The sequence below is a fragment of the Gossypium hirsutum genome, chromosome A10 (genome assembly GCF_007990345.1).
Source record: "Gossypium hirsutum isolate 1008001.06 chromosome A10, Gossypium_hirsutum_v2.1, whole genome shotgun sequence".
Taxonomy (NCBI): Eukaryota; Viridiplantae; Streptophyta; class Magnoliopsida; order Malvales; family Malvaceae; genus Gossypium; species Gossypium hirsutum.
Window position 1 is genome coordinate 18,540,081 of NC_053433.1, and position 131,384 is coordinate 18,671,464.

At 33.9% G+C, this 131,384-nt stretch overlaps 6 protein-coding genes, 1 long non-coding RNA gene and 1 other non-coding gene across 13 annotated transcripts; 5 read left to right on the forward strand and 3 right to left on the reverse strand.

Moving 5' to 3' along the window:
- The first annotated feature begins 11,481 nt into the window (after nucleotides 1–11,481).
- On the forward strand, nucleotides 11,482–14,511 carry LOC107914948 (LOB domain-containing protein 36). 3 transcript variants are annotated; one of them, XM_041078848.1, is made up of 2 exons: nucleotides 11,482–11,600; nucleotides 11,759–13,220. In XM_041078848.1, exon 2 carries the CDS (start codon nucleotides 12,048–12,050, stop codon nucleotides 12,957–12,959), a length of 912 nt encoding a protein of 303 aa, XP_040934782.1. In that variant the 5' UTR covers nucleotides 11,482–11,600; nucleotides 11,759–12,047; the 3' UTR covers nucleotides 12,960–13,220. The 3 variants fall into 3 exon arrangements, 2 of the variants coding, with proteins under 2 accessions (XP_040934782.1, XP_040934781.1); XR_005903243.1 differs by adding an exon at nucleotides 14,151–14,511 and having other exon boundaries at nucleotides 11,538–13,025; XM_041078847.1 differs by having other exon boundaries at nucleotides 11,538–11,921; nucleotides 12,031–13,220.
- Nucleotides 14,512–17,956: 3,445 nt separating this feature from the next.
- Nucleotides 17,957–18,615, forward strand: LOC121208296 (uncharacterized). Of its 2 annotated transcripts, none has more exons than XR_005903245.1 (2): nucleotides 17,957–18,157; nucleotides 18,351–18,615. It is a non-coding gene; the product is annotated as an uncharacterized lncRNA (long non-coding RNA). The 2 variants fall into 2 exon arrangements; XR_005903244.1 differs by having other exon boundaries at nucleotides 17,967–18,157; nucleotides 18,360–18,615.
- A 22,324-nt stretch (nucleotides 18,616–40,939) lies between these two features.
- On the reverse strand, nucleotides 40,940–42,059 carry LOC121208297 (reticulon-like protein B13). Its single transcript, XM_041078849.1, has 4 exons — nucleotides 41,903–42,059; nucleotides 41,639–41,825; nucleotides 41,332–41,543; nucleotides 40,940–41,254 (listed from the first exon to the last, which is right to left on the reverse strand). Exons 1-4 carry the CDS (start codon nucleotides 41,943–41,945, stop codon nucleotides 41,076–41,078), a joined length of 621 nt encoding a protein of 206 aa, XP_040934783.1. The 5' UTR covers nucleotides 41,946–42,059; the 3' UTR covers nucleotides 40,940–41,075.
- An 8,187-nt stretch (nucleotides 42,060–50,246) lies between these two features.
- On the forward strand, nucleotides 50,247–53,636 carry LOC107914307 (L-ascorbate oxidase homolog). Its single transcript, XM_041078850.1, has 9 exons — nucleotides 50,247–50,401; nucleotides 50,504–50,660; nucleotides 50,773–50,882; nucleotides 51,079–51,349; nucleotides 51,756–51,852; nucleotides 51,986–52,331; nucleotides 52,420–52,785; nucleotides 52,867–52,945; nucleotides 53,207–53,636. The coding sequence occupies exons 1-9, from the start codon at nucleotides 50,385–50,387 to the stop codon at nucleotides 53,408–53,410; spliced, it is 1,647 nt and encodes a 548-aa protein (XP_040934784.1). The 5' UTR covers nucleotides 50,247–50,384; the 3' UTR covers nucleotides 53,411–53,636.
- A 1,793-nt stretch (nucleotides 53,637–55,429) lies between these two features.
- On the reverse strand, nucleotides 55,430–57,895 carry LOC121208298 (uncharacterized). Of its 3 annotated transcripts, none has more exons than XR_005903247.1 (3): nucleotides 57,396–57,674; nucleotides 57,245–57,297; nucleotides 55,430–56,765 (listed from the first exon to the last, which is right to left on the reverse strand). XR_005903247.1 is itself a non-coding variant. In XM_041078852.1 (3 exons), exons 1-3 carry the CDS (start codon nucleotides 57,773–57,775, stop codon nucleotides 56,644–56,646), a joined length of 261 nt encoding a protein of 86 aa, XP_040934786.1. In that variant the 5' UTR covers nucleotides 57,776–57,895; the 3' UTR covers nucleotides 55,430–56,643. The 3 variants fall into 3 exon arrangements, 2 of the variants coding, with proteins under 2 accessions (XP_040934786.1, XP_040934785.1); XM_041078852.1 differs by lacking the exon at nucleotides 57,396–57,674 and adding an exon at nucleotides 57,690–57,895; XM_041078851.1 differs by having other exon boundaries at nucleotides 55,430–55,660; nucleotides 56,668–56,765; nucleotides 57,245–57,680.
- Nucleotides 57,896–61,471: 3,576 nt separating this feature from the next.
- LOC107914306 (dof zinc finger protein DOF5.1) lies at nucleotides 61,472–62,806 on the reverse strand. Its single transcript, XM_016843179.2, has one exon. It carries the CDS (start codon nucleotides 62,634–62,636, stop codon nucleotides 61,686–61,688), a length of 951 nt encoding a protein of 316 aa, XP_016698668.2. The 5' UTR covers nucleotides 62,637–62,806; the 3' UTR covers nucleotides 61,472–61,685.
- A 15,807-nt stretch (nucleotides 62,807–78,613) lies between these two features.
- Nucleotides 78,614–78,720, forward strand: LOC121208731 (small nucleolar RNA R71). The gene has a single exon (XR_005903860.1). It is a non-coding gene; the product is annotated as a small nucleolar RNA R71 (small nucleolar RNA).
- Nucleotides 78,721–82,963: 4,243 nt separating this feature from the next.
- Nucleotides 82,964–83,494, forward strand: LOC121207955 (uncharacterized). Its single transcript, XM_041078502.1, has one exon. It carries the CDS (start codon nucleotides 82,964–82,966, stop codon nucleotides 83,492–83,494), a length of 531 nt encoding a protein of 176 aa, XP_040934436.1.
- The last annotated feature ends 47,890 nt before the right edge of the window (nucleotides 83,495–131,384 follow it).

Consider the following 131,384-nt stretch of genomic DNA (forward strand, 5'->3'; position numbering starts at 1 on the left):
AAATTCTAACTTAGCTTTAGGCCGGTATTGTTTTCGGTCAGGAATCGTGAGATACGTATCTGTACTAAAAATCCTTTCAATCAGTATTCACTATTTTTTTGAAATATTGAGATTTACAAATTAATCCCTAAAAGTTAACTCGGTTTCAAATCAAAAAGCGCGTTGGATTGGAGTAGTATTTGCAGACAGCTGGTAAACAAGTCGGCCGTGCTATATTCAGATCTCCGAGAACAAATCAAGGGAGATAGTGATCGGGTTTAAATGTCCCGCGCGGTTGAAGCTATTAATCTGAGTTGGGTTCTTCAGAACGCAAGGCTGCCAGAATCTTGAATCGCAAACGCGTGTATCGCCGTTAGATAATCGGAAAGGGTTGGTTCGTACGTCGTACCAGGGTCAACTACGAGAGGAAGAATTGACGGTTATGACGTTCTTAGCCGCTATAACCAATTTATTGTTTAGGGGAGAAAACTAATTTTTAAGGATCGGTTCAGAGATTGAAATTCACTGTGTCTAGGGCTAAGGCTTATTATTTCTCTTATCAAAATTTAAATTTTATTTCTAATTTAATTTTTAATTTTGATTTACTCAAGTATTTATTATTGTTGTCTTCATTATTTCATTTCTAAACGTTTCAAAACTTCACTAATTCATTTTATCTATTTTTTGGCAGGTCATTTGGAGTCGTGGGCACGACTATCGCCACAACAAAAATTCTATCCATGAGAAGAACATGAAATTTGATCTTAATCGCCAATCCTTGTAGACTCGACTTTACTACTCCTTACTACTGTTTAGAGTACTTTTATTGTAGGAATTATTTTTATTTAGTGGTTTCGACGCCCATCAAATTTTGGCACCGTTTTCAGATATTGGAGATATTTTTCTAATTTTCTTGTTTACCTTATGACCGGATCAGAACCAGGATCTCTAAAGTCTGTACAAGAAATAGAGAAGTTGGCTGAACAACTGCTAAGTGAAGCCATTTGACTCGGTAAACGACCAAATCCCGAGTTCGAAATCATATCTTACACTGTGGATATTTTTTCATTCAACAAACTAGACGAGATGACCGAGCAAATTATACGCCAACTCGCAGCAACATCGAACGAACAATACCGAAAATTTGATAGGCGTCGAAACCGCCAAATAAAAATAATTCCTACAATAAAAGTACTCTAAAAATAGTAAAGAGTAGTAGGGTCGAGTCCACATGGATTGGTGATTAAGATCAAATTTCATGTTCTTCTCATGGACAGAATTTTTGTTATGGCGATAGCCTGCCCACAACTCCAAATAACCTGCCAAAAATAGAAAAAATAAATTAGTGGAGTTTTGAAACATTTAGAAAAGAAATAATGGAGCCAAAAATAATAAATACTTGAGTAAACTGGAATTAAAAATTAAATTAGAAATAAAATTTAAATTTTGATAACAGAAATAATAAGTCTTTACCCTAGACACAGTAAATTCCAATCTCTAAACCGATCCTCGAAAATTAGTCTTCTCCCTCAAACAATAAGCTGGTTACAGCAACTAAGAATGTACTAACCGCCAATTCTTCCTCTTGTAGTTGACCCTGGTACGACCTGCGAACCAACCCTTGCCTATTATCTAATCGTGATACATAAGTTCGTGATTCAAGATTCAGGCAACCTTGCGTTCTGAAGAACCCAACTCGGGTTAACGGCCTCAACCGCGTGGGACGTTTAAACCCTATCACTATCTCCCTTGATTTGTTCTTAGAGATCCAAATACAATACAGCCGACTTGTTTCCCCAACTGTTTACAAACACAACTCCAACCTAACGCGCTTTTTGATTTGAAATCGAGTTAACTTTAAGGGATAAATTTGTCAATCCTGATATTTTAGAAAAATAATGAATACCGATTGGAAGGATTTTTAGTACGGATACGTATCTCACGATTCCTGACCGAAAAGAATATCGACGTAAAGTTAAGTTAGAATTTAGTGAAGCATGAAACTAATCACATTTTGTGGATTATGAAAGTGGATTTTATGATAATGGAGAAAGATGGAAGGGGAAGGGCTTGGGAAACAATTATGCCAAAAGTTGAATTGGAAACAAAAGTTGGCAGAATGTCTGTGCACTTTCACTTACAATAAGAAAGAAAGAAATTTCTTTTTCTATTCAATTGCATAAGCAAATCAGGTGTGTTTTTTCAAGTGCACCACCCTACCTATTTATATAAAATCCACATACTAATTTTAGGCTTTTTCCACCTACCACTATCTACACAAAATAATTTCAGATTTAATTTACTAATTTCAACTTTTACAATGTCAAAATCTAACTAGCCCCTCAAATGACCCAAATTTACAATTCAGTCACTCTTCTATTTCCCATACTTTCATTTAGCCCCTTATTTGCTTGTCTTTGATTTAAAGTGTCTGAATTTCATACCTGACAACATTTAAACACAAAATGCACTAATTAGCAAAGATTAATTCGATAATAAGTCGAGTTAAACAAGTAAATTATGCAAAATAAACAAGCTATCAAATCCCCCTACTTAACTCATGCTTGCCCTCAAGCATATTGTACTTTCATACATTAGAAATTATTCAATAACTTATCAGAAATCAAGCCTCTTTTCCACATCCATGATCAATGCAAACAATGTAGGCAAAAAATGAACAAGTGTTCAAAATACCTAGTTTGATCAACAAGTGTCCATAAAATTAAAACATGTAAATTAAATCATTTTTCTAAATTGAGTTTGAACCAAAATTTGCAAGGTATTATTCTCAATTAATCATGCAGTAAATTTTTGGGAGTAGTCAAACCTTTTTACATGAACTAGGATGACAAACCAAGCACCTTACCCCGGTCACTTAGTTCGACACCTCTCCAAATGGTAACCTTTTTTTCTTCTTGTTGGGCCTATTTGGCCCAATGTTTACCTTTCTTTTTCTTTTTGGGTTTCATTAGGCTTGTTTGATTTGTGGAGAATTAAGTTTTGTTTGGGTTAGGTATGTTCGGTTTATTTTTAGGAAAAATGTATTTGGGTTAGGTTTGTGTTTTTTTTTTGTTTGGGTTTGGGTTTTTGGTGTTGGTTTGTGCAGAAAATAAATAGTAGCACTTAGCAAAATGTGTCCATGCCATGATCGGTATCCAATTTTCGGAAAATTGAATCCATCATTCACATTCTTAGGAAATAATACAGTAAATAGATTAAATAATAATCTTGTTATTATTTATTTTATTATCATTCTAAATTAAATTTAAATTCAAAAATTAAAATAAATTTGGGTTGCCTCCCAAATAGCGTTTTTATTTAACGTCGTTAGCTCGACGACTTGGGAATTTATTCAACCAGCTCTTTGAGGACTAATTCCTTGACCATGTGGACTTGAAAATTTTCGTAAAAGGGCTTCAATTATTGTCCATTGACCTTGAAAATTTTTTCCGATTCTTCACTTTTGACTTCGACTGCACCATGCAGAAATACGTGAGTGATAAGAAGAGGCCCTAATCATTTAGTTCGGAGCTTACCTGCAAAGATTCTTAGTGTAGGGTCATAAAGTAATACTTTCTGTCCTACCACAAATTGTTTATGGGTTATCTTTTGATCATGGTATGCCTTGATATTATCCTTATAAATTTGGGCACTTTCATATGCTTCTCGTCGAATTTCCTCAAGTTCCTGAATATGTAACTTACGATACTTACTTACAGCTTCCAGCTCCATGTTGCATTGCATAATCGCCCAAAATGCTATGTTTTAATTCTGTAGGAAGATGACACGGTTTACTAATAATTAGTCGATAAGGAGACATTCCTATGGGTCCCTTATAAGCTGTGCAGTACTCCCACACTGCATCATTTAGTCACAAACTCCGATCCTTCCTATCTGGCTTAACGGTCTTCTCCAAAATCATCTTGATTTTTTGATTTGACACTTTCATTTGACCGTTTGATTGAGGGTGATAAGCTGTAGCAACTCGTTACAATATACCATATTTTTTCAAAAGTGTGTTGATTATCTTATTGTAGAAATGGGTTCCCTGATCGCTGATCAATGCTCATGGAGTACCAAATCTAGAAAAAATATAACTTTTAAGAAAATCCACTACAGTTTTGATATCAGCATGATGGATTGCTTTAGCTTTCACCTACTTTGGCACATAGTCAATTGCAAGTAAAATATAAATGTTATCATATGATGAGACAAAAGGTCTCATAAAATCGACGCCTCATATATAAAAAATTTCACATAAATGTATAGGTGTTAGAGGCCTTTCATTTTTCCAGCTCAACTTTCCTACCCTTTGACACTTTTCGCATGTTTTATAGAATAAATATGCATCACAAAAAATATGTGGCCAATATAGTCCACATTCATGTACTTTATGCGTAGTTCATTTAGTGCCAAAATGTCCACCACATGTGTAAGAATGACAAAAAAGATATAATCGATTTTACCTCAATTTCTATAATGCAATGTCGATTACCTAATTAGAATAGTATTTCCAAAGGTAAGGGTCGTCCCAAACATAGTATTCTGATTCACGTTTAATCTTATCTTTCTTAGATCGTGATAAATTAGAAGAGACTATACTTGTAGCAAGGCAATTCACCATGTCTGCGTACCAAGGAAAAGCTATTTGAGTAGAAAGCAGACTTTCATCCGAAAAATCGCCTTTAAGAGGTGTGACAATATTTCGATAGAGGTATTCCGCTCAGATGGTCAATTACCAAATTTTCACGTCCTTTCTTATCCTTTATCTCGATATCGAACTCTTGCAAAAGTAATATCCATCTCATAAGCCTTGATTTTGCTTTTTTTTCCTGATCAGATATTTAAGAGCTACATGGTTAGAGAAACCAACAATCTTAATCCCTAATAAATACGAACCAAACTTTTCTAAAGCAAAGACTATAGCTAGAAATTCTTTTTCAGTGGTCGAGTAATTGCTTTGGGCGGCATCCAAGGTCTTAGATGCATAAGAAATAACATGTGGTTTTTTCTCGATTTTTTACCCAAGGAGTACTCCTACGCTATGGTCACTTGCATCGCACATTATTTCGAAAGGATAGTTCTAATTTGATGGCTGAAGAATGGGTGTCGAGATAAGTTTATGTTTTGGTGTGTCAAATGCATCCCTGCATGATTAGTCAAACTTGAACCCTTTGTCCTTCTGTAAGAGATTACAAAGTCGTTGTACAATTTTTGAAAAGTCTTTAATGAACTATCTGTAGAAACCTACATGACCAAGAAAAGAACGAATCTCTCTCATAGTTGTGGGATATGGAAGTGAGTTAATGATGTCAATTTTTGCTTTATCAACAAAAATTCCCTCAGCAGAAATGATATGACTTAGAACTAATCCTTTAGCAACCATAAAATGACATTTCTTATAATTTAGAACAAGGTTAAATTCTAGGCACCTTTTCAAAATTTTTGCAAGATTTGACAAATACACCTCAAAAGACTCACCATACACAGTAAAGTCATCCATGAATATCTCAATTATTTTCTCGATGTAGTTGGAAAATATACTTACCATACACTGTTGAAATGTGGCTGGTGCGTTGTAAAGTCCAAACGGCATTCATCTGTAGGTGAACGTGCCAAATGGACACGTAAACATCGTATTCTCTTGATCCTCCAGTGCCACTGAAATTTGGAAAAAGCCTGAGTAACCATCAAGACAACAATAATGAGATTTTTTCAGTTAAATGTTCTAACATCTGGTCAATAAAAGGAAGTGGAAAATGCTCTTTTCGAGTTAAAGAATTCAACTTCTTGTAATTAATGCAGACTCTCCACCAGTTTTGGACATGGATGGGAACCATCTCACCTATCGAATTCTCAATTACAATCATTCAGATTTTTTGGGCACTACATGGACTGGGCTGACCCATACTGTCAGAAATGGAATAGATCATCTAAGCATCAGGTAACTTTTGAACTTCTTTCCTTACCACTTCCATCATGAACGGATTGAAATGCCTTTGAGTCTCTCCTTTGGGAATTGCATTCTCTACAATTGGAATTTTATGCATGTAAGTCGAGGGACTCAAACCCTTAATGTCGGCATCGTCCCGCAAGGCTGTTAATCCGAGTTAGGTTCTTCAAAACGCAATGCTACTGCAATCTTGAATCGCAAATGCATGTATTGTGGTTAGATAATCGGCAAGAGTTGGTTCGCAGGTCATACCAGGGTCAACTACAAGAGGAATAATTGGCGGTTAGGACATTCTTAGCCGCTGTAACCAGCTTATTGTTTGGGGGAGAAGACTAATTTTCGACGATCGATTCAGAGATTGGAATTCACCGTGTCTAGGGCGAAGGCTTAATATTTCTGTTTTTTTTGTTTTGACACTTTCATTTGACCGTTTGATTGAGGGTGATAAGCTGTAGCAACTCGTTACAATATACCATATTTTTTCAAAAGTGTGTTGATTATCTTATTGTAGAAATGGGTTCCCTGATCGCTGATCAATGCTCATGGAGTACCAAATCTAGAAAAAATATAACTTTTAAGAAAATCCACTACAGTTTTGATATCAGCATGATGGATTGCTTTAGCTTTCACCTACTTTGGCACATAGTCAATTGCAAGTAAAATATAAATGTTATCATATGATGAGACAAAAGGTCTCATAAAATCGACGCCTCATATATAAAAAATTTCACATAAATGTATAGGTGTTAGAGGCCTTTCATTTTTCCAGCTCAACTTTCCTACCCTTTGACACTTTTCGCATGTTTTATAGAATAAATATGCATCACAAAAAATATGTGGCCAATATAGTCCACATTCATGTACTTTATGCGTAGTTCATTTAGTGCCAAAATGTCCACCACATGTGTAAGAATGACAAAAAAGATATAATCGATTTTACCTCAATTTCTATAATGCAATGTCGATTACCTAATTAGAATAGTATTTCCAAAGGTAAGGGTCGTCCCAAACATAGTATTCTGATTCACGTTTAATCTTATCTTTCTTAGATCGTGATAAATTAGAAGAGACTATACTTGTAGCAAGGCAATTCACCATGTCTGCGTACCAAGGAAAAGCTATTTGAGTAGAAAGCAGACTTTCATCCGAAAAATCGCCTTTAAGAGGTGTGACAATATTTCGATAGAGGTATTCCGCTCAGATGGTCAATTACCAAATTTTCACGTCCTTTCTTATCCTTTATCTCGATATCGAACTCTTGCAAAAGTAATATCCATCTCATAAGCCTTGATTTTGCTTTTTTTTCCTGATCAGATATTTAAGAGCTACATGGTTAGAGAAACCAACAATCTTAATCCCTAATAAATACGAACCAAACTTTTCTAAAGCAAAGACTATAGCTAGAAATTCTTTTTCAGTGGTCGAGTAATTGCTTTGGGCGGCATCCAAGGTCTTAGATGCATAAGAAATAACATGTGGTTTTTTCTCGATTTTTTACCCAAGGAGTACTCCTACGCTATGGTCACTTGCATCGCACATTATTTCGAAAGGATAGTTCTAATTTGATGGCTGAAGAATGGGTGTCGAGATAAGTTTATGTTTTGGTGTGTCAAATGCATCCCTGCATGATTAGTCAAACTTGAACCCTTTGTCCTTCTGTAAGAGATTACAAAGTCGTTGTACAATTTTTGAAAAGTCTTTAATGAACTATCTGTAGAAACCTACATGACCAAGAAAAGAACGAATCTCTCTCATAGTTGTGGGATATGGAAGTGAGTTAATGATGTCAATTTTTGCTTTATCAACAAAAATTCCCTCAGCAGAAATGATATGACTTAGAACTAATCCTTTAGCAACCATAAAATGACATTTCTTATAATTTAGAACAAGGTTAAATTCTAGGCACCTTTTCAAAATTTTTGCAAGATTTGACAAATACACCTCAAAAGACTCACCATACACAGTAAAGTCATCCATGAATATCTCAATTATTTTCTCGATGTAGTTGGAAAATATACTTACCATACACTGTTGAAATGTGGCTGGTGCGTTGTAAAGTCCAAACGGCATTCATCTGTAGGTGAACGTGCCAAATGGACACGTAAACATCGTATTCTCTTGATCCTCCAGTGCCACTGAAATTTGGAAAAAGCCTGAGTAACCATCAAGACAACAATAATGAGATTTTTTCAGTTAAATGTTCTAACATCTGGTCAATAAAAGGAAGTGGAAAATGCTCTTTTCGAGTTAAAGAATTCAACTTCTTGTAATTAATGCAGACTCTCCACCAGTTTTGGACATGGATGGGAACCATCTCACCTATCGAATTCTCAATTACAATCATTCAGATTTTTTGGGCACTACATGGACTGGGCTGACCCATACTGTCAGAAATGGAATAGATCATCTAAGCATCAGGTAACTTTTGAACTTCTTTCCTTACCACTTCCATCATGAACGGATTGAAATGCCTTTGAGTCTCTCCTTTGGGAATTGCATTCTCTACAATTGGAATTTTATGCATGTAAGTCGAGGGACTCAAACCCTTAATGTCGGCATCGTCCCGCAAGGCTGTTAATCCGAGTTAGGTTCTTCAAAACGCAATGCTACTGCAATCTTGAATCGCAAATGCATGTATTGTGGTTAGATAATCGGCAAGAGTTGGTTCGCAGGTCATACCAGGGTCAACTACAAGAGGAATAATTGGCGGTTAGGACATTCTTAGCCGCTGTAACCAGCTTATTGTTTGGGGGAGAAGACTAATTTTCGACGATCGATTCAGAGATTGGAATTCACCGTGTCTAGGGCGAAGGCTTAATATTTCTGTTATCAAAATTTAATTTTTATTTCTAATTTAATTTTTAATTTTGATTTACTCAAGTATTTATTATTGTTGTCTTCATTATTTCATTTCTAAACGTTTCAAAACATCATTAGTTTATTTTATCTATTTTTTTAGCAGGTTATTTGGAGTCATGGACACGACTATCGCCACGACAAAAATTCTGTCCGCGAGAAGAACACGAAAGTTTATCTTAATCGCCAATCCTTGTGGACTCGACCCTACTACTTTTTACTACTGTTTAGAGTACTTTTATTATAGGAATTATTTTTATTTGGTGGTTTCGACGCCCATAAAAAATACTCATATATATTTTTATAGAAAGATCATGACCAAAGTTTGCTATGATTATTGTTGAAACTCTTGAAAAGATTGAAATATATTTCCTCAAAATTCTTCCTCACTTATGACTTTCAGAAGAATGATATATAAATGTTTATCAAATCTGTTTAAGTGATCATTTGAAAAGCTAGTATTCAAGATTGGAATACGTAGAATTTGAGAAATCATAAGATGTTGTCATGAGGGGGAGTAAATAAGTGTTGTACTCTTTTTCCCTTAATCGAGGTTTTGTCCCATCTGATTATTCCGGTAAAGTTTTGAAGAGGCAACATGTTATGCGTATTATAGATATGTGTACTATCTTCCCTTTAGTAGGATTTTTTTCCTACAAGGTTTTTATCTTAGTAAGGTTTTAACGAGGCATGTTATATACCAATGGACATCTAATGGGGTGTTATGAATATTTTATTATTAAGTGGATATCCATTAAGATCAAGATAAGTTTGATGTTCATTAGCACTCTAATGTTTGTTAGAATTAAGATTTTATTTTATTTATACTTCTTATATCTATAAATAATTAATTATAGACTTTGGATAAGCATTGTATTCATCTCCAATGATTAATAAAAGAATTACTTCTCTTTTACTCTCTTATTTCCTTTGTTATCTACTTTCTTTATTATTTATTTCATAACAAGTACTTAATTTTTAGCATTTAAATTTTCAGTTTATCAAACATAGTTAAATATATTTATAATTTTAGTAGTACGTGGAATAAAAATAAATTAGATATATTCAATTACTTAAAATGAAATTGACATGGAAGTTGTATTCTAAATTTATAGAATTACTAGCTTAGAGTATTATCTGCTTAAGGGCTAAAAAATTGATTTCTTGATTGGTTACAAATATTACAACATTTCAAACCATTTTTATTATATATTTATTATTCTAAAACTATAAGAGTATGTTTGGATACCATTAATAATTGGATGAAAGTATAATTATTAAGATGGTAATTATAAAAAATTTTAACTCTCTAGATATGTTTGACTAATAATGTGTTATTACACTCTATTATAGTCACATTGTAATTTTCAATGTCATTTTTTGTAGTATAAATTGTAATTACATGACTAAATAGTTTTAAAAAGATATTAATCATTATAAAAATTATCAATGATACTTTAGAAAAATTATCTAAACAAGTAACAAAATCTAAAAACAGATCATCATATGTAATACATTAGTCCAAAAAAGTATTTGATAATAAGATTACTAAAAAAATTAAACATACTAATCAATTTTATCTAAGTACTCTAGCATCCAATATTTGTTGAATTATTATCTCTCTAACATTAAACATATACCTATTGTTATCATCTATTGCTCATTGACCAAGTATAACTAATTAATATTAAATACCATGTAATTTAGTTAAATTTTAAATAATTTATCAAAAATATATACTGTGTAATTTAGTTAGTTGTTTAATAAGTCAAAATGTATAGAAAATTATCTCTTGTCAATATAATTTCCAAATTATTTAAACAAGATTAGTAAAATAAAATATAATTATATTTTAAAAAATAGAATATATCCTAAAATTAAAATACTATAATTATTGTATAAAAATATTTTTTTAACCTTAAATAAGGTTTAGAAAGCCATTAAGAATTTGATTAGAATATAATTATTTGTAATTATCTACGTAATTATTTTAATTCTTACCAATTGAATATTGTAAAAAATATTTCAATTTAATCAATTTAATGGATTCACTAATTATAATGATTATCCTAATATACTACATGTATATAATTACAATCAATTACATTTAAATTTTTTCGTAAGTTATCCTTAAAAAAATATCATTTTAAATTAAGTTAGGAGAGTACCTAAAATATATCTCATATTAAAGGTACACTTGAACCTAGAAATTATTGAGTTAGAAAAGTCAAAAGTCAAAATTTATAGGTAGTTAATTTTAATCAATTTTTTTTCCATTACTAAATACCATCCATAGAATTCTAATATTATCTTGAAGCTAAGAGGGATGAAATGAAATCTCCAAAGAAAATTTGTATTCTCTCATTCTAATAATTAATGAAAATTTTCATACTAAGAATTATTCTGAGGATCCTTTTAATTGGTATCATTGTTTAATTATTTAATGCAATACTTTTATTAAATTAAAGAAAATAAAATTAATTAACTTCCTTTTTTTTGTTATAATTAGTCTCACTGTAATGAAAATTAGATCAGAATTAACAAACTAAATCTTAAAAAGTGGGAAACAAAATCAAAGGGCAACTTTTGGGATATAAAGGACGAAAAATCCAAAATTGATTTAATTTGATATTCATTAAATTCGATTGGATTTAGTTTGATTTAATTTTCAGTTAATAAATTAGAACTGTAATTCTTGGAATCAAAGTAACAAACCTAAAAAGAAAATTTCTTATTTAAAGGGCAGCGATAATGTGGTAACTCAGAGACGCATTCAATTGTCGCTCATAGTAAAAAGACAAACACTTTGAAGGTGATACTAATTTTATTCTTTTTTCTTTTAACATCCCAAAAATAAAAACCTCAGATTTTGGTTTTAAATGGATTCTGTTTTCTCTAGTCTTTAGGGTTAGGTTAAAGCTTTTCTTTGACTATCTATTTTGGTTCTGTTTGATTTTTTCCATGAAACAGTGACAAAAAAAAAGAAACACAAGTTTTTGAGAGAACAAGATCTGCCCAGAAATGACAACATAATTTTTATTGTCGTTTTTAAGGCCCTTTTTTTTATCCGAAATTTTGCACGGTGAAGAACCCACTTTTGCAAGTGATTTGTTCTTAGAGAAAAGGCCAAAAGGTAAGGTTTAGTTTTCAATCATAAGAACATGTAAGTTTTCTTTGTGATTTTTCTCAATTTCAATGCAAATATAATACCCATTTTTTCCCCTCTTTCTGGATCTCATAAGATCTTACAAAAAAAAAGATGTCATCATCGAACTCTCCTTGCGCGGCGTGCAAGTTCCTTCGTCGAAAATGCACCCAAGAGTGCGTGTTTGCACCCTATTTCCCACCCGACAATCCTCAAAAATTCGCCAATGTTCATAAAGTATTCGGCGCCAGCAACGTTGCCAAGCTTTTAAACGAATTGAATACGTCCCAACGTGAAGATGCCGTCAACTCGTTAGCCTACGAAGCCGAGGCTCGTCTCCGGGATCCCGTCTATGGCTGTGTCGGTCTCATCTCCATCTTACAGCATAAGCTTAAACAAATGCAACATGATCTTAACAATGCCAAGAAAGAGTTGTCTACTTATATTGGTCCTCAAGCAATGCTTCCTATATTACAACCGTCGGTTTTCTTGCAACAACATGTTGGCAACCCTTCTTCATCACCTTCTTCCTCCGCTGTTATGCAACATAACATGATGCCAATGATGGGGATTCCTACAGCGGCGGCGGGGGCTTCGGGGCAGTTAATGTTAAGGGAACCTCAACAGCAACAGATTTTCGAGGCTCAGCAACAATTGGCGGCGGTGATAGCAGCAAGGGAACAACAAGAGATGTTTAGAGGGTATGAACAACATCATGGTGGCCAACAGCCTGAGATTGTGAGGTTTAACAATGGGTTTGAAGGGTCTGCTTCAGTTACTGCAACTGGGTTCAATCAGATAACAACTGCAGCAGCAGTAGCCACCATGTCACCTTCATTGGCTTTAGGAAGCTTTGAAAACCCTTACCAGATTCAAGCACAACAAGATCATCACCATTGTCATGGAGGCCATCATCCACTCCAAGCACAACTTTTACTTCAGCCACAACAAGGGCAACCACCTCAGCAGCAACAACCGCAAAGATCAGGGAGCGAGGAGGCGAGGAGCATTGGCCCTTCTTGTTGATTGAAAAGAAAAACAAAGAATCCATCTTTATTTTTTGCCTGCCTTCCAACAAATTTTTCAATCTAGGTAAAAGTTAAATTAATTATCTACCCTTTTTGTTTTATTAATTTATGATGAATGCCTATCCACGAAGGATTCTTTAGAAAATACCAGATAAGCTTTTGCATTTATGAAGGGGTGTTTTAGATAGCTTTTTATGTATGTTGGGGTTTTTTTTTTCTCCCTTAATAAATTTGGGGAAAATATCATTTGATGGCAGTGGAAAAGATAGAATTACTCTTAATTGTGCAAGGGCAGAAGGTTTGGTAAAGAGAATTATTGTCTTTTCACAGATGAGGGATATTCCCATTTCCATCAGCTATAAATGACATCCTTAGATTGACTTGAAATGAATGGATATCTATCACCTTTGTTTCATTAGCCTTACACTGCAATGTGTTTTGTATTAAGCATGAGAAGGGGTTGTGCTCAAAATTTCAGTGTAAGATCTAATTTACTTAATTTTCATCCTCGAACTACTCAAATTTGAATTAAAAAATTTCAATGCTAATTAAGAATAAAAAAAAGGTTTGATTAGACTTGTAATATATTCCAATTCAGCTCCTTTGATTTGAAATGAACATGAACTTGCTAGCTAGTTACCATTTAAACCTAAGCATGAGACAAAATGGATAAATAAGAGTAGATTTTGGTGGGAATTTGGTGTGGTAGATCAAATCCATGATCTTGAGCTGTCCTCTCAGATTTTGCTTTCACACCCTCTTTGAAAACACAACAGCGTGCCCTTATTAGACAGCTTCCTTTTACCAAATAAAGGACACTAATTTCAATTTTCTTTTTTATGAAAAAAGAAACTAATGTTGTAGAAATCACAGTGTTTCAAGAGAAGAAGTTCATTAACATTGGGATTAGATGAAGTTTCAGACTTTTCAGTCAGCTTCTGTATGTTCTTTTTGTCAAGAAAATTTGAAAAAAAAAAGAATGAAAAAAAAAAGAGTAATCTTTTCACTGTGCTTTATGTACACAAACCATTAATTAACCTATGTTCACTGTTTTGCCATAAACTGCAAATCTGCCATGGTTGCTTTTTCATCCATATTAAAAAAAGATAACAAATATATACATAGTCTAGTCTTGGCTTTTCTTAATGATCTAGATTGTCAACAATTTCTTTTACTTTTTTCCTTTCAGGGTTTTCTGCAGCAAACAAGTGAAGAACAAAGGGAGAAAAATTGAGAAAGACTGAGCTTGATATCTGAGATCTTAAGTCAGCATCGGGCTTTTGGGGTTTGATGAACACCTTCATCCATTTGAACACATAATTAATTATATAATATATTATATTATATATAGGGATCTGCATTTTTGCATTGGTCTTTGGTCTTGGGATTGCGGTAGTTTTCAATTTTTCTAAGTTCTAACATGGCTCTGGTCTTCGTTTTACTTTGAATTTCATTACGTATAATCTTAGAAATATCATGTTATGATAATTTTTTTTTATTTATCATGGAGGAAGAATTGTTGTTATATTATATATGGTTTATATAAATAATAGATGTTATTCGGTGGAGAGAACTTGAAGTGAACTTGGGAATTTGCTTATATTTCCTTTCGGTTTAAATTCAATACTTTAAAACGTGAAAGAAAAAATGATTGAATTTTATTCTAAACGATGAAAATAAATATTGACTCTTTATTTTTTATTGTTCCCATCATTTATACCATCATTATGTCTTAATAAATTAATGGAATACGAAAAATTAATTACTCAACTCATAGTAATAAATCCTTTAAAAAATAAAATATATATAAGTATAATGTTGAAGTGGGATTGTATTGGAAGTGATGCATTACTATTGTTTATATATTAAATATATTGTTATTATTATTATTTGTTCAAAATATTACTAATATTATTTTTAATGGAAAATTTTCCATTGATTATAACTCAAGTTACTCCACTATAAATAACCCGAAGTTAAGTTGGGCTTAGCCCATAAATTTAGTTACAAAGGTGGATTCTGCAATATTTCTTTTTTCATAAAAACATAATCTCAATTTAAAAAAGATAAATTATAAAAATAGTCAATTTTATTTATCTCAGATTATATTTTAATTACTTATTTTTAAAATGTTAAATTTTAGTCACTTACGTAACTGTTTTGTTATGAAGTGGTCATTCTACTGTTAAGCTCCGTTATCTCCCTAACAGCAGTCCTATGTGGCAGTCCAACTAGGACGAGAATAGGTTTTTTAATTAAATAAATTTAATTAATTACAGCTTGAATTGGAAAAGAAAAACCGTTCATCTCCTTTTCTCTATGAGTTTTCTTTTCCACTTTGATTGAAAAAACTATTCTCATCCCAACGGAGCTTAACAATAGAATGACTACTTTATAACAAAACGATAACGTAAGTGACTAAAATGTAATCTAAAGCAAACAACAATGACTATTTTGTAGTTTACTCTTTAAAAAAACCAAATCCAAATTAATATTCATAAATACTAGATATATGTACATGGGTGAAAAGTATATATTTTTAAAAAATAAATAAATTATGAATCACAGTTGAAAAGTTTTCCTATAAAATTACACTCAATTTCACTTTAATTATTAAGGAACATTTGATTTATTTTTCATAATGAAATTATGGAAATGTAAGATTACAAATAGGATTAGAATAATGTCCTTATTATAAAACTTTTGTTTTTATAAGTCTACTTTTTTCAACATTTTTTACTCTCAAATTTTTATAATATTAAAATAATTTAATAAGTTCATTTTTATTACACCTTTATTTAATCATATGAATTCAAATATTTTTAAAGGATCATAAGGATTCAATTGAATCATCACTAAACATAATTATGAAAATTTATTTATAAGGTTTGTCAATTGATTTTTGTAGAGAAATTTGTTGTTTTTAATAACAAAAGAGAAATGAAACTAAATTTTTCATAAAAGTAAAATCAAAGGACATTGCAAAACTATATATGTTTTTGTAAGGAGCTTATAGTAAAAACATTCACATGAAGATATTAAAACATCAACAACAACAAATAATGTTCAAATATCATTATACCATTAAATATTGACAAATACAAAGTTATGTTTTGGCTTAGAAATACCTACAACTATATAAGATTTTAAACATAAGTGTCGAAACCATTTTTTAAGTATGAAAAACGGGGATCGACTTTAAAAAATTAAAGTTTGGAGTCTCCACCGATCCTTTTTGATGAGGTGTGATCGGGTCACCTCAAAACGTGGTCGTTTTTCAATAAACAGATTTATTTATCAAAACAATGATTTTGGTCTACGAAAATTGCAAAAATTGGTTCAAAATTCGGCTACGCACGAGGAAGGGTTAGCACCCTCGTAACGCCCAAAATTGGTACCAATTGACTAATTAATGTCCTACTATTGAAAATTTGGAAAAACATTAAAATACGATCCATTAAAAATGTGTGAATAACTCGAGTTGGATTTTAAGATTCACTCGTTCCGAAGGAATAAAATACCACACCCACCACGTTTGGACACGATATTTTAAGCCTCCAAAAACTGAGATCACCTCGTGATTTCCAAAACACGCAACAAGATCTTAAAAGGGTATTTTGCTAAACGGAAAATCGAAACCCAACACGTTAGGGCACGATTTCTCGAATTTCTAAACACGAAACATTGCCTTATTTTGAGGAGTTGAGAAAACACAGACCAAACTTTAAAGGGATATTTGACTATTTGGACAAACTGAAAATCGAAACCCTGCACATTAGGGCACAATTTCTCGAATCTTCGAATATCAAACATCGCCTTTATTTTATAAAGCCGGCTCAAAACGCATTGGTTTGGTTTACTTTAGGGTAAAAACAATTGATGTCGGGCGAAAAGTTGAAATCTAAAATCATGATGCAATAACGAGCATACAAACTTAGCATCGAGCATGGAATAAAAATTCGGGGCAATAATATCACATGAATAAATAATAAGAGAACACAAAGGGCTGAGTTAAGGTACATGCAATGGTAACATATCATATATCATATAAATGCAAACATTAATTATTGAAAGCTAATCAATTAGAAGCCAATTAAGAGAAAATTCCATGCAAATTACACTAAAGAACATCATGTAACAAATTTTGAAACAGGTAAATAAGTGAATGATATGAAGAAAACACAATTTAGAAATATCAATATACAAACAATCAATTATACACAAATCTTGAAATAAGTAATTTTGCATGAACGCTTGAAATAAACCAAGAAGATAAAATAATAATAAATAAATAAAATGGAGTAACAACGTATAAATGAAATTTCCAAAATAAATGATGTGTATAAAACAAGGTAAACGATTTGCAACATAATATATGAAATAAAGAAAACTTAATATAAATAAAATATATAAATACTAATAATATATAAAAGTGTTTGGGATAAACGTGTATATATATATCAAGGTAGAAAAATAAATGTCATATAAATCCCTAAGGTATTAAAACTATATAAAAGAATTTTAAATCCAATAAGTCATATAATAAATCAAAGTAAAAAAAAGAAATAAAACCTTAACTAAATATAATTAATTAAAAACAGTACATAATAAAATAATATATGAAAAAGATGAATAGTAAAATAAAAAATATAAATTAAACTTAATTGAAAAAAAGTTAAAATCAAAGGATAATTAATAAATAAAATAAACCATAGAAAATGAAATAAGGATCGTAGCGCAATGCGCGCAAATGCGCAGGGACCAAAAATGAAATTATTCCCTACTTCAAAACGCAACATTTCAACGCGGACTAAGGTGAACAGATGCACCAATTTCAGGGGAAAAATTAAAAAAACAAAAGAAATCTAAATGGGACTCAATCAATCAATCAATCAAATAGCACCAAAACAGGGAGGGACCAAACGCACAAATACCCCATTCAGAAGCAAAACACGCGGACAAACTCCCCCCCCCCCCAAAATGCTGTTTCATTTTATTACCTAAATTAAAACATGTTTTAAAATTTTTATTTAAAAAGCATTTTAACTTTTGCTTTTAAAAAAAAACCCTAAATGCCTTGTATGTTTTCTCATCTCCCTCACTCTCCCTTTACTCTCCAGCCGAAAGGCTAGTGCCCAGGGCCTCCATTCGTGACCAGCGAAGGCCCGCCGACGGTGCGAGCACGGTGCGACTCCGGTGACTCCCTTTCTCCCTAGTATTTTGTGTTGGTATTGTAAATCTGAATGAAAATAAAAAACATAATAAATAGCGAAAAATCACCTTTGAAGTATATTTTTCGATGGCTTTTTATTGATCTTTGTATGTATTTTATATACAATTTCTCTGGAAAAAGAAAGAAAAAAACCCTCTATAATAAAAAATTTTGAAGGCTTTATAGGTAAATACAAACAGTTGCTTGCTATTCTCTCGCTCAAACTGCAGATCGTGGAGGAGAGCGTCGTGGGGCGTGGGGTCGTGCTTGATATGCCGACGTACGTGGTGGAGGGACGCTGAACGTAGAGGCTGCGATGCAAGGCAATAGCCTAGGGTTTTCCATGTTTTTCTGACTTAGGCTATTGGGCTTGTGCAATTGATTTTTTTTGGGCCTAGTGTATTTAAAATAATTTAATGGATTGTTTAATTTTTTTGTTTGATTTTGGTTTCCCTATGGGCCGAGCAAAATTCGGGTTTTACAATAAGCCTATGCACTTGCTATACCATAGACAAAGTATGTCAAATATATTATCTATCGACAATAAGTTAATAAAAAATTGTAAACAACCTACTGCTACTTGACAATATATCCAAAATAAATATATACCAAAAGTTGCTAATATAGTCTATGGACAAAAGATTGCTAATATATTCTAGATTTTATGAGACAACGAAGCTACACACCCTGGAAGAATAGAAGTCTAAGGATGGTCAATAAGTATTACATTCACTTGATTGCTTAAGTACATAATCCCTTCCAAATATTTTGGCAAAGAAAAGAAGAAATCTACCTTGTGTGAATCTTTTGCTAATATATTCCCCTATAGAAAGCATTTCATCCTTGGAGAGGCCTTCAATTTCTATAATTTATGTGAAAATCATCATTCTTTGTTCACCTTCCTTTGCCTCTTTTTTCGAAAAAAAAAGAAATGTCATTAATCTCTTGTGCAACTTCTCGATAAGCAACACCAAACTTACCTATCTCCTCCATAAGATCAAATAACCCATTAATTCTCCGAGGCCTTTTCTTACTAGTTACAACCTTCTTTACAATAATCACAATAGCAATTGTAGGTGCTTGACAAGCTGAAGCACCTATTTCCTCTCTAGATTCAAAATATTTGACTACCTCTTTTTCAACATCAAATACATCTTCAAATTTATTATCTTCAACATCCAAATCTTCCATTGCAATAGTTTTTATCTCAACTGTAGCTCTTGTAGCTCTTTCTTTTCCAAATATTTAGACTAAGTCATCAAAGAATGGAAGTGGTTTATTTCTCAATCCAATAGCATGTGGATGAATCTACCCAAAAAAAAAACCTTGAATTTTTTAAATTGATTTCATAATTATAACTAATTATAGTAAATATAACGACAAAATTTCTAGTAGTGTTAGAAACTATGATTATGAGACCCTGTTTTCATAAATTGAGTTTGTAAATGTTAAATAGAGATATTTACAAAAATAATGTATTGATGAATTAAATTTTGGATAAGTAATTTTACAGAATTAATAGTTAATTAAGGTATAGGGACAAAATTGTAAAAAGGTTATCACTATAGGTTTTTAATTGGCCAAAGGCTTAAGGAATTATATAACAATTAAACCAAGGTCTAAAATGGCACATATACCATCTTAGAAACATTAGTGGATGGTAAGTGAATAACTTATATATATTATAAATATTATAATTAAATTATTTACATTATAAAATGTATAAAATAAAACTAATATAGTGGAAAGAAAGAGAAATCATCTCTTTTCTTCATCCATGCACGAAAGAAGAAGAAAGAATTCAGCCTTAAGGGCTGCTAGTTTCAACAAAAAATTGGTATGTGTAATTTAGTCATTTTCTTGTGATTTTTATGTTTTTGAGTGTCATGAGAGCTTGATCTAGCTAGCTCATATATCAATTTGTAAAATTGTTAAAGTTTTAGATAGTTTGCATCAATTATTTCTTGAATTTTTGGGTGTTAAATTATAGATTTTAAGCTTAGTTGTGAAAAAGGACTAAATTGTAAAGCTAATTGATAGTTTTGTGCATTAGGGAACAAACTAAATAAAATGTAAAATTTGAACGTAGGAATAAGAAATAGAAGGTCCTAATTAATAATAATGAAATCAGAGTTTAATTTGGAGTTTTAAATTGAAATTTATGCTAGTCTCGATTTTAGGGACTAAATTGAATAGATTGTAAAATATGTGTGAATTTGTAATTGATTGTGATTTAAACTGAAATTTGATATTATGTATTTTCATATTCTAATTCATAGCTAAAGGCGACGCAGGAACGTCGAGGGGAAAAGGAAAGACGAGATCTGATAACGAGTAACCTAAGTGTTTGATTTGTGTTTCTATAATTCAGATCACTTTAATTTATGCACACTTCTATTGTTTAGAATGGTAAATGTGGAGGTAAGCTAAGATTGGTTAGTTGAATCGAATTGGTATGATTATGTTTGATTATTGAGATAGAATACTAAATTGAATAGAATTTAAAATAGTGTAATTTGATAAAATTATTGAATTGACTTTGTATTGGGGTGAAATGGGATGTGATATGTAATAAATTGATGATTTGAACTATGAATTGAATTGATGAGATGCGAATTGAACAAAATGATAATTTGAATAAATTGTTACCTTATTAATTGTTCAAGCAAAATTAGATATAGTTGGCATGCCGCAGGATAGATTGAGTACGAGTTAATTTGACTACATATTGAGTGTTGGGCACAACTCTTACTTCGGTTATAACGATGAGTGCTGTCACATGGCATGAATAACATACCCATATATGCTCTTTCACGACAGTCATCACAAACTTAAAACACTTATCATAGCATCTCATAGATGCACATATTTTCGCAATTGCACAAGCTCACATTTATCACATTTAATCATAGGTGAGGTGTGAGAACACTTACACTTGGAATTTAGAGTAAGGGTTTAGGCTACCTCTAAATTCCCAATTACACAATGAATCATCTATGAGCAGCGATTCCAAAATACTCACCAAAATATGTTTTCGCTGAAAGTTGAAAGCTGAGACAAGCTTTTCTTTACCTATGTCTCTACTCTTTGAAGGTTCTATTGACTCCGACACTTCAAGAAGACAAACCACACAAACATACAATCAACAATTAGTCATTAACTCACCTTAAATAGTAAAAAGCAATAGTCTAAGCTACGTTCTCTTTTAACTGAAACCTTCGGCATAGAAAACTTTAAATTTGAATATCTCGACCTACGTTTAATCTTTTCTCATGAAACGAATTCCATTCATCTACATATTCATCTACGACTAATTCCCAACCTTTAACCTATACAAAACTACACGTTTCAAGTTTTGACCATTATGACCAAAATTCATTAAAACTCGAGAAATCCTTAACGAAACTTCAATGGAGCTTTAGAAACCTTCTAATTACATCAAAACTAATTGAAAAACACTTTAAAATCAAGTTTTTACTCAAAAACTTGAAATTCACTATTAACAACCCCTTTTTAGCTTTTATTCAAAATTCACGATTTAATGGGTAAAAACTTAGTTTTAAGGATCCAATAATACTAAAAGCTAATAGAAAAATAACTGGTTACCTTCGATGGAAGAAAAACGGACTTCGACACAAATCTAGGAAAACCCACTATTGAAGAAGAAGATGAAATTAATGATGTTTTAAGACAGGGGTGAAGCCAAAAGGGGGATTGGCATTGGCCCCGGCTGTAACGACCCAAAATCCGTGGGCACCGGAAAAGTATGTAATCGGGCCTCCGTCCTAGTGAAATAAGTTCAAAAATAATTATTAAAAATATTTATGAGCCAAGTGGTGTGTCTAATTAGGTTTTAATTAAGTAAATTTAGCTTAATTTAGAGTAATTAGTAAAAAGGATTAAATTGAATAAGAGGTAAAAGTTTAATTCTAAAGCAATTAAGTAAAAAGGGCCAAAATGACAAATATGCCATTAAGTAATGGTTGAGGCGGCATAAACGTATTAAAAATCTAAGATTTTATTTAGATTATATATATATTATATTATATAATTGATTATTATAATTATTAATTGTTATGGTTTTATATTATTATTATTATTATTATTATTATTATTATTAAATAAATTAAATAGTAGAGAATTGTATGGTAATAAAAATATTGGTATATTTGTAATAAATAGATACATGTGTACTTGTTATAAAATAATTTGTTTACTTAATATTAAAGTAATAGATAATTAGATTAAATTGAATTATTGATAATTAAATAATTATATCATAAGATTTTTTTATATATGTTAAATAAAGTATGATTATGACAAGTGTAAGGTGATAAAAATATACATATGTAATGATAATATTTATACAATTATAATATTTTATTTAAATTAGTAGATATTTATTATTTACTATTATTATAATTAAGAGATATTTATTAATTAAATAATTATAACATAAGATTTTTATGTGATAATTAAATAAAATTATGACAAATGTAGGGTGGTGATATTGGACAAATGTAAAACATGTGTGTGTACAATTGTTATATATATAATTGCTATTAAATAGATATTTATTAATTAAATATAATATAAATTAAATAAAGTAAAAAAAAAGAGATAAAGCATAAAATAAATAGAAACTAAACAAACAGAATAGAAAACAGAAGCATTCGAAAAGAGAAAGAAAAAGGAAAAACTAGAGATTTGAAGCTTGAAACTTTAATTGGTAAGTCAATTAAGTCCTTTTTAGTTAATTTTGATGTTTTAGAAGCTTTAGAACAAAGTTTTGTTGAAATTAAGTTAAGGTTTTGAAAGTTTTTAGGTTCTTGAACATAGTTCATGTTGAGCAAAATAATGAATTAGGGATTTAATTGAATGAATTTTAAGTTAGGATTGAATAAAGGATTGAATTGTAAACTAAGCTATAAGTTTTGAGTTTTAGGGATTAAATTGAAATAAATTCGAAATTATGAAAATATGATAAAAATTAAATAGTTAGATGTGGGTTTGGCAAGAAATTGAGTAGCAAAAAGGTATGAATTGAGAAAGAAAAATATATAGGTTTAGTTGGGATTAAATTGGAATTAAAGTAAAAGTTAGATAAAAATTTCAGCGTTTAAATTGTGTTATGCTAATAATTGTGAAATTATTTTAATTGTTCGTAGCTGATATCGAGCCTGAAGCATCGGCCCAAAAAGGAAAAAGAAAGATCGTCGAGGATTAAATCCGAAGAGAATTCTGGTTTGTATCACTATAACTCAAGCTCTATAATTAATATATGTTTAATTTAATATGAATATGTGGTAAGTATTTTAAGGTAAGTATTTAATGAACTAATAAAATTTGTGATTGGGTATTAAAATTGAGATTGATACTGAACTGAATTATGGGATTCTGAATATTGTTTTGAATACCGAATTAAACTGTGAAATTACTGAATAATGTTACGTATATTGCATTGAACTGTAAAATTTCTAATGAAGTGAATTACTGTATTATTGTGAAAATTGATCAAAATAATAAATTATAATTAATATTGAATCGAAATGGAAATTATACTGAAAAATGATTTAAATACCCTATTAACTAGTCGGGCTAGTCGGATATAGTTGGCATGCCATAGGATATAGAAGAGTACGGGTTTTTGCCGGCTTACTGATCAGGCACTTATGTGCCGACTACTGTTATTGTTACCGTTACTGTTACCGATTCGACACTTTGTGTGTCGAATACTGTTACTGTTACTGTTACAGATTCAACACTTTGTGTGTTGAATACTGTTACTGTTACTGCTACTGCTACCGTTACTGATTACTGATTAGATATTGTGTACCGTTAAGGCACATTGTGCCGTTCTGGTGTGTTGGTTGGAATCCATATATCCGCCGAGTCCGAGTCAAGTTAATAGGGACAAATGAAATAAATCTACTGATAAAACTAAATTTGAATGATATGGCATATGTGAAAGTTGAGAATTGAAATAAAGAAATAAGAATGGTATATATATAATTGAATGATAACATGAAAGATTGAATTGTTCATTAAGTGATGATAATTGTTGTAACGCCCATTACTAGAGACCGTCGCCGGAGTCGAACACGAGGTGTTAACAGACTTAATTCATTACTTAAACACCTCAAACAATTTATTTTTAAAATTTCCAGTCAAGCTAGCAATCTGCGTCACAGTCGTTTAAAAATTCATATCTCGAGTTCGGAAATTTGAAATCCAATTCCGTAAATGTTCCATGAAAATAGACTCATATATCTATTTACTATTTTTTTTCTAGAATTTTTGGTCGAACCAATTAGTACAGTTTATTAGTTAAAGTCTCCCATGTTTCAGGGTTTGACTGCTTTGACCTCTGTGTATTTCGAATCAGAAATCTCTCTGTACAGAATTTCAATGTCTATGACGTTTGTTTCTCTTAAAACTAGACTCAATAAGGAATCTTTAAATATAAATAATTACTTCTAATTATTTTTTTAAATTTATGATGAATTTTTAAAGTCAGAACAGGGGATCCAAAAATCACTCTGGCCCTGTTTCACAAAAATTCAAATATCTCATAAAATATAATTTATATACCTGTTTTGTTCAATCCATATGAAAATAGACTCATTAAGCTTAAATTTCACTATTTCATTTTACTATTTTAGTGATTTTCAATTTACATCACTGCTGCTGTCAGATTCTGTTTTATGGCAAATTTCACTTTACTAAGGATTTTCATGGACTAAATAGCATTTTAAACATACATAACATCAAATATGACTTAGATTGGTCATTCCAATGGCTAATCATTTACAAACCGGCCATTCCAATGGCTAATCATTTACAAACCCTTTTCTTGCCAAACCATAGCCATATCATAAGATCATTTACACAAAGTGAGTATTTTGCCATACATGCCACATTCAAAACACACAAGCCATTTTACCAATTTAGGCCTTCGGATAGTGTGAACGAGTCTTCGACCTATCTCGATTCTTAAGTCGGCTTGTCAAAACTACAATGAAAGAAAAGGAAGGAGTAAGCAGAAATGCTTAGTAAGTTCACATGCAAAAAGCAAGTAACATAATCACACAATCCCACATAAAACATCATTTGCATAAACAACACCAAGACATTCATGTTTAATTTGTATTTAATATCTTTCTACGATTTCATCATACCAAGTTTTCAACCTGAGGGTTTAAGCACATACCTATCAAATTTTCTCATTTACCACACTTACCAATATGTCACCTTCGTTTTAGGCCTTCTTCTTATTCACTTAAGATTCACCCGTTGAACACATCGGAATATAATTCAAATACACGGATCTCATGAACATAAGAGCCATACCCGCAGCTAGACAAACTCAATAGCCTGCGGAACTTATGTAGCCAAGCTACCATGTAACCTACCCATAGGTGAACTCGGACTCAACTCAACGAGCTCGGGCGTTGGCATCCATAAGTGAGCTCGGATGCCTAGTTACATCTCATGAACTCGGACTCAACTCAACAAGTTCGAAACTCAAATATCCTAGGGACATGTCACTTATATTCTAATCTATTCCCAAGGATGTTTTCTTGAAGATTTATTAATATTAATGCTATGAGAATTAAGGGAAGCAATGGATTGAGGTTTGAAGAACAAAAAGTGAACAAGAGGAGCTTGGGAAGCAAGGGACGACACAACAATGAAATAGGGAGAAACTATCGTGAAATCAGTTTGAAGAATGAGGGTTTTTGGGTTGATTTTAAAATTTTGGGCAAATTCTTCATAGAAACTCTCTATTTTGACTCTTTTACAAACCAACCCTATTTTCAAAATTAAAGGTATTTAAAACTCATTTTTAAAAATTGACTTAATTTTCTAATAGCCATTGTCAAAAATAGTATCGATTACCAACCTTACGAAATTCGGAGCACATATAAGCTAAAATTCCTAAAGTACCCTCAAAACTTCCAAACCTAATTTTGGGGTGTTACACTTTCGTGATTCAAGTCAATATAACAAAAAATTAACCAATTACATACTATCAATTCAAGATCAATCTTTAGCTATTACACATAAACTTTCATACTAAAAGCTTCCATTAACATATGAACTATGCATATTACCAATTTGCGCACCATTTTATTTGATAATAGCATTTAAACTTATCATATTATAACATTCAACCTTAAGGTTCAAATAACTTCATTTCACTATATTCCAATTTCTCATTTCTTCAATTCAACTCATTCTCGAATTTATTTATTCATATTATTTCTGTATCGACCCTCCGGGCTCATATAACCAATTCGCATGGTCATTCACATGCTATCATTATTCGTATATTGCAATATCCATTTGCATCACCAAACCATATTATGAATTCAATTAAAATATCATTATCCAATTTACATTTTATATCCCTAACTCGAACTTGAACGGATACACGGATTCCAACCAACACACTAATTTGACACCTAGTGCCTATCAGAACGTCCAAAGTATATAAATTGTGCCTAGAGCTCATTGGTTTTGTCGAAACCACTTTTTTTGAAAAAAACAGGAATCGACTTTATATTTTGAAAAGAAAACGAAAATTAGGGGTCGCCACCAATCTTTTTTGTTTAGGTGTGATCGGATCACCTAGAAATTTGGTCATTTTAATAAAACATTTTGATTTACTAAAACAATGATTTTGGTCTACGAAACTTGAAAAAAATGGGTTCATGAGTCGGTTACGCACGAGGAAGGATTAGCACCCTCGTAACGCCCAAAATTGGTACCTAGTTGATTAGTTAATGTCTTAATGTCAAAACTTAAAAACTCGAAAAGAATTTAGAATACGATCCCTTTTTTATGTTGATCTATACGAAGAATTTGCTTGAGTAAATCGAAATGGATTCTAAAGACCTTCTTGTCTCGAAGTAATAAAATGCCACATCCAGTACGTTAGAACACAACATTTTAGATCATCGAGAATAAGTTCGTCTTTTGATTTTCAAAACTCACGTGTTTTAATTTTAAAAAGGATATTCAGTTGTTTGGTCAAACGGTAAATCGAAACCCAGCACGTAAGGCATGATTTCTCGAAATTTTCAAATACGAAATATTGTCTCGTTTGAAGTTTAGAAAACACGAGCGAAATCTTTAAAGGGATATTTGATTATTTGGAAAAATGAAAAATCGAAACCCAATACGTTAGGGTACGATTTCTCGAATTTCTAAACATCAAACATCACCTTTTAAATATGAGTTTCAAATCTCTGATACTTGATTTCTTTGTGTTTCAAATCTCTGTTTCTTCTTTTTTTTTGCTTTTTTCTTTTCTTTTTTTTACATTCGTTTTCTTTTCCGCTTTATAACCAATTACAAAATTTATTACTACTATTTTATTTTCTGTTTGCTACTGTTGTCATTGTCTCTGCTTTTTTTTTTGCTTGTTGCTTTGGTTTTGCAGGTGTTGTCAGAGGCGTAGAGGGGGCTGATAGCAGCATTGCAGCGGAGAAGGTGCTGACACCACGTGGGGAGCGACGCACTAGGGTTTCTGCTGCTAAAATTTGTTTAGATTTTGGGCTTATCGGGCCATTAGGGTTTTTGTTAGTTTGGGCTGTAATTTTAATTGGTTTTGGGTTTGTAATTTTAAATTGGACAGTTTAATCTTATTTTTTTTTGTTTTGTTTTTTTTTCTGATTTGGGCTCGTTGGGCCCGGGCAAATTTGGCCTGTTACAGCTGTCCCTCTTTGCTCGTTTTCATGTAACGAGAATAGAGCAAAGACTTTAAGAGGGCCAATTTTGCCTGGACCTGTCGGGCTCAACTTCTCTTGGCGCTTCTTTCCTTCAAGTTGCTTCATTCCAATCTACTGCAACTTCAGAGGTATAGAAACTGTTGCTTTGATCCACTCCACTTTAACTACTAGTAGCTTTAACCTGCTTCACTAAAACTTCAGGGAGATGAGGTTTATGGCTTTAAATTGTAGCTTGATCTACTCTATTGTAACTTCAAGGAGGTAAGATATGCTTTCTCCAGTCTGCTCCATTGGAACTTCAGGTAGATAAGACCTATAACTTCAACTTGCCCCATTGTAACTTCAGGGGGATAAGGCTTGCAACTTCAAGCTTCAATTTGCCCCACTGTAACTTCAGGGAGATAAAATTCACCATGATAGATTTGATCCGACCTGCTGCAACTTCAGAGGTATAGAATTTGTAGTTTTAATCTGCTCTATTGTAATTTCAGAGGGATAAGATTTGTTATTTTCAATCCGCTCCACTGCAACTTTAGGGAGATAGGATTTATAGCTTTACTCTGCTCTACTGCAAATTCAGAATGATAAGATTTGCTATTCTCAGTCTCCTCCACTGCAACTTCAGGGAGATAAAACTTGTAACTTCAACGCACTCCACTATAACTTCAGGGAGATAAGGTTAGTGGCTTCGATCTGCTCCAGTGTCATTTCAAGGAGAAAAGATTTGTAGCCTCGATCTACTTCGCTGAAACTTCAAGGAGATACGAACCGTGGCTTCGAGCAGCTCCAATACCATTCCAAGGAGAAGAGATTTGTAGCCTCGTTCTACTCTGCTGAAACTTCAAGGAGATACGAACTGTAGCTTCGAGCAGCTCCAATGCCATTTCAGGGAGAAGAGATTTGTAGCTTCGATCTACTCCGCTGAAACTTCAAGGAGATACGAACTGTAGTTTCGAGCTGCTCCAACGCCATTTCAGGGAGAAGAGATTTGTAGCTACGATCTACTTTGCTGAAACTTCAAGGAGATACGAATTGTGGCTTCGAGCCGCTCTAGTGCCATTTCAGGAAGAAGGGATTTGTAGCCTCGATCTACTCCGCTAAAACTTCAAAGAGATACGAACTATGGCTTCGAGCCGCTCCAACTCCATTTTAGGGAAAAGAGATTTGTAGCATCGATCTACTCCACTAAAACTTTAAGGAGATCTGAATTGTTGATTTCAACCTGCTCTACTACTGCTTAGGGAGACAAGATCTGTAATTTTCAGCCTGTTACCTTACTGCTTAGGGGGTTAAGGCTTACCATCTTTGATCTACTCCACTACTGCTTAGGGAGACAAGATCTGTAATTTTTAGCTTGTTATCCTACTACTTAGGGGTTAAGGCTCACCATCTTTGATCTGCTCCACTACTGCTTAGGGAGACAAGATCTATAATTTTCAGCCTGTTACCCTACTGCTTAGGGGGTTAAGGTTCACCGTCTTTGATCTGCTCCACTACTACTTAGGGAGACAAGATCTGTAATTTTCAGTCTGTTACTCTACTACTTAGGGGGTTAAGGCTCACCGTCTTTGATCTGCTCCACTACTGCTTAGGGAGATAAGATCTGCAATCTTCAGCCTACTCCACTACTGCTTAGGGAGATAGGATGATGGCTTAAATCTGCTCCACTACTGGTTAGGGAGACAAGATTTGCCGTCTTCGACCTACTCTACTACTGCTTAGGGAGATAAGATCTATGAATTCACCGATGTTGCTACACCATCTTCTAGGGACATGATCTGTAGAATCAGTTTCATGTATCTATGCTTATGCCAAATAATTAGGATGCTATGATTGAAATGAATCAAATGCTCCTAACTAGATGTGATGCTTATGTCAAATAATTAGGATGCTATGATCGAAATGAATCAAATGCTCCTAACTAGATGTGTTATGAATGATATATGAATGCAGAAATGAAAATGATCCCTTTTTTTAAAAGGCTTAAGGCATCATTGCTCGTTGTTCATCAGGACATTATCACTGATGTATTACGCGTCCATCTTGTTCGGCTGGTATTCTTGACAGAAAAGTCAAAGAAATAATCACATTTTGCTTAGCAAGCTTGCCCCACTGTAATTTCAGAGTCCCTTTCACCGTACCTTCTGGGACATAAAGTTTGTATCTCCCACCGCAACTTCAGGGGAATAATATTTTTTCTTTTATCCTGTTGCAACTCAGAGGTATAGGATTTGTATCATCTTCAATCAATTTGATCTGTTACACCATTCCTTAGGTGTAACGACCCTATGTATATGTATGATATTTGTATTAATGCAGAGTATCATTTTTCTTTTCCCGAGAATGATCCTCTTTGACATAGCTCATTATTTTCGAGGTGGCATCACCAACACAATACCTTGTTTTTTGTGCAACTGATATCTTTAACAAAGAATCTAGAGAGATAGCCACAATTTAGACTCCTATATTTCAAATATTTCCAACCCTTAGGCTTGGTGAGTTCTAAATGATGGTCCTGTTTCAGGTTCCTATACTATTTAGAAGCTTCTAGAGTAATATGCAGAACTTCTTTTGTGAAAGTATTATTGGTCCGTTAATCGTTATTTCAATGCAAAAAACTTGAAAAAGATCAAAACAATGGACAAGAAGAAAATTGATTGGGAGCATAGCTTGAAATGAATAAACTAATCAAAGATTGCAAACGCAATAAAAAGGAAATTAACTCAAAATAAATAAGTTAATCAAAGATAGCAATGCTATAAGAAGGAAATTTATTAGGAGCATATTTTGAAACGAATAAAATAATCAAAGATAGTAAATTCAATATGGGTAAAATGAAAACTAGGTGCCCCAGATATCGCAGCCTGAGCTTCTCTGTACCAACTTCTTGAGGACCTTTCTGAGCTTAATATGTGTTTAGGGGATTCGGAGTACTTTGTTGATGCCCCAAGACGTAGCATACTTCTTCATTGTTAATTTAGGCATAGCAAGATTGCTGTATGCCCCATTTTGATCTAAATTTGAGCCACCCTTTTTGGGTTTTCAACTCAAATCCCCTTTGGTCTCAAGGCGCCCTTTTGCGGGTTTTCGCCTTGGCCTCTCCTTTTTCTTTTTCCTTTTTTTTTTCCTTTTTTTTAGAAGGTCTCAAAGCGCCCTTTATGGGTTTTCACCTTGGCCTCTCCCTTTTTAGGTAGAATACTCCTTGACTGAATTTGAATTCACCGGTTTGGGCAAATCTTTGCCATTCATTTCGGTCAATATCAGTGTCCCTCCAGAACAGGCCCTTCCTAGTTTGGCATCCACTTTCCTCTAAAGTCCTTTTGTATAAAAAGGATCTTTTTCAACGCTGAGTCTCCCTCGTGGAATTCTCTAGGACAAACCTCTTTATTGTAAGCTCGCATCAGTCATTTTTGGTGCATTGGACCTCGACAGATAGCTTTCAACCCTCCTTCTTCAAATTCAACTGATCTTATTGGGATTGGGTCCATTCTGTCTTATCCAACTCCAGCTCTGACAAGACTCGGAGAAAAGGAATCTTGTCTTCAAAACCGATTCCATCCCATAAACCCATGAGAAATGTGTTGCCCCGACGAAGGTTCTGGACCCACGTTTGATGGTAGCACCAATCTTTACAAGTCTCGATCATTTTCTGTATGATCCTTTGTTTGTTTGTTTTTTTTTCTGTATTGCAATATGGCGCCTAATCTTTGAACAAACTGTAAACTTTTGACATTGTGCAATTGTGTTAGACATGATCCTTCCTGACGTTATTTGTTGGCACCTTTTTTTTAGGGGAATTTGATGACTGTCGACTTAGTAACATTGGTATATGAAATGACTTTTACCCCTTTCACGAAGTAATCGACGACCCCAAAGATGAATCAGTATCGGTTAGAAGCTTTTGACGAGATCAGCCCCATAATATCCATACCCCACATATAGAAAATCTGTGAAGAAATTGAGGAGGCATAAAAGTCTTGTCTTCTTCTGTTTGGCATTCACGGCTTGACTGACACAATCCCCTTTCATGGTGGATCAGCAGCACCTGAACCTCATGATTAGCCTGGCTAACATAAAACCATTAGTATGTGTTCTTTTGACACTCGTATGGACCCTTTTTAGCATCCATAGGCCTTAGTAGCCCAGGCATATCTTGATATGGTTATGTAAAAATATCTTTGTATTCTTGACATCTCACTTTGTATCTTTGGTGGTATAGACTCCGATCTTTATCTCTTTCTCTTCTCATAGGTTTGCGATGTCCATTGTCCCTTTGTAAGGTAGGATCTATTTCTCATCTTGTTCTACCATCATTGACAAATCATGAGGTATATTACAATCTTTATCATATTCAAGGTCCTGAGATCTCTCTAGACACATATCTTGCTTAAAAAGAGACTCGGAGTCAGTGACAGCGTTGCTCACGTTATTGATATCGAAGGATCTGTTGTAGGTACGAAGGCAGATTCCAAATAATAAATGATTCTAAGGATGATTATTTGTATGGTATGATCATGAATGAAAAATAAATGAATATTTGAAAGAAAGTCCAAAGAACAAAAGAATCTAAGAACAATTATTTGTACAGTATGAAATGAAGTAAAAGAAAATTTACTCAAAAAGATGCATTTTATTGAAATAAAGACTTAGGACACAAGCCTATTTCACAAGAGGATTCTTATTGCTTCTAGGCTTAAAGAAATAAGCGTGTTTTGAATATTACTCTAGATTAGCTCTAAAAATAAAGGGATCTTTTGCATAGTCTCATTGTTCAAAACACTTCCAAGTTCGTAAAGGCAGATGCTCGAAAAATTCTATTCACAGGTTCCCTATTCTAATACGTCGTTAATGTTCAGATTCCCCAATATCAGGTCTTGCATTAGAGTTCTGAGATCGATATACCCTTAGATCTCATGCCCCTATCCATCATGGAACTCATAATGTTTACTCCTTTAACAGAAATGTTGGGTAACAGATTTTCTGCACCAGAGTGATCATCGAATTTCACGATACCCAATTTGATAAGTCTTTCGATTGACTTTTTAAAGGTGGTACAGTTCTCGATAGAATACCCCGTGATTCCTGCATGATATTCACATTGGTCGTTTGCATCGTACCATTTAGGGCATAGAAGTTGTATTGGTTCTATGTAGAAAGGGGATATAATATGTGCATCAAACAAAATTTGGTACAACTCCCCATACGTGATTGGGATGGGCGTGAACTGGGTTTTTTCTGAGTTCAATCTTGGATTGGGTTCTTTCCTTGAAGGGACCTTATGGCTAATAGTTGTCGTCCTTGGCTTGCTTACTATAATCAGCTTCAAATAGCCCTTGTTATACCCACTCACATCATTCACTTCCTTTTTCTTCTTCTCCGGGGCCTTTAAAGTCCACTCTCCCATTTCCTTTGTTTCTGCCAGAACAACTAGTTTGGCTCGATCATCTTTCAGGTTAAAACCTGAACCCATCGGGAAGTTCAACAGTGTCGAGGTATCAGCCTGATATTAGGGTCCGATAATGACGGGTACCCCTTGCATGTCTAGTTGGGTCAGGACACTTATTGGGGTAAAACTTGGGGAATAGATGATGTCTTCATTATCATCTCCACCATTGATCACTGGACCACTCCTTTTTTCAAGTTCTCTGGCTAACAACTGGGTTAACTGGCCTATTATATTCCTTTGGAATTCTAGCATTTGTTCCCGCATCTCTCGTTGCATTTTGGTCAATTGCTCTTGCATCTGTATTTGTATTTGCTCTATTCTCTCCAACCTTTGGTCCATATCTTTTGTCGATTCTGAAATAATTTTACCTAATTAGGGTCCTTTAGTGAAATTCTAATGCAAATGATGCAATGCAATGCAAATGCATAGAATGAATGCAGAAGAAAGGAAGGCGTTGATTTTGAATTCAATTTTATTAGAAAAACTTTTCTAGGAAACAAATTCCTTTATAAAACGGATTACATATACGGCCTTTCTCTCATATTCCAAGCGAAGACACCTATCTTCCTCTTCATATCTGGATGTTATGGTCGAGCATTGCGAATTCTCCAAAAGATGTCCATATTAACTCCTTTTTGCTTGATCCAGGCCGTGACTCATTGATCACTTATCCCCGCGATACTCGTCAGCTCCTTTAAGAAAGTCAAAATGTGACGGCTCTCAAGTAATCTTTGTCGGCTTGAATCCTCAGGCAATGGAACAAAGTTTTGTATTACTCCACAGACTATCAGCTTTCTCTCATTATGTTTACTTGGACCATATTTAGACAACCGTATTATAATCCACTTCATCAAGAAATCCATTTTCCCATGACAAGCTTTTCTATTTAGCAATTGAATATGAATCAACACCTCCTTTCTATGATGATGTAATGCAAAACAAAACAAAATATGTCAGTGCAGAAGAAATAAACAATAAAATAAAACACCTATCTAGGTGAACACTAGGGCTTAGCGTGGCTCTACCTAAGGCGAGTTCCTATGGCTCACTGTATGTGGTTCAGTTCTAAAGAAGAGGTACCCGAACCAGCAGATTCCTCGGTCCTCACCCATTACAGGTTCATATGGACTGAGTTCAGTTTAGGGGAATACATTTCCCTATGGTTGCACGGAGATGAAAATCTCACGAAGACATAGGTACGGATGTATCCTGAAAGCGATCCACTATCCTACACGGAGGTGAAAACCTCACGAATGAATAGTTTCTCACTCCCACTTAAAAGGGTAAGATTGAACGATCATGCAGTGCAATATGCAGAAGGATGTCTAAACTCAAACCAACACAACAGTTATAAACTGAAATGATAAGGATCGTAACAAGGACGAATAAAATGTAATGAAAGGATCTCTTATAATGAAAATGCAATGTGATTGAAGTAAAATCAAACGCATCAACATAGAATAAATAAACAAAATAGAGCACCTATCCCGGTGACCACTAGGATTTGGCGTGGTTCTACCTAGGGTGGGCTCTTGAGGCTCGCTATATACGGTTCGGTTCTAAAGCAAAGGTACCTGAACCGGCAGATTCCTCGATCCTCACCCATTGTAGGCTCATATAGACCGAGTTCAGTTCAGGAGAATACATTTCCTTATGACTGCACGGAGATAAAAATCTCACGAAGACATAGGTACAGATGTATCTCGAAAACGATCCACTATTCTAGATGTATCTCGAAAGCGATCCACTATTCTACACGGAGGTGAAAACCTCATGAAGGAATAGTTTCTCACTCCCACTTAAAGGGTGTGACCACAACGGTCATGCAATGCAATGTGCGAGGATATATGCATAAAAAACTTGAAGCAATAAAGAAAATAGAAATAAAACTATGAAAACTGTAAGAAAAACAGATGAAATGCAATGAAGGGATCGTAATTTTAAAACGAATTTTCAATTTTCGACAAAGGACAAAAATTAATCAATTTCTGGATCGACTCTCAAATTCCCCAGTGGAGTGGCCAAGCTATCGAAACCACTTTTTTTGAAAAAAATAGGAATCGACTTTATATTTTGAAAAGAAAATGAAAATTAGGAGTCGCCACCAATCTTTTTTGTTTAGGTGTGATCGGATCACCTAGAAATTTGGTCATTTTAATAAAACATTTTGATTTACTAAAACAACGATTTTGGTCTACGAAATTTAAAAAAAATGGGTTCGAGAGTCGGTTACGCACGAGGAAGGATTAGTACCCTCGTAACGTCCAAAATTGGTACCTAGTTGATTAGTTAATATGTCTTAATGTTAAAATTTAAAAACTCGAAAAGAATTTAGAATACGATCCCTTTTTTTATGTTGATCTATACGAAGAATTTGCTTGAGTAAATCGAAATGGATTCTAAAGACCTTATTGTCCCGAAGTAATAAAATGCCACATCCAGTACGTTAGGACACAACATTTCAGACCATCGAGAATAAGTTGGTCTTTTGATTTTCAAAACTCACGTGTTTTAATTTTAAAAATGATATTCAGTTGTTTGGTCAAACGGTAAATCGAAACCCAGCACGTAGGGCACGATTTCTCAAAATTTCCAAACAGGAAATATTGCCTCGTTTGAAGTTTAGAAAACAAGAGTGAAATCTTTAAAGGGATATTTGATTATTTGGACAAACGGAAAATCGAAATCTAATACGTTAGGGTACGATTTCTCGAATTTTCAAACATCAAACATCACCTCTTTTTTTTCAATTTTTTTGTACGAATTTAGATAAAATTAATGAAATATTTAAAAATGACATACGTTTTAATTGATTTGAGTATAGTATCAAAAATGACTAAAACATAAAAATATTCTCATGTTTTACGAACGATGATGTGACATTTATTCACGATAAACTAATAATGCATGAAAATATAATGATAATAGAAAATCATGATAACAATATGCATGAAATATAATAATAATAATAATAATAATAACGATAATAAAATAAATCATTTTTAATTTGTATAAAAATAAAGTAGATAAATAGTGGAGTAATAATAACAATAATAAAAGGTAAAATAAAAAAAAGTTGAAAGGCTAAAATGTTAAAATGATGTATAATAATTAAATAAATAAAGGAATAATAATGAAATAATGGGGTTAATTCGAAGGAGAGAAAAACGAAAGATAATGCATGATCATAAAAGAAACATCACATGAGAATGCCTAAAAAAGGAACAAAACTAATAAATGAACAAGTATATGCTAAAATAAAATAAAATAAGAACAAAATAATAAAAGACAATGATAAATAAAATTCAGTTTTTAGGTATGTATGAAAAAGTAATAACTAATAAAATAATTAAATAAACGAAGACTCGGTAAAAAAACAAATGAATATAGTCACTAACAAATAAATAAAATAATTAACTTGATTAAGGGACTCAATTATAACCCAAATCGAATTAAAAGGGTAAATTAAGATAACAAAAATAATAAAGGATCAATTCGAAAAGAATGAAATCTCATAGGGACTTATTAGAAAATTGTTCCTTTCGCCCTCTAAACGCACCGTTCTGCGGGGACCAAAATAAATTAAAAATAAAATTACAGGGGCAAAATTAAAAAAATAAATAAAAGAAAATGGGACTAAATCGCAACAGGCCATGAAAGCAGAAGGGGCCAGTGCGCAAATAGCCCGTTTCACAAAAACACGCGGGTTCTCCGCCTACGGGTCGAGTCACACTAGTCGCCATGCCAAACGGTGCCGTTTTGGGCACTAAAATCCCCAAGTGAAATGACGTTGTTTTCTTCAAGCTATAAAAGGCCAATTTTTTTTAAAAGAAATCATTTTTCCTTTTCCTTAAAACAAAAACTAAAAGCTCTCCCCTCACTCTCTCAACACACCCCACGTCCGGCTTGAGCTCCGGCGCCGGACCACCGTGGCAGCCGCCGATCGCCGGTGGCGGCGCCATCGTCCACGACGGCCGAAGGAACCAAAAAGGTCCCTTTTTAATATTTTCGACCTCCTGAACCCAGATCTGAGCCCAAAACTCCCGAAATCCCCACCAAAAAGACCCGAAAGTTAAAAAAAACTTTTCGGTTTCCAGCCACCTTTCATCGGAAGTGGATACCTCGGCTATTCACGATGGCACAAACAAGGAAAAGGTAAGACTTCGACTTCTTTTTGTATTTTTACTTATTTTCTTTTAAATATGAGTAAAGAAAAGTAAAAAATAAAAATAAAATAACGAATAAATGAACCACTTCTGATATTTGATTTCTTTGTGTTTCAAATATCTGTTTCTTCTTTTTTTTGCTTTTTTCTTCTTCTTTTTTACATTCGTTTTCTTTTCGGCTTTATAACTGATTACAAAATATATTACTACTATTTTGATTTCTGTTTGCTACTGTTGCCATTGTCTCTACTTTTGTTTTGCTTGTTGTTTAGGTTTTACAGGTGTTGTCAGAGGCGTAGAGGAGGCCGATGGCAGCATTGCAGCAGAGAAGGTGCTAACACCACGAGGGGAGCAGCGCACTAGGGTTTCTGCTGTTGAAATTTGTTTAGATTTTGGGCCTATTGGGCCATTAGGGTTTTTGTTAGTTTGGGCTATAATTTTAATTGGTTTTGGGTTTGTAATTTTAAATTGGACAGTTTAATCTTATTTTATTTTTTTGTTATGTTTTTTTTGTCTGATTTTTTGACTCGTTGGGCCCGGGAAAATTTGGCCCATTACAGGTTTAATCGAGGAAAAAAAGTGTGCCCGACACTCATCGAAATGTCCGAAGAAAAATGCACCCAGCGCTCATTGACATATAGCCGAAGTAACCCGTACTCAATCTATCCTACGGCATGTTAACTATATTTAACTTTGCCCGAATAGTTAATAGAGTATTCAATATCCAATTTTCATTATACAATCCAATTCATATATCATTTAACATTCAATTTCATAATTTCATTTTAATTCATCATCAATTCTCAATTTTCTCATATCACATAACATGTTTCAATCCATTTTCATATCACATATCATGTATCAATTAAATCAAACTACTTTCTATTTTGTTTAGTTTAGTCCAATATCTCAATATTCAATATCATTTGTAACGAACCAATTCATACGACAATTATATACTCACCTTGATACTCAATCATGCAATTAACATGAATATGCAAACAAATATATTGATCTCGAATCATAAAAGTGCAAACTGAATCATCACATTACTCGTTGACGTCTCTCGCTTTTCTTTCCCTCTCGACAGTTTGAAGTTGTCTTCAACTACATTCAATAATACATCAAATAAATAATATCAAATTTCATCCAATTCACATTTAAATATAAAATTAAACATATTTTGCATTTTATTTAATTTAGTCCCTAAACTCAGAATATGTATGTCTTTCGATTTATAGTTTCGAATCAAAATCTGATTTCACAATTTTTCATTAGAGACCCTATAATTTCAATTTATAACACAATATCATAATAGATTTTCAATTTATGCAATTTAGTCCCTAATGTTTACAAAGTTAACTATTAAGCTTATTTAACTTTACAATTTAGTCATTAACATGTTCTAAGCTTAATTTCTATCAATTTCAAGCTTAATTCATCAATTTATCAATAATAGAAACTTGTTAAAAACTTAACAATTGAACAAAATGATATATGGACTACCTAAATTAAGCTCTTACGATTCAATTTTCATAAAAAAAAATGGATGGCTTAGATACTTACTTAAATTGATTCCCGAAAGTTCAAATAAGCTTGAAGGTTTTCTTTTTCTTTGTTTTATTGGTGGACGGTGATAGATGATGAAGATGATGGTTTTTTTTTTCACCTTTCCACTATTAATTAGCTTATATAGTTGAATTAATGGTGAATTAATTTAGTTAATCATGTTTTACATTTAATTAATCTTAATTTAATTGTTTTAATTAATAATATTTTAACTTAATAGCCAACATCATCACCATCTACTATCTATTAACTAAAATTGATTTATTAACCATTTTAATCGTTTGGATAATTAAAATTTAATAGCGATTGAACTTTTACAATTTAATCTCTGTGTCTTAATTAACTACTTTTTTCGATTATATTACTTAACTAAAATTTAATATATTTTTATATTAACTTCATAAAAATTTTTATTTTATATTTACAAACTGGGTTTACGAAAATAGGGTTTTGAAATCGCATTTTTCGGCATCACTGAAATTCAGGTCATTACATTTCATGTGCTATTATGATTAATTACTTTCAAACTATATGTTTCATTGTCTATTGTCTATTATTCTTAAACACACATCTATGTTCTAAACATATGATTTTCACACGTATACGTGTGTAGTAAGATTTCTAGTAAGAATAATGTTATTAATTAAGTTAGTATCACAAATCAACTCGACACTAACTCACGATTGATGACAAAACCATGATAAATAATTTTAATACATTTAGTATTGTTTATCTGATGTTTAAATTTTATTTACTCATAATTTAATCTATTTTTTTATTTTAATATCTATACATTTCATGTGTTATTATGATTAATTAGTTTTAAACCATATGTTACATTGTTTATTGTATGTTATTTTTAAACACACATATGTGATTTCCACATGCATTCACATGTGATAGGGTTTCTAGTATGAATAATTTTGTTTATTGAATTGGTGTCACAAGCCGATTCGACAATAACTCATAATTGATGACAAAACTATGATAAATAATTGTAACACATTTAGTATTGTTTATTTAATGTATTTATGTGTTCAAATTTCGTTTTACTCCTTTAATATTGTACAACTATTCAATTTTATTGTAAAATAGTCACTCAACTATTCAATTTATTCAAATTTAGCTATCAACATTTAAACATTCTATAACTTACTCTTCTTTTTACTCTTTCACCTAAATAAATTTATGAGCTAAATTTAATTAGAAACATAAAAAAAAATAAAAACAGCTAAAAATACAATATAGATTTTTATATTTTTTTCTCATTATGATTCTAAAATTAACTTAACAATGGAAGGGAACTTCCTAGTTCCTGATTCTGGGTTATGGAAATCTAGGGTTTAGATCAGAAAGAAAAATAAAAATAAAAACTCACAAGATATTTAATGTTATCATGCCAATTTTAGAAAAAAAAATTCAAATTTTAATAATGGAGTGAGTAAAAAAAATACTAGTAATAGTTAGATGAGTAATTTATCCTTACTTGATATTAATTTTAAAAGTTGCTAATCATGAATCTAACATAATCCTTTAAAAAAAATAAATATTAGTATAATATTGTGTCTGTCTGAACTAAAACACTCAAATGTTTGTGAACCCAAAATCGAAGAAAATTTAATGGTAAATATATTTTTAGTAACATAACTCAAAACTACTTAAAAAAATATGTAAATTTTTAAAAGAAATATAAAGACAGTCACATTAATTTATAATTATAAAATTTGTTATTACAACATTCTAAATAGAACATAATTTTTACAAAAACAAAGTTAAATAAAGACAACAGAGACTTAATAATAGAGATTTAAGCCAAAATGATTTAATAACTGAGAAAAAAACAAAAACAAATTACTTCCTAATGATTTGGTTTATTTATTTCCAAAGTTAATAACAATCAACACAATTCATCACATTTTCTGTTCCGCATTTATTTAATCTTCTAATTAATAATTAATTTGAGCTAAGTAAAACATTAAAACAAAAATTATACATTTTTCTTCTCTTTTTCTTGTTTCACAAATTTACTCATCCTCTGCCTCACCACTTTCTCATCAAATATCTCATAAAATCTTCCCATTTCACCCTTCACCTTCTCCCCACTCCTCTGGATTTGGTCCCCATACTTCATATATATCACTGGCACTATCATCACCATCGTTATACCTGCAACCCCCCCCCCCCAATCAAATCAATAAAATAAACACATAATACGGATTAATGGATTTATTTTAATTATTTACCTATGTAAACAAGTGTTAGGAAATCAAAGAAGGCTCCAATGTAGGAAAGTAACAAAAGCCCCACTAGTGTTCTTGCAAACACAAACCAGTTCTCGTCAACAGTCACATGAAACATCCATCTCAATACATCTTCCAAAAATATTCGATATGTGTTGGTAATCTCCATGGTTGTCTGTTCCGAGATATCGAAATCCGACACATTTGGTGGTTCTCTAAATACACACACACACAATGATTTTCAATGTTTCTTTTTCGATATTATACTAACTAAAAAGAAGGGGGAAAGCATATATAATTAACAACATACTTGCCGAGAAGCCTGAGAACATTTCCCCAAAGGAAAAGTGAAGCAAGGATGAAGATGATGAACCATGACGCAACAGTGATGAAGTTGAACTGATATACTTGAAGCAATATCCATGTCGCTGTTGAAACCAGAACAACTGTTGCACTCACTTCCTTTCTCCTCCATAGAATTATATCTCTGAAAGTATCTGAAACAAAACATAATTAGATATAAATACAATAAGGGAAAGCTTGCAATTATTGTTGTTGCAGTACTTGAAGTTACCTAATGCAGGGGATGAAGACGATGGTGGGGTGGCGGCAGACATGGTTACGATTTGAAACCAAGATAGCTGAAATATTTTTGAAAGAAAGTAGTTTGGGGTGTATTTTCTTTGTGTTTTCAAGTAATCAAACGTTGAATTTGTTGATTAAAAAAAATTAAGTGAAGAACAAAGAGGAGTTTGTTTGATTTACACGTGCACAAGTGTAGAGAACAACGTGGAAGCCATGCAACAGTCGGTGAAAGCTTCAAGCTGTGGCCAAACTCTTCTACTTTAATCTATTCTATATGACTGTTAACACTATTGTGATAAGAACAAACTACAGCACCCAGTTATTATTCTTATTTTTTTTTTTTTTGAAGTTTAGGCCCAAAGTGTTGATAACATTAGCTGTTGCTGGTTGATGATTCATCCACTCAAAAGCATAATCTACTTTTGGGCTTTTCTTCGGCAGATCTCGTAAGCCCAAAGTTATAGGGATTCCTTGTTGCGGCATTTAACCCATCGAATAGGAAAAACAAATTTTCCTAAATTATCCTTGACGAATAATGATCAAAAACCAGTTTCTTTTTGCTTGAATATAAAATTTTCTAAAATTATTTCTTAATATACATTTCTTTACAATTTATTTTTTAAGATACATTTTTTTAGGATTATCACCGTATGTACAAGTGTAAATACGTTTTTTAGGATTATCACCGTATATACGAGTGTTAAGTTTTTTTTTTGGTAAAAAAAAGGAAATTACAACTCAAGTATTAAAAACTCAACACATACTCTTTGTCAACTAACCGTAAGCCCGGTTCTCTGTCTCGCCTAAGCTTGACAATCTTGTCAGCAGTTCTATTCTTTTCTCTAGGAATATAATTAAGGTTCCAATGACTCGGAGCTTCAAAAGCAAAAGTATTCTCCTTACTAAGGCAGAGTTAGAGCCATTACAAACTCCTTCGTTAATAAGATTAATAGCTTCAAGACTATTTGTTTGAATGATGATTTCCTGATAGCCAAATTTGAGAGCAATTTGCAGCCCATTAAAGATGCCCCATAATTCTGCATCAATAACTTCACAACTACCCAAATACCTTGTGAAACCAACGATCCACTTCCCATTATGGTCTTCCAGAAGTCCTCCACGTAACAGTCTGGTTTTGACCCTAGTTAGCATAGTGGTTTCAGGACCACATATCCGAGTCAGAAAATTAGTTAAATATTATTTTCCATGCTTATGATGTATGAATTAGCATATGTGAAAGTTTCGTCTGAAAATTTGATTGTTTGTGTGCTCAATTTGATAAAAGGATCTAATCGCGTAAAATGTAAAAGTTGGTTGCTACTTATAAAAAGTGCCTATTTGACTTGGCTTTATGATTGTGAGGTCCTTATGAGGTTATTTGACCATTGAATGAATTGAATGACATAAATAGGCATTACTTAATGGATTTTAAATGATATTAATAAGGTCATTTTAGTAAAATATATATTAATATGTGATTAATAAAACAAAAGCTTAAAATTTGTTCATCCATTATCATTCATAGCCAAAATTAGCAAAGAAAAAGAAAGAATAAAATATTTTAGGGTTTCAACACTTGTGGTTGTGATTAAAGTATAGTTTTTGATTCATTTTTGATAATTTCTACATTTTTGTAATCGTTGCTTCGTATACTATCAAGCCCATGCCTTAATTTCTGATTTTGATGATGATTTTGAAATGTTTCATGGATGAATTCATGAGCATTATGTTGTTAATTGATGAAATATGAAAGTTTGATGTTGGGTTTATATGTTTTGTTTTTGGATTTTTGATGATTTTGAGTAAAATGGACTAAATTGTGAAATTTGTAAATTGAGGGACTAAAATATGAAATAAATGAACTATATGGACTTATATGAACCTTATAGAAATTCGGCTCAGCTTGTGTACAGGCAAATTATGTGTATTTTGTGATTTTGTGCATTAGGGACTAAAGTGTCAAATCGTGAAAATGTGGGTTAGTTTGCAAAATGCCCTAAATGTGTGTTTTTGAATTGTTTTGAATGAATTTATGATTGAATAAGTTAAATTTGAATTTATTTAGATCAAGAATTAAAGAAAACGGAGTTAGATCGGGGAAAGTCGAAAGTTGTCGAGTAACCGATTTCATTCATTCGAATTCGTACGAGGTAAGTCAATATACATTAAACGTGTTTGAATCAAATTCTTATTTTTTTATATGATATTGAATTGTGATGAATGAATGTTGGAGCTAAATATGTGTTGTTCGAGAAAGTATCGACAAATTTCTGACGTTCGAAAAGCTCCGTACGAACCATAAGAATAGTTAGGATACATATATCATGACATAGGATTTCTAATATGTGTTATCGTGTAAGACCACGTCTGGGACGTTGGCATCGACTTCTGTTTTTGCGTGTAAGACCACGTCTGGGACATTGGCATCGTATCTGATTTCGTGTAAGACCCTGTCTGGGATAGTGGCATCGATGTTTGATTACATGTAAGACCACGTCTGGGACGTTGGCATTGTATATGCTTTCTGAGCTATCCGTGTATCCATATGTTTCCGAACGGTTCAAACGGGCATTCCTAGAAAATGAATGAATAAGTAAATATATATATGATTCAGGTACTTTCGAATTGTGTACTATATTTGAAAATGAAAGGTAAGTATATGAATATGAGGTTTGTGTTGGTATTTGGCTCCAAGTATAAGTAAATTGATGATGTTTATATGCTTTAAATGATAAGTTTAATTGTATATATCTTACTAAGCTTTTGAAAGCTTACTTTGTATGTGTTTGCATTGTTTTATAAATATCAAAGCTACTGTGAGCTCGGGGATCGTTGAGGATCGTCACCACACTATCGAACCTTATTTTGGTACTTTGAAAATGTATATATTAGAGTATGGCTTGTATAGGCTAGAAGTGTTTAGATTATGTTTTGTGATTGTATATATATTTAGCCATGTGATATGGCTTGGTATGGACGTGATTATGATATGGTTTTGGTATATGAATTATGAGGCAATATGATATATTTGGTATGTCTATGTATGAATATAAGAAACGGTAAGATTGGTAAACTTTTGGCATGTGTTAGCTATAGTAATTCATAAGTTTTGATCATGAAATTGAAACATATGTTTGGTATGATTTTATTTTAGATTTCTTATGATTTGGTTGATGTATTGAGATAGAAATTTGGTTGGCAATGTTATGTCATGAATGGCTTATATTTTAGTTATGAATTGGTCATAAAATGTTGTGCAAATATATTTGGTTTGGCGCTTGTAGGTTTGACCCAATTGGGGTGGCAAGTTGGCTATTCAAATGGCCTATTTTTGTCCACACGGGTAGAGACACGGGCGTGTGTTTCAGCAGTGTGCGACACACGGCTATGTAGCACGGACGTGTGTCCCCTGGGGTACCCTACAATTGTAAGTCAGGTTCGAGCACGGCCAAGGCACACGGACGTGTGGCTAACCGTGTGGCCTAAGTCAGATTCGACCAAGTCCAAAGCACACGGGCGTGTCTTGTGGCCGTGTGAACAAGTTAGTATGTATGCCCTGTTTTGACACGGCCTAGACACATGGGCGTGTCCAATGCCGTGTAAGGCACACAGCCTGATTACACGGGCGTGTGACCTGTGCTTGTTTAAAAAATGTCAAAGTTTTGAGAAAATTTTGTATGTCTTCGGTTTAGTCCCGACTCTTTTCTGACGTATGTTTTAGGTCTTGAAGACCTATATAAGGGACTCTATATTGATGTTGATCTCTGATGCTTTGATGTTATGAAATGAAATTAAATGTTCTGATTTGTCTGGTAATACCTTTAACCCTAGTCCGGCGACGGATACGGGTTAGGGATGTTACACTCTAGCTGCGACAAACATCTCTCCAAGTTTAACCAACCTATCCGTATACAAATAGGCCCAACCATCCGAAGACACTGGAACTAACTCTGATCTTAAAAATTTAGAGCATTGCGAAACTGATGCCGAAATATACTGCTTTGCCCAACATAATGATGTTTTGATAACCTCAACAATACGCCACGAAAGACCTTGAAAAATGTGAAGGTTCCGGATCTTCCAAATACGAGTGTCAAGTTTTAATGTTAATTTGTGTCACAATATTTATACCCGAATACAATCGAAGTAATTATTATATAATGATTAACTAATCTTGATATTAACATATGATAGTCAAAATTAATTCAAATCAAATCAATATATTTGTATTTAATGATAACCTTTGAACTTTTAAATTGTATTTAATGTATAATGATACTTGACATCCGTGGTATCGAGTTGCTTATAATATGTAATTTATCTAAAATTAATTTTTATCATTCAAAGTTAAACTCTAATAAATACAAAAGGAATTCAACATTGGTGGTTGTCGAGTTCCTGTTTAATTATTATTTTAATCATTTCCTAAATCTAACTCTAATAAATGTGTTCAATGAAGTCAACACTCATCATTGTCGAGTTTAATACATTTTCAATTTTCATCTTTTTCGTAAATCTAAACTTAGTAAATGTATTCTATTGAACTTGAAACCCACGAGTGTCTAATTTATATTTATTTAAATTTTCATCATTTATCATAAATCTATCCTTAATAAATGTCTTTTATGAAGCTTATTAATAAATGTCTTTTATGAAGCTTAGCACCTGTAGATGTCAAGTTAAGTTATAATTTATATTCAACTATTTACTTAAAGCTAACTCTTATAAATGAATGATGTAGCCCACATTAATTTTTTTAGATTTTTTGGGTAAACTATCAAAATAGTCACTTTTGTTTGCCTTTGGTTACATTTTAGTCACTTATGTTTGAAATGTTACATTTTAGTTACTTACATTATCGTTTTGTTACGAAATGGTTACTCTGCCGTTAACATTTGTTACCTCCCAAACAACAGTCCAACATGACAATTAAAATGGGTTTTAAATGCCAATGTGAATGTCTAGTTAAGTAAATTAATTGAATTTTCTAAATTAATTGTATCTGATACTTCCATTTTCCTTCAAACCCTTTTTCCTTGTTTGCGGGTTGTTTAACGATTACTATTTCGATCATCCACCAGTGTTTATTGTCTCGATAGACTATCTTATGCTGCTACAGCTAAGCTATGATCTTACGTCATATAATCACACATTTGTGGTCCTGGTGGACTCCATTTGATGTCCTAGTCGAATTATGGTCTTACCTCTCCAAGCCTCGTGTTTTTCGTCTCGACAGATTACCCCATGTTTAACGTCCTGTCGGGCTATCCTGTGTTTAACATCTTGTTGGACTATCCCATGTTTAACTTCTTACTAAACTATCTATGATGTCATAGCGTCTTTCAGCTATGGTCTTACTCATTTGACTGTCAAATCATCTCTTAATTCCATAGCATCTTTCAACCCTGGTCTTACACATTGTGACCCCGTGTTTATCGTCCTGGTGGACTACCTAGGTAGGCATAGTCCAAATATGGTCTTACACCTCATATTCCCTGTGTTTATTGTCCCGACGGGCTTTCGTAGGATGTCACAGCGTCTTTCAACTATGGTCTTAATCTTGTTTACCATGATATCATGACGTCTTCCAGTTATGATCTTACTCATTTATATCATGATACCATAACATCTTTCAGCTATGGTCTTACTCATCATTAGTGTTATGCCATGGCATCTTTCAGCCATGGTTTTACTCATCTTTAGACGTATAGCCTCTGATCAGTCTCATGGCCTAGCCATGATCTTTCATTCACTTTTCATATCATATCCCATCTATTCCTCCATTCACCAACCTATACCTTGATGCTCGAACACCGTAGTGTCCCCTTTGCAAGGCCCTGAGCTTCGCACATTATGGTTTGCACTTCGCAATATCGTATGGCGATATCTAATAGAATTACTCTCTTTTTACCTTTCCTAACTTCATCTAACCCATCATTGATCCCCTTTCATGATTTTCTTTTATCATGTATTCAAACTAAAATGGCGGACACTTTTAAACTTATGAAAACATGTGTCATGCATTTGCAGTTCTGGGTTTGAGTACAGAAACTTACTTGATGCCTAGAGATGACAGAGTTAAAGAAGCTGATTGTAAGCAAGAGAAAGTTGTTTGAAGAGTAAGCATTATACTGATCATTTAGATTTACATGAAATCCACAAACAAAATGATTTTCCCATTGACGTTTTTGAGTTTCTAAATTTGTAGAGAGAGGCTTCAATTCACGAAATTCATTAATAATTCCTCTATAACCAACAAAAACTTCAGTAAAGGATTTTTCACTTTGTTTATTATTAATAAGTTGTTGAAACAAAGAGAAAATATGAGAATTATTACCATCATTAAAGAACATTTCTTTAATAGAGTCTTACATCTTCTTAGGAATTGAGGTAGCAATCTTAGGTTCCAATGAATTCAACAACCAAGTTTTCGTTGCACAATTAGATTGACACTAGGCTACATATTTGGGATCCTGAATGTTTGTCATTATTTGAACTAGATGATGATTACAACCTTGAGAACCAAGGAAGGTACGAAAAGCTTGAGACTAAAGTGCATAATTTCAACCATTAAATTTTATGGTAGTTCCAATAGAAACACGCAAATCAGAGTTAGACATGTTGTCTATCATCTTGAATTACAGATTTTAGCATACAAAAAAAAGATACACAACCTCAAACACAAATATACAATAAATCAATCACACAATAGGGGATTGATTAACCCTAACAAAGAAAAAGAAAAGATATCTTTAATGTTGGAATAAACCTGCTCTTATACCATGTAAACATGTAGAATTGTAAGGAAAAGAATATTATATCATTTTATATGATAGTATCATTTTTATATACATTATACAAGAGTCCTAATACGAAAGTCTGCTATACAAGTAATATGGAACACAAATACAAGTTAGCCTATGAGTTAGGCACAAACCTTACAATCCTAATTTAGGTAAATACTAGATATAGAAAGACAACTAACAACATTTTTACATTTTTACCCTTTTAATTGTTATATATACAATGATAAAATGGTAATTTCATCTAGTAGAGTGGGTCAGGGTGGGGCAAGCAATTACCATAATCACTGTATACCCACTATCGAAAAGAAAAAAATCACCCAGCATCCACTTTTCAAAAGGAAAAATCCACTCCAAATATTCAAAATCCATCATGCGGTTCGAATTTTGCCATCTTTAGACATAATAGGTTATCCAAAGTTATAAAAAGGAGTACAGAGGGTAGGGTTTTTTAATTTTATTTAATAATATTATAATTAATATAAATTTTAATATTTTAAAAATATATACATATTTTATATATTCCTTTTGAATATTATAAAATAAATAAAAAAATGAGAATATTTGTAAATTTTTAAAATTATAAAAATAATAATATAATATATAAAAATTAAAACGTCAATGTAATTTAGCCTTTGAAAAAAAAGGTTAACTTAAAAAGAGTGTTTTAATTATGATGGTTTAGTTAAAAAAGGAAGAAAAGGAAAAAGGTGTAATCAATGGCGAGATTACAGGAAAGAAATTTGTTTTTAGAAGAATGATGAAATGAAAGCAATTATTATAAACATGGGGACGTGCAATGTGCAGAGCATCAAACAATCTTACGCCTCTAGGCTTGACGGGAGTCTCTAAGCAACCAGGTGGCTGGTTTTTAATAATTTACTAAATATTTTTTTTAACCTTTTGGATTAAAATCAATATTTTCAAACTATAGTTTTATCACTTATTTTACTTATTAAAATAAGATGTATAACACCCGATCTTTTTTTCATTTTCTTTTTCTTGTTATACATTTTATTTTAATAAAATAAAATAAACCTGTCACACAGGTAGAGCTTTTGTCTGTATGAAGATTTTTCCTTTTTTTTAAAAATTATTTCAATTTAATCCCTATTAATTATAAACTTAGTTTTGATGGATATTAATTTAAAATTGATTGTTGATAATTATTTGAGATTTTAAATTTTAATATGCTCATAAATGTATGTATCTACTTGTAGCCCCTTATTACTCCGGTTTCACATTTAATTGTTTTTATTATAAAAATTCTATTATAGTTACCAAGATAAACATTTCAAACTAATTGAATTATGACGTCAAATTATATTGATCACCTCAATTAAAACCAACCTTTCTAGTCACTTAAGAGAAAAACGAAAAACATGTACTCGTCATTTCTTTTTTGATATTTTTGTTTTTATTTGAAATTACATTGACTGGTTTAAAGAAAAAAAATCTATTAAATACAAATCCATACTCCCGTTATGAAAAAAAATTCGATTTTATAATTCAAAAAAAGGTTACAGGTAGGAGAAATTTACGTTGAAGAAAAACAATAAAAGAAAGGCAGTGGACCAGTACCTGTTGCAGCTTTTTTTTTCTTATAAGAAGTCTGTATTTCTTTCTTTTATATTGTCAATGTTACCTCAGAAGAATAGTTAACTTTCCATGGATTCTGAAATCAGGTAAGTTCATCTTTCAAGGTGGTGAAATGGTGATAACCCAATTCTGCCATGTATGTTTCCTAGTTTACTAATGAACCATTCTTGGTTCAATTGCATTTTCAGGGTGAACAAAGATATGGGAAAAGCAGTAATGCTACAATGGGTTATTGGAGTTTTGGCTCTTTTGGGTGTGTCCCAAGTGGATGCTGAAGACCCATATTTTTATTACACTTGGGCAGTTACTTATGGCACTCGTTCTATTCTTGGAGTTCCCCAGCAGGTTGGAATAATATGATTTTTATTTTATTGGAAATGTTGAAAATAATGTGCTTTGTTTGATGTGGATTTCATCCGGGGTTGCTGAACAAGTTTTGATTTTTGTTTTTGGAAAGGTTATTCTCATCAATGATCAGTTTCCAGGACCAAAACTTGAAGTGGTGACTAATAACAACATTGTCTTGAATCTCATTAATAAGCTTGACCAGCCTTTCTTGTTGACATGGTGAGTCTCTCTCTCTCTCTCTATATATATACTTGCATATGCCTTGAGTCTCAAACATGGACACTTTCACTTTATTTCGATCTTGCTAAACATATGAAAGAAATTTGACTTCCTTGGACTTTGATTCTGCTACCAAAATTCATAGCACTGTCAAAATGATAATGATTAATGAGGGGCCTGTTTTTAACCATAACAGGAATGGCATTAAGCAACGGAAGAACTCATGGCAGGATGGAGTGTTGGGAACCAATTGCCCTATCCCTCCAAACTCAAACTATACCTACAAGTTCCAGGCCAAGGATCAAATTGGGTCTTATACATATTTCCCTTCAACTCTATTGCATAAAGCTGCTGGAGGATTTGGAGCACTCAATATATACCATAGAAGTGTGATCCCAATCCCTTACGGATACCCTGATGGAGACTTCACTTTACTTATTGGTGACTGGTACAAAACCAGCCATAAGGTTTGTGTTCACCTGCTTGGTTTTTTCTCCCAAAGGTTAAGATTTTCGTTTCAATTTTTTAGTATCTTCGTCTTTCCGCTCCTGATGTTGTTTTTCGATTAGAAACACTAAGATAACATTTGCAGAGGTATGCAAGTTATTAACTGATCATAGTCATTCTTGCAATGCCAAGTCTTAGAAATACTTCGTATATGAAGAGTATGGTTGGTAAAAGAAAGACTGACGATTGAGATTTTATCACACTTGATGGTTAAGTGTTACAATTAGCAGAGTGCTTTTAAGTACCTAGGGGTGATAATTCAGGAAGACGAGAGATCGGGGATTGAACCGGGTGGTTAAAGTGGAGAAGCATGGTTTGGTTTGGTTTGGTTAATTGTCTCAAATATATTTATTTCCTATTTTGCAGACATTGCAGCAATCTTTGGACTCAGGAAAGCCTCTGCCCTTTCCTGATGGAGTCCTTATAAATGGACAGACTCAAAGTACCTTTAGTGGTGAACAAGGTCATCCTCAACTTTAATTCATAGCATTTTTATTCATTCATTCAGCATAATTCTAAAATTGAAGTTTTTTCATTCATTGTTCCAAAAGGACATCATGTGATTACTTAATTAAGTTTTATTTGTGGTGTTTCAGGCAAAACATACATGTTTAGGATCTCAAATGTCGGATTATCCACCTCATTCAACTTCAGGATTCAGGGTCATACAATGAAGTTAGTTGAGGTTGAAGGATCTCATGTGGTTCAGAACTTATATGATTCTCTTGATGTTCATGTCGGCCAATCTTTAGCTGTCTTAGTAACGTTGAATCAGCCACCAAAGGATTACTACATTGCTGCATCAACAAGATTTTCGAGGACCGTTCTCACTGCAACTGCAATGTTGCACTACGCAAACTCACAAACCCCGGTTTCTGGACCCCTGCCTGCAGCTCCTGCATTCCAATTTCATTGGTCAATGCAGCAGGCAAGGACATATAGGTACTTGTGATTGATGAATACTTGGTTCATGTGTTCAATTTAGCATAAATATAACGTATTTAAGTCGTTTTCCTTCGTTTTCTTGAAGGTGGAATTTGACATCTAATGCAGCCAGGCCTAATCCCCAGGGTTCATTCCATTATGGGAAGATAACAACAACCAAGACCATTGTTTTGGCCAACTCGGCATCTTTTATAAATGGAAAGCTGCGTTACACCGTGAATGGTGTCTCCTATGTGAATTCGGATACCCCTCCGAAACTTGCAGATTATTTTAACATTCCTGGTGTTTTCACCATGGATTCCATCCAAGGCCTTCCTTCAGGTGGTGCCGCAACTGTAGCTACCTCCGTTATGCCAGCTTCTCTCCATGATTTTCTTGAAGTCGTCTTTCAGGACAACGAAAACACCCTGCAATCCTGGCATCTTGATGGTTATGATTTTTGGGTTGTTGGGTGAGTCACAATGCCCTGTTTTTTTTTTTTTTTAAAAAAAAAAGAAATCTGTTCTTATCGTTTCTGTTACATTATATACAGTTTCGGCTCCGGACGGTGGAATCCACATAAACGAAAAACTTACAATCTAGTCGATGCTCTTACGAGACACACTACCCAGGTAAGCCACATCATGTCTTTGTTCAGGATCAAGTCCGGATAAGATAATTGTTTGGGAGCTTATACCTCATATACTAATTATAACTATGAGGATATGTTCTTCCATATATATTGAAAAACTTGAACAAAATGAGTTAACCATGCTCGATATACTCGTATACAATAGTCACTCTGAAATCCGAATACTATAGCCGGTATTTTAGGGGTTTCCATATATATTGTAAATTTTTTTGTGCTACTGGTGTTTTCTTTTCCCTGCCAGGTTTATCCAAATTCTTGGACAGCCGTATTGATCTCCATGGACAACCAAGGTATGTGGAACCTGAGGTCTGCAGCATGGGGAAGACAATATCTTGGGCAACAATTTTACTTGAGAGTCTTTGATCCTGTTCGAAGTCTCACCAACGAATACGGTATTCCCTCTAATGTCTTACTTTGCGGCAAAGCTGTTGGGTTTCACCCTTAGTATGGGTTAAATCCATGGACGTATCGGTTCCAGTTCACGAGCGTTTGGTTGCCGAGAAACTAGACGAGAAAAAATAGTGGATTGAAATGTTGTTTTTTACTTTTGCATTTGTGTATGTTAGAAAACATCAGATTATATATCTATTCCGTTTGTTTTCTGTATTAGCTGCAAGGGCTTGAAAGAAATATCAAATCATGGTATCAAGAATATATCTATAGTTAAAATATGGATCTCAAAGTAGCAAAATTTCACCTTTTCTTTGGATGCATCAGCTTTGAACAGGTCAAATTAAAGAATGCTACGCAGAAATTACGAGAGGAGAGTTGGAAGCTCCTGTGGTGTAGTCACCGGCTAGTCATTACCGCTACCCAATCTACCTTTTCTTAATACTTCCATACTCTTTTTAATTAACTAAAAAATAAAACAATCCCAATATTTTAGTTTTAAAAAATGCTGTTAATATTTCAATTCTAATTTTATTTTATACTCAACCATGATTTAAAAAATATATATCTAACTCTTTTTTTTCAAAGGAATTAACTTAAGATCTGTTTAAACGGAACAATGTAATTACAACCTCTTGTAATTACAAAAAAAAAAAAGTAATTCTCTAAATGTTCGTAACCTATATCATATATCATGTTTGATAGTACAAATTGTAATTACACAATTATATAATTTATATTTTTAAAAAAATATTAATTAACATAAAAAATTATTAGAATGATAAATATAATTTCTAAACAAGTAACAAAAATTAAAATAAAATCAACATATGTATTCTGTTAGTCTAAAAAAGTTGTTAATAATACAATTACTAATAAATAAAAAATAAAAAAATACACACCATATGTAGTTTTATCTAATTGTTTTAGGGCATATTTGTTTAGTTACTTTCTCTGTAACATTTAACATTTGCTCTTTATTATTATATGTTGGTTCTGAACAAAGTTCGTCATCTGAATTTAAATATATATCATTTAAATTATCAATATCTTCTTTCAGTATGAATCATCTCAATTCTACCTATGATTCAAGTTATGAAATATGCAACACTTATCGTGTTTTTTTTTATGCTACAAAAAGTGGTGATGTTAATATAAATTTTTTAGAATTAAAAATGTCTTCTCAACCATAGTTTGAAGTCTTGAATACCTCAAATTATAAAGTTCGCAAGCTATTCATGGTACTTGTGCTTGGCACCATTCTCTTAAACAATATCATACCTCACGATATGTTGCAAGAAAACCGTTTGTATTTACATAATTAGTATCAACCTTATAATATTTGGATTCACAATACAAATAGTGTATAGCTTTAATTATAGAAACTTATATAAATTTAATTTGGAGAAAGATTTTATATTAGTTTATATCCCTTTTTATAATACACAAACTAAATAAAAATAACATAAAATTTATAATATATAATATATAACCTTTATAAAAAAAAGGTTTTATAAAACACTTCTTATAAATAATATAATTTTTATCATAACTTTAATAAGTTATTTTTTTATAAATAAATTATGATAAAAAATATAACATTTTTATGAATAACTATATTATTTTTATAATATATAGCATTAACACATAAATAAGTTACATTCATAGTTTTTTATATAAATTTTTATAAATAAATATATTATAACACTTTTGTAAATTAATTTTTATAATAAAATATTCATGTTTATAATATAATATTTCTAACTTTTATAAAAATAAAATATATATTTTTTTAAATCAACTTTGAGTGCAATTAGCTATATAATTACTTCACCTCTCTTAAAAATTGAAAAATATAATTGGATGCTTAAATTACACCCGTTTCAGTGAAGCCCACTAATTACAATGGTTATCCGATCATGTCATTATTGTGTAATTACACCCAAATTACCAATTACCAATGGCTTTTTAAACACTCCCTTAATTTACTTTAATAAAGCAAATCCAAAAATCCGAAAAACTGGTAAGACAGTTGCATCTGGTATCAATGCATTACAGTCCATTAGAGATGTACTAAAACAAATATCATAAATATAGATAATACAGATTTCAACCAGTACATATGAAGGTAATGTTTAACATTTTTATGATCTACATATCATATCTCCCCCTCAACCGACAATTTCCCCATAACAAAGTGATGCCATTTCAGAAGCAACATCAAATCTCCCCTTGACCAGCATTTTTTCCCATCTTCTCTCTGCGGTCTGGCACAGCCCACGTGTATTTATATGATCACCATTGCCTACAATTAGAGCAAATTTCATTTGCAAAAGTTGAAAAAAAAAAAAAAAACAAAAAACGAAGCAAAGTAGGATTAAACTCATCAACAGTTCTAAAACTATTGATGTGAATTAACCTAACAACAATAATTCCTAGTGTTATATTTGTTTCTCATAGAACACCAACCACACTAGAATAAATTATACTCAACCTAGCAGCAAACTCAAATCAAAACTAACAATGACATCAACAAACAAGAGAGTTGTCATTTTATTCCTTGTCCAATGATAAACCAAAAACTAAACCAAGCATGTTATCATGCGTAGAGACCAAAAGGGAAAAATGATTATTAGGTTGCCAATGCATCAATGTCCTTTACTTGACTCCATGCAAAAAAAGTACATAAAAGCCATAACATCAATTTGGATTCTAAAGTTCCATGCTACCCTCCATTGATCAATGACTTGGTAATTAGGACTAAGAAGTTATCAACTACAGATTTTGCAAAACCATTTTCCCCCTAAGTTAATTACATCAGTCAAAAATATCAGCAAAAAGTCTACCAAGGATAAATAGAATAGAAATGTAAGTGTACTTGTAAAGTGTTCAAATCTTGTTACAAGAATGAATCAATCAAATGAACATTACTTAATGAAGTGTCCACAAGGAAAATTGTCCTTCACAAATAAAAAAGCTTAAGCTATCTGAAGGAATTCATACTTGCATAGGAAATATGTACTTACTTATCCAACTATTTTTGCATTTGTTCTTATCATGCTTAAACACCTAAAAAGAAGTTCTACTAGCAATTTCTATGATGAACGAGAATATTAGCTAGAATTCAAGATATTTGTCTTACTAAAGCTTAAGAAGTTATCATCTTGAATGAAAATAATATGCAAAAGAGTATCCCACAAGCACATCTATCAGATATAACACTTTCATTAAAAAGAGAAAGAACATATATAAATCGAAAATAACATATAATTGTTCAATAGAAGAAGCTTAGCCAAGAGCTCTCCTTTGCACTTTTTCAAAAACATCCTCCATAGAATGAGCTTCACACAGATTGTTGAAGAACACAACGCCATCGATCAAATAAAATGAGTAGAAGGGAAAAGCGATCCCTAATGACAACAAATAACAAGTTACAAAGATAAACAATAAACCACATGAAAACAGAACAGCCATAAAATTCAATTTTGAAGTGCCAAAAGCTTGCTAAAACAAATGAAATATTTTATCTTTAACATAAGAAGTTAAAAAAGAAGAAAGTGAGGTAACCCATCCTATTTCATTCTACAAACCCGGGCTTACCTTTCCAAATTGAATCCAATCAATACCCATTCCATTTCCCACTTTCTCCATCGACCCTCGATTTGCACTTTCAGACCCAAAAAATGTTTCAAGAAAACTTTGTAAACGACAAACTATATCTAATAATCATAAATTCAAGTATTAATTGGTTCATGTCATAGTTAATATTTATACGGTTAATAAAATCTAATAATACTAAGAACCCATTTTTTACAGAAAAAAAATCTACCAGAACTTTAAGAAGCAGAGATGAAAATGAATGATTGTAAAAGAAAATATGAAACCTTACCTTTGGTATGGTTGGTGAGAGCACCGATGAGTGAGACAGGGAGAAGTGTTTTCCTAAGGTAAGAGGAACACAATAAAGGAGGAGGTGAGAAATTGTTACAAGTGTAAAATGTTTGAAGAGAGGTTTTTTCCTGAAGCGTAAAATGACTTACGGAAATTTCAGGAAAAAAGCGAAGGTTTTTCCTTTGACTAACAAGTTTTTTTTCCCTATGTTTTACAGAATCAAACACCGAAAAATTAAGAAAACATTTTCCGGAAAATAGAAGTAACAAAACAGACAGACCCTTAATTCGCAACTTTGTTGCCTTCTTGAACCACTTAGGAAAAGGAAACATGATCAAAACAAAGACAACAATAAAGAATTTCTTGTTTAATAGCAAACTATTCCAACATTCACATGAAGAAGGCCATTTATGCAGTCAGACTAAAAATGACATGGGACCAACCTCTGTCTTTTGCTTTCAAGCACGCCACACGGATAGCAAAAGCTTTTGCTGCCTCGATAGATGTTGCATAGATCAAATCCAACCATCCATCAGAGCTCTATCATGATCCTGAACAGTAAGCCAATACCAAACATCCTAGAGACATGATCGAAAGAAGTACCTAAGTTGCACAGGTGGTGATTCTATTATATTTTGTATTTATATATATTTACATATGCAATCTAAGAAAATATCAGCTAATTTTATGGTTTTTTTTATTATCTTTACATTAAATATAATTAATTTGATGGGATTTGAGCATATTTAAAGTTGTTTGTGAAGATAGATTTGTGCTCTAAATATGAAAGTTTTGTTTCCATAGATGTTTCATTATCGGGAAAAAGTTTTTTTAGGTAGCTGTCAAAGTGCTAACCAAATCAGTTAGAAATTAACTTAATTGATTTTATGGATGTGTTCATATTTGATGATCTATATTGTGGAGTAACAATTTTTTGAAGATTGGATTGAAACGAATCTTACATAACAAATCCCTTGATTTGTGAATATTAGATTAAGAGCACTAAAAACATATATCTCAACAGACCACTTTATATTGCTCTTTATTAGAATATTATATTTAGCTATTTTAGCTATTGTTTAATAGGGATTGTAACCGGCCACTAGTATGTTAGCAAGTCTCAAACTTCTATATATTCAAGAGACTTATATAAGTTTAGGTACCAAGTTATTGAGAGTATTTATCAGTTCATAGAAAAATATTTTTGTAGGAGTGCAATTGAGAGAATATAACCTTTTGTTGTTTGATTTTTCAACTTAACTTCTAATGGGAGAATTTAGAAGTAAGAAGTTTAGTCTTTGAATACAAAAGTGAGGTTATTATACCGAAGTGCGATAGAACTAAGGTCACTTGTTGTATAGAGTTCAAAGATAGTGAATTAATCTCACTTGTTGTATCGAGTTGTGTAAACAATTTTTGTGTGTTTTTTTTTGTTGCTTATCACAATGTCTTTTGAAGTGTCCACTTTCACTACTAGTTGGGTCACCACTTACGTGCTGGAAAAATTCAGTTTAGACAACAATTTTTTTTGCACATTGGAATTTTTTTTTTCTAAAACCCAACCAATTGTGTTATTTATAACAATAAACTCTTTATCAAATTTGTACTTGTGTTTTGAAATAGGCAGTATAAGGTGTTTCTTGACTTTCGACTAATACGATTTTCTCCACTATTCTCAAACCTCAACTTGCTTAAAATGTGGGTTCTAATTTACAAACTGAAGAGCGCTATGAAATTTTCTATTGATGCTCAACGGGAATATCAATCTTAAAATTAGAATTTATTTAAAAGAATAAATCTCACAGAATTATGATAGACTGGCAATACTTAGCATGGTGTCTGTTTTTACTTAGTTACTGGGCTTTATTTATAAAAAAAATCACAAGAATTTTAATTGAACAAGTAAAAGTAAAATAATAATATTTTAATGGAAACATACACAATCTCTTTGGAATTGACTAGGGTGGGTGGGACACCCTCTTGCACTGTAGCGTTTTCTAGATCTTCATAATATTCCTTGACTAACTCCAAGGCATTCAAGTGAATAATGTATCTATTTTGAATGCCTAAAATCGTAGTTTTCACCTTCAAAGATAAGATCTTAAACATTGTTGTAGATTAGGCTTGAAGAAGCCATGACCAATTTTATTTTACATACTCTTTGTAAGAATCTTTAACTCTGATTACCACTTTATTGGAGAGAATCTAAAGATGGTGAAGGAAAAAACACTCAAGATGAAATGAATTCTTCTTCTTTGTTTTTTTTTTTTGGGTAACTCACATCACTTCTCTTCTTTTACAATTTTCTTACAATCACTTCATCACTTACAACCCTTGTTCCAAGTCACTACTAATTTCTATTCATGCATCTTAAAGTGACTCTTGATCTATTACTTTATGCATTTTAGATACGTACATATTGTCCAAAATTTTCTGAGATGATTAGAGGCTTGAATGTTTCTTTCGTAAGCAAGATGTTGAGGAAAGTGGTACGGAATCCAAAAAAGTAATTTTTATTTAGTTAAATTGACCCTTGATTTGGGATGTACTGTAATGAGGCAAGTTTGCGGTTGGGTTTATGAGAAAAATGATGAGATGAAAGTTTACGAGTTGTTGAAGTCTCGAAACTGTGGAAGATGGTTTTGAGTATATAAAGCGCACAAGCAGTAGATACAAGAGTTGGAGATGGTAGAGAAAATGGAGGATAGTTTCTTTTCTTTCCTTTTTGAGGAGATCATATGCATTGATGATTATTCTTGCTGAGTTTATTTCTTTGAGCTTAGAAGGTGATTGAGGCTGATTGTCAATTCAATTTCTTATAATGTATGTTTGGTGTTATTATGCTTTTGTGATAGGTTAAATTATACTATTAGTCCTTATATTTTATAAAAGTTATGGACTTGGTTTCTGTATTTTAATTTGATCAATCTTAGTCTCTATACTTTTCGAATTAGTCAATTCTAGTCATTGTATTTTTTGAATTTTGAAATCTTAGTCCTGATGCAAATAGTAGTAGCTAAATTCATTGGATTAAATTTAATTATTAATCTTGTACTATGTGTGGAATTATAAATTTAGTCCATATTTTTCTATTTGGATTATTTTAAGTCTCTATACTTTTCGAATTTTGAAATTTTAAACTCAACACAAAAGACGTCGTTAATCCATTAACTAAACTTTTAGTGAATAATATGTGAAAATAACAAACCGACGTGATATTACACATATGATAAGATATTTACCTGATTAGATTTTGAAAATAGCAAAATTTAACTAAATTAATTTAACAATTATAAGGAATGAAATTTTAAAATTTTAAAAATATAAATACTAAAAATAATCAAATTAACATATTTCACAAAATACAACAACTAAATACAGAGTTTAGCCTTTCTGATATGTTCTATTGTCGGAAGTTTTAGGCCTCTTAGGCGGTAGTTGTGGTCTCATCGTTAGTTTGCAATGTTGTATGTCCTCGCGGTTTATGAGGTGTTATCGTGCAATTCACTGTTAAGTGGTTTTTTCTTAATAAAATATCCTTTTTGTTGAGTAAATTGAATCTAATAAAGTTTTTTAAGCAATTATGCTAATTTCTATTTAGATATTACAAAAAATGATAAACATCCAATTTAATGCCATGATTAGACACCCTTTACAAGCGAAAAAGTATCTAATTTCAGCTCTCAAAAACAATTGAATGGAAATGTTAAAAAGTTGAAAAGAGAAAACAAGAAAGGAATAAAAGTGAAGGCAAATCCAGGGAGAAGCAGGCAAGGGCAAGAGCAGGCCGACACACCAACTGATAAGGATGCAGCTGCAAGGAATCCTCCTTTCAACTGCGCCGAATCAAATAGCTGTTTATGGCAACACTTGCACTAAAGCCTGCTTCAAACCTTATTTCGTAACTAGAGAATCTTCAATCTTTCATATGCAACCCACCAGTTGATGACACACACCTTTTTAGTTTATGAAAATTCATAAACTGAAACCCTAAAAAAGCTTTTGAGTTAATTAATATTTAATCACCACACTAAAGTTAAAGCCATGTGTCTGGTTATTCTCTTCTGAATAATTTGTATGGTTAAGAAAAGCAAACTCAACAAGTTTCATTGTCTTATCTCTTTTGTTGAACTTCAGCACTTTACATACGATAATGGTTTTCTTTGTCAAATGTCACCTTTTTAAACATTACAGTGATGGATACATCCAACGAAAAATCGAAAACTGTAACAAAACATATAACATTTTTCATCTCTTTTAGAAACTTGTTCTACATCCTTGGAACACGCTCATGAGTTAAATAATTAAACACACCTAAAAGAGAAAGAAAAAGAAAGAAAAGAAACAACCTGATGCACTACGAAAGAAGAACCGATGGACAACACTTTTAGCTTATATAAAAAAAAAAGGTGAGATTAAACGAAAGGTAAAGGGTTATTTTAAGGATATGCACCATTAGTTGTTGGAAGATCAGACCACGATGATGAAAATGCCGGATTCCAGTAACCCAATTCTCCCCCAGCAACTGGAGCTGACTCCAAAATGGATGTTGATGAAGAAGAAGCGACATTGCTTAGAATTACTGCTGAAGTATCAGAGTAATAACTTGATGATGATTTGAGCCTTTGATACAGTTCTTGAATACCTGTGTTTTGAACTTCACCTACAAGGAACCCATTATTATTCTGTTGTTGTTGAGCGTGGTGTTGATTATTTTTCCAGAAAGGGTTAACGAGATCCAAGCCTAGGGTTCGAGCATTTAGTGCAGCAGCTGCAACCACTGGTTCATTCATCACTTGAGATCCAAGCAAACTCACTTCTTCCTTAATACTAACAGGGTTAGACAATGTGTTAGGGTTAGGGTTTAGGGTAGCTCTCATTGAGGTTAGATTGGATAGAAGATGGGAAGTCTGGGCCGCTGAAGTCCAAAGAATTGGAGTAGACTGAAGCTCATGATCGAACCCAGATCTTCCAATTTCAGAAACTACTGTTTTCATCTTGGAAGAAGTTGATTTCCCCAGAGATGTTGAAACACCAGTAGTGCTTTTGTTTTTCCTACACCCACCACCAATAGGAACGTTTCTGAGAGCTCCTCCTTTGGTCCAATACCGACGGCAAGTCTTGCAAAAGTGACGAGGCTGAGTGAGGTTGTAGTTGTTGTAATAGCAGAACTTTGTGTTGGAGGAATCACACCTGGGGCACCTCAAATTCTGGTGATGATTCTCCGGATTCGATGAATTAGTGGTCGATGAAGTCGTCGCCGAAGAAGAAGAAGATGATGGTGATGGAGAAGAAGTGGGGGTTCCTTCCAAAATGCTTCCATTGATGGAGATCTTCCTCTCCCCTCCAAAGTTTAAGCAAGAAGAACCTCCAAGGAGTTCTTGAATCATCTTTTTGTAGATCTAAAACAATCCAAAAGAAAAAGCAAAGAAGCTAGGTGAGTGTTTTCTTTTGAGTTAGTGGGTGAAAAGCTAAAGTAGGAATGGCTTTGGGAGTTTCAGTTGAATATGGGTTTGGTTAATTTGGCTGTTTATGTGGGTGCAAATGAATACAGGATAAGCCCCCGGGACTCTTTAATATATAGCCTCTACAAATAAAATAAAAATGCTTACTTTAGTGCCTATCTCTCTCAAAAGCAAGTGGGTTTTTGGAGGGAAGTGAAATGGAAGTTTAGTTTATTATTTTGTGGGAATCATATTTTAAATAAATTATATTTGGGAAAAAATGGCGGTGCATAGGTTAATATCTTGTTATATCATAGGCCAGTATAAGGTATGTTGCTATAAATAGACCCACACTCACTTTAATAATTAGCTAACCATTCTGAAAATTGAATCCCTTTCTATCAATCATTTATTCTTGTGGGTGTTTTTAATAATTCAACTATCCAATTCTACTAATTATTTTTTTATGCATTAAATTGACAAATGATTATTTGTAATCAAGTTTCCTAAAAGAAGAAGCTTGGTTGGGGTTTTAGGGCTGAAAATCCATGATTACCAGTTCAAAGGAAAGACTAATGACATTGAAGAGCGTGTAAAGTGGAATTCCCCACCTCCAACCACAATGCCACTCATGGCCCTCCCTGCCCCAGCCTGCTTCCATCATTTCCAATTACATTTCTTCATGCCTTACATTTTATCTTAATTCGAATTTATAAATCAAACTGATATTTCGATTCATCAAATACAAATATTTCAAATATATAATTTCTCTTGCAAGAAATGTAGAGCCCTGAAATCATCTGTCATGCTATCAAAAAGTTGGACATTCGTGGATGAATTCGTATAAAGAAAGAAAATGGCCTTTAAAGATAAGATTTGTATCGTTCAAGCAATACTTGTGTACTAGACACCTGGTTCTCTGCCTATTTGGATATTTACATGTATTCCCACTTAATCCATAATCAAGTATAAAAAGGAGTAAATATTGACATAATATCATAACATTGAAAATCAAATCCCTATACTTTATCAATTTTCTTATACCTACAAATAATGTTAAAATTTTTTCTTATACCTACTTAATGTTAAAAAAAAATCTGATATTGACAGTCAAATCTTCCATTCTCCATCTCCATCCAATGTAAAATATATATAACTTTATTGTACTTAAATACTAATTTTAATATTAAATGTAATTAATAATTAATGAAATTATAGGTTAAGCTTGGTGGTTCAATTCGGTTTTTTATTGGTTAAATTTGTTTATCAGTTTAATCAATAAATGAGTAATTTTATCATATAAAACGTAATATAAGTTACTTGCTTTCATTTGACGGAACAAGCTAATCGGTAAAAGTATGATGATTGTATTAATTGTGATATTATATTTTGCTTTCTTTATTAATAAAATGAGTAAATTAAATTAAAGAGTAAATTGATTATTTAATTAAAAATTACATATTAAAAATTGATTTATATATATATCAGTATGAAGTACACGTGAAATGCCACGTGTAAGTGTCTACTTACTTCATTAGCTACGCCAATTTTTAACTGTTAAAATGGATATTCTTTTTTTTTAAAAAGACTAATTTTCTATTGAATTAAATATATAAAGATTAATTTACTCAATTTTTTAAATAAAAAATAAAATACAATTTAAATCAACTCCCGCTCTCTCGACCTTTATAACCTCATTAATTCCATCTCCATGAAGTCATTAACAAGTAGATTGTAACAAAATTTGTATAACAAAAATGACAAAATAAACAGATTGGTGTATTTTTGTTCTTTTACGGAGCAAAAAGGATCTGATAAACAACAAAAAATCCAACGAACTAAATATGATAGACAGATTGATTTGATTGCTTTAATTGTCTGAATTGGGTCACAGTTAAGTAGGAAGTCACGGTGAAATTTCGCACAAGAAAAGGCACAAATTAGAAGGATTGATAGTTACTACACGACAATTTACAAATCAAACTCGGAACTGATCCAAACCAAACTTACATGAAATTGACGAATAGTTATCGTCTGTTACAAAAAATGATTGTCTGAAAACAGTTTTGTGTCTTAAACATGAAGTATCGATCAATGGTTTTACAAAATGGAAGCTTTTAATCACGTAAGTATAGGAAAGGCTTTGGAAAGAAGATGAAATTGGGTGAAAATGAAAGATTGAGAGAGATGGGAATGGCGGGGTCTACATGTTTCAAGTTTCTCCAACCATTTGTCAATCACCATTTTCACCATCTTAAAATTGTATCAATTGTCAAGAAACGAATCTTTTAATTATCAACTTGTGGTATACAATGTGTAAATTACTAATTTATAATTTGGCATTACCTAACCCCTAACTATAATTGTAACAAAGTCTAGGGCACGTCCAATCTCTTATCGACTTGATCAATGATGCTTTCAATAATCTAATCAGATGGTGGGTTTCTTAGTTATAAAATTACCACAAAATCTCATCTGCTATATTTTAGATTGTATTTTAATTTTTTTAATTGAAATATAGTAACTATTTCTTATACGTTAGATAAAAGTAAAATAACTCTTCCGTTAAAATTTGTTGTTTATATATAAAGTACAATACTAAATTTAACCCTCAACCTTTAAACATTTATACAATTTGACCCCTACTATTTTATTAAAGGTGATGTAGTGATTATGCATAGGTATGATATGTGATCCACCGTAATTTAATGTGACAAATTAAACTTTCTCGGTATAGTTAAAGAACTTATTCTCAAGTAAACTAGCGTCTTTTTCGTAGCTTTTCGTAATTTTTAAAATTTCATGTAATAAGTTTAAATGCTTTACTTTTACTCATTTTGAGCCACAAATTGGCCGGTAATGCCATTAGGGGTCCTAACTTTTGGTTGAGTGATGTAAAGACGTGTTGGAGGCTGAAAACGAGTGAGAACGACACCGAAGAAGAGGGCATTGCAATATCCAAACTTTGGAATCGCGATACCTCCAACAGACTCGAGACTGGAAACCACCCTTTAGTGGTATCGCGATATCCTCTTTTTTGGTATCGCGATATCCTCTTCTTTGTATCGCGATATTTATAGCGTAAAGGGACAAAATTGGACAAAAAGGGTAATCTTATCCACCCGAAGCACCAATCATTGAAGGTCTATTCAATGGTATTTTAGGTACTGATACGCTATAAAAGTAACATATTTTAATCCAATTCTTAATGCATTTTAGGATGATTAATTATGCAAATTAGTGAATTTGATACTCCTAATCCCTTAAAATCATGTTTCTATATTTAGGAGAATATTTGGGAGCAAAAAGAGTGAAAAATGAGCCAAAATCAAACAAATAGATCTATTTTCAGGATCCACACGGCATGGGCATTTTCACACGGGTTGGACACACACTCATCTGCCAGCCCTTGTTGATTTTGCACCCTGCTTCCCAAATTCGCGAAAAAACCCAATTTTTAGGCTTTCTGAGCATTCTAAAGTCTATAAATACCCATTAGAAAAAAGATATAAGGGGGCAATTAGAGAAGATCGAAGAAAACACTCAAAGAACACCATCAAAATCAACTCGGAATTGGATCTCCATCAAGATCATATATCTCCTTTTAATTTCTTTCTAAGTGTTATTGAGTTTCTTTATGTCCTGTGGTTATTTTGACTTTGAGATGCTTTCATTCAAGATTATGAACTAATTCCCTAGATACCTAGGGAGGATGAAAACTATGATGAATCATTTTATTTAATTTTTGTTTTTACGCGGTAAATACTTGATTCTTGTTATCAATTATGTATGCTTATTTCTTGTTTTAATATTTTCAAGATATTAATTCATGTTTAATGTGCTTATTTCAGTGGAGGAAAAGTCTCTGTCTAATAGTAAATCAAGCATAATTGAGTGGAGTTGCATGCAATCCTATAAATAAGACAACATAAATCAACCGGATTAGAATCAAATCTAATAGGGGAATCCATAAATCAAGTTAATGCAACAATAGGGGTTTTAATTAGAAAGAGATTTCAATTAATCAACTTAGAGTCAGTTGTTCTTACTCTCAAAAGAGATATTAACATAATTTAGGGATTTCTACGGATCAAGACACAAGTTAATAAATTGTTTAATTCAGATTCATAATAATAGGTGGAGTCTAGGTGGATTCTTTCCTAGGTATTGTCTATCTCATTGGTTAATATTCGATTATTTTCTTGATTCATTCTCTATTGCGTTCTTAGTTAAATTAGCTTAGTAAATTTTAGATTAAAACACATTACTCCAATTTGTCGGTTAAATAATAGAAAAATAGTAATTACTAATACTTTTAGTTCTCGTGGATACAATATTGTCTACTCACCATAGCTATACTATTGTTCGATAGGTGTGTTTGCCTTTGTCGTATTTATAATTAGTTTAGTGACCATCAGACACACAAATTAGGTCAGCATAGCTACTATATCAACCAAAATTTGGTTGAGAGAAAAAAAAAGGCCACATTAGAGTAGTTTTAGCTTAGGGTTTTTTTTAGTTTCTCTTAGTTTTTCTTTCTCTTCTTCTAAGACTTTTTTATTTTCATTTACTTAGTTGTAGATTTTAAATTTTCCAACAAATTTTCTTCTTGTTTTAGTTGTTTTAGTGTTAGCTAAGTTAGTTATCACTGTAGCTTAAGTTTATTTGCACTTTCAGTCCCTATACATTGGTTGTAAGACATTTTTAGGTTTAGTTTAATGTATGTCAATTCCTTTCATTTTTTACCTATTAAAGTTTGTTCCTTTTATGTTTATTGCTTTAGATTTTCTTGTTGAATGTTTTTTTTACATGTCTTTTAGATTTTCTTATATAAAAAAATCTTAACTTTTATATTTTTCTCTAGCTTTACTTTAATGGCTTATTTGCTTTTTATTTTCATGGTTGTTAGATTTATTTTCATTATGAGTAGCTAAACTTTTAAAGGGATTGGTTAATTGAGATATGGTGAGCTGATTTTTGGATGAAGGACCAAATTGTAATAAATTATACTAATTTGAATAAAATTAAAAATTTAGGATTAACGACACTAGGGGAACATTTAGGCAAGTGAGACCGAGAGAAGATCTTGTTTGGCACCAATTCAATAGTTCCTGGTTAACCGGAGATCGAGAGATAATCTGGATTAATTTATCTAACTTGGTAAAGTGGAGACCAGTAGGTAAAATGGAGCCATTTTGGGAGTTTAAGCTATTTGGATCCCTAATTCAAGGATTACTGAACCACATCAATGTCAACCAACCACCTTTTGTTATTTAATTGTTAATTTTATAAATTTACATGTTTTACAATTTAGTCCTTGTTAGCTAAATAGTAAAGTAGATTCACTTCTCTCAATTTTATGTTTTGCCATAATGTAGCTTTTTGCAATTAGTTGGTTAGACTCTTTATTTTACACACACATTATTTAGAAATTGTTCAGTCCATGATTCTCATGGGTTCTATCCTTAGAACACTCTAGTGTTCTATTGTAGCACTACAAATATTACAACTGACCTGTCACATTTACAGTAAAGCACGATAATTATATCTTATTTTATTTTCCAAGTGTTGATCTCATATCTCTTTCTCGTCGATCGAGAGAGAGGCAGTCAAGTTGTTGGCGCTATTGTTAGGGAATCGACATTTGATTGAACTATTTTTATCTCCATTGTGTGTACTTAGGGAGATAATCGATGAAAGTCGAAGTTACAGATACAATTTTATTTTTATTTGTTTTTATTTCTTTTGCAATTTTTGGTTAATTTGTTTCACTCTTTTGTGCTTGTAGGAGGCATTGTATGACTTGGACCTGTATTGGTGTCTAACAACTTGAGCCGAAACTAAAACGTATCATCATACACGCGATGAGGGTACAACCTTCGAGGGACACCCAACCTCCACAAAGAGACTAGCCCATCGAAAATTCGCAAGTAAAAATTCAACAACCACCACACCCACAAAGAGACTAGCCAATCAAAAATCCACTTCAAACTCATGCTTCATAAGTGCCCATATCATGGATTGCAAGATTAGTTACAGCTTCATGTTTTTTATAATGGGTTGGATGAAAATTTACACCTAATTTCTAATGGAGTGTTCGTGGGGCATTCATGTCAAAGACATATGTCGAGGCTTGCCAACTCATTGAGGATATGGCAATGAATTCTTATAAAGCCAAAAAATTGACTGTCAATGCAATCGATAGCGATGACAAGTATCAATAAGTCCTTAAAAGGCTCAATCAATTAGAGATGAGTTCGGCCAAGGTGCAAGTTCAAAATCAGTCCTTTCTAACCTATTCTAATGTAGGACATAATAGTGAAGGTGCTATGTCAGGCAATGCTAATGAAAGTAACCAAATAGAGGTTAACTATCTAATAAAACTAACCAAATAGAGGTTAACTATGTAGAGAATAGAGGATATAATGGGTTTTTTTTACTAATTTAATAAAAAAACCCCCAAAATAATACAAACATAAAATTATTTACCAAAATGGTACATGTAGGGTTGTGACCACCTTACTTTTTTGACACTTGTTAAAAAAATATTAGTTTAAAAAAAAAATAAACTGTTAAAAAAAGAGAGAGAGGAGGATGTGCCAGAGGCGGCACTGGTGAAGCCTCTGTCAGAGGCGACACTGGTGAAGCCTCTGTCAGAGGCGGCACCAGTTGTTAACGTGGCACAGGCGGTACCCACTCCCCCAAACCCTCTATTTAAGCCATCAATGTTAAACGAAGGCACACACCAGTAAAAATAATTGGGAAGAAGAGAGGGAGAAGAGAAGAAAGAAAGAAAAAATAATTTTTTCCAGTAAAAAAAATTACAGAAGTAGAGAGGGAGAAGAGAAGAAAGAAAATGTATCTTCTTTTTTGTTATTTTTAAATAGAATAGATTATGATAAGAAAAATTTATTTTGTTAGTATTATATAGTTTGTTTAGTGTTATTTTTATGTTTTGTTTTAAAAGTTATTTTGTTTATTGTGATTTTTTAGTAAGTTTTGTATTTAGATTAATTATGTGTTTATTGTGACTGTTATGTTTTAAATTTTTTTAATATATTTGAAAGTTTTTATGTTAGTAAAACTATTATAAAGTAATTGTTAATTAGTGATAACAACTGAAAATATTTCTGTTATACATATTGTTAGAAATGACAACATATTTGGTATTGCCTGATGAGATAATAACTTTAGCACAAAGAGAGAAAGTTGATAAGATGATGAGAGAAGTGCAAGATTACAGAATGAAACCAGAAGAAGACATTGTTCAACACCTTATTATCGTAAAATGAAAGAAGCAAAAAGTGTTGTGGAAGGGTCATGAAATGATTAGAAAGAATAAAGTTCAAAACTTAACTTTTAGAGGGACATTAATAGAACGGGAGCATCAAATAAATCTAGACGAACTTCGGAAGACATCTGTACCACGAACCTATTGGAATCTAGTTATAAACTTCGTGAAGTTTATAATCTTTTATGGAGCAAGGAAAATAGCGAGACAAAATATAGGTTCACGAAAGTTGACTGGGAAGCAAAATGTGTTTGACAAACCATTGATGGATAAATTAGTTGTTAGGAAATTACCAAGAGAACTTGTATATTCAATACTCGTTATAAAGATTGAAGAGCCAGAATATCCCGAGGAATTTCTAAATTGGATTGTAAAAGTTGAATATGAAGAGAATCAAGATTTCTTAATTGGATTGTAAAGAATTTCCCAGATGAAGATACAGGATCGGAGATGGAAGAAAACGTAGAACTGAATTTAAGTGGTTAAATGTAAAGATAAATGTTGTTCATGTACAAAATGGGAACTAAAAAAGTCTGAGCTTATGAATGAAAAAAATTGCATATTGATTAATTAATTTTTTATTTAAATAATTTATTTGCTGTTCGAAATTTTTTTGAGAAATATTGTTTATTTTTTAACAGATTTAGTATTGAAGATGAATAATCAGTTTTTCGTATGCGTTATTTCGGTGGAATCATCTTGACAACAACCGTTGGATGCATATTTGAATTTCGGCAATAAATAGCAATGAGATTTAATAGAAATGTCTTGTTGGATGATATGAAGGGAATGATTAACGTAAAAATTGTTAGATGTTGTGGGAGAAGGATCTCAAAACTTTTCTACAAGTTTCCAATTTCGACAGTGATGCATGATATTCGCAACAGGTTTTAGAGATTTATAAATGGAATATTTTCGAGACTAACTTATTATCACGATTAAGGCAAGTGTACCTATCGAACAGTAGTATAGTTCAGCAAGACCGAATTGTCGAACCCAAAGGAACTACGAGTACTAGTATTTACTTCTTTTTTATTATCTAGCCTAAAATTTAAGAGATTTGGTTGTCTAAACTAATTACTAACTAAGAATGCACAGAAAGAAAAACTTGGGAAAATACTTTTGGGAAAATTCGATGGATTGAGACAATACCTAAGGACAAATCCACCTAGACTTCACTTGTTATTTGACTCTGAATCAGACGATTTATTCATTTGACTTGATCCGTAGAAATCCCTAAGTTATATTATTATCTCTCTCGAGACTAATAACGTCTAACCCTAGGTTGAATAATTGAAATCTCTTTCTAATTAACACCCTAGAATTGCATTAACTCGATCTATGGATTACCTTATTAGGTTTCACCCTAATCTGCCAAAATCTTGTCACTTTATCTCTAGGCGCGCAATTAACTCCGCTTAATTATGACAAATTTACTCTTAGACAGGGTCTGTTCCTCCTCTGAATAATAGCTTAACTTGAATCAATATCCTGGAATATCAAAACAAGAATTAAGAACACATAATTAAGAACAAGTCAAATATTTATCATACAATTCAGATAATAATAACAAGATCTGTCTTAGGTTTCATTCCCCTTAGGTATTTAGGGGTTTAGTTCATACTTATGAAATAAAACATCTCAAAAGCATAAAGATAACAAAACATAAGAAACGCAAAACTCCTGAAGGAGCTTGAAAGGAGATCTCCAGTCTTGATGATGAATCCGGCTCTTGAGATGGATTAATCGGCTTTCCTTGAGTAATTCCTTGCTTCCTACTCTGCATCCCTTTTCCTAAGTGCCTTCTCAAGTTTTTAAATAGCCTTTGGAATGCCCAAGAGCCCTCAAAATTGGCCTTTTCCGAATTAGACTAAACTTGGGTTCAGCAGGGTGGTCGCGATTTTCGTGACAGGTAAGTTTTAAATATTTATAATTAATCGTTCTTGAAACTAACTATTATCGCGATGCAGACAAGTGTACCTATCGAAAAGTAGTATAGTTTTAGTAAGACCGTATTGTCGAACCCAAAGGAACTAAAAGTACTAGTAATGACCGTCTTTTTATTATCTAGCCTAAAAATAGGGGGTTTTGTTTTAACTAACTAATTATCTAAACTAAGAATTAGCGGAAAGTAGAATTGGGGGATTACTTTTGGAAAACGATTGAATTAAGACAATACCCAAAGAAAAATCCACCTAGACTTTACTTGTTATTCTGGCTCCGAATTAGACAATTTATTCATTTAACTTGTTCGTAGAGATCCCTAAGTTATGTTGTTATCCCTATTCAAGACTAATAACGTCTAATCTCTAGATTGAATAATTGAGACCTTTCTCTAATTAACACCCTAGGGTTGCATTAACTTGATCTATGGATCCCCTTATTAGGTTTCACCCTAATCCGGTAAAATCTTGCCATCCTATGTCTAGGCGTGCAAACAACTCCGCTTAATTATGACAAATGTACTCTTAGACAGGGTCTATTCCTCCTCTGAATAAGAGCTTATCTTGAATCAGTATCCCGGGATATCAAAACAAGAATTAAGAACACATAATTAAGAACAAGTTAAATATTTATCATACAATTCAAAAAATAATAACAAGATTCATCTTAGGTTTCATTCCCCTTAGGTATTTAGGGGATTTAGTTCATAACTAAAAAAGAAAACATCTTAGAAGAATAACGAATACAAAACATAAAGAAAACCCAAAACTCCTTAGGGAAGTTGAGGGGAGATCTTCAGTCTTGATGATGAAACCGGCTTCTGAGATGGATCAATTGGCTTCTTTCGAGTAATTCCTTCCTTCCTCTCCGTGCCTCCCCTTTTTCTCTTTCTTTAAGGCATATTTATAAGCTTTAGAATGCCTAAAAACCCTCAAAATTAGCCTTTTTCGAATTGGACTCAACTTGGGCTCGGCAGGGACACACCCGTGTGAATCGTACTTCGAATCTGCCAAATTGACATGGTCATATGGCCTGCTCGTGTGAGGAAGTTCAGGCCGTGTTGATTTCGTACTTTGGCCTATTTTCTCCGTTTTTGGCCCGTTTCTCGTTCCTTTCGCTCTCCTATGCTCTTCTAAGTATAAAACATGAAATTAAGGCATTAGAAGCATCAAATTCACCAATTCTAAGGAAAAATCATCTATAAAATGTGTTAAACATGGGGTAAAAATATGTATAAATTATGGTTTATCAAATACCCCCGCACTTAAGCATTTGCTTGTCCTCAAGCAAAACCCTCAACTCACAATCAAAATAAATTCTTCTTAACTTATAATTCCTATTAATAATATCTCAAAATAATCCATAAGTAATCATACATTGAGAATTTGATTGAAAGAACATAAAAGTTCTAAAACATTCCAAGTTGAGTATTTTATCATGAAAGCATAAGTGTCTCCCCTCATCTAAGTAATTACCTTTGACTCAAAATATCACAGAGTTTCACATCCTCACTAAATATTCACTCAAATCACTAAGGTGTTTAAGGACAATACATGAAGCACTCAATAGTCAATAATAAAAAGTCATTACCATAGGCTTGCATGAAAATCTAATCTCCACCACTATATATTGAAATGAACATCAAGGAAAATGTCTTTAAAGGGTTGTAACATGGCTTTGGTCCGAGGGTGTCGTCACAAGCTGAAAGAAAAGGTTAGAATCAAGATTGAATTGAAAAATTTCCTAACTAGAAAAAGTAATTAAACATCAATTGAGTACAAGTGAGCTTCTTCTCAGAAGATGGAATTTAGATACTGCGGCTCAACATTACCAAATTACTACTAATATGTAAGTATGAATGTTTTTTTTAAAGCAAGTCAAATACATAGAAGAGAAAAATATAGCTAAGCAATTAGTTCAAATCAAATCTCGACAAAAATAGGGATCAAATTAGGGGATTTCAACAATAATGGTTTATGGGTTAATATTGAGGGTAAATTAATCAATGGCTTGTTAGGCTCAAAAGGGGTTTACTAAGGGTTAATTATGACTGTAGGCTTTTTTGGAGTGAGTGGGTTAAACCTAAGTACCTTTATCATTTTGACATATCAAATCAAATGGTGTGGTTTCGACATGCATAGTCAAACAAGTTCTAGAATAACAATTCAATACTGATGCACTCAAAGCAACAATAAAAGCGAGCATGAAAGAAATAGTAGATGCTCTAAAGGCTCAAAATCTCACAAAAATTACAGCTTTTTGGTGTTTATATTCTGTGAATTTCAACTCAAAATAATACCTAAGCTTGGGAGAAACAACCTATAAAATTTTAAATTCAAAGGTCAACTTATCATGCTTGATTCTTTAATATCTTAAAGTTTAAACAATCAATGCATGAATGCGTAAGTTTTAATTCAAGACATAATAAAAATCATAAGTTAATTACAATTCATTCTAATAGTGATATGAGTGATTTACATGAGAATAAGACATAATTCAGGGATTTCTAATGATGATATAAAAGACCTTCCACACTTAAGATGTACATTGCCCTCAATATACAAAGGTAGATATATTGAGAAAGATAGATTGATAATCATAAGATAGGGAGAGAAGTGGAACTTCCTGAATGATGAATGAATTCCTTAAACTAGAGTATTAGAGAATAATCGGCTTGAGAGTGGAGGAGGATACTCCGGTGGTGGTAGAGGTTCATTAGTCCATAAGTCCTGCGCCAAAAGAATATTATATCTGGTGGGAGCTATGGTCGTGGTCGAATAGGACATGGCAGTCGTGGAGAACCTTTCTCAGTGGAGTTTCAAGTTCCTAAGTAATAGTGAGCTTTGGAGCTCTTTATAATTGTGATAGAATCAAGAACTCTTTTAGGAAATATATAAGGAAGAATAAGTACTCGTAATGAATTAGCCGAAATTAAAAATTGTAAAATATTATAAAACCTAATAAAAATAAGGTGAAAGAAAAATAAAAAGTAGTCTTAAATGGAAATAAAAGGAACAATATAAAATAATAAATAAAAGTTTATAAACATCTTCATCGCTAGATGGTTCGCGAGGTGGGGGTGGCGATGAGATGTGGAAATGCTGACAAATCTGCTGTAGAGTAGCATTAATGTTATCGAAGCACGAAAAACACTGTTGCTTGAATCTAGTAAGGCGTTCAGAGATGTCAGTGTATGAACCCGCCGCATAAACTGGACGATGAGGAGGTGGTGGTTGAGACAGTGGGTCCTCGTGACGTGGAGGGATATCATCAGTAATGTCCTGGGGGTCTTCCTCCTCGGTGGACTGGGCGAGGCGGTACTGAGGAGGGTGGGTCCTTGGCGCTTCTCGATCATCCTCATATGTAACATGCTCGAGATGCCATGTGGAGACATCTGGCTGATGAGAGTGAGGAAGGATGATTGGGCCGCTGTGTTGAGGAGCCCGAAGTGTTGAGCCAACCGAACTTGTGCAAGCGCGGTCTAGTCAATGCAGCGGCCCACACCTAAAGGTCGGGCCCGAAGTATCTGAAAAAGTTCCTCCTGATTTCCTGGTGGAAAATAGAGGAAGGGGTGTCAATTTTTTGAGATGGGACCCGAGAATAATGCTACTCCTTTTTGCTTCTTTGAGGCGGGAACATCAGTCTTCTTACCACGTGATGATGACATTGTGCCTGCGTTGAAAAATCGAAACTCAACCAATACGTCCCAAAAATAGCACAGAAGCACAAAACTAAATATGAAGATTTCATGAGACTTACGTAGTGGATGAAGTAAACAAAACTACTAAATGTATCAAGTTATAGTATTATTGGAATAATGTAATAGGAATATGAATGAATGTATATGAGAAGCATAAATTTCACGAAACTAGGGAAAATGAAAAAGTAGAGCATAATGAAGTAACTAAAATGACAAAATTCTTATAAAAAAGCAAAAGTATTCTATTGTTCTAACTATGAGAATTCATTTAAAATAGGCAAACAGAGTAGAGAAATCATGAAATAAACAAAATATTCAAGGGAGATAGAGAGAAAAGAGTAAACAAACGCAAAAAGAAGGAACTTGAGGCGTCGAAATCGGTGTTGTAGGCGGCGCACGGACGTGGGGGGTAGGGCGTGTAGAGTTGTAGCGGCTAGGGTTAGGGATTTTTGGGGAGGGAGATGATGAATAGTGAGGGGTTTTTATAGATTTTGGGGCACACGGCCGTGAGACACGCCCGTGTGTTTCATGAATTTTGAATTTGGGAGCGTCTGACATTCGGCCCACGCCCATGTTGCTCGGACGCACGGCTGTGTCTCGCTTCGTTTGCTTCTCTCACACTCATGTACATAGGTCCATGCCCGTGTTAACGTGACAGGTTCACCCACGGATGATGGGCATGGACTTGTCATACGCTCGTGCTAGTTTGACAGGTTTGCCCACGGTTTCGAGGCAAGGGCGTGTCAACCGATCGTGTTGCTTTGACAGGTTCGCCTACGGCCATGTCGCACGGCCATAACGACTTTATAGCTTCTTATGTTAGAAAATTTTTTCCCTATTTTTGCACGGCCTAAGGCAGGCCCGTGTGCCTGGCTGTGTGGTATTTAAAGAGTCTATGTACCATGATTCGGTTAGTATGTTAGATGTTAAAAACTCAAATTTAAAGAAATTAATACTGTTAGTACTCGGGTTGCCTCCCGAGAAGTGTTTATTTATAGTCTAAGTTCGACTTACTTCTCTGGTACGTGATCATGGTGAATCGAAGAGTTTACACTCCTCATCCCTGCTATCAATTTTATCAACATAAGGTTTAAGACGAGTACCATTTACCTTGAACGTGCCAAATTTGGAGTGGTTTACCTCGACCATACCATATGGAAAAATACTAATTACCGTAAGAGGGGTTTCTTCATTTAGTTCAAAAGTGGCGATTCGAGGATCTGCTGCATCGAGTAGTACTTTGTCTCCAACTTTAAGTTGATTTTTGGAAGAATTAAGCTCCTCATGGTGTGGTTTTGGTTTATCGTATTTTTTCGGTTTATGTGTCCGCTATTTATCTAGCTCCTCGATTTGTAACCTTCGTTCTTCATGGATAGGTTCTTTGTTTTTGCTTGGCTTATATATGTTTTTCGAACCTGTTTTCTGCAAAGAAGGTTGCACTATATGGTTAGTTTTAGCCAAATGATTTGTACAGTCACCTTCGATTTTTGATTTGTTATTCGAATTACGGGCTTGAAGGGTGATTGTTTTGTCTCCCACACGAAGTGTGAGTTCACCTGTGCCAACGTCAATAATTGTTCTGGCGGTTGCTAAAAAGGGCCTTCCTAAAATTAAGGAGACGTTGCTATCCTCCTCTATGCCTAGAACAACGAAATCAACTGGGAATATAAATTTGTCGATTTTAACGAGTACATCTTCAATAATACCCCTAGGAAATCTAATAGTTTTATCTGCTAATTGAATGCTCATCGTAGTTTGTTTGGGTTTCCCTAGACCTAGTTGCTTAAATAATTTGTTAAGGCATAACATTGATACTAGCCCCTAAATCAGCTAACGCATTATTAACATCTAAACCACCAATTAAACAAGGAATTGTAAAACTCCCTGGATCTTTTAGTTTGTTAGGCAGCTTATTCTGTAGAATGGCTGAGCAGACCGCGTTCAGCTCCATATGCGATGCTTCATTTAATTTCTGTTTATTTTCTAAAAGCTCCTTTAAAAACTTGACTGCGTTTGGCATCTGCGAAAGGGCTTCAATAAACGGTAAGTTAATATGTAGTTTATTTAAAAGTTTAAGGAATTTACCAAATTGTTCGTCTGAGTGGTCTTTCTTTATCGCATTGGGGTATGACAGGCGAAGTTTATATTCTGTAATCACCGGCTTTGGCTCATTGTGGCCTACCTCATCCTTACCTATGCTTACCACCGTTTCTGGCCTTGGTTCTGCAACTAGCCCTTCCTCATCTTGAATGGAAATCGCGTTGAGTTGCTCCATTGGGTTAGATTTAGTGTTGCTTGGCAGGCTACCTTGTGGTCATTCGGAAATCAACTTGATGAGCTGTCCAATATAAGTTTCGAGCCCCTGGATTGATGCTTGTTGATTTTTGAGTGCGGTCTCGGTATTCTGAAAACAAGTTTCTGACACTGAGATGAATTTGATAGCATCTTCTCAAGTTTCGATTTTTTTTCTTGTTGGTAGGGTGGTTGTTGTAGCCTGGAGGTGGTGGTCTCTGATTTCCTTAGCCTCCCCATGAAAAATTAGGGTGGTTCCTCCAACATGCATTGTAAGTATTGCTATAGGGATTGTTTTGAGATCGAGGATTGTAATCCATATAATTTATCTGTTCGTTCTCCATGTTGTGGCCATAAGGTGGGTATTTTGAATTGTTTGATCCGCTTCCACTTGCTTCGTATTGCATTACTGGGTGAACCTGTGAAGAACTAAGGAAACCATCACTTTTCTTATTCAAGAGTTCTACCTGATTAGAGAGCATGGTGACCGTATCGACGTTATAAACGCTGGCTGTTTCCCTTGGCTTTGTCCTCATGACTTGCCACTGATAGTTATTCAGTGACATCTCTTCTATAAATTCATAGGCATCTTCAGGTGTCTTATTATTGATGGTTCCGCCAGCAGCTGCGTTAACCATTTGTCGAGTCGAAGGATTCAGGCCATTATGAAAGGTTTGAATCTGTAGCCAAAGCGGTAACCCATGGTGAGGGCATCTTCTCAAGAGGTCGTTGTATCTCTTCCATGCATCTTAGAGTGTTTCTAAATCCATCTGTACAAAGAAAAAAACATCATTACGTAATTTAGCCGTTTTAGCCAGCGAAAAATATTTTAATAAAAACTTTTTGGTCATTTGTTCGCAAGTAGTGATTGACCCCCGTAGCAACGAGTTCAACCACTATTTAGCTTTGTTTCTCAATGAAAAAGGGAATAATCGAAGACAGATGGCGTTATCAGAAATGCCATTAATTTTAAATGTATCACATAGTTCCAAAAAGTTTGTCAAGTGAGCGTTGGGATCCTCGTCATGCAAACCATCAAACTGAACAAACTATTGTATCATTTGAATTATGTTAGGTTTCAGTTCAAAAGTATTTGCGACTACAGCCGGTCTAACTATGCTCGATTTAGTTATTGTTAAAGAAGGTTTAGTATAATTATACAGAGTGCGCAGAGTAAGATTCTGATTAACAGCAATCGCAGGAGGTAGCGGAATTTCTTGGTTTTCAGCCATCTCCTCGGTTGTGGTTGAAGTATCGTCCTCTTGCTCGTCCTCTGTGTATCTTAGGCTTCGCTTTATTTCTCTTTGATTTTTGTGAACTGTGCGGTCGATCTCACCGTAAAAAATTAGTGGTCCTGATGGGTTTCTTCTGGTCATAAACTAGAAAAACCTATCAGAAGGAAATAAGAGAAAAATTAGAAAAGAAAATGAAAATTTAAATTGTAATAAAAGTAAAGTGGCTAAAGTAATAAAAATCGAGTTTTCCTAATATCCTAGTTCCCCGGCAACGGCCCAAAAAACTTGATGCATGATATTCGTAACAGGTTTTAAAGATTTATAAATGAAATGTTCTTGAGACTAACTTTTTATCACGATTAAGGCAAGTGTACCTATCGAACAGTAGTATAGTTCCGCAAGACCGAATTGTCGAACCCAAAGGAACTACGAGTACTAGTATTTACTTCCTTTTTATTATCTAGCCTAAAATTTAAGAGGTTTGGTTGTCTAAACTAATTACTAACTAAGAATGCACAGAAAGAAAAACTTGGGAAAATATTTTTGGGAAAATTCGAATTGATTGAGACAATACCTAAGGACAAATCCACCTAGACTTCACTTGTTATTTGACTCTGAATTAGATGATTTATTCATTTGACTTGATCCGTAGAAATCCCTAAGTTACATTATTATCTCTCTCGAGACTAATAACGTCTAACCCTAGGTTAAATAATTAAAATCTCTTTCTAATTGACATCCTATAATTGCATTAACTCGATCTATGGATTCCCTTATTAGGTTTCACCCTAATCCAGTAAAATCTTGTCATCCTATGTCTAGGCGCGTAATCAAATCCGCTTAATTATGAAAAATTTATTCTTAGACAGTGTCTATTCCTTTTCTGAATAATAGCTTAACTTGAATCAATATCCTGGAATATCAAATCAAGAATTAAGAACACATAATTAAGAACAAGTCAAATATTTATCATACAATTCAGATAATAATAACAAGATTTGTCTTAGGTTTCATTCCCCTTAGGTATTTAGGGGTTTAGTTCATACTTATGAAAGAAAACATCTCAAAAGCATAAAGATAACAAAACATAAGAAAACCAAAAACTCTTGAAGGAACTTGAAGGGAGATCTCCAGTCTTGATGATGAATCCGGCTCTTGAGATGGATCAATTGGCTTTCCTTGAGTAATTCCTTGCTTCCTACTCTGCATCCCCTTTCCTAAGTGCCTCCTCAAGTGTTTAAATAGGCTTTGGAATGCCTAAGAGCCCTCAAAATTGACCTTTTCCGAATTGGACTAAACTTGGGTTTGGTAGGGACACGTCCGTGTGACACGCCCGTGTGCGATTACTGAAGGTCGTGGTCAAGGCTGTTAAATTGGCACGGGCGTGTAATCCAATCATGTAAGTCGTGCTTCAATCCTGCCAAATTGACACGGCCGTGTGAGGAAGTCCAGGCCGTGTTGTTTTCTCATGTGGGTCCATTTTCTCAGTTTTTGGCCCGTTTCTCGTTCTTTTTACTCTCCTATGCTCTCCTAAGTATAAAACATGAAATTAAAGAATTAGGAGCATCAAATTCACCAAATCTAAGGAGAAACCATCCATAAATGCATTAGGCATGAGGTAAAAATATGTATAAATTATTGTTTATCAGACAGATCCCATCAAATTCACCGAAATGGAACTTGTAGATGAAGAAGACATGGAAACAATGATCGCTCTTTACTGTGGGAATAAGAGTGACAAAAATGCACCGATTCACTTATTTGCTAAGTTAGCTGGTAGAGAGTAAAATAAAAATCTCACTACATATGGTGAAGAACATTGAGCTCAAGAACCGTGCATGGTGACTCCAATATCGTACGTTTATAGTGAATCGACTATACATGGGATTGATATCGATCTTACTGTTACACCCGATATTAATGTGGTTAGTGATGATGGATACGATAGTAGTGAGCTTTGTGATTTAGACGTCGATAGTGATAGTGATCTCGATGTGGACGATGTCCTTGATGGTATAGAAGATGAAGACGTGAATGACGATGGAAACATTAACGTGTTTTCAATCAGGAACCAGATGTGACTTATTGTGATACACTATAATCTTGGGCCACACATGTCATTCATAGACCCCGACACGGCGCATGTAGTTGAGTTCTCGGAGTACCTTGAAATACTTCTTGCTCATCGGCTAGCCGTAAATTTTGATCCTGAGGAGTTGTTCATAGGCCAGATATTCGAAAGTAAAGAAGAGTGCGTATTTGCTATTAAGCGGTATAGCATGAATATATCAGTGGATTACAAAATTGCAGTGTCTAAACCGATATTATATATTGGAGAGTGTTGGAAGTTAGCGGAAGGTTGCAATTGGCAGGTACGAGCTGCATTTATTCAAAATTTGTAGATGTGGGATACACAAATTTGTTGGGCCTTACACATGCACATCAACATGTATGACAAAAGATCATAAAAAACTTGATTCCAAAACTATCTGTAGGCATATAATGCTAATGGTGAAGAACATGCTAACCATTAAAGTTCCGGTACTGATTTTCGAAATGTAGGCACGATTTTAGTATCGAGTATTATATTGAAAGGCGTGGATAGCTAAACGGATGAAAATGGATCAATTGTATGGGGATTTCGATGCGTCGTAAAACGAGCTACAGGGATGGATAGCTACTATGAGGAGTACGTATCGGGGACTGTTATTAAGTTACAAAAACGACCTTATTACAGCCCAGATGACCAATTACAGCCAAAAAAAGAAATTTTCCATCGGATGTTCTAGACGTTTGATCCATGTGTGCGGGCGTTTCCCCACTGCAAGCCGTTCGTTCAAGTGGATGGGACCTTGCTATATGGAAAATATACATAGATCCTACTCCTTACAGTTGCTCAATATGGGAATAAGAACGTGCTCCCAATAGCATTTGCCATCGTAGATAAGGAGAACATGGAATCTTAGGAATTCTTCTTTACCAACTTGCAGAGGTATGTTATTAGCAACGATAATATTTACATCATCTCCGATAGAGGGAAAAGATTAATTGCCGCAATTAGGCATTCCGGTGTACTATGGAGATCTGTTTACTGCATCCGTCACATTACGATTGCTCAATATGGCAATAAGAACCTGCTCCCAATAGCATTTTCCATTATAGATAAGGCGAACATGGAATCTTGGGAATTCTTCCTTACCAACTTGCGGAGGTATGTTATTAGCAACAATAATATTTGTATCATTTCCGATAGAGGGAAAAGATTAATTGCCTCAATTAGGAATTCCGGTGTGCTATGGAGATCCGTTTACTGCATCCGTCACATTGCAGCTAACTTCCATCGAGATTATAAGAATGCAGACTGGAAGAGACAAATAGTGAAAATGGGTAAAGGATAACCTTATCTTTTCAATATAAGTTGTAATGTTTTATGTTATCGAGTTACTGTAACTTATATTTTCTTAATACACATATAGCGTACAAGTTAGAGCCACATATTTTCCCCCAAAGAATGACGAGACTTGAGAGTGACATGGAGGGTCAAACGAGCACATCTTTCTGACAGTGGTTGGGTACAATAGAGCCATGGCAATGGGCTCAAAGTTTTGATGAGGGCTTTCGTTATTGTCAAATGATCACAAACTTAGTGGAGGGGGTCAACGCTGTGTTGTTGAAAATACGACATCTTCCGATTTCATCTATCTTCTTAGCTATATTTTACAAGTTGGCTACCTTGATGCCAAGAATGGGTCAACAACAAGTCAACCAGATGGAGGCGGGACATGTGTTTGTCGAAGATGTCAAGGATGCAATGGTTGCAAACCGTCGGATGGCAAGGTCAATGAATGTAGAAATGTATTCACGATGGCTTGAAACATTTCGAGTTAAGGAGACCATCGATCGTCGATCCAGTATACCACCTAGGTCTTATGGAGTTTATCTCCGGAACAGACGGTGCGATTGTAGGAGGTTCCAAACACTTCATTATCCATGTGCACATGTCATGGCAGCGTGTGCTAAAGTGAACCTTAATGTTGAACAATTTTTCGATGATGTGTACATACTCGAGCACACATTGCATGTCTGGGAAAATAAGTTCCCTGTCCTGCCTGACCTGTCTATGTGGGAGGTGCCTCTAAGGACTTTCGACCTTGTTCTAGATAGAGGGCTACACAGGAATCCAAGAGGTCGTCCGCAATCATCCAAAATTCATATTATGGACATTAGGGAGAAATCCGACAGTAAGCGTTGTGGATTATGCAGGTTAGCTGGTCATAATCAGAGTAAATGCCCGCAGCAAAACTATCATGTTGGACAATCATCACGATCAGGTAGGAATTAAGCTTATGTTGTAATGTATTTAATTTATATAAAAAAATTATATTGCAAAGTTTGTTCCTATTAGATTAATGTTGTAATGTATTTAATTTATATTACAAGACTAAGTTTATTACAAGTTTTAGTGTTTTAATGTTCAAAATGTTCAAATTAATCTAATTTATGTTATGGTCAAATTTTGTTCCAATTAATCTATTTAAATATATAAAAAATACAAAATTTTTAATATTAAAACCCAAGAAACCCCTAAAATTGATGGTTCAATGGTGTGGTCCTAGGGGTATATTTTTGCGAAGGTCGACGTTCACGTTGTGGGTGATTGCGACGACCAACATCCTCTTCAGTCGCAGGTGAGGATGTCTAAGACATGAAAGAAAAATCATATGGCTCGAATGGAATTGATGAACTTGAGCCGGAAGGAGTGCCATGCTGCGGTGGATACAATCCAGGAGGAGTGGAGAACTGCAGTGGATACGGGCCAGAGGTAGTGCTGTGTTACGGTGGATACGGGCTGAGAGAGTTCCTGTACTGTGGTGGATATGGGCCGAGGGTAGTGCTGTACTGCGGTGGATACAAGCTGGGAGAAGTGCTGTACTGCGGTGGATACGACCCAAAGATATCAAACCCGTAATGTTATCTGCCCCTGACGAGCCCGGGAAATAGTCATTGTTCAGCAAATCTGGATGATAAGAACTATTAGCCAAATGTGAATGCGATCATTCAAACTCGGCCTTCAGTTGTGGCTCGGGCTCTGGCTCTGGCTCTAGATCTACTCGGGCTCGGCCTCTATATCAGCCACTGGCTCGTATGCCCCAGGACGCTGCACGTACGAGGGGGCTACAATCGACTGCCCACCAAGTAAATATGGCTTTCCCATACTAGAGTACGGTTGTTTGTACTCTAACGATGGTTGCAAATCAGAAGACAGATCCATCTGAGGTCTTTGAGCCATCCGATTATCCCATACCGCAATATATTTTCAGTGTACAATCCCCCAAGACTTTCAAGTTTTCCTCTCCTGTTGATGCCATCAACCTTTCCCATCTGTATTGGTGAATCTGGGATATACTGGATGCAACCAAACTGTACTCGATCCCCGTGGTACCACTCAACTACATTGAAATTGATAATTGGTGTGTAGTGCACCATAATTAAGAATGAATGTAGTAGATGAGGGTATAATAGCCGCAATTTCTGGTCTACGATATGGCATCCATATAAACTGCATGATTAATACCATGGTTAAAATTTAACATGGTTCGAGTAAGATATAAAAAGTAATTACATTTCACGAATATTGGAATAGCTTACCCTTTCCCCGCCACGTTGTTCAACCATCAAACGATATATCCGGATAGTGTACGAATCGGGTAAATACTCCAGCTATGAAAATAAATTTTAAGTAAATATTGTATCGTTAGAATAGTATCATTATAAAGAAATTGTCAATTAATAACAAGTTAAATTTTATCACCTGTTAACTAGTTGAAATATGTATGGTTGGTGACTAACTGATGCCAAGAATGACATCTGATAAAGAGCCTGTGACTGCAACAATACAAGGCATCCTTCTATGCCTACGACATCAGGCTTTTTCGTCCGAAAAAGGTCACGATACAACATAGCCAGAACTGTGAAACCCTAACTATACGAGCGAACATTACGTAAACCAGCTAATAGAGGTAAATAATGGAGATGAACCCTGTTGTTGTTCACCTCGGGCATCAGTACACCCCCTATAATATGCATAATGTACGCTCGAGTTGTGCACATCAACTCTTCTTCAGTGGCATTAACTGATAAATGCTCAAAATTGGCTTTCAGCCATGTAAATTTCAAACCCGAAAAATTGGACTCATCATCGCCTGACGAGGCTCCTAGTAGGCTATAACAAAGTTATGCCGACTCAACTATTGCACTTACGCCCGTTACGGCACTCCCTTCGATTGGGAGTCCAAGTTGCAATGCAACATCCTCCAGAGTGACAGTGTACTCCCTACACGGCAAATGAAAAGTGTTGGTCTCCGGGTGCTAACGCTCGACCAATGCGGATATTAACTCATACCACAAATCAAACGTCCGGATCAATGTTGCTGACCCGAATCCAGCTAGCTCCAAGTAGGGCATTAGTCGTGCATCCGGGGAATATCCTAAACCATTCACTCAGCCCCTTAATACGCGGTACATGCCTTGACAGTGTTAAATTATAGAAAATAGTTATAATAACATAATTTATTTCCATAAATTACGTAGATCTTTTTTTAATAGAACCCATGATTAACAAATAAAAATATATTACCATATTATTAACTATGTCAGATATGTGAGGATCTTTCGTAATCAATGAAGCCATTGCGACGCCTGCAATTTCAAAATAAATTTCGGTTATTAACTTTAATGTTTGATGGATTTTAAATATTTATCAAAACAATTAAATTTTATATATTGCTTTTAATTATAAAAAAATACCAAATAGTTTTTTCGACAACATATTTTTTGCTATACTAGATTAAAAAAATAAATATATCCAACTCAAATACAAATATTAGTATTATTATTTTAAAATGATAATAAGTAAAATATTTTGGTTTAAAATATAATATATATAATATACCCAGCATGTAGTTCAATATATTTTAAATTAATTTTTATTTAATAATAATGTGAGTGATGCAATAATAACTAAAAAACATGATAAGTAGTTCAATATTATTTTAAAATATATTATAATATGTAATTAAATCCCTTAGAAAATAAAAAAGATTGGAAAACAAGGAGGGGTTATATTGCAATATTCTTTTTTTTTGTTCGGTGATTTTGGCCCTTTGTTGGTATTTTTTTTTATTTTCGGATTTTATTTTTTAAAATATACTATTTTCATATTTTATTTTTTTTATATTATTTTAGTACATAATGTTTCAAATGTATTATTTTAGTGTTTTTATATTAATTTAGTAAAAAACCCTGATTTTGGTCATTTATTTGTATTTTTTATTTTCGAATTTTATTTTTTAAAATATACTGTTTTTGTATTTTATTTTTATATTATCTTAGTAAACAACCCGCCAGTACCACTTTTCTCAAAAAAAATTATTTTTTTGTATTTTATTTATTTTCGTATTTTATTTTTTCATTAAGATATTTTTTTAGTATTTTATTTTTATACTATTTTTGTAAAAAAACCCCATCACATAAAAAATAAAAAATAATATAATCAGAATATAACATGCCAAATAAATTTCATAAAAAATATATCTAATCAACCTAAAACACACTTAACAAATAAATTACATAAAATAATAATAAAACATTCTTTGTACATAACATACATAGGCATTTTTACTTCAACAAAAATTAAAAATAAATTATGAATGAATAAAAATATAAAATAAATACAAACAGACCTTAATATATCTCTTTTTAACCAAATCATATATTGCAAAAAAATAAATTTAAAAATTAAATCCGAATTAAATCAAAATCAATCAACAATAATAATAATAACAACTAAAAAAATAAATTATTTCCTTAAATTAACATTAATTACTCAATTTATAAAAAAAAAATTTACCTTTTTTTCCTTCTTTTTCCTTCCCTCCCGCTTTTTCTCCTCCTCATTCTCTTTTTCTTTTTCTTTTTTCTTCCCTCACCAGTGCCGCCTCCTTCTCCTTCTTCTTCTTCTCTTCTTTTCCTTCTTTCTTCTTTCTTTCAGCCGAAATGAAATTGGGGACCATATAATGGTCCCCAAACAAAGAAAAACAAATAGTCTGCATGAAGAGTCCCATCGTCTCGGTGCTTGTAACATCTCTAACCCGTATCCGTCGCAGGAATAGGGTTACGAGGCATTACTGAATAATACACATCATTCCAATACATTTATGCATTCATAATCAATATCCATTCAGCTCATCCACATTGTCCCTTATAAGGTGCTACGAGACCTTAAAACATGGTTAGAAGTGGTTCGAGACTAAACCGATAATATTTGCAAACTTTGGGAAACTTATAAAATTTTCAATTACTCAGGGGTCACACGCCCGTGTGAATAGGCCGTGTGCCTCACACGACCACAAGACACGCCCATGTCACATGCCGTGTGAAAACAGGGCATACATACTAACTTGCACCACACGGCCGAGGACACGCCGGTGTGCCAGGCCGTGTGAAAACTGGAGGGGTTACTGACTTGGGTCACACGGCCAGCCACACGTCCATGTGCCAGCCCGTGTGTTACAAACAGCCAGTAGACACGCCCGCGTTCCTAAGCCGTGTCAAACCTGTAGGGTATACTGACTTAATTCGAAAGGGTATGTAACAGCCCGGTTTTAACTAAATTAGAATAGTGGTTTCAGAACCACAAATCAGAGGTCATAAAATTATTTTAATATTATTTTTGGTGTTTACAATATGTGAATAAATATGTGTGAAAATTTCGTGAGCTAATTTTATTGTTTAATATCTCAATTTGAGAAAAAGGACTTAATCGCGTAAAATGCAAAAGTAGCATGCTATAAGTTAAAAGTGCTAAATTGTCATGGTTGATTAAATCGAAAGCTCTTATGATGAAATTAGACCATAGGTAGTGTTAATGGACATTAATGGACATCCATTAATTGATTTTATATGTTTATAACCAAGGGTAATATCGTAAATTGGTAATTAAGTAATATTAATTAAAAAAACAAAATGGTGGCCATTATAAATGAATTTTATATGCTTTGATATTGCATAAACATGTTTATGAAATTACGGATAATGTTTGAATTGTGAATACAACTATACGAAAGTGTTCAACGATGAAATCGACAAGCGAAACTTTCCAGTTAAACGTTAAGTACAGTGATGATGATAACGTAATGTCATTAAGTTAATGCATTGGCGTTGGGCCAAGATATCGACACTTCGGGTGTGAATTATACCTTGATTGGAGTTACCTTGATTTGGCTACGGGCCATGGTATAGGTACACCGGGATAAGTTACATTGATTTGGCTATTGGCCATGAAATAGGTATTTTGAGATGAGTTACATTGATTTGGCTACGGGCCATGGTATGGGTACTCCGGGATAAGTTACCTTGATTTGACCATGAAATAAGTATTTTGAGAGAAGTTACCTTGGTTTGGCTACGGGCCATGGTATAGGTACTCCGGGATAAGTTAGTTTGATTTGGCTATGGGCCATGGTATAGGTACTTATTGATTATGATTCGTGGGAATCCGATTTCTATCCCTAATGATTCAATGGATAAATAAATGTTGTGGTTGATAAAGATATTAGTACGAAGTGATACGGGTATGTACGGAACCTATTCAAGTACTACATTGAGAAAGTTTAATGAAATGGTATTTAATTATGTTTGAGACATGAATAAGGTTTGTGTTAATGTAATGTTGATTTGGTAATGTGTAAATGGTTGAACTATATTATTTGATAAATTGAATTGCTTAACTACAAACTTACTAAGCTATGAAGTTTACTGTGTGTTATTTGTTTATGTTTTATAAATAATCAAAGCTAGCTTAGACTCGGGGATCATCAGGATCATCATCACACTATCGATCATTTTGTTGGTACTTTGAAAGCTTTGTATATATAGTATATGACTTGTATAGGCTAGTTTCATTTTGGTATGTTTTGAGCTATGATGTTAGCCATGTGATTTGGCTTGTTAATGATATAAACGTTGGTATGTTTTTAGTCATATAAGTTGGCTTAAGTTATGTGCTTGATAAATGATATATGTGCTGCATATAATATCTTTATGTTGGCTTATTTTGGTATATTTTCCATAGTTGTGGATATAGTTAAATGGATGTTGATTTGGTTAATTATCAATGTTTGAGGAATGGTAAATTTTGATGGTTTTTATATATGGATTTGGTATATTTGTATATGGAAATTAATAGTTGAATTGGTTGGTGATATATAGCTTGATATGTGATTGATTTGGCATGTTTTTAGTTGCCTAAAAATGTACTGAAATGGTGCTATTTTGGTTGATTTATATGCTTATGGAAAAGGTGGCAATTTGGCTTTGCAAATGGCCTATTTTTGTCCACAAGGGCAGAGACATAAGAGTGTGTCTCCGCCGTGTGTGACACACTGTCATGTTACACGGACATGTGTCCCCTGGGGTAGTCCTTCGAAATAAGTCAGTAGACCCTACAGGTTTGACATGACCTAAACACACGGGCATGTCTACTAGCCGTGTGTGTTACACGGACTCACACAAGGGCGTGTGACTGACTGTGTGACATAAGTCTGTATACCCCCTAAATGGCACATGGCCTAGCACACGGACGTGTGTGGCCATTTCGAAGGGTACACAGGCTAGACACACAGGCGTGTGGTCAGCCGTGTGGGTCAGCCGTGTGGCCCAAATCAGTAACCTCCCTAGTTTTCCCATGGCCATGGCAGACGGGCTTTTCTTTGGTCATGTGGTACAAGTCAGTATGTATGCCCTGTTTTCACACGGCCTGCGCCACGAGCGTGTTTGCTGGTCGTGTGAGGCACACGGCCTGTTCACACGGGCGTGTGACCTATGTTTTCATGAAAATTTTCTAATTGTTCAGAAATTTTTATATGTGATCAGTTTAGTCCCGAACCACTCTTAAGCATGTTTTAAGTTCTCGTAGAACTATTTAAGGGACTTTGTGTATGTGAATGAATGATATGCGATATTGAATGTTTGTTGAATGTTATATTGTCTGGTAATGCCTCGTAATCCTATTTGGGCGGCGGATACATGTTAGGGGTGTTACATTTTATTGGTTTCAGAGCTACGATTTAGTCGGTTCTAGGATTAACATAGCGTGCGCGAGTCTAGCTATACATTCCAAATATATAAACTGTGATAGTATGATGATTCTGACAGTTAAAATGTGTTTTTATATAGAAAATGGATCTCGAAAGAGCCATAGCTAACGATGTTAAAAGTAATGCACCCGCTCCCGCTTGAGGGCCAGTGCAATCTGCTTTTAGGCTCGTATCTAGTAGCCAAGGGGGACAGGCTAAGCAAGCCTTCTTCCAAATGATGAGTGAGTGGTTCACGGAGTTCGTTCGAATGGATTCGGTTGCTCAACAACCTCCACCCCCACCTATTCCTCAACAAGTTCCAATTGTACCACAAGTTATAGATCTGATTCGATTGAATAAGCCGCCAGTAGATAAGATTCGTAAACATGGGGCTGAAGAGTTTCGGGCTATAGTTGATGATGATGCTGAGAGAGATGAGTTCTGGCTCGAGAACAGTAACAGAGTATTTGATGAATTGTCCTGTACTCTAGATGAATGTATTGAATGTGTTGTATCCTTACTGAGAGATAATGCGTATCATTGGTGAAAAACTTTAATATCAGTAGTTCCGAAAGAACGTGTCACCTGGGGGTTCTTTCAATCTAAATTCTGAAAGAAGTATATAAGTCAAAGATTTCTCGATCAGAAACATAAAGAGTTTCTGGAATTAAAATAAGGTCGAATGACTATGACCGAGTATGAAAGCGAATTTGTACGATTAAGTAAATATACTCGAGAATATGTTTCTACCAAAGAGATTATGGGTAAGCGGTTCATTGATGGGTTGAATGAAAATATAAAGCTATTATTTGGGATTCTAGAAATTAAAGAATTTGTTGTTTTAGTTGAAAGGGCTTTAAAGCCGAAGATCTTAGCAAAGAAAAGAGGAAAGCAGATTCCAATGCTAGAGACACTAGAAAGATATTGATGAATAAGCCGTATCAGTCTTCATTAAAGAAATCTAGAGATTCGTATACTAGCCCAAATGCTTTGATTGGATATCCGAACAAGGATCGTGCTAAACAACACTCTGGTTCTAAAGCTCAAGCTACACTACTAGCTAGTGTTGGTAGTGTAAGGGACAACAAATCAGAATATTAGTAGTGTGGACAATGACATTTCAGAGAATGCTGAAGCAAAAGAAATAAAACCTATTACAAATGTGGATTGTTTGATCATTTTATGCGAGACTGTCAGAGTTGATAAAAAAAGAGGATGTTCAGAATACGAGACTGAGTAACACTGTAAATAGGGGTAGACCACCTAGAAATGTGGGAAATGTGAGTGGTAGTCAGAAAGCGACTAAAGACTTTGCTGTGAGGTCTGAGGCGAAAGCACCTGCTAGAGCCTATGCTATTCACGCTCGCGAAGAAGTGTCATCTCCAGATGTTATCACTAGTACTTTTACTCTCTATGATACTAAACTTATTGCATTAATAGATCCAAGATCAACTCATTCTTATATATGTATAAATTTAGTATCCAGTATGACTTTACCTATAGAGTCTATTGAATTTGTGATTAGAGTATCGAATCCCTTAGTTAAGTCTGTCTTAGTTGATAAAGTGTGCAAGAACTATCCATTGATGATTCTGGATAGTTGCTTCCTAGCCAATTTGATGTTATTTCCATTTTACGAATTTGATATAATTTTGGGTATGGATTTGCTAACGTTGCATGATGCTGTTGTGAATTGCAAAAGAAAGACGATAGATTTGAGATGTCAGAATAATGAGATTATTTGGATTGATTCAGATGATTTGAATGGTTTACTAGCAGTGATTTCTTCGATGTTAGCTTAGAAATATGTGAGAAAGGGTTGTGAAGCTTATCTTGCTTATGTGCTTGATACGAAAGTGACTAAAAAGAAGATTTAATCAGTGTCAGTTGTGTGTGAGTATCCAGATGTATTTCCTAAAGAGTTACCGAGTTTACCATTGATACGAGAGGTTGAGTTTGGCATTGAGTTAGTGCCAGGAACAACGCCGATATCGATAACTCCTTATAGAATGGCACCGACAGAGTTAAAAGAATTGAAAGCTCAGTTGCAAGAACTGACGGATAGAGGTTTTGCTAGACTGAGTTCTTGGCATGGGGTGCTCTTGTGTTTTTTGTACTAAATGTAACACCCTTCACCCATATCCAATGCCGAGACAGGGTTTGAGGCGTTACCTGACTTAAACTTTCACCAACATACAAAATTGGGTCACCAAATTTTTCCTAAAATTAAAAATTTTCAAACACATGCGTACCGTCCCTTATACAGGCCTGTGAGGCCTAAAACCTACATGGGGTGGTTCGGAACAAAACCAAGAACTTTCAATAAAATTTAGGCAACTTAATAAATTCTCTTACTTTAGTGAGTCACACGCCTGTGTGGGTGGGGCCGTGTGGTCACACACGCCCGTGTAGCTTGGGATGCGCCTGTGTAACTCTCTGTTTATGACGTCAGCATGCATTTAAGGGCACACGGCCAAGACACATGCCCGTGTGTCTAGGCCGTGTGTGACACAGGGATCACCCCCATGGGCGTGTGGTATGGTCATACGTAAAGATGGCACGATGAGAATGTGTATAGACTAGAGACAGCTTAACAAAGTGACGATCAAGAACAAATATCCTCTACCTCGAATTGATAATTTGTTTGACTAATTGAAAGGGGCTACAATGTTTTCAAAGGTAGATTTAAGATCAGGCTATTAACAGTTGCGAGTTAGAAAAACTGATGTGCTGAAGACTGCATTCAGAATGAGGTATGGTCATTATGAATTTCTAGTTATGTCTTTCGGATTAACAAATGCACTCGCTATCTTTATTGATTTAATGAACCAAAATTTCAGACTTTACTTAGATCGATTTTGTTATTGTATTTATTGACGACATTTTGATTTATTCATGAGATGAAACTGAGCATACCGAACATTTGAGAATTGTATTGCAGTCTTTATGCAATAAACAGTTATATGCAAAGTTCAGTAAATATGAATTCTGGTTGCGTGAGGTTGGTTTTCTGAGGCATATTGTGTCAGCATCGGGTATTCGAGTCGATCCAAGCAAGATTTCTGCAATAATGGATTGGCAGCCTTAAAACAACTCATTCCATTTCGGTACGAATGGACTACTGCTTGAAAAGTTAGTTGAGTTGTATATCTTCGAGGTTGTGAGATTACACGGAGTACCTGTTTCTATTGTTTCGGATAGAGATCTGAGGTTCACATTGAGGTTCTGGAAGAAACTACAAGATGCACTGGAAACAAAACTACATTTTAGTACCGCTTTTCACCCACAGACAGATGGTTAATCTGAGTGAGATATATAGATACTCGAGGATATGTTGAGATGTTGCATTCTTGAGTTTAAAGGTACGTGGGAAAAGTATTTGCCCTTGATTGAATTCGCGTATAACAACAGCTTTCACTTAAATATTAAAATGGACCGTACGAAGCTCAATATGGTCGTAAGTGAAAAACACCATTGTTTTGGACTGAGCTTAGGGAGAATAAGATCTACGGGGTTGATCTGATCAGAGAGACTAAAGAGAAAGTATGTAACAGCCCGATTTAGACCCTAGTCGGAATAGTGGTTTTGGGACCACAAATCTGAGTCAAAAATTTTTTTTAATATTATATTTCATGCTTATTATATGTGAATTGATATCTGTGAAAATTCCGTATGAAAATTTGATCGTTTATGTGCTCAATTCGATAAAAGGACTTAATCGCAGAAAATGCAAAAGTGGCCTTCTATTTGATTAAGTGCTGAATTGATGTGTCTCTTTAAATATGAGGTCCTTAAGATGTAAATGGACCATTCGATTTATGTATGGTTTAATGCTTTGATAATGCATAAATTGTATATATTTGACTATGGTTTGAGTATGATTATAAATCAACTATGTTCGACACTAAGTGTGCGATTTGAAATAGCTTCGGCTATAAATAGCACTAAGTGTGCGAATTGGAATAGGTTCGGCTATATGAGGCACTAAGTGTGCGATATCGAGATAGCTTCGGTTATTTGAGATGGCACTAACTGTACAAGAATCGTTACAGGTTCAGCTAACCATTAAAGTACTACATGTGCAAATTCGTAAAGCATGGAAAGACTTCTGAATCGATTAATGTATTTGAACAAGAGGTGAGAATGAAATGAATAAATATGGGAAAGTTCAGGTATGTACGATACATATGTGGTAGTTGATACTGTGTATGAAGCTTGATGAAATTGTATGAACATATTAAATATGATGGAATAGAATTGATGGATGATTTATGAACTACTAAGTGTTTATTATTTGATGTTTCGTATTATATAAACTGTTGATTATATTCAGTGTGAACTTACTAAGCTTCAAATTTTACTGTGTGAAATGTTCTCTGTTCTACAGTGTTATAAAGCTAGCTTGGATCCGGGGATCGTCAGCGACTCATTCACATTGTCAGACATCTATTTTGGTACCATTTTGGGAGTTGTACATATGGTATATGGTATGTATAGGCTAGAGTTGTTTTGATAGGTTTTGTGATATGAATATCTAGCCATGAGATTTGTCTTGTAAATACTAGTATGTTTGGCCTTTTAAGTTCGCCTAAATGATGTGTTTGATAAGTAAGTTATATGATGTATATAATGCTTATATGATGGTTTGAATATGGAATGTTGAATTGGTAAGTTTTGTGGTATGGAATATGTGATAAAATGACGAGTTTATGTATTTGGAACTTATGTAAGTTGTGATGATTTTGGTATGTTTTAGTTGTGGAATTGAGTAATGAAATGGTTGACTATGAAATAGCATGAAATGTGTGTGATTTGGTATGTTTTGGGCTACCTATAAGTGTATGGAAATGATTCCAAATTGGTTGTTATGAGTTCATGATTGTAGGGTGGCAAATTTAGCTTTTCAAATGGCTTATTTTTTTTCCACACGAGCAGAGACACAGACGTGTGTCTCCGTCGTGTATGACACACGGCCATGTTACACGGCAGTGTGTCCCCTGGGGTACCCTATGATTTAAGTCAGTATACCCTACAGTTTTGACACGGCCTAGACACACGGGCGTGTCTATCGGTGGTGTGTGGCACACGGGCTGGCACATGGGCTTGTGGTCGGTTGTGTGACCCAAGTCAGTAACCTCCCTAATTTTCACACAGCCTGGCACACGGGTGTGTCTTGCGGCCGTGTGGACAAGTCAGTATGTAGGCCCTATTTTGCCACGGCATAGACACACGGATGTGTCTAATGCCGTGTGAGGCACACGGCCTGTTCACACAGGCATGTGACCTTTATAACTTAGAAAAAATGTTTAAGTTTGTATGTGCTCGATTTAGACTCGGCTCTTTACTAAAGTATGTTTAAGGTCTCGATGACCTAAGAAAGAGACTTTATGTTTATGTTTGATTATGATATGATGAAGTATGACTTTTAAATTGTGAAATGAATTCAAAATGTTCCGATTTTCTGGTAATGCCTCTTAACCCTAGTCTGGTGATGGATACGGGTTAGGGGTGTTACATTTGATTGGTATTAGACCTACGGTTTAGTCGATTCTAGGACTAACATAGCGTTTGAGAGTCTAGCTATACATGTCATATATATGAATTGAGATAGTGTGATGATTCCTGACAGTTAAAATATGTTTTTCATATAGCTAATGGATTCCGAACAAGCGATAGTTGATGATGTTGAAAGCAATGCACCTGCTCCCATTCAAGGGGCACCGTCGAGCAAATCTAGGCCGATATCTAGTAGTCAGGGAGGAGAGGCTAAGCAAGCCTTCTTCCAAATGATGATTGAGTGGTTCACGGAATTCGTAGGAATGAATCCGGCTGCTCAACAACCTCTATCCCCACCTTTTCCTCAACAAGTCTTGGTTGTGCCACAAGTAATAGATCTGATTTGATTGAATAAGCCACCTATTGATAAGATTCGTAAACACGGGGCTGAAGAGTTTTGGGCTACAGTGGATGATGATACTAAGAAAGCTGAGTTCTGGCTCGAGAACACTATCAGAGTATTTGATGAATTGTCTTGTACTCCAGGAGAATGTATCAAATGTATAGTATATTTGCTCAGAGATAATGCATATCACTGGTGGAAAACATTGACATCAGCGGTTCCAAGAGAACGAGTTACCTAGGAATTCTTTCAGACTGAGTTCCAAAAAAAGTACATAAATCAGAGATTCCTCGATCAGAAAAATAAAGAGTCTTTGGAATTGAAACAAGGTTGGATGACCGTTACAGAATACGAAAGAGAATTTGTACGTTTGAGCAAGTATGCTCGAGAATAAGTGTCTACTGAAGAGATCATGTGTAAAATATTTGTTAATGGATTGAACAAAGATATAAAACTATTAGTTGGGATACTTGAATTGAAAGATTCATAGTATTGGATGAGAGGGCCTATAAAGTCGATGATCTTAGCAAAGAAAAGAGAAAAGCTGATTTAGAGGCTAGAGATTCGAGAAAGAGATCAATGAATAAATTATCATTCATCGTCAAAGAAATCTAGAGATTTTATTGATCGATCGATAGCTTCAACGGGATATCAGAATAGAGATCGTGGAAAGCAATATACCAACTCTAAAGCTCAAACTACATCAGTATCAAGTGTTGGTAATGAAAAGGATGTAAAGCCTAAGTGTCAACAATGTGGAAGACGGCATTTTGGAGATTGCTGGGGGAAAAGTAATAACAGAGATTATTACAGTTGTGGTTCACGAGATCACTTTATAAAAGATTGCCCAGAGTTAGCTGAAAAAGAAAATGCTCAGAATTCGAGGCCGATTAACATTGTAGCTAGAGGTAGACCACCTAGAAACACGGGAAATGTAAGTGGTGGCAGAGGTGTGACTCTAGACACTATTGTGAGATTTGATGCTAGAGTACCTGCACGAGCCTACGCTATTTGCACACGCGAAGAAGTGTCATCTCCATATGTTAGTACATGTACTTTTACTCTCTATGATACTAAAGTTATTGTATTGATATATCCAGGGTCTACTCATTCATATATATGTGTGAATTTAGTATCCAGTAAGACTTTTCCGGTACAGTCTACTGAATTTGTAATTAGAGTATCGAACCCCTTAGGCATGTGTGTACTGGTTGATAAAATGTACAAGAATTGTCCATTGATGATTTAGGGCAATTGTTTTCTGGCTGATTTGATTTTGTTATCGTTTGACATAATCCTGGGTATGGATTGGTTAACATTACATGATGCTGTTGTAAATTGCAAAAAAAAAGATGATTGATTTGAGATGTCAGAGTAATGAGATTATTCGAATTGAATCAGATGATTTGAACGGATTGCCAACCATGATTTCAATGATGTTGGCTCAGAAATATGTGAGAAAGGGTTGTGAAGCTTATTTAGCTTATGTGCTTGACACGAAAGTGGCTGAAAAGAAGATTGAATTAGTGCTAGTTGTGTGTGATTACCCAGATGTGTTTCTTGAATAGTTACTAGGTTTACCACCGATCCGAGAGGTTGAATTTGGTATTGAGTTAGTGCCTGGAACAACTCCGATATCGATAGCTCCGTACAAAATGGCACCGACTGAATTAAAAGAGTTGAAAGCTCAGTTGCACGAATTGACAGATAGAGGTTTCGTGCGACCGAGTTATTCTCTCTGGGGGCACCGGTTTTGTTTGTGAAAGAGAAAGATGGAACTATGAGAATGTGCAATGATTATCGACAGCTCAATAAAGTGACGATCAAGAACAAATATCCTTTATCGCGAATAGATGATTTGTTTGATCAATTGAAAGGGGCAACAGTGTTTTCAAAAATAGATTTGAGATTGGGTTACTATCAGTTGCGACTGAAAGACTCTGATGTGCCAAAAACTGCTTTCTGAACGAGGTATGGACACTACGAGTTTTTAGTTATGCCTTTTGGATTAACGAATACACCAACTATTTTTATGGGTTTGATGAATAGAATTTTCAGACCGTATTTAGATCGATTTGTTGTCTTATTCATTGATGACATTTTGATTTATTCGCGTGATGAAACTGAACATGCTGAACATTTGAGAACAGTGTTACATAATTTACGAGATAAGCAGTTATATGTGAAGTTTAGCAAATGTGAATTTTGGTTACGAGAAGTCAGTTTTCTAGGGCATGTTGTGTCGGCATCTAGTATCTGGGTTGATCTGAGCAAGATTTCAGCTATTTTGGGTTGGAAGCCACCGAGAAATGTCTCTAAAGTCCGTAGTTTTTTGGGACTTGTTGGTTATTATCACCGGTTCGTAAAAGGCTTTTCTATGATTGTGACATTTTTGAAAAAATTGCTTCAGAAAGATGTGAAATTTGAATGGTCTAAAAAGTGTCAGAAAAGTTTTGATCAGTTGAAAACTTCATTAACCGAAGCTCCAGTGTTAGCTCAGCCAGAATCGGGTAAAGAATTTGTGATTTATAGCGATGCATCTTTGAATGGTTTAGGCTGTGTTTTGATGCAGGAAGGTAAAGTCATAGCTTCTGCCTCAAGACAATTAAAGCCGCATGAAAAGAACTATCCGACACATGATCTGGAATTGGCAGCTATTGTGTTCGTGTTGAAGATTTGGCGCCACTATCTGTTTGGTGAGAAATGTTACGTTTATTCCGATCACAAAAGCTTAAAATATTTGATGACTCAGAAAGATTTGAATCTACGACAACGAAGATGGTTCGAGTTGTTAAAAGACTACGAGCTTGTAATTGACTACCATCCGGGAAAGGCCAATGTTGTTGCTGATGCTCTAAGTCGAAAATCATTGTTTGCATTGGATGCAATGAGTACTCAATTAACTTTGTCTGATGATGGTTCAGTTTTAGCTGAGTTGAAAGCAAGACCATTCTTTATTCAGTAGATTTGTGATGTACAGAAGGTTGATAATGAATTCTTAGCAAAACAAGCTCAATGTGATTTGAATACTAATTCAAAATTCTGAGTTGATGCTGAAGGATGTTTGAGATTCAGAAGCTGAATATGTGTTCCGAGAAATTCAGAATTGATTCAGATGATTTTAAATGAAGCTCATAGCAATCGGTTATCTATCCATCAGGGTAGTACTAAAATGTATAATGATCTAGAACAGCTTTATTGATGGCATGGTATGAAACGAGATATTTCAGATTTTGTTTCGAAATGTTTGATCTGTCAGCAAGTTAAAGCTGAACAGCAGGTATCATCCAGTTTGTTACAACCGATTATGATTCCGAAGTGGAAATTAGATAGAATCATGATGGATTTTGTATCGGGTTTACCTCTGTCACCGAGTAAGAAAAAGTAATCTGGGTTATTTTTGATGAATTGACTAAATCCATCATTTCATCCTGGTTCGTACAGATTATTCACTTGATAAGTTTGTTGAGTTGTACATTTCTCAGATTGTGAGATTGCACGGAGTACCCATTTTTGTTGTTTCGGATAGAGATCCGAGGTTCACATCACGGTTTTGGAAGAGACTGCAAGATGCATTAGGTATGAAACTACATTTTAGCCCTGCTTTTCACCCACAGACAGATGGTCAATCTAAACGGATTATTCAGATACTCGAGGATATGTTGAGATGTTGTATTCTTGAGTTTGAAAGAACGTGGGAACGATAATTGCCACTAATTGAATTTATATATAATAATAGCTTTCAATCGATTATTAAAATGGCACCGTACGAAGCCTTATATGGTAGAAAATGCCGTACACCATTGTATTGGAAAGAGCTTAGTAAGAATAAGATTACGGGGTTGATTTGATTAGAGAAACAGAAGAAAAAGTGAAAGTAATACGAGATAGTCTGAAAGCAGTTGCGGATCGTCAGAAATCGTATGCAGATTTAAAAAGAAAAGATATTGAGTTTGAAATCAGTGATAAAGTGTTTTTGAAAGTATCTCTGTGGAAGAAAGTACTCCGATTCGGCAGAAAAGGCAAACTAAGTCCGAGATTCATTGGGTCGTATAAGATTATCGAGTGTATCGGGTCGGTTGCTTATAAATTGTTGTTGCCACTTGAGTTAGAAAAGATTTACAGCGTATTTCATGTATCGATGCTACGAATATACATATTAGATCCTTCGCATGTTATTCCCCCGATTGAGGTTGAAATTCAGCCTGATATGTCACATGAAGAAGAACTGATACAGATTTTTGCTCGTGAGATCAAAGAGCTGAGTCAGAATAGTGGTTTTGGGACCACAAATCTGAGTCAGAAAAAAATTTTAATATTATTTTCCGTGCTTATTATAGGTGAATTGATATCTATGAAAATTCCTTATGAAAATTTGATCGTTTATGTACTTAATTTGATAAAAGGACTTAATCGCAGAAAATGCAAAAGTGGCCTTCTATTTGATTAAGTGCCGAATTGATGTGTCTCTTTAAATATGAGGTCCTTAAGATGTAAATGGACCATTGGATTTATGTATGGACAATATTAGACATGAGTTGGTGGATTTTAAATGAAATGAAAAAGGTTAATTTAATAATTAGAATATTATGTTATTATAATTAAAACAAAACATCAAATTAGTCATTATATTCATCATTTTAGCCTAAACTGAAGAAAGAAAAGCCATGGTTCTTGTGTTTTGATATTCGGCTACTTTCAAGTTTGATTAAAGTATGGTTTTGATTCGGTTTTTGATAATTTCTACGTTTTTGTGATCGTTGATAGTAATCTATCAAGCCCATGTCTCAATTTCTGATTTTATTGATGATTTTGAGTTGAGAAATTGATGAAATTGTGAGCTTTGTGTTGTTAAATGATGAAAAATGAAAGATATGTTTTGTCTTTAAATTTTTGATGAATTTGAGTAATTTGGGATAAATTGTAAAAATGAGATTTTGAGGGACTAAAATGTGAAATAAATGAAATGTGTAGGCTTGTATGAGCTAAGTGAATATTCGGCCTAGCAAGTGTAAAAGGAAATTTTGTGTATTTTGTGATTTTATGAATTAGGGAGTAAAGTGATAAAATGTGAAAATGTGAGAGCTAATTTGTAAAATGCCCTAAATATGTCTATATGGATTGAACTGAATGATTTGTTGAATAAAAGGGTTAATTTTGAATACATATAGATCAAGAAAGAAGGAATTCGAATTTAGATCGAGGGAAATCGAAGGTTATCAAGTAAACGATTCGAATTATCAATTTCGAGTATAAGGTAAGTTCGTACGTGATAAATGATGTTACAAGTATGCTTTAATGCTTTGATAATGCATAAATTGTTTATATTTGACTATGGTTTGAGTAAGATGATAAATCGACTATGTTCGGCACTAAGTGTGTGATTTGAAATAGCTCCGGCTATAAATAGCACTAAGTGTGCGAATTGGAATACCTTCGGCTATATGAGGCAATAAGTGTGTGACATCAAGATAGCTTCGGTTATTTGAGATGGCACTAGCTGTACAGAAATCGTTACAGGTTCGGCTAACCATTAAAGCACTAAGTGTGCGAATTCTTGAAGCATGGAAAGACTTCTGAATGAATTAATGTATTTGAACGAGAGGTGAGAATGAAATGAATAAATACAGGAAAGTTTAGGTATGTACGATACCTATGTGGTAGATGATACTATGTGTATGAAGCTTGATGAAATTGTATGAGCTTATTAAATATGATGGAATGGAATTGATGGATGATTTGTGAACTACTAAGTGTTTATTATTTGATGTTTCGTATTATATAAACTGTTGATTATATTCGGAGTGAACTTACTAAGCTTCAAAGGTTACTGTGTGAAATGTTCTCTATTTTATAGTGTTATAAAGCTAGCTCGGATTTGGGGATCGTCAGCGACTCATTCACACTATCAGACATCTATTTTGGTACCATTTTGAGAGTTGTACATATGGTATATGACATGTATAGGCTAGAGTTATTTTGATAGGTTTTGTGATATGAATATCTAGCCATGAGATTTAGCTTGTAAATATTGGTATATATGGCTTTTTAAGTTGGCCTAAATGATGTATATAATGCTTATGCGATGGTTTGAATATAGAATGTTGAATTGGTAAGTTTTGTGGTATGAAATATGTGATAAAATAATGAGTTTATATATTTGGAACTTATGTAAGTTGTGATGATTTTGGTACATTGATTTGATATGTCTTAGTTGTGGAATTGAGTAATGAAATGGTTGACTATGAAATGGCATGAAATATATGTGATTTGGTATGTTTTGGGCTGCCTATAAGTGTATGGAAATGATTCCAAATTGGTTGTTATGAGTTCATGATTGTAGGGTGACAAATTTGGCTTTTCAAATGGCCTATTTTTGTCCACACGGGCAGAGACACGAGCGTGTGTCTCAGCCGTGTGCATCACATGGTCATGTTACACAGCCGTGTGTCCCCTGGGGTACCCTATGATTTTAAGTCAGTATACCCTACAGTTTTGACGCAGCCTAGACACATGGGCGTGTTTATCGATTGTGTGGCACATGGGTGTGTGGTAGGCCATGTGACCCAAGTCAATAACCTCTCTAATTTTCACACGGCCTAGCACACAGGCGTGTCTTGTGGCCATGTGGACAAGTCAGTATGTAGGCTCTATTTTTCCACAGCATAGACACACAGGCGTGTCTAATGCCGTGTGAGGCACATGGCTTGTTCACATGGGCATGTGACCTTTCTAAGTTAGAAAAAATGTTTTAAGTTTTGGAAAAATTTGTATGTGCTCGGTTTAGTCCCGACTCATTTCTAAAGCATGTTTAAGGTCTCGATGACCTAAGAAAGAGACTTTATGTTGTTGTTTGATTATGATATGATGAAGTATGACTTTTAGATTGTGAAATGAATTAAAAATGTTACGATTGTCTGGTAATGCCTCTTAACCTTAGTCTGGCGATGGATACGGGTTAGGGGTGTTACAAAGTAAAAGTAATTCGTGATAGTCTGAAAGCAGCATCGGATCATCAGAAATCGTATGCAGGCCTGAAACGGAAACATATTGAGTTTCAGATCGAGGATAGAGTATTTTTGAAAGTATCTCCATGGAAGAAAATACTTCGATTTGGTCGTAAAGGCAAATTGAGTCCGCGATTCATCAGATCATACGAGATTATCGAGCGAATTGGACCAGTGGCTTATCAGCTAGCATTGCCATCTGAGTTAGAAAAGATTCATAACGTATTCCATGTATTGATGCTACGAAGATATAGATTTGATCCTTTGCATGTTATTTCCCCAACCGAAGTTGAAATTCAGTCAGATTTGTCATACAGTGAAGAACCGATCCGAATTCTAGCTCGTGAGATCAAATAGTCGAGAAATAAGAAAATCTCATTAGTGAAAGTATTTTGGCATCGACACGGGGTTGAAGAAGGTACGTGGGAACCCAAAGATGCTATGAGAAAGCAATATCCGAACCTATTCGATGGTAAGATTTTCGAGGACGAAAATCCCTAAGGGGGGAGAGTAGTAACAGCCTAGTTTTAGCTAAATCAGAACAGTGGTTTTGAAACCACAAATCTAATGTCATAAAATTATTTTAATATTATTTTTGGTGTTTACAGTATGTGAATATATATGTGTGAAAATTTCGTGAGTTAATTTTATCGTTTAATATCTCAATTTGAGAAAAATGACTTAATTGTGTAAAATGCAAAAGTAGCATGCTATAAGTTCAAAGTGCTAAATTGTCATGGTTGATTAAATGTGAGGTTCTTATGATGAAATTAGACCATAGGTAGTGTTAATGGACATTAATGGACATCCATCAATTGATTTTATATGTTTATAACCAAGGGTAATATAGTAAATTGGTAATTAAGTAATATTAATTAAAACAAAAACAAAATGGTGGCCATTTGTTCATCTTTTTGCTTCAAAAAACCAAGGAAGAAACACCATTTGAAGCTTTAGGTATTCGGCCATTCTCCATCTTGATTGAGGTATGAAGTTTGTTTGGTTTTTGATGATTTCTCCGTTTTTGTGATCGTTGCTTTGAGTATTAGCTAGCCCATGCCTTAATTTTTGAAAGTGTTGATCATTTTGAAAGTTGCCATTGATGAATGTTTGAGTTCTTGAATGTTTGATGATGGAAAATGAGAATTTGTTGATAGATGATCATGTTTTGTAAAATAATTTTCGTAAATTGAGGGGTTGAAATGTGAAATAAATGAAAAATATAGGCGGTTAAGGGCACTATGGTAATTCGGCCAAGCATGAGTTAAATTGAATTTTGTGATTTCATGTATTTATGAAAAAGGGACTAAATTGAATAGATGTGAAAGTTTAGGGGCTAAAGTGTAAAAATTCCCAAATGTATATTTTTGGATGAAATTGAATGAATAGGTGATTAAATGTGTTAATTTTGAATATATATAGATCAAGAAAAAAGGAACTTGGACATAGATCGAGGTAAGAACAAAATACTCGATTAATCGGCTAGTTTCGTTGATTCTAAGACTGAGTTAAGTTTGTAGGTGTTAATTTCATTATAAATGAATCTTATATGCTTTGATATTGCATAAAATGTGTTTATGAAATTGCGGATAATGTTTGAATTGTGAATACAACTATACGGAAGTGTTCAACGATGAAATAGACAAGCGAAACTTTCCAGTTAAACCTTAAGTACAGTAATGATAATAATGTAATGTCATTAAGTTAATGCATTGGCTTCGGGCCAAGATATCAGCACTTCCGGTGCGAATAATACCTTGATTTGGCTATGGGCCATGAAATAGGTATTTTGAGAGGAGTTACCTTGATTTGGCTACGGGCCATGGTATAGGTACTTATCGATTATGATTCATGAGAATCTGATTTCTATCCCTAATGATTCAATGGATAAATAAATGCTGTGGTTGAGAAATAGGTTATTATGAGGTGATACGGGTATGGACGGAACCTATTCAAGTACTACATTGAGAAAGTTTAATGAAATGGTATTTAATTATGTTTGAGACATGAATAAGGTTTTTGTTAATGTAATGTTGATTTGGTAATGTGTAAATGGTTGAACTATATTATTTGATAAATTGAATTTCTTAACTACGAACTTACTAAGCTATGTAGCTTACTTTGTGTTATTTGTCTATGTTTTATAGATAGTCAAATCTAGCCTGGACTTGAGGATCGTCAGGAGCATCGTCACACTATCGATCATTTTGCTGGTACTTTGAAAGCTTTGTATATATAGTATATGGCATGAATTGGCTAGTGTCATTTTGGTATGTTTTGAGCTATGATGTTAGCCATGTGATTTGGCTTGTTAATGATGTAAATGTTGGTATGTTTTTAGTCATATAAGTTGGCTTAAGTTATGTGCTTGATAAATGATATATGTGATGCATATAAAGTCTTTATGTTAGCTTGTTTTGGTATATTTGCCATAGTTGTGGATATAGTTAAATGGATGTTGATTTGGTTAATTATCAATGTTTGAGGAATGGTAAATTTTGCTGGTTTTGATATATGGATTTGGTATATTTGTATATGGAAATTAGTAGTTGAATTGGTTGATGATATATAGCTTGATATGTTATTGATTTGGCATGTTTTTGGTTGCCTAAAAATGTATTGAAATGGTGCTGTTTTGGTTGATTTGTATGCTTGTGGAAAGGGTGGCAATTTGGCTTTGCAAATGGCCTATTTTTTTCCACACGGGCAGAGACACAAGTGTGTGTCTCCGCCGTGTGTGACACGCGGTCATGTTACACGACCGTGTGTCCCCTGGGGCAGTCCTTTGAAATAAGTCAGTATACCCTACAGGTTTGACATGGCCTAAACACATGGGCCTGTCTACTGGTCGTGTGTGTTACACGGACTCACACACGGGCGTGTGACTGACCATGTGACATAAGTCAGTATACCCCCTAAATGGCACATGGCCTAGCACATGGGCGTGTGTGGCCATTTCAAAGGGTACACGGGCTAGACACACAAGCGTGTGGTCGAACGTGTGACTCAAATCAGTAACCTCCCTAGTTTTCCCATGGCCATGGCAGACGGGCGTTTCTTTGGTCGTGTGGTACAAGTCAGTATGTATGTCCTGTTTTCACTCGACCTGCGCCACGAGCGTGTTTGGTGGTCATGAGAGGCACACGACCTGTTCACACGGGCGTGTGACCTATGTTTTCATGAAATTTTTCTAAGTGTTCAGAAATTTTTATATGTGATTGGTTTAGTCCCGAACCACTCTTAAGCAAGTTTTATGGTCTCGTAGAACTATTTAAGGGACTTTGTGTATGTGAATGAATGATATTGAATGTTTGATAAATGTTATATTGTCCGGTAATGCCTCGTAATCCTATTCCGACAACAGATATGGGTTAGGGGTGTTACAGGGTACCCCAGGGGACACACAGTCGTGTGGCAGGACCGTGTGTCGCACACAGTTGAGACACGCTTATGTATCTTCCTGTATGGACAAAAATAGGCTATTTGCAAAGCCAATTTTCCACCCTTTTCTCAAGCACACCTAACAACCAATATGGTACCATTTCAATACATTTATCAGCAACCAAAACATGAGAATTCATACACATTTCATCATATCAAAACCAAGCCATAACATATCATCATTCCAGCATTAACTCACTAAATGAAAACTAGTTACTTGAGCAACCATATAACCATACCAAACAAACCAAAACATATGACAACTTATACATCATGAATTACTTACCAAACACCCAATTCAAGCCAACTTAAATGGCCATACACACCAACATTTACATCATTTCACAAGCCAATACAAATGGCTAATATCATATCTCAAAACTTATTATCAAACTACTAGCCTATACATGCCATATACCATATTTACAAAGCTTCAAAAGTACTAATAAGATGATCGATAGTGTGATGACATTTCCCGAAGATCCTTGAGTCCGAGCTAGCTTCGATAATCTATAAAATAGGAAAAGAACACACAAAGTAAGCTTTAAAAGCTTAGTAAGCCATATACAAATTAAGTCATCATATGAATATTTGCATATCAATTCAAATATGCTAAGTATAGCTAAACACATACAAGTTCACAAACCTTTCTCATTGTATACATATTCAATATCATAATTGAATTCATCAAATACTTCCCATTTCAATACTCGTATGAATATCATACGTACTTGAGACACTTAACTCATTCACACATTCTTTCTCGACTTGACTTTTCCCGTTGAACTGTTTGGAATCGTTAAGAATACTCGGCAATCACATATAGCTCGTACAATGCCATATCCTAGAAATGGTCTTACATGTTATCACATATCAATGGCACTGTCCCAGACAGGGTCTTACACGAAATCGATTAATGATGCCAATGTTCCAGACACGGTCTTACACGTAATCACAATACAATGCCAATGTCCTAGATATGGTCTTACATGTGATCACATCTCGATAACCTAATGTCATGACATTTGTATCCTATACTATTCCTAAGGTTAGTGTAAGACTTTTGGATATCGTAACTTCATCGATTCTTGCCTATATTTACTCATTCAAAATTCATAGCAGTTCAAGGACAAATAAACATAAATAATTCAATTTAAAGAGATTTATTTGCGTATGAACTCACCTTGGTTGTAGAAACAACGGAACTAGTCGATTAATCGAGTACTTTGTTCTTGCCTCGATCTAAGTCTGATTTCTTTCGTTCTTTATCTATATATTCAAAATTAATCCATTTAATGACCAACTCAATCAATTTCATCCAAAAACACATATTTAAGCCAATTTGCACTTCGGCTCTAAACTTTCACATTTCTTACAATTTAGTCCTTATTTCAATAAACACAAAATTAGACTAATTCATTAAAAACCCATGTGTGCCAAATTACCATAGTAGCCCATATTTCACATTTATTTCACATTTCAACCACATAATTTGTACTTTTTACAATTTAATCCCTAAACAGTGTTTTTTTACCAAAAAAAACTTTACAAAACATGTGTATCAAACACCAAGATTTCATATTTCATCATCAACATCACAAAGCTCATAGATTGAAACATGGCACTTCATGAAATCATCAACAAATTCAAAAATTAAGGTACGGGCTAGCTAGTACTAGATGCAATGATCACAAAAACATAAAAATCATAAAAAAGAACAAAATACATACCTTAATCAAGCCATACAAGTGCCGAATGGTTTAAGAATTCAAAACCCTGTTCTTTTCTTTAACTTCGATTCAAAAAGATGAGAAATAATGAACCATTTTGTTATTTTTTGTTATAATTAACTTAATTATATAATTACCATTTTAATCTTAATGAAATAAATACATAATTCACATATTTTAAGGTCATTTATGACCAACACTACTATAATTGGTCCAATAACATTATAAGGACCTCACAATTAACTTATCAAAGAAAATAAGCACTTAAACAATTTGAACGCAACTTTTGCATTTTATGCGATTTAATCCTTTCATCAAATTAAGTAGTCAAACACTAAAATTATTTCATGAAATTTTCACACATACATATTCCCACAATATAAATGCCAAAATAATATTAAAATATTTTTACGATGTCAAATTGTGGTTCTGAAACCACCGTTCCGATTTTGCTAAAATCGGGCCGTTACAACTCTCCCCCGTAGGGATTTTCGTTCCCGAAAATCATACCAATGAATAGGTTTGGATATTGTTCTCTCATAGCATCCTCGAGTTCCCACGTAGCTTCTTCAATCCCGTGTCGATGCCATATTACTTTCACTAATGCAATTTTCTTATTTCTCATCTCTTTGATCTCACGAGCTAGAATCTGAATCGATTCTTCATTATACGACATATCTGATTGAATTTCAACCTCAGTCGAGGAAATTACATGTGAAGGATTGGATCGGTATCGCTGAAGCATCGAAACATGAAATACATTATGTATATTTTCTAACTCAGACGGCAATGCTAGCTAATGAGCAACTGGTCTGACTCACTCGATAATCTCATATGGTCCGATAAATCTCGGACTTAATTTGCCTTTACCACCAAATCAAAGTATGTTCTTCCACGGAGATACTTTCAAAAACACTCTATCCCCAATCTAAAATTCAATATCTTTTTGTTTAAAGTCTGCATATGATTTCTGATGATCTGATGCTTCTTTCAGACTATCACGAATCACTTTCACTTTCTGTTCAGTCTCTTTAATCAAATCGACCCTGTGAATCTTATTCTCACTTAGCTCAGTCCAGAACAATAGTGTTCGACACTTCCAACTGTATAAAGCTTCGTACGGTGGCATTTTAATACTCAATTGGAAAGTATTGTCATACACGAATTCAATCAATGACAAATATTTTTCCCGTACCTTCGAACACAAGAATACAACATCTCAACATATCCTCGAGTATCTGTATAACTCGCTTGGATTGACCATCCGTCTGCGGGTGAAATGTGGTGCTAAAATGTAGTTTTGAACCCAGTGCATCTTGCAGTTTCTTCTAAAACCTCGATGTGAATCTCGGACTCTATCTAAAATAATAGAAACAAGTACTCCATGTAATCTTACAACCTTGGAGATATACAACTCAGCTAACTTTTCAAGCGAATATTCCGTTCGTACCAGAATGAAATGAGCTACTTTGTAAATCTGTCATCTATAACCCAGATCGCATTTTTCGTTCTCAGAGATAGGGGCATCCCGACACAAAATCCATAGTCACTCTATCCCATTTCCACTCGAGGATCATAATCGGTTGCAATAATCCAAACGGTACTTGATGTTTAGCTTTAACTTGCTGACAAATCAAACATTTAGAAACGAACTCTGAGATATCCCGTTTCATGCCATGCCACCAATAAAGTTGTTTCGAGTCATTATACATTTTCGTACTTCCTAGATGAACAGATAAACAACTACTATGTGCTTCATTCAAAATCATCCAAATCAACTCTGAATTTCTCGGAACATATATTCGGCCTCTGAATCTTAAACAATCATCAGAATCAACTTGAAACTCTAAATCAAGGTTCGAATCACATTGAGCTCGTTTTGCTAACATTTCATTATCAACTTTCTGAACCTCACAAACCTGCTGTAAAAAAAAAGGTCTCACTTTCGACTCAGCTACAACCGGACCATCGTCAGATAGAGCCAACTGAGTATTCAGTGCACGTAGAGCAAATAAAGACTTCCGGCTTAATGAATTAGCAACAACATTTGCTTTTCCCGGATGATAATCAATCACTAGCTCATAATCTCAGCCCAGACCATTAACGATGCATCACTATAGATCACAAATTCCTTACCCAATTCTAGCTGTACTAACACTGGAGCTTCAGTCAAAAGAGCTTTCAGCTGATTAAAACTTTTCTAACATTTCTCAGACCATTCAAACTTTACATCTTTCTGAAGCAATCTCGTCAATGGAGTTGCAATCATCGAAAAACCTTTTACAAATCGTCTATAATAGCCGAAAATTCCCAGGAAACTACGGACTTCAGATACATTTCTCGGAGGCTTCCAATCCATTATTACAGAAATCTTACTCGGATCGAATCGAATACCCGATGCTGACACAATATAACCTAGAAAACCAACCTTGGACAACCAGAATTCACATTTACTGAACTTTGCATATAACTACTTATCACGCAGAGTCTGCAATACAATTCTCAAATGCTCGACATGTTCAGTTTCATCTCGCGAGTAAATTAAAATGTCATCAATGAACACAACTACAAATTGATCTAGGTAGGGTCTGAAAATCTGATTCATTGAGTCCATAAAGGCAGCAGGTGAATTTATTAGTCCAAAAGGCATAACTAAGAATTCATAATGATCATACCTCATTCTAAATGTGGTCTTTGGCACATCAGAATCTTTCACTCGCAACCGGTAATAGCCCGATCTCAAATCTATCTTCGAAAATACTATAGCCCCTTTTAACTGATCAAACAAATCATCTATTTTGGGCAGAGGATATTTATTCTTGATCGACACTTTGTTGAGTTGGTTGTAGTCTATACACATTCTCATCGTGCAATCTTTCTTTTTCAAAAACAATACGGAAGCACCCCAAGGCGAGAAACTCGGTCGTACAAATCCTCTATCTATCAACTCTTGCAACTGAGATTTTAATTCTTTTCAATTCTGTCGAAGCCATTCTGTACAGAGTTATTGATATAGGCACTAATTGAATACCAAACAACTTCTCTAATAGGTGGTAATTCTGGCAATTCTTCAGGAAACACATCCAGATATTCACACACAACTAGCACTAATTCGATCTTTTTTTTCAATCACTTTTGTATCAAGCACATAAGCAAAATAAGCTTCACAACCCTTTCTCACATATTTCTGAGCTAACATTGATGATATTGCTGCTGGTAAATTGTTCAAATCATCTGACTCAATCCGAATAATCTCATTATTTTGACATCTCAGATCAATCGCCTTTCATTTACAATTCACAGTAGCATCATGCAACATTAGCCAATCCATACCCAGAATTATATCAAATTCATCAAATGGTAATAACATCAGATCAGCTGAAAAACAGAAATCTCGAATCATCAACGGACAGTTCTTGCACACTTTATCAACCAACACATACTTGCCTAAAGTGTTCAATACTCTAATTACAAATTTAGTAGACTCTACAGGAAAAGTCTTACTGGATACTAAATTCACACATATATACGAATGAGTTGATCCTGGATTTATCAATGCAATAACTTTAGTATCATAGAGAGTAAAAATATCGGTGATAACATCTGGAGATGATGCTTCTTCACAAGCACGAATAGCATAGGCTCGTGCAGGTGCTCTGGCTTCAGCCTTACAGTAGAGTCTTTGGTCGTTCTCTGACTACCAGTCACTTTAACAACATTTCTGGGCGGTCTAACTCTAGCTGCAATGTTACTCGGCCTCGTGTTTTGTACTATTTCTTGCTCAGCCAACTCAGGACAGTTATGAATAAAATGATCTAATGATCCAGATTTAAAACAGGCCCGATCATTCAATCTACAATCACTGATATGCTATTTTCCACAATGTCTACACTCAGGTCAGTTTTGTCTCACACTGCCAACACTGGCTAAAGATGTAGCTTGAGCTTTAGAACTCACACGTTGCTTTTCACAATCCCTGATTGAATGTCCCATTGATGCATTAAAACGGTTAAATAGTCTCGAAATTTCTTCAATGAAGATTGATACGGCTTACTCATTGATCTCTTTCTCGAGTCTCTAGCTTCTGAGTCTACTTTTCTCTTTTCTTTGTTGAGATCCTCGGCTTTACAAACCCTTTCAACCAAAACAACGAATTCTTTCAATTCAAGAATCCCGACTAACAATTTTATATCATTTTTCAATCCATCAACGAACCTTTTAAACATGATCTCCTCAGTAGAAACATATTTTCGAGCATACTTGTTTAAACGTACGAATTATCTTTCTGTAATGGCCTAAATTCAAGGTTATTAGAACAGTGGTTTCGTAAACACAAATTTGATTTAAAGAGAAATTTATTTTAATATTTTTGCATGAATATTGATATGATAGGAAAATCTTATGAAAATATTGATAGAAAAATTTTACCGATTTAGTGGTTAGTTAGAAAAAGAAATTATTAAAGAAACTAGGTAAAAACAAGGTATCGAGACCTCGATCTCATAAAAATAAGTCAAAATATTTTTATAAATATTTATGGAATGTTAGTAATATGGTATTAAAATTTCGTTAGAAAATTTTTACATTTGGGTAGTTAATTAAGTAAAAAGGACTAAATTGAAAAGGGTGTAAAAGTTACTAAAAAGATGAAATAGCTCAATTGTTAAATGAGGACGGACATAAATTGTAAATAAGCCCAAAAGGAGATATTTTGGGTGACATAAGCTGAGAAAACTCAGGAGAATTGGTTAAATAAGGACAAAATGGGAAAATAACAAAATTTATCAAAATAAAAATGCGACCAAATTGGAATATCTAGAATTCTCTTCATATTTCTTCATTATCATCAGCCAAAAATGTCCTAAGGGTTTATTCAAGCTGTTATTTCATAATTTTTGTGCCAAGTGAGTTAATCCCTGCCTTTTTCTTATAATTTTTGTGTTTTTAAGACTTTTACAACTAGGTCCTACAATTAAATTCATTAGTTTTTGATTTCATGGATGAAATTGAAAGTCACCATGGTTGAGTGCTGTAAGTTTATGATGAAATAGCATGAAATTGAAGCTTTAATTTGTTTATGAGATGATTTTATTAGGTAATTTTAATAGAAATTGATTTTTAGGACCTAATTGTGAAAATGTTTAAAACTAAAGTCTAGTGCTGAAATTCTGATTCCCAAAGGTTATAAAGTAGTTTAAAGTGATAGAATTAAGTGTTAATTGAGAAAAATCAGCTCAATTGAGAGGCTAATTGAGTAGGGGTGAAATTATCATTTATTAAAAGCTTAGGGGAAAAATGGTAATAAACATCTTGCATTAAAACAGTTTTGGACAGCAGCAGTAGACTAATTTTGAAAAATCACCATAAATTGTTGAAATTGAATTAGAAGATGAAAAAATAATGGAAATAAAGTTGATTGAGTCTAGTTTCTCATAGAAGAAATGGTGTAAGCAATGGAATTATAAATCATGAGATATAATAAATTTTGTGAGACAAGATGAGAATGAATTTGGGTTCCCCTATTCTGAATTTGGAAAATCGTCAATATTGGAGAAAAATAATTAGGGGTTAAAATTTGCATGTTTAAATTATTAATGAGTCTATTTGCAATAGAAACAAACAGAAACATCATTCAAGTTTTGTACTAAGAGATAACTAACTTTTAGCAATGAAAGGTCGAAGCTGTCAGACAGCAGAACAGGGGTAAGTTTGAAGATTTTACTGTACCTATTGACTAAACCAAAAATTCTAAAGATTTTATGGTAGAAAGCTATTTGAGTCTAGTTTCAGAAACATCAAGCAGTTTTTAATTTGGAATTCTGTAGCTTAAGATATAAATAATTTAGTGACTACGACTCAAGTAGACAACTTTCAATGAACTATAAATAATAGTGGAATTATAGAGAATGTTACATATGAACATGAAATGCATTAAATTGATGATTAAATTTATTTATTTAGATCTAGAAAATTCAAATACGAAGCTAGATCGAGGAAAAGAAAAAGATCGGGATTAGTAGATTTTTGTATACGAAAAAGTATCGAGGTAAGTTCGTTGATACGTGATATTCGTGACAGGTTTTAAAAATTTATAATTAAGCGTTCTTGAAACTAACTATTATCACGATGAAGGCAAGTGTACCTATCGAACAGTAGTATAGCTTTAGCAAGACCGGGTTGTCGAACCCAAAGAAACCAAGAGTACTAGTAATTACTTTCTTTTTATTATCTAGCCTAAAAATTAAGGGATTTGTTTATCTAAATTAATTAACTAAACTAAGAGTGCATAGAGAGAAATTGGGGAAAAGCTTTTGGGAAAATTCGATTGATTAAGACAATACTTAAGGAAAAATCCACCTAGACTTCACTTGTTATTTGACTCTGAATCAGACGATTTATTCATTTGACTTGATCCGTAAAAATCCCTAAGTTATATTATTATCTCTCTCGAGACTAATAACGTCTAACCCTAGGTTGATTAATTGAAATCTCTTTCTAATTAACACCAGTATTGCATTCACCCTAATTTGGCAAAATCTTATCACCCTATCTCTAGGCGTGCAATCAACTCCGCTTAATTATGAAAAATTTACTCTTAGACAGGGTCTATTCCTCCTCTGAATAAGAGCATTAACTCGAATCAATATCCTAAATATTAAAACAAGAATTAAAAACACATAATTAAGAACAAGTCAAATATTTATCATACAATTCAGATAATAATAATAAGATCTGTCTTAGGTTTCATTCCCCTTAGGTATTTAGGGGGTTTAGTTCATGATTATAGAAGAAAACATCTCAGAAGAATGATGAATACAGAACATAAAGAAAACCTAAAACCCCTGAATGGAAATTGAAGGAAGATTTTCAGTCTTGATGATGAATTCGGCTTCTAAGATGGACCAATCGGCTTCCCTTGAGTAATTCCTTGCCTCCTACTCTGCGTCTCCCTTCCTAAGTGTCTCCTTAGGTGTTTAAGTAGGCTTTAGAATGCCTAAGAGCCCTCAAAATTGGCCTTTTCTGAATAGGGTTATACTTGGGCTCGGCAGGGACACGTTCCTGTGACACGCCCGTGTGCGATTACTCCAGCCCGTGGTCAAGGCTGTTGAATAGGCACAGGCGTGTAGTCTACATGTGTAAGTCGTGCTTCAATCCTGCCAAAGAGACACGACCGTGTGAGGAAGTCCAAGCCGTGTTGATTGCCCATGTGGGTCTATTTTCTCCTTTTTCGGCCCGTTTCTCACTCTTTTTACTCTCTTAAGCTCACCTAAGTATAAAACATGAAATTAAAGAATTAGGAGCATCGAATTCACCAAATCTAAGGAGAAATCATTCATAAATATGTTAAGCATGGGATAAAAATATGTATAAATTACGGTTTATCATTCGTGCAACTTGAATTATATTCTTAAATGCTTGAAATATATGTTATTGATGTGAATATGATATGAATGTTCATTGTATGAAAATTGATGAAACATTGATATATTTGATAAAAGGGGAAGAAATCCCAGTTGAATGAAAGGAAAATTCGATGGATCTCTGAAAAGAAATTGACGGTAAAAAGGATCTAACCCGGATGGGTGATCCTATCTTGATATAGCCCTCTCGAAGAATATGTGTAAAATGGATTTAGCCCGGACGGGTAAACCGAATTAGGGTCTAAATGTAGCCTGGACAGGTAATTCAAATCCAAGCTTATTAGAGTAATTGTCGTTGCAGGGGATTTAGCTGGGACTGGTAATCCCGACAATACTCTATGAGTTTATATTACAGGGGATTTAGCTTGGAAAGGTAATCCCGTTGTAAGGATGAGGTTCCCAGGAGTGTGCTCTTTGAAATGGAAATGAACGCACATGAATATGAATTGATGGACCCGGAATTGTACACTAAAAGTGTACCTCTGAAAATCCATCGAAATTTTGAGAAATTCAACGGGATAAATATGGAAAAATAACAAGGGAATGGATATCATAGTATTGATGAGCTCATCAATCATGGTATATATTATTGATACATGGAAATTATTGGACTAACTTGAATGTTGAGTTTGTCCATGTTAGGGTAATAATGCATTGAATGGATATTTGAATGTTTATTGCATTGTATTGAAAATATTATGTAAGTATAATTCTTGTTACATGAGCTTACTAAGCCCAAGTTACTTACCTTGTTTCCATTTCCCCTGTTTTATAGTGTTAAGAGCTCGAAGGTCGAATTCGATCGGAGACACATCACACTATCAACCTCAAGATTTTGGTATATAAAAAAACTTTATTTTGAAAATAAATGGAATGTATAAGCTAATAAAGTAAATGTTAATGTGAAATGTTTGTAAGGTCAGCCATTGGTATGACTAACAAATCTTGGTCTTGGCATGTGATGAGGTTATCTTATAAATATGCATGAATCTATCTTGAAAATATGTTGAATTGGATTGGTTGATGTGGATTGGTCTCTGTTTAAAATTACAGGAAAGGTTAGATATCTATAAAAGGGTTATATTGAGTTAAAAAAAATTAATTCGTAAACTCCAGTAATGCCTCGTACCCTATTCCGGCAACTAATGCACCTGCAGTATTTATGGATTTGATGAACCAGATATTCAGTCTGTACTAAGACAGATTTTTGGTAGTATTCATTGATGATATTTTGGTTTATTATCGGGATGAAGAAGAACATGCAGAACATTTGAGAATTGTGTTGCAAATTCTGCGAGAGAAGCTGTTATATGCTAAATTCAATAAATGTGAATTTTAGTTTCGAGAAGTGGGTTTTCTCGAAAATATTGTATCCGTCGAAGGCATCAGGGTAGATCCGAGTAAAATCTCAGCTATTGTCAATTGAAGTCCATCGAAGAATGTATCTGAAGTTAGAAGTTTCTTGGGTTTAGCTGGTTATTATTGGTGATTTGTATAGGGGTTCTTTATGATAGCTTCTCCGATGACTCGATTATTACAGAAAGATATAAAGTTCGAGTGGACTGATGAATGTCAGCAGAGTTTCAATCGATTGAAAGATCTACTAACGAAAGCACCTGTACTAGTGCAGCCTGAACCAGGTAAGGAATTTTTTCTTTACAGTGATGCCTCATTAAATGGTTTAGGTTGTGTCTTGATGCAATAAGGTAAAGTAATAGCCTATGCTTCAAGACAACTTAAACCACATGAAAGAAATTACCCAGTACATGATCTTAAATTAGCTGCTATTGTATTTGCACTGAAGATATGGCGACATTACTTGTACGGTGAGAAATGTCAGATTTATACTGATCATAAAAGCTTGAAATATCTGATGACGCAGAAAGATTTGAATTTGAGACAGCGCAGATGACTTGAACTGGTAAAGGACTATGATTTGATTATTGACTACCATCCAGGTAAGGCTAATGTTGTAGCTAATGCTTGGAGCCGACAATTTCTGTTTGCTTATGAGCTATGAATACCCGGTTGTTACAGACCAATGATGGTTCAATCATAGCTGAATTGAGAGTTAAACTAAAATTTCTATAGTAAATATGTGAAGCTCGGAAGAATAATTAGAAGTTATAGGTTAAACGGGTAAAATGTGAGTTAGGTACTGATTTTGAATTTCAGGTTGGGATTGATGGTTGTTTGTTATTTAGAGGTAGAGTATGTATACCTTAAAATTCAGAGCTTATACAGAAGATTTTACCCGAGGAGCGGTAGTAAATCTGTACATCCGGGGAGTGATAAAATGTATAATGATCTGACAAAGATGTACTAGTGGTCAGGTATGAAACGTGATATCTCTGAGTTTGTATCAAGGTGTTTGATATGTCAGAAAGTTAAAGCTGAACATCAGGTGCCTTCGGGGTTACTTCAGTCAATCACTATACCGGAATGGAAATGGGAAAGAATCACTATAGATTTTGTATCGGGGTTACCGTTGTCTCCGAGGAAAAAAGATGTCATTTGGGTGATTGTTGACCGATCGACAAAGTCAGCGCACTTTATTCCGGTACGTATGGATTATTCTTTAGATAAATTGGCTGAATTGTACATATCTGAGATTATCAGGCTACATGGAGTGCCTGTCTCCATTATATCGAATAGAGATCCCGATTTACGTCTCGTTTTTGGGACAAATCGCAAGAAGCCCTGGGTACTCAGTTGTATTTCAGCACTGCATTTCATCCTCAGATAGATGGCCAATCTGAGCGTGTAATTTAAGTATTGGAATATGTGCTCCGATGTTGTATACTAGAGTTTGAAAGTAATTGGGAGAGGTATCTACCTTTGATTGAATTTGCTTACAATAACAGTTATCAGTCCAGTATTAAAATGGCTCTGCATGAAGCTTTGTATGGTAGAAAATATAGAACACCGTTATATTGGATAGAGCTCAGTGAAAAGAAGATACATGGGGTTGATTTGATCCAAGAAACAGAAGGAAAAGTAAAGGTTATTCGGGATAGTCTAAAAGTAGCTTCCGATTGTCAAAAATCATATGCTGATCTTAAACGAAAAGATATTGAATTTCAGGTCGGTGACAAGGTATTCCTGAAAGTGTCTCCTTGGAAGAAAATTCTTCGGTTCAGTCGAAAGGGTAAATTGAGTCCAAGATTTATTGGGCCATATGAAATCATAAAAAGAATTGGACCAGTTGCTTATCGATTGGCATTACCACCGGAACTTGATGGAATCCATAATGTTTTTCATGTTTCTATGCTACGAAGATATCGATCGAATCCTTCACATGTTATTTCTCTGACAGAAGTAGAGATTCAGCCGGATATGAGTTACACTGAAGAACCAGTTAAGATTTTGGCTTGAGAGACAAAGAAGCTCAGAAATAAAAAGATATATTTGGTGAAAGTATTATGGCAAAAGCACGGGATTGAGGAAGCGACATGAGAACTGGAGGATACAATGAGGAAACATTACTCGAATCTCTTTACTGGTAAGATTTTCGATGACGAAAATCCTTAAAGGTGGGAGAGTTATAATGGCCTAAATTCAAGGTTATCAGAATAATGGTTTCATAACCACAAATCCGATTTAAAGAGAAATTTATTTTAATATTTTTGCATGAATATTAATTTGATAGGAAAATCTTATGAAAATATCGATAGAAAAAATTTACCAATTTAGTGGTTAGTTAGAAAAAGAAATTATTGAAGAAATTGGATAAAAACAAGGTATCCAGACCTCGATCTCGTAAAACTAAGTCAAAAATATTTTTATCAATATTTATGAAATGTTAGTAATATAGTATTAAAACTTCGTTAGAAAATTTTTACGTTTAGGTAGTTAATTAAGTAAAAAGGACTAAATTGAAAAGGGTGTAAAAGTTACTAAAACGATTAAATAGCTCAATTGTTAAATGAGGACGGACATAAATTGAAAATAATCGCAAAAGAAGATATTTTGGGCGGCATAAGCTAAGAAAAATCAGGAGAATTGGTGAAATAACGGCAAAATAGGAAAATAACAAAATTTACTAAAATAAAAATAGGACCAAATTGGAATATCTAGAATTCTCTTCATATTTCTTCATTATTATCAGCCAAAAACATCCTAAGGGTTTATTGAAGCTGGTATTTCATAATTTTTGCACCAAGTGAGTTAATCCTTGCCTTTTTCTTATAATTTTTGTGTTTTTAAGACTTTTACAACTAGGTCCTACTATTAAATTCATTAGTTTTTGATTTCATGGATTAAGTTGAAAGCCACCATGGTTTCTTGCTGTAAGTTTATGATGAAATAGCATGAAATTGAAGCTTTAATTTGTTTATGAGATGATTTTATTAGGTAATTTCAAAAGAAATTGATTTTTAGGATCTAATTGTGAAAATGTTTGGAATTAAAGTCTAGTGCTGAAATTCTGATTCCCAGAGGTTGTAAAGTAGTTTAAAATGATAGAATTAAGTGTTAATTGAGAAAAATCATCTCAATTGAGAGGCTAATTGAGTGGAGACAAAATTATCATTTATTAAAAGCTTAGGGGAAAATTGGTAATAAACATCTTGCACTAAAACAGTTTTGGATAGCAGCAGTAGACTAACCTTGAAAAACCACCATAAATTTTGGAAATCTAATTAGAAGATTAAAAAAATATGAAAATAAATCTTATTGAGTCTAGTTTCTCATAGAAGAAACAATGTAAGCAATGGAATTATAAATCATGAAATATAATAAATTTTGTGAGACAATGTCAGAATGATTTCTGGTTCCCCTATTCTGACTTTGGAAAATCATGAAAAATTAGATAAAATAATTAAGGGTTAAAATTTATATGTTTAAATTATTAATGAGTCTATTTTCAATAGAAACAAACGAAAACATCATCCAAGTTTTGTACTAAGATATAGTTAATTTTTAGCAACAAAAGGTCGAAGTTATCAGACAGCAAAACAGGGGTAAGTTTGAAGATTTTACTGTACTTATTGGCTGAACCAAAAATCTAAAAATTTTATGGTAGAAATGTATTTGAGTCTAGTTTCAGAAAGATCAAGCAGTTTTTAGTTTGGAATTCTTTAGCTTGAGATATAAATAATTTAGTGACTATGACTCAAGTAGACAACTTTGAATGAATTATTAATAATAGTGGAATTATAGAGAGTGTTACATATGAACATGAAATATATTAAATTGATGATTAAATTTATTTATTCAGATCCAGAAAATTAAAATACGAAGCTATATCAAGGAAAAGAAAAATTTTGGGATTAGTAGATTTTTGTATACGAAAAAGTATCGAGGTAAGTTCATGTAACTTGAATTATATTCTTAAATGCTTGAAATGTATGTTATTGTTGTGAATATGATTTGAATGTTCATTGTTTGAAAATTGATGAAACATTGAAATATTTGATAAAGGGGAAGAAATCCCGATTGAATGAAAGGAAAATTTGATAGATCTCTGAAAAGGAATTGACGGTAAAAAAAGATCTAGCCCGGACGGGTGATCTTATCCTGATATAGCCCTCTCGAAGAATATGTGTAAAATGGATTTAGACTGGATGGGTAATCCGAATAGAGTCTAAATTTAGCCTGGACTGGTAATTCAGATCCAAGCCCATTAGAGTAATTGTCGTTGCAGAGGATTTAGCCTGGACTGGTAATCCCGACAATATTCTATGAGTTTATATTACAGGAGATTTAGGCTGAACTGGTAATCTCGCTGTAAGGATGAGGTTCGCGGGAGTGTGCTGTCTGAAATGGAAATGTGCGCACATGAATATGAATTGACAGACCCGGAATTGTACACTAAAAGTGTAACTCTGAAAATCCATTGAAATTTCGAGAAATTCAACGAGATAAATATGGAAAATAACAAGGGAATGGAAATCATGGTATTGATGAACTCATCAATCATGGTATATATTATTATACATGGAAATTATTAGACTAACTTGAATGTTGAGTTTGTACATGTTAGGGTAATAATGCAGTGAATGGATATTTGAATGTTTATTGCATTGTATTGAAAATATTATGTAAGTATAATTCTTGTTACATGAGCTTACTAAGTACAAAGTGCTTGCCCTGTTTCCATTTCCCCGGTTTTATAGTGTTAAGAGCTCAGAGGTCGGATTCGATCGGAGACACATCACACAATCAACCTCAAGATTTCGGTATATAAAGAAACTTTATTTTGGAAATCAATGGCATGTATAAGCTAATAAAGTAAATGTTAATGTGAAATGATTGTAAGGTCAGCCATTGGTATGGCTAACAAATCTTGGTTTTGGTATGTGATGAGGTTATCTTATAAATATGCATGAATCTATCTTGAAAATATGTTGAATTGGATTGGTTGATGTGGATTGGTCTCGGTTTAAAATTGAAGGGGAGGTTAGATATCTATAAAGGGGTTATATTGACTTAAAAAATTAATTCGTAAACTCCGGTAACGCCTCATACCCTATTCCGGCAACGAATACGGGTAGTGGGTGTTACATTTTCATACTCAATCACAGTTATTCGACCCTGTTTCAATTCTAAAAACTCTTTATGCTTTTGATCGAGAAATCTTTGACTTATGTATTTCTTTCAAAACTCGGATTGGAAGAACTCCCAGGTAACTCATTCTCTAGGAACTACAGATGTCAACGTTTTCTACCAATGGTACGCATTATCTCTAAGTAAAGATACCACACATTTGATACATTATTCAAGTGTATAGGACAATTCATCGAATACTCGGATAGTATTCTCGAGCCAAAACTCAGCTCTCTCAGCATCATTATCAATGGTAGCTCTGAACTCCTTAGCCCCATGTTTACGTATCTTATCTATTGGCGGCTTACTCAATTGAATCGGATCTATCACTTGTGGCACAGTTGGGATTTGTTGAGGAATAGGCCGGGGTGGAGGTTGCTGAGCAGCCAGATTAATTCGAACGAACTTCGTAAACCACTCACTTATCATCTGGAAGAAGGCTTGTTTAGCTTCTCCCCCTTGACTACTTGAATTCGGCCTAGAATCAACCGGCGCTGCCCCTTGAGCAGGAGCAGGCGCATTACTTTCCACATCATCAGCTAAAACTCGATCGGAATCCATTACTATACGAAAAATACATTTTAACTGTCTGGAATCATAACACTATTGCAATTTATCTATATGGCATGTATAGCTAGACTCTTACTTGCTACGTTAGTCCTCGAATTAACTAAACCGCAGCTCTGATACCAATAAAATGTAACATCTCTAACCCATATCTGTCGCCGGAATAAGGTACGAGGTATTACCAGATAATACACATCATTCACATACATTTATGCATTCATAATCAATATCCATTCAACTCATCCACATTGTCCCTTATAAGGTCTTACGAGACCTTAAAACATGCTTAAAAGTGGTTCGGGACTAAACCGATAACATTTGCAAACTTTGGAAAACTTATAAAATTTTCAATCATTCAGGGATCACACGCCCGTGTGAATAGGCCCTGTACCTCACATGCCACCAGACATGCCCGTGTCACAAGCCGTGTGAAAACAGGGCATACATACTAACTTGCACCACACTGCCGAGGACAAGCCGGTGTGCTAGGCCTTGTGAAAACTGGAGGGGTTATTGACTTGGGTCACACAGCTGGCAGCACGCCAATGTGCCAGCCCGTGTGTCACACACGGCCAGTAGACATGGGCATGTGTCTAGGCCGTGTCAAACCTGTAGGGTATAGTGACTTAATTCAAAAGGGTACCCCAGGGGGCACACGACCGTGTAGCATGACTGTGTGTGCACACGACTGAGATACACGCCCGTGTCTCTGCCCATGTCGACAAAAATAGGCTATTTGCAAAACTAATTTGCCACCATTTTCTCAAGCACACCTAACAACCAATATGGTACATTTCTACATTTATAGGCAGCCAAAACATGCCAATTCATACACATTTCATCATCTCAAAACCAAGCCACAACATATCATCATTAAAGCATTAACTCACCAAATGACAACTAGTTACTTGAGCAACCATATAACCATACCAAACAAACTAAAACATATGACAACTTATACATCATTAATTACTTACCAAACACCTAATGGCTATACACACCAACATTTACATCATTTCACAAGCTAATAGAAATGGCTAATATCATATCTCAAAACTTATCATCAAACTACTAGCCTATACATGCCATATACCATATTTACAAAGCTTCAAAAGTACTAACAAGATAATCGATAGTGTGATGACATTTCCTGACGATCCCTGAGTCCGAGCTAGCTTCGATAATTTATAAAATAGGAAAAAACACACAAAGTAAGCTTTAAAAGCTTAGTAAGCCATGTACAAATTAAGTTATCATATGAATATTTGCATATCAATTCAAATATGCTAAGCATAGCTAAACACATATAAGTTCACAAACCTTTCTTATTGTATACATTTTCAATATCATATTTGAATTCATCAAATACTTCCCTTTTCAATACTCTATGAATCTCATATGTACCTGAGTCACTTAACTCATCCATATATTCTTTCTCGATTTGACATTTCCCGTTGAACCGTTTGGAATCGTTAAGGATACTCGACGATCACATATAGCTCGTACAATACCATATCCCAAATATGATTTTACATGTTATCACATATCAATGTTGCTGTTCCAAACAGGGTCTTACACAAAATCGATTAACGATGCCAATGTCCCAGACATGGTATTACACGTAATCACAATACAATGCCAATGTCCCAGACATGATCTTACATGTAATCACATCTCGGTAACCTAATGTCATGACATTTGTACCCTATACTATTCCTAAGGTTCGTACAGGACTTTCGGATATCATAACTTCGTCGATTCTTTCTCATATTTACTCATTAAACATTCATAGCAGTTCAAGGACAAATAAACATATATAATTCAATTTAAAGACATTTATTTGCATATGAACTTACCTCGATCGTAGAAACAACGAAACTAGCCGATTAATTGAATACTTTGTTCTTACCTCGATCTACGTCCGATTTCTTTTGTTCTTGATCTATATTATTCAAAATTAATCCATTTAAACACAACTCAATCAATTTCATCCACAAACACATATTTAAGCTAATTTTCACTTTGGCCCTAAACTTTCACATTTCTTACAATTTAGTCATTATTTCAATAAACACAAAATTACACGAATTCATTAAAACCCATGTGTGCTAAATTACCATAGTACCCCTAGAAACCCACATTTCACATTTATTTCACATTTCAACCACATAATTTGTACTTTTCACAATTTAATCCCTAAATAGTGTTTTTTACCAAAAATTACTTTACAAAACATGTATATCAAACACCAAGCTTTTATATTTCGTCATCAACATCATAAAGCTCATAGATTCAAAAATGGCACTTCATAAAATCATCAACAAATTCAAAAATTAAGGCACCGGCTAGCTAGTACTAGATGTAATGATCACAAAAAACATAAAAATCATAAAAAAACCGAGCAAAATACATACCTTAATCAAGCCACACAAGTGCCGAATGGTTTAAGCATTCAAAACCCTATTCTTTTCTTTAATTTAGGTTCAAAAAGATGAGAAATAATGAACCATTTTGTTATGTTTTGTTATAATTAACTTAATTATATAATTACCATTTTAACCTTAATAAAATAAATGCATAATTCACATATTATAAGGTCATTTATGACCAACACTACTATCATTGGTACAATAACATAATAAGGACCTCACATTAACTTATCAAAGCAAATAAACACTTAAACAATTAGAACGCAATTTTTGCATTTTACGCGATTTAGTCCTTTCATCAAATTAAGCAGTCAAACACTAAAATTATTTCACGAAATTTTCACACATACATATTCCCATAATATAAACGCAACAAAAAATATTAAAATATTTTTATGACCTCAAATTTGTGGTTCCAAAACTACTATTCCGATTTAGCTAAAACTAGGCTGATATAGTGCCGCCTCTACCACCTCTACCATCGGTGCCGCCTGTAGTAGGCCCTCCACTTGTGCCGCCTGCGGTAGGCCTTGTCCTATCACATTATTTTTTTATTTTTTTGTTACATCTTTTTTTTTAACTGCTTTTTTTTAATAGTTAGTGGTAGAGGCAAAATGATCACGCCTTTACCAGAGGCAGCACCACCCTGCATGTACCATTTTGGTACATAATATTATATTTGAATTATGTTGGTGCTTTTTTTGTATTAAATTAGTAAAAAACCCGGATATAATTCATACTCCAACACCAATAACTCGAGGAGGTGTGACCATTCGAACCTTATGTGTGGAGGGCACCAGGGAGGTTCAAACCTTAAACCTCCTAAACCCAATGCACCTTATCAATCTCTATTACCATTTAGGGCACCTCAAGAGTAAGAAAGAAAACCAGCCTATAGTAGTGACCTTCCATTGTCTATTAGGTTAAGTAAGGTAAAATAAGGTTTGCATGTGATGCAAGTTGATGTGCATCAAATTCGTGGTCAATTAGACCAAGTTTTCCAATTGTTACAAAACAAATTAACCTCTAGCATACCTAGTAATACCGAGCCAAATTTGAAAAGGGTAGGAAAAGAACATACCAAAGCAATTACTCTTAGATCTGAGGTTATGGTTAAGGAACTTATCCGACCAATTAGTGGGGAGAAGGATTAGAGCACCTGCACTCCTAGTGTTAGAGATGGGGTGGGAGAGAAGGAAGGACCCGAGAGTGAGCCCACACAAACTGAACCAAATGATAGAATTGTCCCAATACCATAACCAAATCTGACGCCCATACCCTTTCTGAGTAAATTAGAAGAGAAGAAGAAGTTAGACAATGAGGAGTTTTTAGACTTCCTCAATATGTTTAAGACCTTGAATGTTAACCTCTCATTGCTTGAGGTCCTAGAAAAGATGTTGAAATATGGAAAGTTCCTTAGGGAAGTGATGTCTAGGAGAAAGAAGATTAAGACAAAAGAGTGATTCGCTCTTAATGTCGAGTGTAGTGCTGTTGTGTCTAGAAGAGTCCCACAAAAACTCAAGGATCCCTGTAGTTTCACTATTCCCATAGAGATTGGAGGTGTAAATTTTGGCAAAGTGCTCTGTGATCTTGGAACGAGTATAAACTTAGTGCCCTTGTTCATCAACTATAGCTTAGGTCTAGGCAACTTTAGGGAAACTTTGGTGACCTTAAAATTAGCCGATAGGTCTCTAGTTAACCCAAAGAGAGTTTTGAAAGGTGTTTTAGTGAGAGTTTGACAATTCATCTTACTGATTGACTTCATAGTTCTTGACTTTGAGGAAGATTTAGAGATACCAATTCTATTAGGAAGACCATTCTTAGCTACCTGTAAGGCCACCATAAATGTGGGTAAATAAGAAATGCCGATTGAAATAGGTGGAGAGGTAGAAACCTTTAGGTGTGTGCCACACTAACCTAAGGTGAAGGAAGTATCCCCTAATTTGTGAGCTAGAGTGTCAAGCTATTCAAGTCGTGTCTAACCATGCGACTAACAATGTGAAATATTTGAAGTGGTGTATGTTTGCATGAAGTATTATAGTTAGCTTAACGAGTGTGATGGTAGTAATCATTAAAGGATAAATGAATAAAGCAGTTGGTGTTAAAGGCGTGAGAAAACAATCTCATGCAAATAATGAACGAAATGAAGTTAAGCTATGAAAGTGAGGAAAATTAATCATGTCTAGTCAAACTATGAAAAGAGGATAAGTGATTTAATCTGTTATTAGAAGAGAAAGAAAAATCAAGGAAACGAATAAAACTATATAGGTGTCATTATATCTTTAGGGATTCGAAAAAGATTGGGAATGTAAATGGTGTTAGACACGTTGAACCAAGGGAAGATTTTAGATTTAAGATTGAGTTATTACGTAGTATTATAGAAATATTTGGATAAGGAAGTATTCACTAATAGTAGAAATTATATTTGATGTCAACCATTATATAAGTCTACAAATAACATTGTACAAACACTGAGGAAATAGAAGCTAAGAATCTATGTATTAACTCGAGTTGTAAGATGTCAATTGATCGATTTATAGGCACTACTAATTATATGAGATTTGTATGCTATTCAATGAAAAACGACTGAGATGCAGCTAAGTCTATTCTGATAGAGAAAGATGTTAGGGATTTAAGTTTGAGAAGTGAAATAGTTAGAAGATAAGTTGAAGAAGACTATGAATTGCGAAAACCCTATATGTTTTCAAGTAAGTTTCGAGGATGATTTTTTTTAAAGGAGGAAAGAATTGTAACGACTCGATTTCCGTCAGTGTAGGAAATTTCAATTTTGGGACTAAATTTATTAAGTCGAACTATCTGAAAAGTTGAAATGAGAAAGTCATGAGTTGAATACGAGAGTAAGAAATAAAATTGACTAGTAATTAAATTAATTAAGTTAAAATAAATAGTATAGGAACTAAATTATAATGTGAGTAAAATGAAGAGATTTGATTAAAATTTGAGCAAGTCCTTAAGATGCTAAGTTAAGGATCAAAAATCAATTAACCCATAAGTATTACAAGGTTAGTGGAGGACTATGATTACCACCATCCATTAGAATTAATTAATAATAGGCATTGATTAAAATCTTTTTTAGGTAAATTAAGTCTAATTTATATATGTATATAGCTTAGTGGGGAGAGAAAACCAAAAGCAATTATTTCCTTTTATTCTTCATCAAGCTGTACGTAAGGAGAAGAAAAACCAAGTTTCTTCCTTTAACATTCTGCTATTAAATCTAAAAGGGTAAGCTTTTGTTTCTTCTAAATTCTTCATGAACAACTAGGAAGCTAGTTTTAATTAATCCATTAGTTGGATTTTTTTTCTATTGTAATATTATTTCAAGTTGTCATTGAAGAGGTCTTGAGGTAGTTGAACCCAGAAACATGAAAATATGATACTTAAGCTTGATTATGTGAATATTATGGTAGGAATGTGATCTTTCATAATTTGATACGTTAAATTAGGCTCTCCAAAATAATCGAAGAGCATATTCTCAAGTGATTTAAATATCTTTTATATGTTTTTATCGATTTTTAGCTTTAACCATTAGTAAACGTTTTTGCTTAGTTTATCCCTTTTGAGACCCAAATTGGCCAAACAATGCTATGGGGAACCTAACGATGTGATTGAGTTGGTGTAGGGAAATGCTAATAGTCCAACCTCAAGGAAAACATTATTCAGAGTAAGTGTTACGACACTGATTCCATGGAAATTGTGACACCGAGTCCTTTCTATAACACCCCTTACCCGTATTTGTCGCAGGAACAGGGTTACGGAGCATTACCAAAATTTACAGGTCAAACACAAATATTTCATAACATTTAACATTCATATTAGAAATCATTTATAATAAATCATATTTTCCCTTAAATTAGCCTTCGAGGCTCAAAATATACATTAGAAACAAGTAGGGACTAAACTGGGTACTCAAATTTTTTTTGCAAAATCTCAAAATTTTATCAAGGTGCAAGGAACACATGCCCGTGTGGTTACGCCGTGTGAGCGACACGCCCATGTCTCAAGCCATGTGGGCATTCGAAATAGAGCACATGATCATGTCCTAGCCCGTGTTCGTACCCGTGTAACTCTCTGACTTGGGTCACAAGGCCAAGTCTCACGGCCGTGTGCTAGACCGTGTGAACATCATTAAATAAGTGCAGGGGTCACATGGCCAAGCCACACACCCGTGTGCCAGACCATATGATCAATTTTGAGTATTCTATTTTGAAAATTTGAAAATGCAGGGGACACAGGCCAAGTCACACGCCCATGTGCTAGGCCTTGTGTCACACACGGCTGAGACATATGCCCGTATCTATGCCCGTGTGGAAAAAATAAGGTTATTTCCAAGCCTTATTTCTCGCCCAATTTGTATTCCACCTACATCAACACCTTAACACTTTCACAAGCCAATATAAAACATTCAAATCAAGCCAAAACTAAGTCTTATACATGACATAACAACTCATATGTTCAATTATCCAAACTTACCAAAACAACCATACATACATATGAGCATATTTACCAAATTTATACTATCACAAACCGATCATTAACATACCTATACAATTTCCATCATTTATCCATTTTAAACACACATCAACATATTAAGACCACTTTTTACATATCAAAACATACCAATTACAAGCCATACCAAATGGCTAATTTTAACCAAACACATACATACCATCCATGACCACTTTTAGCTTATACATGCCATTATAACCAAAATGTAATTACTATATATATCGAAGTGAGCTGATGGATAGTGTGATGATATCTCTGCCAAGCCTCCAACCCAACGAGCTTTTGAATTACTATAAAACAGAAGAAATAAAACAGACTAAGCATGTAATGCTTAGTAAGTTTCTATAACATGAAATTTAACTTACCATTATTTCACACATAAGGTAAGCATACAAATATTTATCCAAAGAAATTTGGAAATTTTCCTAAACACATATAATCTCTAGAAACATGTTAGTCATGTACTTCATGTGAATATCAAGAAATAAGGATGAGCTCATCATGTAACAATTTTCATATATATATGCTTTCCACATCAAATATTCATAAACATGTACATTTTCATAATAATTCATATCTCAAGTTCAGATTATCCTATGTCAGAACTTTGCCTGTTGAATTTACTTGAAATAACGATGGATATACAAGTAGTACACTCGAAGTGTACAAAATTGTAATATGTCAATTCATATTCAGGAATGCTCATACGAGCACATAAACAAGAAGCACTCTTTAGAGCCTTATAATAGGAAGCTAATGTGAGCTGTATAACAGGAAGCTTATCCGGGCTGCATAACGGGAAGGTCATAAAGAAGCTCATGCGAGCCAATAATGGGCAGCTCTAAAAAGCCATTAATCAGGAAACTCTAGATAGCCATATATTGAGAAGTTCAAGCGAGCCAATATCTGGAAGCTCCGGAGAACCATTAGTTAGGAAGCTGCCAAAGAACCTTTAATTGGAAAGCTCACGAAGAGCCATATATCGAGACATTCATAAGAGTTGCGGTGTGTCCACAACACATGCAGAATGACAATTGATCGGGATGCTCTAAAGAGCTATTAACAGGAAGCTCGAGAGGGCTATTAACGAGACGCTCTTTCAAACTGTGGTGTGTTTGCAACATATGTAGGACCACAACCAATTCAGAAACCCTGTATCCATCGAAATTTCATCTATTCAAACGGAACTTAACATTTATCAGGCTTTTTCGAATATGTAATCAATTTCATATAAATAACAATTTCACAATTCACATATACAACATTCAATTCAAACATATAAATATACAAAAATTTAGTTACATGAACTTACCTCAACAAGTGTTCGTATATTTATAATCTGCTAATTCGATGCCTTCTCTTTTCCTCATTCTAGCTCCGTAGTTGGTCTATTCGAATCTATATGAATGAATTTAACATCAATTCATATTCAATTCAATTCACACCTTAGGCAAAATTATCATTTTGCCTCTATACTTTTAATCCTTATTCCAAGCCTAGCCGATTTTTACATGTAACATTAGTAGC

Bases quoted from the DNA above. Each gene is read 5' to 3' on its own strand.
- LOC107914948 (XM_041078848.1), top strand. From the start codon at position 12,048: ATGTCATCATCGAACTCTCCTTGCGCGGCGTGCAAGTTCCTTCGTCGA.
- LOC121208297 (XM_041078849.1), bottom strand. From the start codon at position 41,945: ATGTCTGCCGCCACCCCACCATCGTCTTCATCCCCTGCATTAG. The intron at 41,826-41,902 runs GTAACTTCAAGT...GTTTTGTTTCAG, and splicing joins GTCTTCATCCCCTGCATTAG to ATACTTTCAGAGATATAATT. The intron at 41,255-41,331 runs GTAAATAATTAA...GGGGGGTTGCAG, and splicing joins CCTAACACTTGTTTACATAG to GTATAACGATGGTGATGATA.
- LOC107914307 (XM_041078850.1), top strand. The intron at 52,332-52,419 runs GTACTTGTGATT...GTTTTCTTGAAG, and splicing joins CAGCAGGCAAGGACATATAG to GTGGAATTTGACATCTAATG. The intron at 52,786-52,866 runs GTGAGTCACAAT...CATTATATACAG, and splicing joins TATGATTTTTGGGTTGTTGG to TTTCGGCTCCGGACGGTGGA.
- LOC121208298 (XM_041078851.1), bottom strand. From the start codon at position 57,578: ATGTTTCCTTTTCCTAAGTGGTTCAAGAAGGCAACAAAGTTGCGAATT. The intron at 56,766-57,244 runs GTAAGGTTTCAT...TGTTGTCATTAG, and splicing joins TCTCACCAACCATACCAAAG to GGATCGCTTTTCCCTTCTAC.
- LOC107914306 (XM_016843179.2), bottom strand. From the start codon at position 62,636: ATGATTCAAGAACTCCTTGGAGGTTCTTCTTGCTTAAACTTTGGAGGG.
- LOC121207955 (XM_041078502.1), top strand. From the start codon at position 82,964: ATGGTTGCAAACCGTCGGATGGCAAGGTCAATGAATGTAGAAATGTAT.